The sequence below is a fragment of the Panicum virgatum genome, chromosome 1N (assembly GCF_016808335.1).
Source record: "Panicum virgatum strain AP13 chromosome 1N, P.virgatum_v5, whole genome shotgun sequence".
NCBI lineage: Eukaryota > Viridiplantae > Streptophyta > Magnoliopsida > Poales > Poaceae > Panicum > Panicum virgatum.
In genome coordinates this window covers 65,081,700-65,216,586 of record NC_053145.1, presented here as the reverse complement: position 1 = coordinate 65,216,586, position 134,887 = coordinate 65,081,700, and the positions used below count along the sequence as shown (strand labels likewise).

The 134,887-nt window shown below is 47.9% G+C and overlaps 15 protein-coding genes, 1 long non-coding RNA gene, 1 other non-coding gene and 2 pseudogenes across 41 annotated transcripts; 12 read left to right on the top strand and 7 right to left on the bottom strand.

Annotated features, from left to right (window-relative positions):
- The first annotated feature begins 3,163 nt into the window (after positions 1-3,163).
- Positions 3,164-8,025, top strand: LOC120657549 (E3 ubiquitin-protein ligase WAV3-like). Of its 2 annotated transcripts, XM_039935883.1 has the most exons (3): positions 3,164-4,003; positions 4,186-4,206; positions 5,640-8,025. In XM_039935883.1, exons 1-3 carry the CDS (start codon positions 3,710-3,712, stop codon positions 7,539-7,541), a joined length of 2,217 nt encoding a protein of 738 aa, XP_039791817.1. In that variant the 5' UTR covers positions 3,164-3,709; the 3' UTR covers positions 7,542-8,025. The 2 variants fall into 2 exon arrangements, with proteins under 2 accessions (XP_039791817.1, XP_039791819.1); XM_039935885.1 differs by lacking the exon at positions 4,186-4,206.
- A 2,249-nt stretch (positions 8,026-10,274) lies between these two features.
- On the top strand, positions 10,275-15,841 carry LOC120657548 (clathrin interactor EPSIN 2-like). 3 transcript variants are annotated; one of them, XM_039935880.1, is made up of 14 exons: positions 10,275-10,527; positions 10,948-11,040; positions 11,153-11,204; positions 11,314-11,393; positions 11,489-11,567; positions 11,717-11,800; positions 11,923-12,068; positions 12,187-12,543; positions 12,706-12,747; positions 12,816-12,914; positions 12,981-13,162; positions 13,369-13,568; positions 13,954-14,893; positions 14,980-15,841. In XM_039935880.1, the coding sequence occupies exons 2-14, from the start codon at positions 11,006-11,008 to the stop codon at positions 15,474-15,476; spliced, it is 2,793 nt and encodes a 930-aa protein (XP_039791814.1). In that variant the 5' UTR covers positions 10,275-10,527; positions 10,948-11,005; the 3' UTR covers positions 15,477-15,841. The 3 variants fall into 3 exon arrangements, with proteins under 3 accessions (XP_039791814.1, XP_039791815.1, XP_039791816.1); XM_039935881.1 differs by having other exon boundaries at positions 10,276-10,527; positions 13,957-14,893; positions 14,980-15,485; XM_039935882.1 differs by lacking the exon at positions 10,275-10,527 and having other exon boundaries at positions 10,945-11,040; positions 13,957-14,893.
- Positions 15,842-21,287: 5,446 nt separating this feature from the next.
- On the top strand, positions 21,288-24,357 carry LOC120654263. The gene is made up of 2 exons (XM_039931778.1): positions 21,288-23,069; positions 23,151-24,357. The coding sequence occupies exons 1-2, from the start codon at positions 21,323-21,325 to the stop codon at positions 24,167-24,169; spliced, it is 2,766 nt and encodes a 921-aa protein (XP_039787712.1). The 5' UTR covers positions 21,288-21,322; the 3' UTR covers positions 24,170-24,357.
- A 1,224-nt stretch (positions 24,358-25,581) lies between these two features.
- On the bottom strand, positions 25,582-31,235 carry LOC120657547 (GATA transcription factor 8-like). Of its 2 annotated transcripts, none has more exons than XM_039935879.1 (3): positions 28,562-31,235; positions 28,095-28,421; positions 25,582-27,263 (listed from the first exon to the last, which is right to left on the bottom strand). In XM_039935879.1, the coding sequence occupies exons 2-3, from the start codon at positions 28,401-28,403 to the stop codon at positions 26,355-26,357; spliced, it is 1,218 nt and encodes a 405-aa protein (XP_039791813.1). In that variant the 5' UTR covers positions 28,404-28,421; positions 28,562-31,235; the 3' UTR covers positions 25,582-26,354. The 2 variants fall into 2 exon arrangements, with proteins under 2 accessions (XP_039791813.1, XP_039791812.1); XM_039935878.1 differs by having other exon boundaries at positions 30,369-31,223.
- A 17,971-nt stretch (positions 31,236-49,206) lies between these two features.
- LOC120657546 lies at positions 49,207-53,130 on the bottom strand. Of its 2 annotated transcripts, XR_005668235.1 has the most exons (3): positions 52,279-53,130; positions 51,100-51,168; positions 49,207-50,872 (listed from the first exon to the last, which is right to left on the bottom strand). It is a non-coding gene; the product is annotated as an uncharacterized LOC120657546 (long non-coding RNA). The 2 variants fall into 2 exon arrangements; XR_005668234.1 differs by having other exon boundaries at positions 51,100-53,130.
- Positions 53,131-56,432: 3,302 nt separating this feature from the next.
- Positions 56,433-59,921, top strand: LOC120657545 (mRNA-decapping enzyme subunit 2-like). The gene is made up of 8 exons (XM_039935877.1): positions 56,433-56,623; positions 56,716-56,867; positions 56,969-57,096; positions 57,472-57,570; positions 58,237-58,389; positions 58,939-59,042; positions 59,257-59,324; positions 59,518-59,921. The coding sequence occupies exons 1-8, from the start codon at positions 56,538-56,540 to the stop codon at positions 59,694-59,696; spliced, it is 969 nt and encodes a 322-aa protein (XP_039791811.1). The 5' UTR covers positions 56,433-56,537; the 3' UTR covers positions 59,697-59,921.
- Positions 59,922-60,467: 546 nt separating this feature from the next.
- Positions 60,468-67,457, top strand: LOC120657544 (uncharacterized protein sll0005-like). Its single transcript, XM_039935876.1, has 17 exons — positions 60,468-61,003; positions 61,095-61,304; positions 61,397-61,563; positions 61,663-61,840; positions 61,933-61,985; positions 62,107-62,250; positions 62,396-62,500; positions 62,910-63,035; positions 63,110-63,307; positions 63,611-63,717; positions 63,900-64,062; positions 64,906-64,971; positions 65,124-65,217; positions 65,351-65,463; positions 65,657-65,727; positions 66,422-66,626; positions 66,722-67,457. Exons 1-17 carry the CDS (start codon positions 60,631-60,633, stop codon positions 67,151-67,153), a joined length of 2,805 nt encoding a protein of 934 aa, XP_039791810.1. The 5' UTR covers positions 60,468-60,630; the 3' UTR covers positions 67,154-67,457.
- Positions 67,458-69,208: 1,751 nt separating this feature from the next.
- On the top strand, positions 69,209-70,998 carry LOC120657543. Its single transcript, XM_039935875.1, has 4 exons — positions 69,209-69,470; positions 70,154-70,265; positions 70,352-70,402; positions 70,561-70,998. The coding sequence occupies exons 1-4, from the start codon at positions 69,310-69,312 to the stop codon at positions 70,642-70,644; spliced, it is 408 nt and encodes a 135-aa protein (XP_039791809.1). The 5' UTR covers positions 69,209-69,309; the 3' UTR covers positions 70,645-70,998.
- A 251-nt stretch (positions 70,999-71,249) lies between these two features.
- On the bottom strand, positions 71,250-73,694 carry LOC120657542 (quinone oxidoreductase PIG3-like). The gene is made up of 6 exons (XM_039935874.1): positions 73,354-73,694; positions 73,063-73,242; positions 72,766-72,847; positions 72,578-72,685; positions 72,216-72,374; positions 71,250-71,689 (listed from the first exon to the last, which is right to left on the bottom strand). The coding sequence occupies exons 1-6, from the start codon at positions 73,609-73,611 to the stop codon at positions 71,493-71,495; spliced, it is 984 nt and encodes a 327-aa protein (XP_039791808.1). The 5' UTR covers positions 73,612-73,694; the 3' UTR covers positions 71,250-71,492.
- Positions 73,695-74,027: 333 nt separating this feature from the next.
- LOC120657919 lies at positions 74,028-74,188 on the top strand. Its single transcript, XR_005668448.1, has one exon. It is a non-coding gene; the product is annotated as a U1 spliceosomal RNA (small nuclear RNA).
- A 1,145-nt stretch (positions 74,189-75,333) lies between these two features.
- LOC120657540 lies at positions 75,334-79,318 on the top strand (annotated as a pseudogene).
- A 163-nt stretch (positions 79,319-79,481) lies between these two features.
- On the bottom strand, positions 79,482-80,874 carry LOC120657538 (F-box/kelch-repeat protein At1g16250-like). Its single transcript, XM_039935872.1, has one exon. The coding sequence runs from the start codon at positions 80,770-80,772 to the stop codon at positions 79,594-79,596; it is 1,179 nt and encodes a 392-aa protein (XP_039791806.1). The 5' UTR covers positions 80,773-80,874; the 3' UTR covers positions 79,482-79,593.
- Positions 80,803-85,050, top strand: LOC120657539. Its single transcript, XM_039935873.1, has 9 exons — positions 80,803-82,061; positions 82,173-82,367; positions 82,448-82,537; positions 82,681-82,804; positions 82,930-83,971; positions 84,069-84,234; positions 84,329-84,493; positions 84,579-84,731; positions 84,833-85,050. Exons 1-9 carry the CDS (start codon positions 81,984-81,986, stop codon positions 85,031-85,033), a joined length of 2,214 nt encoding a protein of 737 aa, XP_039791807.1. The 5' UTR covers positions 80,803-81,983; the 3' UTR covers positions 85,034-85,050.
- Positions 85,051-97,472: 12,422 nt separating this feature from the next.
- LOC120657537 (transcription factor PIF3-like) lies at positions 97,473-100,851 on the top strand. Its single transcript, XM_039935871.1, has 8 exons — positions 97,473-97,928; positions 98,003-98,098; positions 98,215-98,280; positions 98,424-98,489; positions 99,184-99,498; positions 99,616-99,685; positions 99,777-99,918; positions 100,493-100,851. Exons 1-8 carry the CDS (start codon positions 97,863-97,865, stop codon positions 100,539-100,541), a joined length of 870 nt encoding a protein of 289 aa, XP_039791805.1. The 5' UTR covers positions 97,473-97,862; the 3' UTR covers positions 100,542-100,851.
- Positions 100,852-101,178: 327 nt separating this feature from the next.
- LOC120657535 (pentatricopeptide repeat-containing protein At3g23020-like) lies at positions 101,179-106,516 on the bottom strand. 18 transcript variants are annotated; one of them, XM_039935867.1, is made up of 7 exons: positions 106,138-106,516; positions 104,518-105,989; positions 103,843-104,043; positions 103,313-103,364; positions 102,398-102,447; positions 102,003-102,053; positions 101,179-101,718 (listed from the first exon to the last, which is right to left on the bottom strand). In XM_039935867.1, exons 2-7 carry the CDS (start codon positions 105,966-105,968, stop codon positions 101,280-101,282), a joined length of 2,244 nt encoding a protein of 747 aa, XP_039791801.1. In that variant the 5' UTR covers positions 105,969-105,989; positions 106,138-106,516; the 3' UTR covers positions 101,179-101,279. The 18 variants fall into 18 exon arrangements, 12 of the variants coding, with proteins under 12 accessions (XP_039791801.1, XP_039791794.1, XP_039791795.1 ...); XM_039935860.1 differs by having other exon boundaries at positions 101,179-101,506; positions 101,546-101,718; positions 103,843-105,989; positions 106,138-106,514; XM_039935862.1 differs by having other exon boundaries at positions 101,364-101,506; positions 101,546-101,740; positions 103,843-105,989; positions 106,138-106,514.
- Positions 106,517-107,056: 540 nt separating this feature from the next.
- LOC120657533 (proliferating cell nuclear antigen-like) lies at positions 107,057-109,073 on the bottom strand. Its single transcript, XM_039935856.1, has 4 exons — positions 108,628-109,073; positions 108,371-108,523; positions 108,181-108,278; positions 107,057-107,618 (listed from the first exon to the last, which is right to left on the bottom strand). Exons 1-4 carry the CDS (start codon positions 108,944-108,946, stop codon positions 107,397-107,399), a joined length of 792 nt encoding a protein of 263 aa, XP_039791790.1. The 5' UTR covers positions 108,947-109,073; the 3' UTR covers positions 107,057-107,396.
- A 1,399-nt stretch (positions 109,074-110,472) lies between these two features.
- LOC120657534 (auxin-responsive protein IAA9-like) lies at positions 110,473-111,582 on the bottom strand. Its single transcript, XM_039935857.1, has 3 exons — positions 111,047-111,582; positions 110,862-110,955; positions 110,473-110,767 (listed from the first exon to the last, which is right to left on the bottom strand). The coding sequence occupies exons 1-3, from the start codon at positions 111,417-111,419 to the stop codon at positions 110,725-110,727; spliced, it is 510 nt and encodes a 169-aa protein (XP_039791791.1). The 5' UTR covers positions 111,420-111,582; the 3' UTR covers positions 110,473-110,724.
- Positions 111,583-116,429: 4,847 nt separating this feature from the next.
- On the top strand, positions 116,430-126,882 carry LOC120657531 (AP-1 complex subunit gamma-2-like). 3 transcript variants are annotated; one of them, XM_039935853.1, is made up of 20 exons: positions 116,430-116,660; positions 116,762-117,064; positions 117,168-117,309; positions 117,627-117,800; positions 119,199-119,378; positions 119,782-119,936; positions 120,245-120,335; positions 120,906-121,069; positions 121,141-121,195; positions 121,847-121,969; positions 122,060-122,155; positions 122,573-122,700; positions 123,611-123,715; positions 123,812-124,095; positions 124,609-124,695; positions 124,774-124,851; positions 124,934-125,011; positions 125,089-125,264; positions 125,666-125,770; positions 126,524-126,882. In XM_039935853.1, exons 1-20 carry the CDS (start codon positions 116,584-116,586, stop codon positions 126,617-126,619), a joined length of 2,697 nt encoding a protein of 898 aa, XP_039791787.1. In that variant the 5' UTR covers positions 116,430-116,583; the 3' UTR covers positions 126,620-126,882. The 3 variants fall into 3 exon arrangements, with proteins under 3 accessions (XP_039791787.1, XP_039791788.1, XP_039791789.1); XM_039935854.1 differs by having other exon boundaries at positions 124,937-125,011; positions 126,524-126,850; XM_039935855.1 differs by lacking the exon at positions 116,430-116,660 and having other exon boundaries at positions 116,783-117,064; positions 117,151-117,309.
- A 1,557-nt stretch (positions 126,883-128,439) lies between these two features.
- LOC120653776 lies at positions 128,440-132,875 on the top strand (annotated as a pseudogene).
- The last annotated feature ends 2,012 nt before the right edge of the window (positions 132,876-134,887 follow it).

The following is a 134,887-nucleotide window of genomic DNA, read 5'->3' as shown; positions in this document are numbered from 1 at the left end:
CTCTGCCATGCCACGCTGTCACGTCGTCCTCCCCAGGGGCGAAGCCACGGCGAGATCGACCGTGGTGCACACCCTAAAGAACTGACAAACTTTCCTATGATAATATGGTGAAACAAAATTTAGTTAGTGGTAAAAAGAAGTTTACTCTGGTGCACGGGCACCAGGGAAACCCAACGTGGCTTCGCCCCTGGTCCTCCCCGCGCGGCTGCCATGCCACGCTGTCTGTGCCGGGGGCCGCGGATCCGGCACCGCGGGCCGCTGCCGCTGCCGCCACGGATCCGGGGCCGCCGGAGGGAGGCGGAGGTGCGGCGGCAGAGGGGGATGGAGGCCGCGGCGGGGTGCGGCGCTGCCGGCGGAGATGAGGGTGCTGCGCGGAGCCACGGGTGCTGCGAAGGAGAAAATGAAAAAAAAAGGGAAAGAGAAAGGAGAGGCTGGGAGTTGTATCAACCGTGAGTTGGGAGTCATAAGGTCAACCGTGAATCCAGCATTGCGCACTCTTTCTGCCCTCGTGTCGCTGTAAAAAATGTCGCACCCATTCATCTTCCAAGTTAAAAAAGATGCCGGCCATTTTGTTTTTTTACCGAAGCCCGCACTCAGGACGGCCGGTTGCAGCGGCCATCAACGTAGCGGCATCGAGCAACCAGCCAATCGGCGTTGCCCGCAGCTCCAGCCAAGCGCTCCCTGTCCGCGTCGGCGACCCGCTCAGTGGCCATGCCCCCTCCAGTCCTCCACACACACGCGCACGGCCGGCAGCCGCCCGGCTTAATTCACCAGCAACGTGCCGGGATTTCACTAGCGTCGTCGTGTGTGGGCGTCTCTGGACGCGCGCGGCCGCCCTGTGTGCCGCCGGTTCGTTGCCTCGAGGACACGGTGAAACGCGCGGGCGCCGCGGCACGGGCGGCGGCCGGCGGCGGCGAGGGTGAGCGCGCGAGCGAGACGCCGAGAACGCCACGGCGCGTGCAGCTGCGTGAGCTCGCTGGACCTGGAGCGGACGGGACCATTCGCTGCCCGGCTCTGAGAAGCGTGGAGCGGCGAGGGGAGGTGGTGGAGCAGGGAATTGACAACACGGGGGGCGTCGGTTTTTGACTCTAGGGCTTGTCCACTTCTCACCGGCGCCGGCTCCGGGAGGCACAGGCAGCGGTACCGCCACCACGCCACACCGTCTCTGCCTGTGCTCCGCGCCCATCCTATGATTATTCCGTCTCCCCCCTCCTGGTCCTACACTCACAGGCGAACTGTACCGGGCTGCTGCTTGCATGCATCCATGTGACGAGCACCACGGATGCAGCAGGATGATTGCATGTTTGCATGAATGTTCAGGGTGTTTCGTCTTCCATTCTCGCGTAGGAAAAAGAAAAAAAATCATCGCCCATCATCTTGAATTATTGATGCTGCGCACGTCTTAGCATGATGATGCCATGCCCTCCACCTCCAGATGGGCATGGCTTCTGAAAACAAACACGATACCTTCTCCCGGCAATCTAACCCAGGCCGGGCCGTCGTCGCTCGACTCCAGTGATGGAATGGGGGTTGACCTCATCAGTGCGCGAGGACTGGCATCGCGGCAGGGCACAAAGGTGGCCGGCCACACACATCACTCGCTCCTCCATGCATCTGTTCTACTTTATGCAAAGTCGGGCAGGGGAGCCTCTGCTTTTCTACGACCATGGTTTTCAAGCATTGTGTTCTTCCTCATCGCCGTCACCCTGGGTTCCTTGATCCCCCCTGGCTTTTGGGTCTCTCCCCGTAGAAGCAGTCTCCAGTCTGGGCGGCCGGCACTGACTCGTGGTTGCTTAGCTGGGGTTCCTATTTTCGGAAATGTTTTAGGTTCTTCAGCTCCGGAAAGGTCTCCCTCTGCTCTGCATGCTTCCCGTTCACTTCACTTCCCTGGAATCCTGGATTTGAACATCTTGTTTCAATTCACATGAAAAAGAAATGTGCATCAAGTTTGTGAACATGTGACACACGTTGGAGAGAGAGAGAGAGCAAAGGAAGGTGGCACACACACTGGTGGAGGAATACACGAACATACATGCTCCCAGTGGCGTAATAATACTAATACTAGTGGCACACACAAACACAGAGCACCAACGTGGCAATGGTAAATGGCTGTGCCCATCAACGGCGACGCGAGGAAACCCGTGACACGAAAGAGGCGCGCACCAGGTACAGGATCTATCGTCTACTATGCCACAACCACAATATAAAAGGAGCAAAAGAATTTGACCCGGCTTTTTATTTCTTTTCTTTTCTTCTTTCATCGAGGCTTGGGGCAATGGAGGAAACAAAGCATGCCACAAAATTACCTGGGCTGTGTTTAAATGAGGGGAAAAGGGGAGAAAAAGTCAGGGCGCGTTGAGTTCCCAAAAATTTTCACCCAAAAATTTTCACCTCCCCTTTAAACACATGTATGAAGCACTAAATATAATTAAATAACAAAACTAATTACACAGTTTGGATGTACATGACGAGACGAATCTTTTAAGCCTAATTAGTGCATGATTAGCCATAAGTGCTACAGTAACCCACATGTGCTAATGACGTGGTCAAAGACCTCAAAAGATTCGTCTCATGGTTTCCAAGTGAGTTCTAAAATTAGTTTTTTAATTAGTGTCCGAAAAGTATTCCTGACATCCGGTCAAAATGCTGATTTGACATCCAAAAATTTTTGGATGGGGAAATAAACGCGCCCTCACAGCAGGCACTGTAGCACACTGTAGCACTTTTCGTTTGTTTGTGGTAAATATTGTCCTACCATGACCTAACTAGGCTCAAAAGATTCGTCTCGCAACGTACATCAAAACTATGCAATTAGTTTTTTTATTTAACTACATTTAGTACTCCATACATGTGTTATTTGTTATATTTAATGTTTCGATGTGATAGGAGATGTGATGGATGCGATGGGAAGTTTGGAAATTTGGTGGAACTAAACACACCGCTGTACAACTTCTGAAAAATTGCGGAGCACGGCAGGGTCAGACGCGCCGCTGCTGCCGAAGCAAACAAGAGATCCAGCTCGGCGTGGCGCACAAAGCGCATGGAAATACGAAGCAAATGCAGTGTCTTCCCCTCCACTTTCATCCGAGCTGGTGGTGGTGGTCCGTTCTGTTCACCTGTTCAGAGCTACCCCACATTACATATACGCAGGAGCAGCGCACAGGCCAGTGACCAGTCACCACTCCCAAGCCGAGCCTGACTCTCCTCTTCCCCTTCGCTCCTCGCCATCATGCACCTCCTCCCAACCTTTTCCCCCTCCATAGGTGGCCTCCTGTGCTCGCTTTGCTGCTTTCATCTTTGTTAAAAGGCTGCTCCCTCCCTTCCCCCCTTTCTCTCTCATCCAGTCTTGCTCGCGCGCACTCTTGTTGTCGCTGAGGTCAAATAGCCATCCATCCATCCATACGCCTCTTTCCCTTTCTCTTTCCTCTTTACCTCCTTTTCTTGAATTTCCAAGCTGCTACAAGCTCTCCGGTTTCCGGGTGCTGCTGCTTCTCATGTTCATGGCTTCCGCAGCGGCTCCTGCCAGCCACCAAACCGAGCAAAGGCGCCGCCAAATCTGCCTCTGAACTCTCCACCAAATACCCAACCAGCACCCACCCACCCACCCATCTTCTTCTTCTTCTAGCAACGAGTAGCTCAACTCACAGTCAGCTCAGCTTATTAGCCAGTTAGCAGCAGCTTCAAGCCCAGCTGCATATGCGCGAGTATAATGGAGAGCAGATGGCGAAAGGCAAAGATGTCGCTAGGGCTCAATCTCTGCGTCTACGTGCCCCGGACGCTGGAAGGCGACGACGACAGCTCGCCCAACACCGGCTCCTCCACGGCGGCGCTCGTGTCGCCAGTGGCGTCCTCGTCGTCCGCCGCGACCAGCGCTAACACCACACCGACGGCGGAGCAGAGCAACGACAAGGTGAACGGCGGCGCCGGCGCGATGATGCCGACCACCCCGACGCCCACCTCCGCCGGACTCCGCCTCTCCAAATCCGGCAGCAAATCCTTCAAGGTACTCCTTCTTTCTCCACCCGTCTCCATCTACCAGGCATCTACAAAAAGCTGCAACTTGCCAAGATCCATCCGTGTACAAGTCTAGATGACCCATCGGCCTGCTCGGCTAATTTCTTTTAGGTCTTTCAATTGCAGTAGCAAGCTAAGCCAGCTCCAAACAAGAAAAAAAAAATTTTACAGGAGCAGCAAGTGTTCATTCAGGTTGAGTTGTACACCTGTGCTGTGATGCTCTTTTGCTCTAAATGATGCATGCAACAGTGCTACCAGTAGCTTTCATCACACACGCGCAAAAGAGAGCAACACTAGTAGAAAAAGGGGATGCAGGAGGAGATGGGCGAGGAGGTGGCAATGGTGGCGGAATATCATCATGAAGTGGAGGAGTTTGTCTTTCTTTAACCATGGGGTCCTCCTTTTCTCTTGCTCACACACACACATTCCAATTCCATAGCCCATAGTCCCTGCCAATAGTCCACCACCACATCCCCTCTCTCATTCATCATTCACTTTCTCCCCTCCCCTTTCCTCCCTCCTCTCACTGTCTACCCAGCCCCTCTCGCTTCACTTCTTTTTGCAGAGGCATAGCATCCTTTTCAGAACAGCTGGGGTACTGTTCTCAGATCCCTTGTGCATTCTTGCTCCAACTTGCAGCTGCAGCAGGGGTGAGGGAGTCACGGATTCCCTAGAGCCCACCACAGTTTCGCTTTGGGGGCGCCTGGATGCCAAAATTTCAAATAAATAAAATAAATAAAAAGTATTCCGCCTATGCTGACCGGAAGACTCTCTTTTCTGAATCGTCTCAGCATAGCCGGTCCCATAGCCGGTCCCAAGTCCGGGTAAAGGAGGAGGGTTGCGTTAGATTTTGGCAAAATAGCATAAAAATAGCCACTCTAATGTATTTGAAACCCACAAGAAACTCGTTGGGGCGTTGAACTTATTTCTTTCGGGTTTCATCTCTAGCCTACTCCAACTTGCTTGGGAAAAAAAGGCTACGTTGTTGTTGCTGTTGTAATTGTTGCTGACACGATGTTAGTATTTGGTTTTCAGACTGCTTGTCTGAGCCTCTGAGGTCATCGCCCCTTTATTCTTCTTTTCCTCTGGGGTGAGATGTATTAGCTGGTCAGCAATGACTAATTCAGATTAAGGCATCTAGCTCAATGGATAGTGCTTGAAGATTAGTTTGACCATGGTTGTTTGTTGCAACATCCTTGATTGTTGTAGATGTAGTTTCCCTAGAGAAACCAAGTTTCTTCTATATAGTTTTCAGAATGTCTACTTTTTCAACAGAAGTCCAAAACTGCGGCTTTTGACCATGGTTTGCAATGAACGATTGGCAGCACTAATCTATCTCTTTAGTGATCAAAGTATCAAACAATTTATTGACTTCCCTTTCATCATTGTGAATTTATCTGCAAAAGATAGATCAACAAAGGCTTAAGGGCACCGTGCCTCTCTGCCTACTAGTATTTGTCAGAGTTTTACATCTTTGTTCATTCTAGATGTCTCTAGCCTGTTACTCAAAAGTTGCAGCATGTACTGGACATACCGTAGTTGCAGTGGTGTTATCTATTAAATGTTACATGTTTTGACTATTATTCCAAAGTCTATTTCTTATTATTCTAGATTTCCTTTTTCAGAAAACATGTGCCATATGCTTGACCACAATGAAGCCTGGTCAGGGTCATGCTCTCTTCACAGCAGAATGCTCGCATACCTTCCACTTCCACTGTATTTCTGCAAATGTTAAGCACGGAAGCAGCAGCTGCCCAGTTTGCCGTATCAAATGGAAGGAGCTTCCATTTCGAGGACCATTGCCAGCTGAATTACCCCAAGTAAATGCAAGGATTAATCCAGTTAATGGGTATCAAAATGGAGGCCATAATACTGTATTGCGACCACTTCCTCGTGCCCGTTCTTCTGGTAGGCTTCATCATCTGTCCGCGTTGCTGCCTGACACTGACCCTAGTACTTTCAACGATGATGAACCCTTGGAATTGTCGTGTGAAGCAACCGAAGACCCTCAGCAGGGCAGTTTGAGAACAGTGGAGATAAAAACACATCCTGAGTTCACTGAAGTACCTGAAAATTCGTCAGAAAGAAACTTCACTGTTCTAATTCATCTTAAGGCACCCCTTGCTCAACATTTGCAGACACCCAGCAATCTCGGAGATGGCAATGGACCAAGCACTGCTCGTGCCCCTGTTGATCTCATCACAGTTCTTGATGTTAGTGGAAGCATGGCTGGTACCAAACTTGCATTGTTAAAGAGGGCTATGGGATTTGTCATTCAAAACCTTGGCTCTTCAGATCGGCTTTCCGTCATCGCCTTCTCATCATCCGCGCGCAGACTCTTCCCCCTTCGTCGGATGACTGAGTCTGGCCGGCAGCAAAGCTTGCTGGCTGTTAATTCATTGACGTCAAATGGTGGGACCAATATTGCAGAGGGCCTCAGGAAAGGCTCCAAGGTTATTGAAGAACGCCAGGCTAAGAATCCAGTCTGCAGCATCATCCTTTTATCAGATGGTCAAGATACCTATACTGTCTCACCAACTGCTGGTGTACACAAAGGGGCACCAGAGTATTGTGCACTCCTGCCATCCACTAATGGTAACCAGCAGGTATCTGTTCATGTCTTTGGATTTGGTGCTGACCATGACTCAGTATCACTGCACTCCATTTCACAAACTTCTGGTGGGACATTTTCATTCATCGAAACAGAGGCTGCTATCCAAGATGCATTTGCGCAGTGCATTGGAGGGCTTCTGAGTGTAGTTGCACAAGGTCTGCATGTAAAGGTGGAGAGCCTGCACCCTGACGTGCACTTTGGCTCCATCAGATCAGGCAGCTACTCTAGCAGAGTTTCAGATGATAAGAGGAATGGCTCCATAGATGTTGGAGACCTGTATGCTGAAGAGGAAAGGGATTTTCTTGTATCTGTAAATGTTCCCCCAGGCTATGGGGAAACGACACTTCTCAAGGTTGGTTGTGTCTACAAAGATCCACTGATGAAGGAGACTGTGAATATGGCTGATGTGCAAGTGAAGATCTCCAGGCCAGCATTCGTCTCTGTACAAAGTGTGTCTATCGAGGTGGACCGCCAAAAGAACCGTCTTCATGCAGCTGAGGTCATGGCCGAAGCAAGGTTTTCTGCAGAGCGTGGTGACCTGACAAATGCTGTTTCGTTACTAGAAGACTGCCGGAGAATGATCATGGGATCGGCATCAGGACAGTCCGGTGATCGTTTGTGCCAAGCATTGGATGCTGAGCTGAAGGAGATGCAAGATAGGATGGCCAATCGCCAAAGGTACGAGGCATCTGGTCGGGCATATGTACTCTCAGGCTTGAGCTCCCACTCATGGCAGAGGGCAACTGCACGCGGTGACTCCACAGACAGTGAGAGCCTAATCCAGGCATATCAGACTTCTTCCATGGTCGACATGCTGCTGCGCTCACAGACAATGAGCCGCTCGTCAGCCCCTCGACAAACTCCACAGATGAGGCATGCAAAATCATTCCCAGCGCGCCCGCAGCCAAGGTAACTGCATTCTGGTGACGCCAAGAAGGATTTGCCTGAAGCCTAATTGCTTGTTAGTGGACGTAGTCGTTTAAGTTCTTAGTTTTGTGGCAGGAGGATGGGATGGGGGTATAGTTTGTGTGGTATAAGGAGATGTAATGGTGTAAATTCAATTTGGGGTGGTGGGGTGGGTAAATGGTGAGAGTAAGGTGTTTTGTAATTGGGGTAGGGGATGGTATACGTCCTGGCGTGGAATGGGCAAGAGGGTGGGCTATTTTTTCCCTTGGTGGTGACTTGGTATACTCCAGTATTGTACTAGCTCCTTTGTGTGGTGATGTACATAAGAGATGGGTATACATTTGTGTATTCCTTGAGGAGGATGGGATACTTGATCCTGATCCTTGCAAGGTTTGTTCCCTACTTCCCTCGTCCTGGAAATGGAAAAGGGTTGTTGCATCATCATGGAAATGGAATTCTGATCCTGGTGTCTATGTTGTGCCGGGGTATTTGGAAATTTGGATGCTCAGTTGTGCTGTGTGGCATTGCTGCATCTCGCAAGGAAAGTTTTGAAAGTATGCTACTTGCTAGCTTGGTTCTTTGCATCTACAGTTTTTGCTTATCCTCTATGGACAGTGAATGCTTGTCTAGAGCAAAATGGCTGCAATGAATGAAATTCCTGAGGTTTCAGCATCAGCAACAGCAACAGCAAATAGGGGTCCATCCACGCAGAGCTGCTGCTGAATCCACAAGGCAAACCTCCTCCTCCCTCCTTCGGTAGAATGAGTTCGGCGGAGCGTGGAACATGTAAGGATTTTGTGGCGCGTAGAGTTCCCGACGCCATGACCATTAACCAGAGATCGGAATCACCTGACGCTGATTCGTAGTCATGCAGGTTGTAGAAGCCGCAACGCTGGATTCAGGTTGGGATCGGGAACTTGGGGGTCGCGGCGGTGCGGGCCAGCCGGTTTCCCTACCCGGGCGGCCACCGGAATCGTCCGTCGGCGCCGCCGGAGGACGTACCTAAGCGGCAGAGGACGGACGCCGCCAGCCCACCACGAACCCACGGCACGGCGGTGAGATGGGAGCAAGCAGAAAAGAAAAGACGAGAAGGAAAAACTAGTGGGCCGCGTTAGGGAAGTGGACCGAGCGAACCAGCCCAGCAAGACATTTGGCTTCTCCTTCCTTCTTCGTTCTCTTTGCACGGCCCAATATAGCCCAGTTTTTTTAGGGGTTCCCAATATAGCCCAGGTGAGCCGTGTCCTGACACTTCTAGGCCCGGTTAGGTCGACGGAGGATGGCGACGAATTTGAGTCGGTTGGTGACTTGTTGTGCTGACGTCGATGCTTCAACTGCAGCCGGTATGGTATGGTCAGGAGTTCCAGAGTGACTGACCTGTTCCTCCTACCGCCAAACTCCGAAAGCGATTCGGTGTACGTACGCAAGCACTGACACCTGAATCTTCTCGCTGCCCGCGGCTGACTTGTACTGTATAGCTGTACGTATTCCTTTCTTTCTGGGTAGCAATACCACTGCTGTGTCATCGTTAGATATTGCCGGTCTCGCCCGGAGCAATCATCCCCTTGCACGCGTCATCAAACTTAACTAACGATATCATCAGGCCAGACATTCCAGTTTGCTTAACCCTCTTCCTTTAAAAAAAATCTTTCTTTTTTTCATCACCGCTGATATCATCAAAGCCACCGCTAACAGAACAAGCTGGATGGACTATGGATGGATCTAATCTCGCTCGTCTTCTTTAATCATGGCGTCTGCGTCGGTGCACTGCTGATGGTACGGGCGCATTCTATGGGAAAAACAAAAGGAGACGCGAGGCCAAGCCAGATCCAATTCCAACCTCCGGCTGTTTGGGGGGCTTCCTGCTCGGTGTCACGGTTGACGGGCTGAGATCAGTAGGCAGGCGGATCTGTGGTCCTCGTCAGGATCAGCGAGGTACTAAGCTCTCTTGGCTGGTGCCTGGTGGCCAGCTAAGCATAGCCATCACCAAAAGATGGCCGCCTGTCGGTTGTCATCTGGAAGCCATGTTTCCCCCCGTTCCCATTCCCGTTTTCTTATTCGGGAGAGGAAAGAACATTGCTTTCCGTGCTTTCGGCAAGGCATTCGTGTGGGTAATCAGATGCCTATTCCTGTTTTCCAGAGAAATCGAAGAAAAAGATGAGGCTGCTGGAGCTCACATCAGGCGCCCTAACAAATCATGCTAATGCAAGCTTAGCTAGCCTCACATGCACGTCTGCCACTGATTGGGCAGTAATTCTGAGTTCATTTTTCTGTGTCATGTGCAGCTCTTAGCTATATATTTTCTGTTCAGAAAAAAAAAAGAAAATTGGCAGCTGGTCGGTCTTCCGAAGTTCCCAACCTCTAGAAGAAACGAGGGTTTGACGGTTGACGCCGTCGTGAAACGAGGGCTTCCCTCTTTCCATTCCAGGCTGTCGTGAAACCAGCCAGCCAAGCCAATCAGTACTTGCTTACCACGTGAAGAAAAACTACTCCAGCGATTGAAATTTCAAAACAGGAAACACCCTGCGCGTTTCATCGTCATCCCAAGCTGTGCTTTTCCCTATCCCAGCTCCACCTCGTTTTTTTTAAACGCGAGCATGCATAAAGAATAAAAGATTTCCATGGTTCATTTACTTAAAAAAATCACCGTTGGTTAATTATTCTGTTTTTCTGGTAAGCGCTGATTAATTATTCCTCCGCGCACCAAACCTCCGTCTCGTCTCCCTCTTTCCTCCCCTGCTCGCCAACCCAGCACAACCCCATTCGCATCGCATCGCAGCGCGTCGCGGCGAGCGAGCGACAGCTCGGGAAGAAGAAAAAGGAAGGAAAGCCAGGGGAAGCGGGCGCGACCCGCGCACGACCACTGCCACCCGCCTCCCCTCCCGTCGAGTGGAATCCCCGTGGACTCCCCCCGCCCCCGCTTCCGCCTCCGCCGACGCGCCTCGCCGGGGCGCGCACCCGCCGATCTGCACCGCCGGCCCCGCCTGCCTCCTCAGGTGCGCTTCCGATCGTTTTCTGTTGCTGCTTCTACTCCTGCTGCTATCGCTTCGCCCGGCGGGATGTGGTCATGTGGATGTGGGTTCGGAGAGCTTGGCGTGGAATGGCCGGCGCGCCGGATCTCGCCGGGTGACGGGGTGTTGTCGGTGCTGCTAGATCTGGGGCGTGCGGTACGGACGCGGCCGCGAGATTGCCACCGGCGCGGCCCGTGTAGATCTAGCGACCCCTGTGTGGTTGTTGGAGCTGTTTCGATTTTGGTGCTGGGTTATACCGACTTCAAATTTGTTTTGGGGTTCGAGCTTGGTTTGGAGCGCTGCGATTCATGCTTAGAGCTTTCAGTCGGGGTCCGAAAGGGAATGGGGATGCTTGCAATGGGATCTCGATCATAGTTGGATCATATGGCTGAATGGATTGTGCAGGTATCCAACCGAGGAGGACATAGAGCTGGGCACAAGAAGCTTGATTTGAAAGGGAGCCATGAAGAAGGTGTTCAATCAAACGGTCCGGGACATGTACGTAGTTTCCATGCTATATTCCTGTCGTATACAGCGTGCGATTGCGAGCGTTACTTGTTTGCTAGTCGTATGGATTGACCTAGTAATTTGTTTTGATCTCCTTATGCAGAAAAAGAGAGGTGAACAAGAATGTCCTCAAGGTTCCCAGAATAGAACAAAAGGTGAAAGATCTCAAGCATGTTCTTGGTCAAATTCAGTTGTTTGCTCTTACTTTCCCTTGCCAGTTATTGGAAAAAAAAGAATGATGTTCTTGGTCTAATTTGTGCACAGATTCTTGACGCCACAAGCAACGAGCCATGGGGCCCACATGGATCTCTCCTGGCAGACATTGCTCAAGCAACGCATAACTAGTATGTTTTCCTTTCTGTTTTTTTTTAATTATTGGCTATCTATCAAACAGAAACCAGCTTTCCTGGTGTAATGTGGTTTGCATGTCCGTTTGCAGTCATGAGTATCAGATGATCATGAATATTGTGTGGAAGAGGATCAATGACACTGGTAAAAATTGGCGGCATGTCTACAAGGTAAAAATTTTCTTGCAGCCATGAATATTAAACATAGGTTTTAGTGCTTCTTTTGGCAATATTTTTATATTATATTATAAATAATTACTACGATTTTATTGGTCAACTGAAACTGAAGTTCTCTTTTCCGTTTTTCTCATGTGTGGTAGGGATTGATTGTCTTGGATTACCTGGTTGCGCATGGTACCGAGCGGGTTATTGATGACATAAGAGAGCATGCTTATCAGATATCGGTAATGCTATCCACCCAGTTTTCAGCATTATATGTTCACAACCATCATAATGTTAGGTTGTGGCAGCGGAGGTTTTTGGTTACTTGCCTGGTTGGTTCTCTGACACTATGCTTAAATTCCAGACACTTGCTGACTTCCAGTACATTGATTCTTCTGGGAGAGATCAAGGCAGCAATGTGCGGAGGAAATCCCAGAGCCTTGTTAGTTTAGTTAATGATAAAGAAAGAATCCAGGAAGTTAGGCAGAAAGCCCTTGCGACCAGGGACAAGTGAGTATAGTCTAGCACTCTAGCTTCATCCCATGCTATTCATATTGATCAGTGCACACTTTTTTACAGGCATGTATGTTTGTTCTTGTATTGATTACTTTTATCTGTCCATCTTTAGGTACCGGAGTGCATTTGCCACCAGTGGACCACACAGGAGCCCAGGTGGATACGGTGGTGGTTATGACAATGATCGTTTTGAGGGCAGCTATGGCAGTAGATACGATAACAGAAATGGAAATGGAAGGGATAGAGAATATGGATACAGGGATGATGACAGATATGGTGGTCCTGGAGATACACCCAATCGGGAAGGAGATCGTTATTCCAGAGATTCTAATGAACGCTATGGTAGAGATTATAGAGAAGATGAGTACAAAGGAAGTCACAGCAACCATGAATATGCTGAAGGAACAGGCCGCAGGAGCTATGGTCGGGAAAGGGATTCATATGGGGATGATGAAGCTTATTCATCCCGGTCTGTTTTCTTTTTTAGTTCAACTTAAAATTCTTGCTTTATGGCCATAGTCGTATTGGCAACTAATATACTGAATAGTATATTTACTAAATCAGTAATAAACTTTTCATTGGATTTTGGGGGGTCTTGGTAGATCTTACCATCCTTCTGTTTTCCTTGCAGTGGCCGTGGCAGCAACGCCGATGGGCCTACCCAGGATGAGAGGTAAATAATGGAGATTGGTCACTTGCACACTTCTGTTTTCCTCTAAGTTGTGTTACCTACGTTGACAGGCCTATAGAGCGAAAGCTTTCTAACCAGCAGATCGCTTCACCACCACCAAACTACGAAGATGTTACAAGAGATGGCCAGGATAATCTTCATGCTGACAGGTGAATAGTCTATTTTGGGTGTTTTAATTTCTTGGCTGAGCAATAACCCCTAACTAACAATTTCAGAAATGGAGGAAGTATTCCTGCTGCTGTACCAAAGGTGTCCTCTCCTGTTCCTGCAACAAGTGTTCCCGCAGAACAGGTGAATGGGGTTCACGATAATACTGTCGAAGATGTACCTGCAGCACCAACTGCTCACACTGAGCCTAATGGATTTGATGAGTTTGATCCACGTGGATCTGTACCAGGTATAGTTTGTTCTTTTTTCGGCAATAAGTACATCACTCGTGTAAAGTGAAGTAATCTTAGCATCAGTACGTAAGGACTATTTTGTGGTTTGTTCAGTTGCCAGAACACTGTACTGTGGAATGGTGTCTAACCTGGCATGTTGTCCGTATAAATATCTTTTGGGGGTCAATATGTACTATGTCTGCTGATCTATATCCCTTTTCAGATTCTTCCCCTCCTGTGAACCCTGCGCCAGTGGTGAACAGCTTGGAGATAGATTTATTTGGATCAGATCCTATTAGTTCACTGGCTTTGGTATCTGTGCCTCAACCAACAACCACATCAAATGTTGAGCCACCAGCAAATTCAGGTTTTGAGACAAATAATTTCATGGGCATGCCACCAACTTCTTCCGGATTTGGCGAGGTATATGCATAACTTACTGGCATTAGTATGTTTCTTCTAGTGGGGATTGTGATGCTGTTTTTTCGGTGCTTATGCTCTTAAATTGGCTTGCAACTGTTCTACTGAAAACAATGTAAGAGTTTTTCATAGTTTTGTGGAGTTTGATGGATTAGATAAGCTAAATGCTATAAGCGGAAATACCTTATTAACATGATATCTGTTTATTAGAACTGTTCTTAATCTTGAAGCACCTGTAGTAGCAATGACAGAACTTCCGTCAGTAGGAATGCTTTGAATTGAACTTCAAGTAACTTCGTTTTCTGATGGTTCTGTTGTGTTTCCTTTTAATCTATCGAGTCATACTTTCTAATCTAAGCATTCGTTTTATTGTCTTTTAACATTCCAGCAGATTGATGCATCAAATCCTTTTGGGGATCCTACTCCTTTCAAGGCGGTTCATGACGAAAGTCCTGCAGTTCCACAGACAAATGCTGCGCCTGCTGGTTCTTTCCAGTCCACTGGACCTGGTGCAGATGCAAATCCTTTCCAGCCTACTTCTGCCGCAAGCTTTGGTTTTGGAGATACCCTTGGTGATCTCACTTTTGCATCGAACACTGCACCTGAGCAACAAGACATTTTTGCAAACACAACCTCCTTTCCTTCAGAGGTATCAGCTGCAAATTCATCTGCGGTTCTCCAACAACCAGTTTCTACTAATTTCCCCTCTCAGGCACCTCAGCCTGCAGTTGCTGGCCCATTGCCTGTTACTCATGCTGCCCCCACAGCATTTGCTCCTCCTCAAGCGCCTCAGGCTGCTCACGCATTTTCTTACTCACAAGCACCTCATCCTGCTGCTGCCAACCAGTCTCAAATTCCCCAGGCTGTGGCCACATCATTTGCTCCTTCTCAGGTGCCTCAACCTGTAGCACCCAATCTGCCATCAGGGCAGTCAAACTACTTTATGCAACCAGCATCAGGGGCTGGTTTTGATAGCCAGTCTGGCGTTCCTACACAGAGTGGAGCTCCACCCTACATTCCTACACAGACTTCTCAGTTCACTCCTCCGGCAAACCAACAACCATCTCAGCCAAGCTTCTCACAAACTGGAACATCAGCTCCTCAGCCAGCTTTGATTTCTCGGGGAGCATCCCAGCCTCTTGGCATGCCAAATTCAGTGCCTCCTGCTGCCAGCTTCCCATTGCAGTCAAGTTCATCAGCTCCACCAGAAACACTCATTTCAGCTTTGCAAGTTAGTCAGACTGAGCCAGTGAAGAAATTCGAGCCCAAGTCTAAACTTTGGTCTGATACTCTGAGCCGTGGTATAGTCAATCTGGACATTTCTGGACGTAAGTTGCTTGTCATGTGTTCTCTTTTTCTGCAATGCCAACAGCCTACCTTTGTGTTGTCTGACCTCATTGCATATGTTTTACAGCAAAGGCGAACCCTCATGCTGATATTGGAGTTGACTTTGATTCAATCCTTCGCAAGGAGAAAAGGCAAGAAAAGAAAATAAACCAAGCGCCTGTGGTGTCAACTGTCACCATGGGCAAAGCCATGGGAGCTGGTTCCGGCATTGGTCGGGCTGGTGCGGGTGCAATGGCACCTCCCAACCCAATGGGTGCAGGCAGGCCCATGGGCATGGTAACTGGTGCTGGTTATGGTGGTGGAATGGGGATGAATCGGCCAATGGGGATGGGGATGGGAATGGGAATGAACCAACAGCAGATGGGAATGGGGATGGGGATGAACCAACAACCGATGGGAATGGGGATGAACCAACAACCAATGGGAGGAATGAACATGGGGATGAACCAGGGGATGCCGATGCGGCCTCCTATGGGAATGGGTCCTGGTGGAATGCCCGGTGCTGGCTACAATCAAATGGGTGCTGCATACGGTGGTCAGCAGCCATATGGAGGATACAGGTGAGATGAGAGGCTGCAGGTTGAGTAACAGTTTAGAAGGCATATGTTTTCAGCTCACCTGGTTTTGCTTTGTGTATGATTTCTTGTTCCTTTTGGGGGTGGGCGGGTATAATTTTCGTTACTATTCTTTTTACAATCCATGATGGATACTGTACCTACTAAATAGCAAATAGCAAACAGGTGAACGAAGGTGACGCTACAACTACTGTGTTGTGTTGGATGCAAAGCCTTGATACTACAAGCTCCCATGTAGTTGTAACTGTATAATTTGCTATAGGTTGCTTTTGCGGTAAACATATTATTTGTTTCAGCATTCTTGCTGGAGGGACAATAAAAGGCTGTACCATGTGGTTGAGTTTTCTCTCCTTTTTTCAGTGTTGTGTCTCTAATGTGAAATTACTGTGTATAGTACTCCAGTCTGCGGTTTGTTCTAGTACCAATTGACTATCGAGTATCGAAGATATAACAGCAGCTTGGAGTTGGTCGGGTATCTCTAGCTATTTGACTAATACTATAGCTTGGAATTAGCAACGTCTCTTGGAGCTAGAAATAGCAACAGTTTGGAGTTAGTTGACTCTCAAAACGGGCTTAAACTACTCTAATTTACAAGCTCGATGTTATGCCCAAAAAAACCGTGCTCTCAAACTTGCCGTTTGTTTCCTGGCTATATGTGCTGATCTAGTATTGACGATTGGCCCATAGAGGGAGGGGAAAGCTTTGGGCCGCCAAAGCAGACCAGGACCATCAAAATTAGCCAACAGGGCTGCCATAAAAGATGGGCTTCAGTAGATAGGCCTCCCCTTGGCCCAAGTAGCTTCGTGAGGCGAAATCCTAGCCGCACCCTTCGGATTCGGATCGAACGGTTACAGGACCCCAGGCCTGGTCGGTAAATGAAATACCGTCCAGGCGGTCGGTATTTCAATCTCATGACGTGGGCGGGCGCTCCCCGCCGGCGCGGCCTCGCCTCGGCGATGCGACCTTTCCGTTTGCGGCTCCACCACTGAAATCGCGTGGCGCCTCCACGGCACCGGCACTATCCCTCATCGCCGTCCTCCTCGGACGGGCCGGGGGACGCTTCCGGCTCTCCGTTCCTCATGGTGGCGGGCACCAGAACGACGCCGGCGACGGACGCGCGCTAAGCCCTATGTCCCTCTTGTCCATGGACCGCCCGCTTCCGCGTTTGGTTCAACGACGTGGTCCTCCGCGCAGCCGACATGCCTCCACGGCCTGCGGGCGCCAGAAGCCACCCCTCGCACGCCTCTCCGCGGCCGCGTCAACGATGTCCGCAGGAATCCATGGACGAGAGGTCGCCCAGCGCGAGGCCATGGAGGAGGCCGGCGTCCTCAGTGCTGCTCGGATAGTCGGCTTATGGAATTACAAAAGCCGCAGCTACGTCGACCGGACCTACGAGGGCTTCATCTTCATGTGGCCCCGAGATGGCCTCCACCAGCTCCGCGACGCCGACGAGCCCAAGGGGCAGCAGCAGCACGCACTGTGCAAACCAGATCTCTCTATTGGGCTCAACAAAAAGGGTAGGTAGGTAGGCTTACTAACTGGGCCGCCGCATGGCCCAGGCGAAGCTGGTCTTCAGTCCGTCCGGTCCAATCGTGGCCGCAGCCTCCAGATCCAACGATCCACATAACCCAGGCAGGGACGGTAAATGGAATACCGTCCGGGCTGGACGGTAATTTAGATACCGTCCACCCGACCGTCCCCGCGCGCGCTCTCCTGCTCGCCGCGGCGTCGCGATCAGCACCACCGTCCGACCCCCAGAGCACCGCAGCATCCTCCCTTGGTCCATCTCGTCGGCCGCCGCGTTCGCCTTGCCGGTGCGCTTCTGACCCCCTGGCGGCATCGCGTTCCTTGCGGGGCTGCCGCCATCCCGGCGTCTTCCTCCCTCGCGGCCACCGAGCGTCAGCGTATCCCGTTTCGTCTGGACCACGTCCTGAGCCCAGCACCCTTCTCCTCTCTGCGCGCATCTCAGGCTTCATGTTCGTGTCTGCGTCGGCCGCCTGCAACGCAGCCGTGACCTGAGCTGGTGATCCTGACTGCTTCCGGCCGTGACCTGAACTGCTACAATGGCGCGCGCCTGCGGACTGCCAAAGTGGATGACCGGCACTAGCAGGCTGCTGGTGACGCCCTTGCCATCAGGTACGCTCCAACGTTCGAACGGAAAGGTTCTGGATCCATGACAACATCAGCAAGTCAGAAATGCAGGATCGGAGGTGCGCCAAGTTTCTGTATCATCCATGACAACATCAGAATGTTCAGAACCGGGCAGCTTCAACTAAACCAGTGAGCGAGATCGGAACCGTCCTCCGATCCAGCGTTCGCGCGCCCGTACTTTACCTACGGACGTATGTGCTCCTCCCTGGCCTCCAATTTTTAATCCCCGTTTGACTTGCTGCACGGCATTACTGCAGTAGCGTGGGAGCCACTGAATCTGTTGGCCGCGGTTTTCTCCTTTTGAGAATCCCACGGTCGCCGCAAGTCGACGCCTCCTCATCGAGGTCAACGAGCTAAAGCCTAAAGGAATTAGGCTCATGCAGTCATCCTATGCTTGCTCCTCCAGCTCTAGCGCTACAGTATTTCTCTCACACATCGCTCCAGCTCCAGCCACCAGCCAAGTAATAGTGTTTTTCTCTCACAGCACTCCAGCTCCAGCCTCCAGCTCCAGCCTGCCGAACGCTTGTATGTTACTACTTACTAGGCTACTAGCATACATACAGTACACAAACGCAGCTTTTGAGCCAGAAGTTGAAGAGAAGAGCATAGGTATAATCTATCTAGTACTCCAGTCCAAGTTTAATGCTTCACCAGTTCGCCTATTATTCTTCAGTTGCAATAGTGGCACATTGCCTCTCAGTAATCAAACACATGTTGCTATTGCCTGTTAGGTGGTGTACATTAGGAATACTAAAATGGTTATACTAGAAATTAGATACTACTGGTGCAGCAACAACTTGTTATACTTCATGTAAGATAACGATGTTGCCGAGCTCAAGACCAACGTACACAACGCAGAATTGATTTTCCTTGGCCGAGTAGAGGGAGAAGTTAAGATTAAAAAAAAAGCAGTGTTTGTAAGTTTTTTAACTAACTGACACAGGCATCTTTGTCCCCAGTTAGCAGCAAACTCGATAGCGTACATTCCAGTCTGGTTTCGAGCTCCGATCCACGTTGCTAATCTCTAGGCGATCCGTGATCGCCGGTGGTCGACGCGCTTGCAATGGCAGCAGCCCTGCCATGCACTGTCTGTCGTCGCTTGGACTAGCTGCATGACGCGACCCTTTTTCCCTTTCCTTCATCGTCGCCTCGCTACGTCTCCTCCTCGTGCGATGATGCTACCATGTAGTGTCTCCTCCCTTTGAAGTTTTAACTCGATCCATCGCACTTGCTCCCATCTGTCACCTTGTACCTTGGTTTACCTAGGGTTTACGCGACGTACGCGTTTGACATCGTGCACATCTCTCCCCATGATCCGAGTGCGGCTAAGGAATTATGCCAACTGATACGAATTAGTAGTATAGTATCCGCTTCAATAGAGGGAGAAAAAAAAGATGAGAATCAGTAGTAGGGCTCATGCATGCACAACATGGATCCACGCTCTCAATCATGGCTTCAGATTTACTTTCTGTGAGTTAGTACTAGTATGCCGTCTGCTTGTTTTTCCTTTTGTGCAGCAACGATCAACAAAAGTGCATTGGTACTTCGTCAGTAGTCTTAGCTGAACTGAAACTCAGAACGCACATACGTACTCCTATATGATATATTTCCCAGCAGATAAACCGGAGGATCTTAATTGGGGATGTTATCCCTACTCCCATAGTTTTTCAGGTCTAGGATGGGATGCAATTAATCTCTACCTTCTCGGAGACGTACGCTAGCTTGATCTCTCAGCATCAAATTAAGGTGGTAACAGAACGAAAAGGTCAAAGAGCCCGGCGCGTTGCGCAAGAGGGGTGGAGAGTCAGTGATGACAACGGGCCTAAACCCATCGGGTGCCGTCCCAAATCCAAACTCGTGAAAATATTTGAATCCATTAAAAAACTCATATCCATAACGGGTTTAGAATTTTGCCCAAACTCAAACCCATCGAGTTAGAGGGTACCTATGGGTCACCCGTGGGTCTACACTTTACTATATAAATTTTTCTCATGATCAATAAATTTAATATAGTAAACATCATTGTAGTGTAATATTAGTAAGAAATCTATGTTCAATAAAAATTACAAAAGAAAAATATATAAATAACACGCTCTATATTTAAATGATCATAAAACCATACAAAGTCACAAAGCCATAATATGCATGTACAAATACGACAACTACAAAGCGACAACACTCGTACCCACCACCGAAATATTAAGGGTTCACCAAAATAAGAATTGAAGGAAAGGGATGCTAAATTTGTTATAAACTCACGAAATAAAATGACAATTGGTCTGTGTTGGATCGGGTTTTAAAAACACATGGATTCACAGGTTCGGGTATCGTAGGAACAAATCCGTGACAATAAACCCAACGGGTAGGACTTTGTGCCCATAATAAACCATGGGTCTAAAAGTTGACACAAACTTGTACTCTAATAAAAATCCATCGAGTTTCGGGTTTTTAATTTCGGGTACCCATTGCCGTCCCTGGACAAAGCTCGCGTTGCGTTAGTTTGCCACAATTCACGGGCTCGGAGGGAGGTGGTTTTTCACCAGCCATTTTTTCTTCCTCCCGTCCATGGGCGACGAACTGAACTGACGACGAGATGTGAAGTGAAGGTGCCGCGACGCAATCATGCCATGCGCGGCGCAAGGCGTGTGCTCGCGTTCACCACCCCCATCTTTCCATCCCGTTCCATGTGAGGCGGCAGACGAGGCGAGAGCCTCTCCGTTTGTTCATACGCTTCAGAGCAACCCTCGCTTTGGTGGACCTCGCTTCTCTCGCACTCACGGTCGTCGATCGTGCCCGTTCCTCCTCCTCCAAGCTTCAGTCTTTTGCCGAGGGAGCAAGTGATTTGCTCGTCCCATTCGATTTTTCCTTTTTTTTTTTGACAATGCCAATGTGATGTGCCACGTTGCCACTAGCCACCTCTTCTCCGAACGACGTTGCGTTGCAATCGCCTCCCTTATAAAAGGCAGGGCTTCTGGCTCCCTGCAACCTAGGGTCCCTGCATGATCGCTGGAATAGCCAAGCTTCCTCTCTGGACTCTCCTGTATCTTCCTCTCCTGTAGTTTCCCGGCCTGTGATTCGTTGCATGCATGCTCCTCTGTATCCTAGCTTTAGCTTCAGTAGAACCTGTGTTCTGCTCTGCATACCAGATTACACCTGAATACTGAAAAGCGTTTCTCGCTGGCTTTTCATCTAAGTCTAAGCCAAGGTAACAATTTTACCCCATTTCAGCTGAACTTTTTTTTTTGTTTCCTTCAAGTACCATGCGTCATTTTTCAACCTGCTGCATCAACAATCAAACAAAGTCATACGTGACCACAAAAAAAGAAAAAAGAAAAGAAAGGAAGTCGTATATGTGTTGCTTGTTCTTGGCTGTTCGCTTTGCTGACTCCCTACTACATCACTTGGATGCTCACTAGTTAAGCAATTCGTCCATATTCATAGCATATAGTATCATTTTTCTTTACCGCACTGAATACATTTGTACTCAAGAGCCACAAAGGGTTGCAAGATAACTAGTTAGATTTGCTATTGCCTTTCACTCTGCAACTCTGCAGGACTGCATTGCAGTCTGAAAGTCTGAAAGGCGATATATATAGGTCCTCTGAACGAAACTCCTTCCTTCTCTGTTGTATTCATTCAAATCAGGCCTGGCGGTGGCCGCGAGGAGTCGAGCAAGTTCCCGCCATGGGCGTCACCCGCGCGCACATCGTCAAGAGTGACTCCCTGGAAGGCATGATCGGGGACTACGTCGGCGGCAAGGGCAGCAGCAAGTCCTCCCGCGGAGGCGGGGCGAGGAACTCGTCCCGGCTGGTGGCGGCGCTGACGTGCCTCCAGTTCGCGTTCGCCATGTACGCCACCTTCCTCCTCTACTACATGAGCCCCGCCGTGGACATGCGCGTCAAGCCGGACCTGGCGTGGGCGTCCCGCCTCGCGCAGCACTGGAAGCAGCTGATCGCCACGCAGCCCGGCGGGGACGCGCCGCCGCTGTCCCCGCAGGAGGTGTGCGAGCACGAGAGCATCGACTTCGAGCAGAAGAAGTCGACGGACGAGGTCATGATCCGCCTCAAGCGCGAGCTCTACGGCGAGGTGCTCGCGTTCCAGCAGCGGGGCCTGGGCGCCGAGACGCTGCCGGAGCTGCTCCGGATGCGGTCGCGGTGGAGCGCGTCGGGCCCCAACGTGCCGCGCGTCACCGTCATCCTCAACCACTTCAAGCGGCGCACGCTGTGCGCGCAGCTGGACCAGCTGCAGCGGCAGACGCTGCCGTTCCACCGCGCCTGGGTGCTCTCCTTCGGCAGCCCCAACGAGGCGTCGCTCCGGCGCATCGTCGAGAGCTACAACGACTCGCGCATCAGCTTCGTCGCCTCCGGCTACGACTTCAAGTACTACGGCCGGTTCCAGATGGCGCTGCAGTCCGAGTCGGACTTCGTCTACGTCCTCGACGACGACATGATCCCGGGCGCGCGGATGCTGGAGATCCTCTGCCACGTCGGCGGCACGGACAAGTACGGCAACGCCGTGCTCGGCAGCATCGGCCGCATCCTGCCGTTCCGGCAGAAGGACTTCACCTTCCCGAGCTACCGCAAGTTCCGGTCCAAGGAGGCGGGGCTCTACCTCCCGGACCCTGCCTACGACATCACCGTTGACCGCATCGTGCAGGTGGACTTCCTGTCCAGCTCGTGGTTCCTCCCCGCCGACCTCATGAAGACGCTCTTCATCGAGACTCCCTTCACCTTCATGACCGGCGAGGACCTGCACCTCAGCTACCAGCTGCAGAAGTACATGGGCGCCGGCTCCTTCGTGCTCCCCGTGGACCCCGGCGACAAGGAGACGTGGGGGGACAGCGAACACCGCCTGGCCTACGTCTCCGAGACGACCGTCATCTTCAAGGACATCGTGCAGGTGCGCGACGAGCAGTGGTGGCGCGCGCTCACCTCCGGCTACGTCACGCAGTGGGCGGCCATGCACCCGCAGAAGGTGGACGCGCTCCTGTACGCGCACTCGCTCGGCGAGGTCCGGGCGCTGGCGCCGCTGCTGGAGCGGTTCCGGACCACGCCCGGGCGCAAGGCGTACCTCGTCGTGTCCGGCGGCGGGCACTGCCCCTGCGAGGAGGCCGCGGCGGTGCTCAAGTGGCCCAAGGTGGTGTGCAAGGACCGGCGGTTCAAGGTGTTCGACCTCGGCATCGGCGCGCTGTCGGGGCCATCGCGCTCCGAGGTGCCCGTCCTGCAGGCCGTGTACGCCGGCATGCGCGGCATCGTCCGGATGCACAACCCCAGCGTGGTGGTCGCCCTGGACGACGTCGACGGCAAGGTGAAGGAGGCGCTCCGCATGGCCGCCGCCGCCGCCGTGAACCGCACCGCGCTCGTCCTCCTGCCGAGGAGCTCCGTGTCCAAGGCGCTCTGGATGGCCACGCTCAAGCCGGCCTCACTGCCAAGTAAGCCTATGCATGCATCTTTGTTGCAAGTTGAGAATGATTTTTTGCATCATCAATCAATCAATAAAATGCAATCTGCAGACTGGAACCGGATGCGCATCTCGGTGAACATCATCACGCAGAACCGCGCCAAGTCGCTGCTGCGGCTGCTGAGCTCGCTGCGGATCGCCTACTACCTGGGCGACGAGGTGCCCATCAGCTTCAACATGGACAGCCGCGTGGACGCGTCGACGCTCAAGGTGGTGAGCTCCTTCGACTGGCCGCACGGGCCCAAGACGCTGCGGCGGCGCATCATCCAGGGCGGCCTGATCCGGGCCGTGAGCGAGAGCTGGTACCCGTCCTCCGACCACGACTACGGCCTCCTCCTGGAGGACGACATCGAGGTGTCCCCCTACTACTACCTGTGGGTCAAGTACGCGCTGCTGGCCTACCGCTACGACCCCGCCGTCGCCCTGCCGGAGCTCTCCTCCATCTCGCTCTACACGCCGCGCCTGGTGGAGGTGGTCAAGCAGCGCCCCAGGTGGAACGCCACCGACTTCTTCGGCAAGGTCCACCCCAACACGCCCTACCTGCACCAGCTCCCCTGCAGCTGGGGCGCCGTCTTCTTCCCCAAGCACTGGCGCGAGTTCTACGCCTACATGGCGGCGCGCTTCACGGAGGACGCCAAGCAGAACCCCGTGCAGATCCCGCGCTCGCGCACCAACGGCTGGCAGGCGTCCTGGAAGAAGTTCCTCATCGACATGATGTACCTGCGCGGGTACGTCAGCCTCTACCCCAACTTCCCCAACCAGACGAGCTTCTCCACCAACCACATGGAGCCCGGCGCACACATCAGCGCCAAGGGCAACGTGCTCAGGCACGACAAGACGGACTTCGAGGTCCCGCTCGTCGCCGACGACTTCGCGCCGCTGCTGCCCCAGGGGAAGATGCCGCCGGCGTCCAAGCTGCCCGTCATCAACCTCTTCAACCAGGCCGTCTCGCTCAAGGGGCTCAAGGCCGCCGGCGCCAAGCTCGGCCAGGACGTCCTCAGCTGCGCCGCCAAGGAGCTCGTCGCCGTCGACCACATCACCGGCTTGCCCACAAACTGCACCTCCTTCTGAGTCTCAGATTGATCATTGATCGATCTATCCAATGCAATTCACACGCGGCTAGCTCTAGCTTACATACTTGATCCCTTCCCTTTAACATACTGATACAGGTTTTGTAATTTCATCTAATTTTGTACTACATTTTAGCACTGTCTGAAACAAAATCAAAGGATTGGAGAGGCCAGAAGTGGCTCTCTCTCTTTGCCGTGGATCATGTTTGGGGAATCAATTTTTATTACAGTAAAGCATGCTGCAGCTGTACATGCTTCTCTTTTAGTTGTACGACTGACTGCAGAATCTCTTTGCCGGCTGTAATGGACTGATGGCGTCAAAGTAATGTAGTGGTCGTCTAAAGTAAACTCCTAATCACTGATCGTCTATGTAAATAAAGATCTTTTGCTTCCACGAATTTGATAGGTTCAGACAGCATTGTGCTACCGTATTTTTGGGCTCATCGTTCCCTGTTGCTTTTTGATACCGTATTTTTGGGCTCATCGTTCCCTATTGCTTTTTGATAGGTTCAGACAGCATTGTGCTACCGTATTTTTGGGCTCATCGTTCAGACAGGAATTTGATAGGTTCAGACAGTAATAGTTTCCAATAGCAGGCCGCAGCCCACCATCACATTTGGTTTCATGAATCACTCTTTCATAGTGTGTTTGCATCGGAAAGTTATATTGTCTCTATCCCGTCTTATTTTGTCTAGCTCGTCTACCAAAGATGTCTCAGTTGTCCCGGTTGTCTGTCTCTTTCCTGCTTTTGGAGTCATTAGGCATTATTTTTACATTTTTAAATATTTATTTTTAGTAAAAAAATACAGTTAAGACATTGAAATTCCTCATGGCTTGTTCTGCAATGCTCATCAGTTCAGATCACTACTTGTTAGGTGTTTTACAGGAGCACCCAAATTTCTTTACCTCTGGCCAGTAGTAAAGCATTGCGGAACCGTGTCAGAGGTAACCACCAACACCACATGGTCCAGCGAACGAGCCGTAGCTCGGTTGGCGGGGTCCGCTCGGTGGAGCGCCCGCCGTCCGCGTTCGAGCGCCACTCAACGCGGATTTCGCACTCGGGAACAGTAGATTCCCTAAATAATCTCAGATGAGCCTCTCAACGCGTGGAGCCACAAAGGGACTGCGATGCGCCCGTCGCCGGAGCCTCGATGACTCTAGTGATCTCTCTAAGAACGCGTCTTGATATTTGTGTATAGTTGTAGGTCTGGTTGTATACTTGTGGTGTGTGTGAGGTGTGCGTGTGTGTGGTGTAGGTGTGTGTCTGTATACGAACAGATGCTACAGCTGTATCCAGATGAGAGGTTTCAAAAAAAAAAAAAACACCACATGGTCCACATTCAGATGAAGAGCTCGAAGGTTTGATCCTCAGATTGGGAGATCACAACTCTTACAGATTGAGGCAACAAGGCAGGACGAGGAAACGAAAGAGATTCTCATATAATTATTCACTAAAATGTAGCACTACTAGTATAGAAGAAACCAAACAACACTTATCAATCCCTAAACATAGATGGACTGCAAAAAGAATTTTCAGAGTTCAGTACACCAAGCTCCAAATACAGACTCTGATGGATGATGGCTGTCGCCCTCTCTTCAAGTTTCAAATCCTGATGGGTGATAGCTACTACCTGATCTGACAGAATCTTCCTTCTAATTAGCAAACCAACAAACTCCCCTTTCACTTGCTGAAACACTTTTCTTCTAACTGACTGACTAGCTGCAAAGTTTCCTCTCTAAATCTGTCTCCCTCTGCTGCTGGTTTAGCTCTCCTTCTCACCTACCTAACTTGCAAGCTACTGCAATTGCAATGCAACAACCACTCTGATTCATCTATTTCTCCTGCCCTCCTCTCCCACCCCTCCTCTCTCTTTCTCTCTCTATACAAACAAAAAAACATTAAGGGGAACCAATTAACCAATAGACAAAAAGGAAAGATAAAATAACACTAACCCCCGATGAAAAAAGCCCTAATGAACTAACGCCAGGATGCCCGGCGATGGATTGATGGATGCTGACAGAAACACACATGCAGGTGAAGATGGGTGGATCCATGGCGGTGATGATGATGATGACAACCACGATGAAGACGACGACAACGACTGACTACTGATGAAGCAACCATGCATGCATACATACTAGCATGTATACATATATAGCTAAGGGGGACGAGACCGACCGACGATTTAATCCCGGCGGCGGATGAACTGCAGGAGGTCGCAGGACGGATCGCCGCTCCGGACGGCCTTCTGGCGCATCTCCACCACCTTCTTGTGGGAGTTGGAGTGGATGGACGGCACGAAGGTGGGGCTCGCCGCGGGGCGGTACTCCGGGAAGAGGCGCCCGGACTTGTAGCGCACGCCGCAGGCGTTGCAGAGCGTCTTGGGGCCCAGGGGACCCGCGCGCCACTGCGGTGTCTTCTCGATCTGGCAATGCGTGCACCTCCTAACGGCGCCCTGAGGCAGCGAGCGCTCGCCGCCTTCCTCGTAGTCGGCGTCGCCGTCGTTGTCACCGTCCGCGTCGGAGGCGGTCGGCGCTGGGGGCGCCGGCTTCTTGGCCTTCTTCTTCTTCTTGGGCGGCGCCTGGTGTGGGTTGGACTCGGCGATGCTCTCGGGGTCCGAGTGCGAGGAGGTGGACGAGTACATGGGCGTCGGCACGAGGATGGTGGGCGCCTCCGCGGTGGGGGTGAAGGCGGACGGGCGGGAGCGCTTGCTCCGCGCGCGCGCCGGTATGACGAGCACCGGCGGCTCCGGGCGCGGCGACACGGGCGCCGACCACGCGTGCCCGCCGCTCCCGGAGAAGGACTCTGACGAGGAGGACGCCGAGGAGGACGAGGAGGACGCGGAGCCCACGTTGTTGTTGGCGTTGAAGCTGTTGTGCTCGAGCACCGAGATGGGGCTGGAGCTGCGGAAGAGCGCGTCCTCCATCTTGTCCGGCGGCAGCAGCGCGACGCCGGCGTTGGCCGCCAGCGCGGAGCTCTTGATCGGGGCGGCGCAGGTGGCCCCCGGGAACGCCGGCTCGTGCGGGATGGAGGCGTCGTCGAAGAGCCCCGACAGCCACTCCAGCTGCGCCATGTCCATGTCCAGGTCCTCGCACTGCAAACCCAAAAGAATCATTGCCACGTCAGAACAGAACCAGAATCTGAATCTTGCTCCAGTGGCACCAGCACCGACACTGCGACCTCGCATTTTAATTCTATTCTATTAGTATTGATTATTAATTACTACTGCTCAAATCAGATTTGCACTGCAGCAATCATGAAGCAACGGGCCGGGCTGGCGGGCCCCTGGTTTAATTTCGGTTGCGTAAAGCAGCAGAGAGGGAGGGAAAAAAACTGAAAAGGGCGAGGACAAGTAGAGTAGTTGTTGGGCTGGCGAGCTACCAAGAACAGCGACGGGCCCTCCGACGTAATACGGGCCCGAACCGTAATTTCCAATCCAACCAACGAACCAAATCGCGGTAATATCCAATCCCAGCGGCCACCGACACCGGCCCGCTCCTCCACCCACGCCCCAACCACCCCCCAACCATCCACCGCGCACGGGCAAGAAGATCATCGCGCACCGCACCGCGCCCGGCGCGGAGTGAAGCCGGCCTGCCATGCCACCGTGTGCAGTGCAGGCTGTGGCCGACGCGCGTGGCGTGTGCTGCCTAGCGCCCGCGCTGTGGGGGCGGCGCGGCTTCATTGGCGCCCAGCTGTTTTGAACTTATTTCACGAGAAACCTAATAAGTAAGAGATAAAATTTAAAAGGAAAATGCGTTGCACGACCGACAAGGGCGATGCGCGCGGTGGTCACAGGCGGCGGCCACCGCCCGGCGGTGGGCCGGTGACTCATCGTAGTGAAGACACGCCCTGGCCGTACGCGGGAGAGCCAAACGAAACCCGACCCCGGGCGGCAACGGAGACAAGGGGAGTGGGGCCTCACCGAGCCAATGTGGCCGCCAACGTCCTTGGCGTCGAACACCGGCGCCCCCGCGGCGGCGTCGTCCTCCTGCGCCGCGGGCGGGGGCAGCGGCTCCAGCGCGGGCGCGGGCGGCGCATTGCCGCCGACGTCGATGATGCGCGCGGAGAGCGGGCTTCCCGGCGCCGGCGCGTCCAGGAGGAGCACGTCGGCGGAGGACTCCTCCTTGGGGAAGTCGAGCAGGTCGTCGATGTGGTCGAACAGGTCGCCGCAGGTCGCCTCCAGGAGGCTCTGCTCCCTCATCATCTCCTCCACGAATCCGGCGCTCGCCATCTGTCTCCGATCAATCGCCTGCGGGCGTTCCAAAACCGCGTATAAATAGGGGTGAATATCCTCACGCCAAAAGGAAATCAAACTGGATATGCACGCATTTTAATCAGCAGCTATTGTTAAAAATGGAAGCGAATTAAGACAACACGGATTATATTCACCTAAATACTTATTGATTCCAAAGATACGCCTGCATATATGGCTATGGATGAATTCGTATCTTTGGCAGAGACGTTTTGCCAAGACGCGTTGCAGAATGGATGGTATGGATGGAGGATGATGATGAGACACCTTGCTAATCTAGCCCTCCTTTAGCACTAATCAAAATGTGATCTTGGCTTTGCGGTATGGATGAGCTGTATGCAAACAAATGAGGAGAGAGAAGAGAGAGAGAGAGATTTTTTTTTTCAAAGTGACGGCTGGGCGGGCTCCTGCTCCATGGCCATATGTATGCGGTGCATGATGATGTGGGCCGGCGGGGGGGCCCACGCACATGTGAGCAGCGCATGTGACGGCCCGCGGGGCGGGTCGATTTTCTCTGGCTTTCTTTATTCTGAAGCAAGCATAGGCGACCAGATGGAGTAGAAAGAGTACGTAGTACATGCAGCCGATGTATCGTATTCAAATAAAAAATATTAAATATTTACGTGTAAAAAAGTTAGAAAAATCAGAGTGTTTGATTGATTCACCACCAAGGTGGTGGTGCTGGTGTACCGGTGTAAAAGTCAGAGCGGCCAGCACAAGAAATTTGTCAAAAGAGATGCGCTGACGTGGACGCAGGCCATTGGCCCGGACGCGTCATTGCGCTGCCACCTGGCTGCGGCTGCTTCGAATCGAAGCGCCTTCGCCCCTCGGTAAAGCAGCTAATTATTGCCAAGTCCTCGGGTGAAAACCCCGAGGAATTCTACTGTTCTTCCTGGTAGCCCGTTTTTATATTTTAATTTTCCCACTTCACCATTTGCGTTGATCCGATCACACTGGTTGGAAATAATGCAAGGAATCTTCCTGTCTTTTTACTTCCTACGCATTTTAATCTTTTACCCCCTCCAATCCAAATATGTTGTAGCAGCAGTACGTGGCAACTATTCAATTTTGGACATTTTCCACTGTCTGCCTGTCCCCTCTGCTTCCAGAGAATCCAGACTGGAAGGGAGGGAAGCGTATATCTGTAAAAGCATGGGGGGTGCATGCAAAGGTACAGACAATGACGCTGTGGAAAAAAGGCCGGGAAAGGAATACCGTGTGACCCTGAGCATCCATCCCGGTCAATTCCAATTCCCCCAGTTCAAACGTGTTTTTGGGTGTGTTTAGTTGGTGAAAAAGTTTGGATTTTGGTACTGTAGCACATTTTATTGTTATTTAATAAATAATATCTAATTATGAACTAATTAGTCTTAAAAGATTCAGTTCGTGGTAATCAGTTAGACTGTGTAATTAATTATTTTTTCAACTGCATTTAATACTCCATGTATGTGTCCGAAGAGTCGATGTGATGAATAGTGTGAGAAACTATTTGGGAACTAAACGGGGCCTTATCCAAGTTCTAGTAAAATCGGAAGCTTCGCAAGCTCCCTCCCTCAACCATTTTTTGCAGTCTTCAAATTCAGAAACAGTCCAAACTGGAGGCTCTTTTTTTTTCCAGTGTGTTTTCCTTGTCTTTTTCTTTCCCAGGAATTGAAGAATGAGTTGTGCAACTACAGAAATGCATGGGATGAACCGGACATGGCAATGAAGCTGGCGACAAATGGCCGCCAGCCGGGGCGGCTAGCAAGAAATGGCAACTCGAGGATGCGATTAAAAAAAGAAAGATGTAAAACGGCCACACAAAAATGGAAAAGTATGCAATTTTTGGTTCTGGCTGTGATCAATCCTTGCTATTTTGGATGCATAAGATGGCAAGTTGCAGAGGTGATGGGAACTGGAATGGGAACACAACACATGGTATGCACCCTCGGCGATTTGACTCACCTTTGTGAATTCCTGCTTGCTCTGTTCCTCGGAAACGATCGGCCAAATGAAAGCTCGCTAGCTCTCTTCTCCTCCCTGGGCTGGGTTGCTTGGTGCACACAGGTCCCTTTTTTTCTAGCTGCTAGCTATCTCTGCCTGCTGCACTCTAGCTGACGACTAGCTGTTGCTGATCACGAACGCCTGTAAATAAGGGACAGTGGTGGGTGGAATCAAGGAGCTGCGAGCTAACTCTCTTTCTCTGGTTGTACTCTACTCCTCCTGCATGGCTCTTGGTGGCTGGCTGTGTGTCGATGGATGGACAGAGAGAGAGAGAGAGAGAGAGAGAGAGAGAGAGAGATGAAGAAGAAAGGTGCTGGGTGCCTTGGACAAGTCCAATTATAAGGAGAACTGTACTCCTAACAAGAGAGAGGAGGCCCGGGGAATTATGGAGAGCTATATAGGTGGAGGTAAATGGGAAGGGGATGACTGAGAGGTGCGTGGGTCGGTGGAATTCAATTCCTGGCGCTGTGCTTCTTCTCTCTCTCCTCCTGTGCCCTGCCCTCGGCTTCTTCTTCCTCCGCCTCTAAGAGAGAGAAGCTAGCAGAATTGAGGACAGTGGGAGATAGAGAACAAGATTGGGAGAGTATACAGGCCAGGGCAGGCGACAGGGTGAGCTCGGAGAGGAAAAAATAATGGAGGCTGTGGCGATTAAATTATGGGTGCAGAACGTGAGGGAAGGTAATTGAGGCCTCCAGCTACAGCCTACAGGGCTTTTATCAAAGATGAGGAAGAAAGAGGAGAAAAGAAAAGAGGGCTCCTGGGTTTTGAACGTTGGGGGCCAGGCAGGCGGGTTGAAGCGACGGAAGTGGCGATCCACTCCTCCCCTTTTACACCTTGAGGAGGAGGAGCACCCGCACGCGGCAGGGCGAGGACGGTGACAAGGAAGACGGCCTAGCTGCAGCTGGCTACCCCAGCGGAAGCAGGGCACGAAACAGGACCAGCTGGTGCAACCAGCTAAGGGTGCGTTTATTTCGTGAATTTTTTTGAATTCGGCTATTGTAATACATTCATTTTTATTTAATAATTAGTATTTAATTATGAACTAATTAGACTTAAAAAATTCATCGCATTATTTACAGCTAAACTGTATAATTGATATTTTTTAAATTACATTTAATACTTCATGCATGTGTCCAAAAATTCGATGTGAGAGAGAATTTTGAAAATTTTTGGAAACTGAACATGGCCTAAGTTGCTAGTAAACCACTCTTGGTCGCTAATGGACGATCCAGTCCACCAAAATTACTGTACCACGATGGAGGGGTACATGCAAATAATTAGTGATGATAATTATATTACCACCAGCAAGCAACCACATATTGTTGCACCACTAGCAAGCAAGCAGTGTGGAACAGGGGACGAGGGTAGAGAGAGAAACTATCAGACGAGAGAGAGAGAGAGGACACACGTTAGGTGAGCGTTCCTCCCTCACTGCTAGCTGTCGCCCCGCGCCCCTCCTTTCCTGTCGTGACGTTGAAGTTTCTTCCCCTCTTCTCCCTCTCCCTCTATCTTTTTTTCCTCACCCCACAAGCACGCCAAAAAAAAACAGGAAAAAGGAGAAAACACAGCTCAGATCGATTTCCCCACGAGATGGGATACTCCTGCTGCTACTGCTACTGCTCCACCACCGCCGCCGCCGCGTTCCTGCCACAGCTGCCGCCGGTTCTCCTCTTCACACCGTAAACTAACCGACAGCCACACCGCAAGTCTCGGATCCTCTGCGCTGCTCGCGGCCACACCCGCACACCACCCCGACCCCGTCGCCGGAGGCTCGCGCGCGGTCACGCTACCGTCCGCGGCCGTCGCGGTTAGTGGCAGCTCCACGGAACCATCGGCCTCCTAAAAATCGCCGGACACCGCGTGCGCCCGCCTCATTGACCGCCGCGGCTCGCGTCGGCTGCATGCTGGGCCGCCGGCAGCCAGCCTCACAGTTCTCGCGTCCGCTGACCCGTATTCTGTACACACCCCCGCGCCCGCGCGGTGCCTGCCATACGAAGCCGCGGCCGCGGCCAGGCGCCCAGGCCGGCTGGGTCGCCGCTCCGGGTGGCGAATTGGCTTGGTGATTGAGAAGGACGCGGACCCGCCTTGCGTGCTCGGTTTCCCCGGGTCAAAGACGACGAGGCGTGGACGATGGGTTCCACTTCAAATCCTATCTAACTCCGCCGGCTGTCCGGCCGCCTCCCCCGTTATTTCTTGGCCCGCGTCCGTAGTGGATTCGTAGCACTCGGGCAGCCAGTGTGCTCTCCTGCCTAACCTTTGCTTCCGTCCGTTCTGCCCTGTGACCCAACCCATGTAGTCATACGTGCTCGTGCAGTGGCTCATCCCAGGTTAGTGAGAGTGCTCGGTCGATGCTTACCGAACTTACTGCGCGCTACGTGGCATCTTGCTAATGCTAGTTGAAATTCAGGCCTGATCTACGTACCCTACCTGGATTGTATTATCTTATGCTACTACTGAGCTAGCTGCCGATGGACGGAGTGTATAACGCGTGCAGCCACGCGGCAGGTCGTGTCTCTGCTGCTGCTAAGAGCAACTTCAACATGGCTCCTATTTGGATGATTAAACCCACATTTTAGTTATTTTGTTTAAATTTTCATCTCCAGCAGGGCCACTACTTGGGTGACTAAAATAAGAGGGTGACTAAATTTTTTCTCCCACCCCTCAATTTGGTCACCCTCTACTTAGGCTATTAAAAGTAGGGCCCGCCATTTTTTCTTCCTTTTAGTATATTTAGAAGTTTATTTAGTCGGTGCTGTTGGAGTAGAGACTATATTTTAGATGACTAAACTTGAAAAGTAGATGACTCCACTAGAGTTGTTCTAACAAACCTACATGTCCTGGCCACCGTGTGATCAAGGGAGAGGTACTACCGGTGCTGCAGGTAGCTGTAGCAGCTGCGGTGAGCGGTGGAGCAGGAAACGGAACGAGACGGCACGGAAATCAGCTAGTAGTGTACTACTAGGGATTAAATGTGGGCAGAGGAGGAAAAAAAAAAGGAAAAGTGAAAGGTGTTGTGTTGCCGGGGAAAGGGGCAGAGGAGTAAAGTGACCGCACACCCGATGGTGGTTCGGGCCTCGCTGCAAATCATATGAGCGCGGAGATGAGAGGCCCCCCCACCGGCTCGATCTCCCTCTCCTTTTGCATCGTAACTAACTTGGGTTGCACTCCTTGCATCCATGCCTTGAGCTTTACTCCCCCCTCACACTCACTCTCGCTTATCAGTGATCACCACCTATTGGCCGGCCAGCCAGCTCGATCGTCCGTCCAGTCTCCACGGCAGCCTGCAGCCTCGGCTCCCAAAAGGCACCCGTAGATCGAATCGATCGCCCACGCACGCACATCTGAGACCATTTTTTGCCCCTTTCCTTTCCTTTTCAGTAGTTGCGGTTGCCGCTGCCGTTTTCGGTGGCCAGGGGGGCGAGCTGACATGGGCGAAAATCTCGGCTTTTCGTCGCGCAGCAGAAACGCATGCGTGGTATGTTGGCCACCGACGGGACCGAGCCGAGGATCCGACTGTGACAGGGTGAGTGAGTGAGGTTGCCATCAGGCGCCACCAACCCGCGCCGATGGATCGGCCAGCGCGGGTGAAGGCTGACGTGTGTTCGTGCCGCCGCTGGCCACGGCTCATCAGGTTTGCCCGTGGCTGTCTGGCGAGGTACGGCCTCAATTTGTTGGTGTCGGACGGAGCCACTCACCGTTCGTGCAGAGCCTGCCTGACGAGTGCCGATCAGCGAGCTCCGAGCGCATCAACTCCTCTGTCTCTCTCTATCCCCCCATCCAACCTCCCGTCCAGATCGTCGTCGCTTGCACTCCCAGCAAGCGACACGGGAAAAGGGGAACCTGGAACAGTGCGTGCCGCAATGAAACCCGGCTGTACGCCGCTGCGCGCCCCAACATGCGTAGTAGTAGTAGATCGATCAGGGGACAGGGGGATTGCCGGCTGCCGCGCCGCGCCTGACGATCGGAGCCCCGGACGCGGGCGCACGGCGCTTAATTGGTGGCGGTTGGCCGATGCGTTGCGGGCGCGGCGAGACCAAGATCGACGCCACCGGCACCCCGATCACGGGGACCAGCCGGCGGCACGAGACGCTAACCGCCCCGTTTGGTGCGTGCTGGTGGCAGCGGCGATCGGTCGAGCACCCAGAGCGCGTACGGCCTCCTTGCTCACGGGGAGGAGGAAGAGCAAGGACAGGACACGGCGCGCCACAGGACGATCACGTCCTCTGTGCCGACCGCGCTGTCACGGGGGGCGGAGCACTTTGCTTTAGCCAGCCAGGTAGATTAGGTTCGCATGATACTGCATGCAGCAGTAATCGGCCGAAACCGAACAAGCAGTGGTGGTGGAGGCAGACGACAGGCAGCACCGGATCTCTGACAGCCCTGGCATATAGAACTCCCTGCACCTGCAGCGTCGATCCCGAGGGGTGTGAGGGGGATTATGATTGCTGTGAACATGCCTCTTGTGCTTTGCTGCTGGCTGCTGAACAAAAAGTTGCATTGTTTTACAGCAGCAGGAGGAGCCCAATCATTCAGAGGTACCGCTGGAACAAATTAGTTACGGCGTCAAGCTATTCAATTGCAAAACTGGATCGGCGGAAGATTCTCTCGTCTAAGCGAAAGCGTTCGTAGGTAGAAATACGCGGGGCATAATAAACTAACTACTCTGATGAAACGGAAAGCTGAAAATAAAGCAGACGTGGGTGTGGGCCCGGCCGGACAGAGCCATGTGTGCCGTACATATATAATACGGTGGCGCTGTGTGGGCGGCGGCGGGCGATCGCTCGCTCGGGCACGAGAGCCATGATCCATCCAACCACCGGGCGCGACCGGAACAGGAACGTTCGGTGGTGGAGGAGCTGGATGCATGGGAGTAACATGCTGCTTGGGATTAGCCCGGTAACATGCGTCTCGTGACCTGATCGATCGACTAGGACAGACAAACACGCATACAGCACCGCGTCATGTTTAGCTTTGGTGATAAAAAGACGCGATCGCATATTAGTTTACGACTGATTCAATAGCTTTTTTCCACATTATGCACTTTCGTTGTGTAATTCTCGGCATCTGAAAATTCCTTACTGGTGGATTGCATCTCGGTGTGTCAAATCCGTGCTTTTAGCTAGGCCAGTGCAACAAAGAGTTGCATGGGAAATTTTAAAAAAAAACAATTCATAAAAAAAGAAGAATGCGAGCTGTTTAATTTGGGAAAATGAAAGAAAAATAAAAATGGCAACATTCAGCGTGTTCGGTCTGCTGGGATGATCGCGGCTGGGGCTGGGGCTGGCTGCAAAGCATGCGGCTGCGGCTGGGCCCCAGCGGATCCAGCCCAGCCGAACAGCGCCATTAACCTGGCGCGGAAATGAAAAAAATATAAATTAGTAAAATAAATTTGTTCGGAGAAATGGCCTAAATAAAAGATGCAGGGTGACATACTACTACCACAAAAATAATTGCGAGGTTAATAGAAATGATACCCCGGCCAGGATAAGCAAAGTATCAGACGAAATTAAGCAAGCACATGGCCGGATCGGAGCTGGAAGACAGGGCATCCTAAATTTAAGGTTAGATCACCCAAATTGCGTTCCTTTGGGTGTATATAATAACCATAAACAAATAAACAAAGGGAGCAGTGGATCAACCCGCAGTGGCCTGCTTGAGTAATCCGAATCAACTTGACGCTGATGGGTGGATGGTTCGTAAACAACCATGGAGCGAGCGAGCTAGCACGGTGAAACCAAGCAAAAACTTGGAATTATTAATTGAGTACGCTAGCTCGCATTACTATACTAGTAGTGATGGATCACCAGTAGTGAGACGAGTCATGTGTGTGTGTGATCCACCGATGCGACGGTGCGCCCCCACCCAACGACGCCGAGCATGTGGCTGCAAGCTCACCTGGGTCTCGCCGTCGGTTGCCCGGTCGCTACCTGCCGCTGCTAGCTGCTGCTCATGCGCCTGCACCTGCACCTGCACCTGCACCTGCGTGCGTGCGTGCATGGATGCCCCGATCCATCTCACCCGCACCACCACCACCCCTCCCCATGTTGGTGTCGCCCGTGCCCGCGGTCAGCGCGTGCGGTGGCTGCCGCAACATTGATACAGCATACAGCTACAGCTACAGCCCGATTGATTCAAAGGTGGAGGTGGCATCATCTCATGTGCGTCCTCGATCGCCTCTATTATTATCGTACGTACAGTATTCTACTGCCCTAGTGATGATGCCCTGTTGGGTACATTGACCACAGCTAACTTGGTTGTTTGATCTTCGTTGCCAGCCAAATCAATTGCTTGTATATTGCTACCTTCGTCTCTCTGAAGCTACTTGTGTAAGTGTGGTGGTTAGACGAGGGGTAATGTAACACCCATGTGTTAAACTCGGGTTTAACTAGCTAACTAGTGACCAAATTCTCTCGGTTACAAGTCGAGTCACAAATCGACTCAAAACTCGATTTCAAATCCTGGAGCCAACGGAACCCGGATACTCCGGGTATGAATCCGGAAATTCCGGATTTACCCGGATACTCTGGATATTCTTCCGGATACTCCGGACCTAGAACTTTATATCTCATGTTTTGGTCCTTTTGCTGTTCCCAAATATTATAAAATATTATTCACTCTCTCCCGTGCTCTCTCACACTCTCTCCCGTGTTCTCTCTCTCTCTCTCGTGCTCTCTCTCACCCCAAACCCTAGAGACCCAAAACCCTCCCTCTACCCTTGATCCAAGGCCCACGGGAGCTTCACTTGGGTGGTGGATCATCTATCTCGCGTACTCCATCCTTGGACGGCTTGGGTTCAAGCCCTTGGTGCAAGGAAGAGCTCGCCCAAGGTAAATAAGCTAGGGTTTAGCAAGTCACTTGTTCTAGGGGGTTTAAATCGATTTCCTCCGGTTAGTCGTCTTCTTATGAATCACTCTACTAGGGTCTAGGAGGGTTTCAGTTTTTGTGGGTTGGTTTTGCTAGAAATCACGATTTCAGTTTTTGGGGCGAAAAATGCTGTCGGGTTCGGAGACTCCGGGTATAAGCCCGGAGACTCCGGGTATAAGGCCGGATACTCCGGGTTTTTGACACTCCGGGCGAAACTCCGGGTATAGCCCCGGAAACTCCGGATTTGGGAATCCGAATATTCCGGTTTTGCAGAGTTATGAACGTCGGGTTGTGTGGTTAGTAGTATTTGTAATCGGTTAAGGTTTATTTCAAAGTTTCAAATTATATTGCATACATTCTCATGACATATGCATACGTATAGACGCCGCCGCTGAAGGAGTCGTATACGAGGTGGTTGCGGAGCCACAGGAGCCGCAGGGGCAAGCTCCGCAGCAGGAGGATCGTGGGGAGCAAGTCCAAGGCCCATCTCACCCTAGCACTGAGCCGCAGACTTAAGGCAAGTCCCGGTGCACATCCTAATATTTTAAATTATGTCATCTATATATGTCTCTAATATTTGTGCATTAGGTTTAGGAATTGGTTGAAACCTTAGTTGCATGATTCCTAGTTTTCCTGGGCCTCATACATGAATAGGTCGTTAGCACTGCTATGCTTAATAGGGCTCGATAGAAGTCGAGTGATAATCCTATTATTCGCGAGATATAGGATGTCCTTATATTACAGTATGTGCTTTATTATATTCGAGATGGAAGGTAAGGGATGGGAGACCGGATGGGAGAAGGTATAGCCCCATCTGTGTTGATTAAGGACCGTTCCGTTGTCGGCTGTGCTGATCGGGGATTGAATTGTACTAACCGCATACTGGGAGTAGGAGGTAGTCGAAACCGGCAAGCCGAGTACTGCCTTGCTTCGAAAGTACAGAACTTCATCACCACCCCTTAGGGCGAGTCGAGTAGTCGCGGAGAAATGGGATGCATATGTTTACTTTTGGTGGTCTCACGTTGAGCTCGACTGACTATATGTAGGTGGGGCGGTTCTGTAGTTTGAGGCGGGGATGGGAAAGGTTGGTGCGTGGGGTTCGACGGGGCTTTTGCGTGCCGTGTTGATTAGGTTCACCTTGCAAGGTTAAATCGGATCGATTCGTCGTGTCTCGCGGTCATGAGGGCCCTGATCTCTTGGTCACATCGTAGTAAGGAATTGGAATAAATTGAGATGAGATGTGGATTGCTATTATCTAAACTAATGGTTTGCTCACCATGATTGTTGTAGATTTGCAAAACATTGGAGCTTAGTAAATTGATTACTTTATATTGAAACTAAAACATGGAAATAAGGACTCACTCGTAGTTGCATTTTTCCGCAAAACCAACCACCGGCCAAAAATCTTTGCATGTCTAGTTATGTGGGCTAAGTATACCCAATGGTCGGGTAAGCCTTGCTGAGTATTAGTATACTCAGGGTTTGTTGCCACCATTATTTTCAGGACATACAGAAGTTGACTTTTGCCCCTGCTGTATCAAGTTCATCCGCCGGGATGCAGAGGGGTGGGAGGTGGTGGAGCGAGACTGAGACCCCTAGGTTAGGGAGTGGTCGGTTGCACACTTTAGGGCAGAGTGTGCAGCTCCTAATTTTTTTGTGACTGACCATTCATGGTTAATCAGGACTTATGCAGGCTAGTGTAGTTGTAGGATATAGTCTAGTAAAACTTCTGGGCATCAGATGTAAAATTTGTAAATTATGCAAATTTTGTAAATTATTTGTATATGTGAACTCGGGTTGTAAAACCTAATGTTTGGTACTCATATGGTGTTTATATACTTTTTTAAGTATTATGTTATGCTTGTTGTCGGTACCTCTGGACTAGGGTACCCCCTCTTACTGTGTCAAGACTCGTAGTCATCCGTAACTACGCCCAAGGGGCTGAGCAACCGGACCCCTGGGGTCCGACTCCATCTCACCGGACCAACGGTCTCGGACCTGCATCCCGCTCGGGGACGGGTCCGGTATCACCACGTGTCCCGGAGAAGGGAGCACTCAGACAAAACAGCCAGGGGCTCCGGACCTCCCACGGGGTCCCGGACCCCCATATACTATCCGGACCCCTCGGCAGGGAGGGAACAGACACCCCGCCCGGGGGGTCAGGAGCCGCCGCGTGTCCGCAGACGCAGATACGCGCGCGGCTGCCAAGCTTCCTCGGGAAGACTTGGCCACCTACCGCATTCAATGCGGGAGGCGTTAAGTGCGCTCTGTCACAGCAGAGCCCGAGGAGACTTTCGCCAGGCTGTACTGTTGATCGCGCGTTACCAAGGTACACTATACAGCCACTGGCGCCACTCACGCCACGCACGTCAGTCTGCTACACCAGTTAGACACGACAACTCGGCGACGGAGTATCATAACGCATACACGGTAGGCCCAATAGTCTACGCCGCAACCTACACTGCCTCAACGGGCGCCTCGCCGATGAGACAGGAGAAGACCCCCCTCGGTCAAAGAGTCTACAGGACGATGAAGTGTATCCGGCAAGAGATTCTCCATCACTGTAGCACCACTACTGTCTAGTAAAATATACATCCTTGTTGGGCCCACCTGTCGGGGTCCGACGCATGTGTACGCGTCTTCCTTGCTCTATAAAAGGGAGACGCCCGTTAGAGGAAGGCTCAGGTCTGAAAGAGGACTGAAGGCAGAGGATAGACTCATCCACCGACACTAGAGCAATACTACTCTCAAGTGGACATAGGGTATTACGCTCCGGCGGCCCGAACCACTCTAAAATCCTCGCGTGTTCTTGCGTTCTTACCCCCAAGCTAGACTGGCCTAATAGCTTGCGCAATCCCGAGTACACCCCCTCGGGGAATAGGCGGGTGCATTCCGCCACCCGGTTGTGGGTACCCTAAAAAGCCCACAACATTTGGCGCCGTCCGTGGGGATCGCGCAAGCGTTGGCTAGATCTCCGCTCACCTCCTAGTTTTTGAGGTCAAGCTCATCCTCTGCAACGACGACGAGAAGATGAAGAGGGGCACGGCGCCACCCGCGACGCATGACCCAACACCGAAGCAGCAGAATCCTCGGTGCGGTGGCGCACGGCAGCGGCGCCTGCTGTGCGTCGCCATTACGACACCTCAGAACCGGCACAGAGGTGCGCAAGAGCGACGCCTGCTATGCGTTGCCCTGCGCCATCCCAGTGTCGGCTCAAGGTTTTCTCTCAAGCAACCACTGGGAGCCCCCTCTGTCGATACGACGTCGGCTCAAGGTTTCCTCTCAAGATGGAGCTGGAGCCGACGGCTGTGGCTCGGGAAGGATGCCTGTCGCCTTCTTCCTCACCTGGCTCGGGCCTCTCTCGGTGCTGCTGCAGATAGGCCTCGTCCTCACCGAGAGGCACGGGGGCCCTGCGCCAGCACCAAGGTGGAGCCGGCGAACGACTACCCTTCTCCACGCTTCGTGCTCGTCCAAACGAGCACCCGTCCTTCGCTGTCCCTAGGGGCCAAGCTGGATTCAGCTCACTATGAGCAGTCATCGGGCTGGCTTCTGACGGCAGCCGACAACTGCAGGGCTACTCCCATTCAAAGCCAAGAATTTGTTCCCATGCAAACTAAGCATGAAACAGTTCTTGTGCGAAGGAGGGCCCGGCAAGCTCCCGAGGTGATGCTGGATGATGCTGTGTAAGCATGTCCAGAGCACCTTCGCCCCCAACGACTGAGAAAAACCTCCAAGGTGGCTGTTCCACTTCGGACGGGAAGTGTATGCCTTACGAATGGTAGCTGTAGGTTACTCCTAGATAGGGTAAAGAGAGTTTCTCCTTTATAATAATATGGTGCCTACGTGTGGTCCAGAGCGGTAGAGGTCCGCCCTTGTAAACCCGACCTCTGGCTTCATCGCACAAACAGGCGACACCAGCAAGTGGTCCAGAGCGGTAGAGGTCCGCCCTCGTAATCCCGACCTCTGATGTACACCACAAATCAAGTAATGAAGGAGATTTAATTTCTCAGTCCTATCTTTATTTTAACCTAATAGCATTTGTTCGTTCAACCTGCATGTTTCTTTCTCCCGCACGGAGTTTTTTCTTTAGTTGCTAACCATCCAAATTGAGTTGCTGGCTTGTGGTCAGGTTGGGACACCCCTTCTAGCTGGAAGGCAGTTCGGACCCCTAGGGACCTGCTTAGGAGAAGTGGTGCCCGTATCCTGGGGTAGAGAAGTTCTGCGTAGCTTAGCCTGGTAATGTACCCTAAGCCTACGTACTTCACTGCCCTGTTACGAGTCCCCTAGTATCCGAGTCTGCTGTCCCTAGATGTCCCGGGCTCCTTTCTAGTATAAGGCCTGGTTTCCTACACCTTGCTGCAAGGCCCGGTGACGTAATTCATGGGATCGCCAAATTTAGCCGTTAAACTAATGCGCCCGATGTGTTCAAATGACGGCCATTATGATTAATTAGAGTTTTAATTTGGTGGTTAACTTCGTCAGTCAGACTGTAATTTTGTCGTGCAGGTCGCTCCGTCGCCGTCTCTCTTCTTGTTTGTTGACAGGCGACAGTAGTGAGATTAACTGCAGGGGGGCAGCTTCGTCGATCAGACTGTAACTTATTGCTTGTTGACAAGGGACAGTGGGATTGACCGTCCTAGGTAGCATCGTGCTGTTAGCAGGTGACTGATTCCTCGGTTTCACTTTCACCCCCGAGGTTGTACTCATTCAAAATGGCATTTTTCCTGCCAGACGTTGAAGAAGCAATACTGGGTGTGTTTAGATGTGTAAAAAGAGTGTAAAAAGTGGATGCGAAAAGTCACATCACACACTGTAGCGTATTGTAGCACTTTTCGTTTGTTTGTGGTAATTGTTGTCCTACCATGACCTAACTAGGCTCAAAAGATTCGTCTCGTCGTGTACATCAAAACTATGCAATTAGTTTTTTTATTTACCTATATTTAATGCTCTATGCATACATCATTTGCTATATTTAATGTTTGGATGTGATGTTGAGGTGATGGAAAGTTTGGAAGTTGGGGGGAAGTTTTTGGATCTAAACACACCCACTATATTGCTATCAGGTATCAGGGGCCTACCAGTGATGCGTGGCGCTGATCTTTGTCAAGTTACTGAATTGATCGATTCTTCGACCAGTGCGTGCGCAGCAAGCGCGTTGCAGTTTCCCTTCATTGCTGTGTGCAAGGTCCGTGGGTCAAGATCGAGGCAAACAAGTCGTCAGGCGCTTCATCTTCGTGAGCTGTGACATGTAGCCCATTCCGGCCATGCACGATTGCGCGTCATGTGCATCCTTTTTTCCTCCCTTTTGCTAGCGAGCATGCATTATTCCTCACTTTTTTCTGTCTTTATTTCCATATTTTAAATTGCAATCATATTTATTGGTCTTGTTGAGGTGCGAACCTGATCCCGCAACATTTTTCAGTGGTCTAAGTTTTGACCGGATAGATTTCTAAATATACAGCTCAGATACCGAATTTCTTTTGGGTTTCTGGAATGTTGCGGTCACATCTACCAATGAGCAAGGGTAATATAGAATAGGTTGGCGCAACAAGAAAACGGCTCATCTACTCAGTTCGGAATACACTATATTTTTTTTTCGCGACCGTGCCTGAGTACGTTTTTCATTAAGAGAGAAAATTTGAAGTACAAACAGAGGGACTTGTTTCGGAGATGAGAAACAAACCCCTTCTAAACCCTGAAACATTACATTGGTAACATTGCACGACCTATTGGCCTACCCAAGACAACCATAACGGGAAGAAGGCGCCTAAAACCTGCCTGAAACCAGGACAAAGCATCATCTATCAAAACATCTACAACCTCATCTATCGGCTTACACTATATATTTTTCAAATGCAAATCGTACCAGACCTTTTAATTTACCCATTTCCTGTACTCTATTCCTTGTTGATTGCAAGCCATCTGATCAACTTTCTTTATCCTTTTTACACAAGTGAAAAGCAACATAAATTTAAAATGTGTGTGTGTGAGAGAGAGAGAGAGAGAGAGAGAGAGAGAGAGAGAGAGAGTAATTCCATGTGAAATACTATAATTTGCACAAAGTTGCCACAAATTTTCTTAGCTTCAATCGTAATAATAAGATTCTACGTGTGTGAGTGCTTACATTTTTCTAAATCTATTGTAGAAATTAATAATAGCTATACATTTAGTGGTAGATGACGTGCCAGTCTACACAAGTCGTTCAGAGGTTCAGAGATGTGATAGATAAAAAATGCGCATGTGTGGATATGAATGTCTGACTATAATGTGTTTTGGAAAACACACACACATTAAATCGTAGCTGTTGATCATAGATTTTGTTGAGCAAACAAGCAAACCATACTAGTACTGGTAAGCTGCTAGTTGACCTGGATGCTGTTTCCAAAACGGGATGAGACGACCGACGCTGATCCGAGCGATACTCCCCAACGTGTGCATGTGGTCGCGCACCGCGGGCTGGTCGGCGTAAGCGCGTACCTATCTATCTGTCGCTGCATTGCATCGGGACATTGGGCGCAGCAAGTACACCGTACACGCACTGCATGCTTCACACATCTCCAGCAGGCGATGGCGATGCAGAGGTCGACACGAGAAAAGGAAAAAAAAACATAGGCTTGGCTGCCAGTGCCAAGCCTGGAGAGGAAGAGGCCTGGGGACAGAAAGAGCAGCTCGGTCGAAGCAGAACGTGGCCGCAAGTACGAGCCCACTTTACTTTCACCAAGGCGTGTGCATGTTACCCCCTCATGCGCGCCTGCCGGACGGACGCTCTGGCCTTTGGGATCGGCTGCTTTATCTAGCTGTGTCACTGTGAGTGTGTCCATCTCCACCCTGATCGATCCATGACAACTTGACCGCATCTAATCCACTCACTCGATCGGGCTCTCACTCTTCTCCTCTCCCGCTGCAGCCGGGCCCCACCACCAAGGATAGCAGTAGTATAGTACAATAAGAGAGGGGTTCGATCGCATAATGCGTAGATCGATGCCGATACACACATGCGTTTATGCTCTCTGCTTGTGAGTTGGGAGTGAGAGTGAGCGAGTGGTATCGGACTGCAGGGGCACGCAGGGGTCACGACGGGTATTGATAGTTTACGGTCAACCGTACGGGAGGCTTCCGTACGGTCGATTTTCGGACCGTTTGTTTTTTTCTCTATTTTAATAAGTTTTTTGTCGTTTTCTGATTTCAAGATTTTTTTTTTCAGAGAAAAAAAATTTGAGAAAAAAAAGAAAGAAAATTTTGACGAGAAAAATTTTAGAGAAAAAAAATTTAAGATGGAAAATCAAAGAAAAAATTAGAGAGCAGAAAAATTTTTGAAATTTTTTTTAGGAAACAGGAACCTTCAAGAGAAAAAAATCGAAAAAAAATTGTGCGAACAAATTAAAAAAATTTCAACAGAAAAAATTTTGTAGAAAACTTTTACATCAAAAAAAAAGAAAAAAACTGCTAGCTTGGGAGCTCGCTGCTGCCGTTGTCGAGGGCGAGCGGCAGGGAGCGAGCTGCCGCGCCGCCTCCGCCTAGCCGCTCCGGTCCACGCACCTTGCCGCGCCGCGCCGCCGCCGCCGACTAGCCTTGCTGCTCTGCTCCGTCGCCGCCGCCCGCTCCGCCCAACAGCTCCTGCCGCTACGCCGCTGAGCTCAGATCTAGGGGAGAAAAAAGAAAAGAGGAAAGGGAGAATAGAAGAAGCTGAAAGGGTGGAGAAAGCGGTGGACACTAGTCATTTGCGCGGCTTGTGGGGGCCACCCACGTGCTCTCGCATCGACCGCACCGAGGGCAGTTAGCGGTCAACCGCAAAAGCAGGTTTCCAGGTCACGACTCGCCAACACGTAGGGGGCAGACAGCTCACACCCAGGGACAGGGAGGGGAAGGAAGGAGGGGGAGCAAACGCGGTCGGCCGGTCGTCTCGTCCCCCATGTGCCTCACCCGCACCGCGCTCTGCCGCTCCCCACGGCCATCGTCGTCCGTCGGCCGCGGAACCGACGGCCGCGGATCGGAGACGGCAATCCCGCGCGGGAATCGCGCGTCGGCGCCATCGGTGGTGGGCCAGCCAGCTTCGCGTACGCATCATCACGGAGCATCTCGCTGCAGCCCCTGAATTTTGGTTGGCCTGGTTTCAAAAACCGTATTCGAATTCATGAGCAACCGCGTGTGATGTGACTTTGGACGAACTCGGTTTCAATTTTCACGTATGGTCTCCAGCTTTGTACTAGTACAAAGTACACGGCCTAATCTCAGCACAGATGGTAAAGATAATTCTAACAGTACTTGATTTTGCTTGCAATGTTGTATTACACCGGATATCCCCTTCTCAAGCTCCAGCACAGAGAAAAGAGCATGTTTCTATCTATCTGTCACTCAAATTCGCGCCGCGGGGTGCAACAGCATGTCGTGAAGACATGACGCAACTAGTGAATGACAGGTGGCGCTATCATGCATGCACTGCGCCCGATCATGCCCGGGGTCCACGCGACAGTGCTACAGCTCGAAGCAGCATTGCCTTCCAAGGAAGGATTCGTCAGGCCAGCCCGCAATCCTGCTTTCTGTTCCAAAATATAAGTATTTGTTGACTTCTGTTCATTATGTTTGACCATTCGTCTTATTCATAAAATTTATAAAAATATTATTTATTTTGTTATGACATGTTTTATCATCGTATATATTTGAAGAGTATCTTAATTGTTTTTATTTTTTCTCAATTTTTTTTGAATAAGATGAGTGGTCAAACATGATCAGCAGAAGTTAACAAACACTTATATTTTAGGACGGAGGTAGTACTATTATGTGCGTGTGGCCTCATCGAGTCATCCGCTTGTGTTCAGACGACTGACGACCGATCAGGTGATGGTGGCATTGCAGCCCCATGCCCCACCTCCTGCACACCCACAGCTAGCTTAGCTTTCGCCAACAATTCCAATTCCTCTCCCCCTCCTGCGCAACTGGTGATTTGCCGCATCGATCACGGCGGGCGTACTCGCCAGCTCCCTGCACAATGCAACAGCTTAACTGAAAAATGAAGACCAGAAGTCGACTGTCTAATTGCCACGACAAACGACCTCCGGCACTGAATTCTCGTTACGCGCCGCGTCGTAGTCACGCAATATATATATATATATATATATATATATATATATATATATATATATATATATATATATATATATATATATGTGCCAACGTATCTAGTGCAAACCAAGGACCTCGTGCAAACCCGTGCAAACCTATTAAACAAAGTTTTAAAAAATTCTGAAAAAAATCATGAATGTTCTTCTCAGCTTACCTCATCTATATATAAAATTTCATGGTCAAATTCGTCTTACTCTAGAAGTTACAAAAAAGACAAATTTTCTGACAACAATAATGGTTCAAATGCATCTCAAATTTGTCTTTTTTGTAACTTCTAGAGTAAGACGAATTTGACCATGAAATTTTATATATAGATGATGTAATCTTAGAAGCACATTCATGATTTTTTTCAGAATTTTTTGAAACTTTGTTTAGTAGGTTTGCACGGGTTTGCACGAAGTCCTTGGTTTGCACTAGATATGTTCCCTATATATATATATATATATATATATATATATATATATATATCGTGACACAGGCAGATTGCGCGGACGATTAACATGCGCCACGGAATTCGAAATGGAGGGATGGAGCAATCGGCGGTGCCGCCACTGGCGTAGTTGGAGCTAGATGTCGGGGATGGTCCGCCATTGCCACGTCGCTGTCACGGCGGATTGCTTGCTTTGCTAGTTGCCTGTATGTTAGGTGCAGAGACCCCCCCGGCCCGGACAGAGCAGTGTCGTGGGAATTAAGAACCAGGCTGATGGAACGCCACGGGGGGACCCCGTGATTAACTTAGCGCGAGGTCGTGGCGATTGGGTGAGGGGGGTTTTGGACGCTTCCCCCGACGGCTGCCGATGGCGACCCCGTTCCCGTTCCGTTCATGCATCGCTGTGCTGGTTTATACTCCTAGCGCGCTGGTGGGTCCCGCCCGCGCATGGCCCCGCCGCGCGCTTTGCCAGCTGGGAGGGGCGTGACGCCCCCTGCAACACTGACCTGGCATCGCCCCTGAATCCGACGTGCCACTTGCAGGCGCCCGTGGTGACAGCCTCGCACAAGCTGACAAGCTGTCGCCGTCGCCGTCTCGCCACGCAGGACGGGCTGATGGGTGCGCCACCGGAGTCGCACGACTCACTCGCTACTGCCCGTTGCCACATCGTAGTCAGGCGGAACAGGCATACTAGGAGCCATTTGGTTACCGACAAATTAGTATGATCACTGTATGTGCCTGCAAGCCACAAATGCTAACGAAAAATATCGGAATTCGTAGACCAAAGGGGAGAGAAAAAAAAAAAGAATCTGAATTTTGCACGCATGGATGGTAATGTGCTACGAGTACCTTTAATTTCTCTATGCACGTACAGGTACGGTGCTCTGAGGCTACCTGAAAGTCGGTATTGCTTCTAAGATACGGCTAGCTCATCGCTGTCAAATACTGACATTTTTCAGTTAGTTAGGAGCATTAGGTGATGAAATTTGGGCCAGGAGTCGCATGATCAAGCATAGAGAGCTATGATTGTTTTAAGAGGAAAATGAAAAGGGACAATATATAGAAAACATGGGATCACGTTGGCTGCATGTGCCGCAAGACTCGTCTGGTCCTACCAAGACCGAGCGACCAACTACTAAGATAGGTCTGTTGCGCGCATAAACAAATCAATCAAAGGGGAAGCTTTAACTTTATATATGTTTCTTTGATAACTTTGAAAAAACAGAAAGAAAAGATAAATTGATACACTAAAGGTTGACCATCCCTGGCAACATTCCGAGCACTACTTACCTAGATACAACTCGATGCACTTTTACTAAATATTTTCCACGCAAAAAAGCTTTAATAAATCATTACAACAAAGATATCTATATATGTTTGATCTCCAGAGGGCATTAGTTGCTATGGAGTTTCTTTGTTCAAATAATTGAGATCTTTGTATATGATCGCACGCCGAGTGCATATTTTCTAAGTTCTTTTCAAGCTATTTTGGAGATTCTCTTTCTCGAACTATACTCTTCCCGCAGCTAACAAATGGGAATCCAAGTACAAGCAAAGCAAAGCTTGGGTCAGGGAAAGAACGAAAGAAAGAAAGGGAGCGTCGGTCGTCACGTGGGGATGCTACTGGAGTAGTATATTCTAATCACTCCACTAATAAATCCCGCTGCAGGATTATACAACAATAATAATGCTCGTACAGTACAAGACTTAGAACTGTTGCAGAGTGAATTCAGGCATTGGTGATGATACCTATGCCGCGTACGACCCGTTCGAAGCACCGGTCCATGCGACGCCATGCCCCCGAGCCAGCGTCGGCCGCCGACACCGGCGACTCCACCGGCCGCAGCCCGCGCCCGGCACAGGCGGTCGCCGGTGCGCAGGCCGTCATGTTCGTTCCTAGATTGGTTTATTCACGATTCTGCCTCGGGATTTCCACCGCGGCAGAGATGTCAAATGGTCCCGGTCAAATCACCCCACCCAACCACATTAGCAGAGGAATTAATTATATATATCATATCGGTTACGTTGCTGCCGGATCTTCAAACAAAAATGGTTCTAGAAAGAATAGAGGCCCACGACGTGGTTCCTAGTATACGAGTGCTTGACAAATGTGTGCACTACAGCTGCAGCTCACTTCTTAAGCTGTTGCTGGTATGCCATATGTGCCACATGAGAAGTCAAGGAGAAAGACACTGACAAAATGCCCTGACTTCGATCCCATGTTTTTAAACCAAAATGCTATCCAATCAGTAGAAATTCCATCAAATATACTTCCTCTAGTCAAAATTACTTGGTTATATATAGTTTGCTGCGGCCCGAGTAACATTTTAGAGCCAGTTGATCTCCTCAGCTGATCTTGCATTTTTAACAGTAGCATGCATGTGGACTGTGGAGTATACTCTTACTAAAATACAATTTTCGCCGATCTGAATCTCAAAGGCAATGTATGTGCCTAGTGAGAGCATAATGGTGGCCACAAAAGGGAGACAAAAATGATGTGAAAATTCGTTGAGTCACATGCTTTAACCACGGATCTATCTACCATGTTGGTGCTTGTGTGTAGAGATGATGAGAGGGGTGGTGGGCTTCCAGGACAATGCAGGTATGCATCCCATGTGAGATGTTTGTTTATTCAGTTCAGGCCCATGCACCTGCTCTCCTACTCTCTTCCCCACCCTACCCACTCACCAGAAAAATCTCTTCATTTCCTCAATGAAACCAGGCCAGCGGGCTCTGCACAAAAACGTTACCGGCAATGCAATGCTCCGACAGCCATACAATACAATTCAGAAAGGCCATTACCAGGTTGGTGTCAAACAGCATCCAAGACCGCACGCAGAACCCCGGCCAGTTGCTACCACCCTCTTGTTAGCATGCAACAGTATCAGGACGCATTCAGTTTTTTAGGATTGAAGCTTTGCTACCTGTATGATTGTACGAACAAATGATTAATCAGCTGATCAGGAAATCAGAGCAGAAAATGCTCAATGGAGGAGCAGCTCCAAACATACATGGATCCAACTGAAAGTTCTGTACAAAGCATCATGTACTTGCACATTTTGAAAATATCCTCGAAATGCAATAATTGAACATATTTAGAATCCCAAACAGACGGAAGCATATATAGCAAAATCAATATCAGTGTTCGCTCGCTTCCTACTTCAGTTGAGAAGTGTTTGATCACACTATGTTAGATGTCATTGATCAAATCGAAAGTTCCCTTTTGCTTGCCCTTGTTACCTATGCAATTAAATACCATCACCCTTGCTTTCTCCAGAAAGGCTAAAGGTGAAACACACGCTTTTGCTTCCAATCCTAATAAAAGGAAATTCATATAGAGCTCACCATTTTCTTACGAAGAATCAATTCACCATTCTCATGGACTTCATGAAAAAAAAACAGCAATAGACCTCGAGTGAACTATATTAACTGCCCTGAATGGCTATGATGCATTGTGTTTTCTTTGGAAGTTGTAAATAGACCAAGGTTTCCTCATATTTTACATAGTTAACTAGGTTCATGCTTGTGCATTGCTACGGGTGGCAAAAGATTTTCAGCGCAATGCACAACATAGGTAAAATAATATTGATCTTAGCAAACATATTTTTTGAGATTAATTTATTTACATAATAGTGTCAAAGCACAAACAAATCATGTGAAAATATGGATAATCAAGTATGTGGTTTAAATTAAAGCAAGCACAACCTATTTTTTAGTTTTGTGAAACCCCATTAAAATTCAAAATTATATAGCTCAAAACGGGTATTTCTTCATTTCTAAAAATAATAATCTCATTAGATCACAACTAACAATATACAAGACGGTGGTAACAAAAATGTTCCACTGATGAACACATGAATGTTGTGGAGAGCAAACAAGAGCTTCAGCTAAAAAGCACCCCCATAAATACCCATTGAAACGACGACACTCGATGTCTTTAATCAAAATCCCCCAATCATCTTGTCAGCAAAGATACTTCCCTATGCAGCTTCCATCCCTGTAGACTCAGTGACAACACACGTCCAAGTAAACTGTACATATATGTAGGCTGTTTCACAAACACATGATAAACAAGTTAGCGAGCTACAATACCTGAACAAACACTTGATGATTAACAATACATATCACTGAATTAGTGCCTTTTTTAAATATTGTACCAGCAGTCCGGGTCATCACTAAATGACTGCAGAGTAAGCCCCTGAATCAAATCTCTATCCTAATGGTGATGATGTATTGAATATCACTGATGGACGATGGTGTGTTGAGGTACAGTACCAGCTGCTGCAAGTTCAATTTCCACCTCACATACCATCCCAAAACAAAAGGATTGATCAGTCTCGGAACCTGTTTGATTAATTGCACATGACAATCTCTTTTAGATTTCAGAACCAAACAATGTATTGCACTGTCATTACAGTATGTTGCTTATGTTCCATGATTGAAGTATTTATTCTATTATTTTAATTTTTAAAGTAGTAAAAGGTAGCCCAGTTTAATTCATGCACAGGAAACAAGTCCAATTACCAATTGCAAAATGTTTATATTTATACCTCAAACTAAGGATCTCTGAGTATGTTGGTAGAGATTTGGTTCTTCCTTTACAGTAGAAAAATTGGTTGAACAACATCATAACCACTAAAAACTAAACATATTATAGCTAAGTGAAATATAACCAGCCAAGCCTCCAATTCGGACCAAATATACATGAAACCCTTATGGATTGACCCTAGAATAAATGCGCAGAGGGGATCAAACCACAGAACACCAAGGTAGCAGCAGGGAACAACAATGATGACTTAACTGAAACCATTCAAATATATTCAGTTAACTTATAAAGCCAAGATTTGATAGAAGTTCAACACAAATTGATAGATAGAACTCTGAATGAATCAGATACAAGTGAAGAGTGATGGCAGTGTACAATCAAAATAATTTTTCACATTAGATGACAGCGTGCAACCAAAATAATTTTTCAAGCCAACTGAAACAAACCAACTTTACATGCAGACCCCAGATGCTGAATTTGAATTAAAAATAAGCAATTCAAGTCAGGGCCCTTTTTTTATTTGCAATAGAACTATAGACGGGATTAGGATTAGAGCACCATGGAAGGGCCGTCGCAGGCAGCAGTATCAGGAGCCAGTCCTATTTGGTCCGGGATTAATTTTCAGACAACATTTGACATTTCCAGATCAGAGAACCATCTAAGAAATAACCAGCTGGTGCAACAAGCACGCCCCGCACTGACAGGCACATGTAAGAAGAAGTGAACCAATGGTAATAATGTAACTTGCTCAGGCAATAATATGTTGTTCCAACGCACTCACATGCAAGAAGCAGAATTAATACCAACAATACAAGTTAACAAAGGCGCATGAGATTTTGAAAAGTCATACTGTCACCAACACCCAAGAAAAAGATGAAGAGAGTGCTTCAAATTTCAGGACCACATACCTGTAAGCCTGAAACAACATCATCAACTTATAAATAAAAGATATCCCAAGAATAATATTGACTATAATAGCTCTTATCTACTAGCCAATATTGCTGCTTGCCAATGTCAACATACTACTTATCATAGAAAGCACACCTGAGCAACACTGTATTAGAATCAGATCATGGGATACCCTGCAGCATTGTTTTGCATAATATGATTGTATGAATAATTAGAAGCAAAAAAGAAAATCAGAGCAAATATCATCATCCAGACACCAATCTCATATGCTAAGCATTATGTGATGTGCTAAAATTACCCAATAGTTATAGCCAGAATAAATGGCACATAGAAATAGCACACGGCCAGAAAATTGATAAAGGACATTGTAGAATCATGGTAATTTCGAAAGGGCACTGAAATTGACTTTATGTGCTGCTGCACACTGCAGTACTGCAGATCCTAAGTTATTGAGACTAATGGCATCTTTTCTTTGCTGTTTTTCGTTCTAGTACAAGAACAAAGTGACACATGAAACAAAAAGAATCATCAAAGAGACAAAGACCATAGCAATTACATGGTTTTACTAATTATTCAGTTCTATGAGTCGCAATGCATCGGTGGCCACTGCAGTTTCCTCAGAAAAGAAAACTTAGTCTTTATACAGCTATGTGCTCCATTATGCAGTCTTTGAGTCTGATCTGAGCTACGATCACTTTAAATGCAGATTCCATCTGACTGTGAAGTGCAATATGCTTAAGTAGCACTACTTTTTACTGATCATATATCTGTTGTCGACAAGCAAGTACTACTGAATAAATATGCTTATACAGCTATATGCTTAAGTACTATATTAATAGAACATTTTCTCGTGATGCATGCAACAACTGTTTCTCCTAACATGAGGTAATGTGACTTTTTTTGTTTCTCCCAACGTGAAACGCAACATGTCATAGCAGGGTTGAGGAAAAATTGTGCAAAAAATATATCAACACCAACCCAGGCATGTGACAACAAAGAGAAAACCTCCCAGATTACAAAGGACCTCTTAAGACGACCGCCAACGGGGCAAACAAAGATGGACTGATAAAATAAACGAAGCAACTCTCAGGATGTTGCGCGCGCCAAAAGCTTTAATGAATCAGCACCAGCTTAGTATTCCTCGGCGATGCCTCCCTCGGGTGGAAAGATAGAGCTGCTCCTTTCAGTACCTCAGCGCCCGCTTGTAGTTCCACCCGATCCTTCGGTTTTTGCATACCTGTCTAATAACAAATGAAAGAAGAAGCCATGCAGACAATCTCAGTAGGAGATTTAATGCTCTTTTGTTCAAAGCAAGAAAGTTTCCTTGCCCTCCAAATTGCACAACATATTGCTGCCAAACCCACCGAGTGGATATGCTTGTGGTTTGGAAGAAAAGCATTAGCCCAAAACCAGAATTGCTCAAAAGAGTTGGGTCTGCAAACAACCCCCACAACATGAGCCACCAGGCTCCAGATGTATCTTGCTATAGGACAATCAAAAAATAGGTGCAGCATCGACTCCTGCGCTGGGTAAAAACAATACATATCATCTTGACAGTTTCTTTTGGACAGATTATCTTTTGTGAGGATAGAATTTTGTTGGCATAGCATTTTTAGAGGCATCTTAGCTTTACAAATCTTTTGTTTGGTTCTTTAGTGAGATTGCAACAGAGGTGCACATAAGTAGACTTTATCGAGTACTTTTCATTTTTTTCCCACACCCAAATGGGTGAGTCAGGATCATCCGACAGAGCAACTGACGCCAACATATCCCTCAACCTTCAATCTGGATTTGCAAATTTTCATTTAACCAGCGTCTAAAAGATAGCCTCCATCCCCTGACAGCAAAGTCAAAATTGAGCCTGACTGCTCATGCCAAATGTCAAAAAGGTCAAGGAATTTTTCACTTAGAGCCACAAAAACCACACCACTTATCTTTCAAAAAATTTGCACTTTTGTCATCCCCTATCCTAATTCTCCTCTCTTTCAAATAAATATCCCTGACTTTCAACAGGTTGTTCCATACAGGGGTGTTAGTATTTTTATATCTCAGACAGGAAATGGTTTTCTGTTTCATGTACTTTTCGGCAACAACCTTTTGCCACATACCTTCTTTGGTTTCTAGCTTCCACCACCATATGCATATCAGACTCTGATTGGTTTTCCTCAAATTATGAACTGTCATACTGTGAATGTCAGTACCTCTGGACTAGGGTACCCCCTCTTGCTGTGTCAAGACTCGTGTAGTTATCCGTAACTACGCCCAAAAGAGCTGAACAGCCGGACCTCTGGGGTCCGACTCCATCTCACCGGACCAACAGTCCCGGACCCGCTTCTCGCTCAGGACGAGTCCGGTGTCACCATGTGTCCGGGAGAGCGGAGTGCTCAGCCAAAACAGCCGAGGGCCCGGACCTCCCACGGGGTCCCGGACCCCTCGGCGGGGAGGGAACAGACACCCCACCTGGGGGGGTCCGGAGCCGCCACGTGTCCGCAGATACAGGCACGCGCACGCCTGCGAAGCTTCCCCGAGAAGGCTCGCCCACCTACCGCATTCAATAAGGGAGACGTAAGTGCGCTCTGCCACAGCAGATCCCGAGGCAACTTTAGCCAGGCTGTACTGTTGATCGCGCGTTACCAAGGCGCACAGTGCAGCCTCTGGCACCACCCACTCCACGCGCATCAGTCTGCAACGCCAATCAGACACGGCAGCTCGGTGACGGAGCATCATAACGCCTAAGCGGTAGACCCAACAGTCTACGCCGCAACCTACACTGCCTCAACGGGCGCCTCGCCGATGGGACAGGATAAGATCCCCCTCGGTCAGAGAGTCTACAAGACGATGAAGCATATCCGACAAGAGATTCCCCATCACTGTAGCACCATTAGTGACTATTTAGTATAGTATACATCCTTGTTGGGCCCACCTGTCGGGGTCCAACGCCTGTGTACGCGCCCTCCTTGCTCTATAAAAAGGAGACGCCCGTTAGGAAAGGACTAAGGTCCAAGAAGGGACTTGGAGGCAGAGGATAGACTCATCCACAGTCCCAAGAGCAACACAACTCTCAGTGGACGTAGGGTATTACGCTCCGGCGGCCCGAACCACTCTAAATCCTCGTGTGTTCTTGTGTGCTTGCTCCTTGAGTAGATCTGAAGAATATCTTGCACTTCCCCGGATAACTCCCCTCTGGGGTTAGGCGGGTGCACTACGCCACTCGGCTGTGGCCCTCCTTCTAGAGCCACGACAGTGAAGATGTTGAGATGGTGTTGACAAACATCTGATTAATGCCATTGAGGCTAAGAAAACACATAAATGCTTGTGTCTTTGATAGAATGTCTCCAAATCTGCAGCGGGCTCTCCAGGCTTTCAAGGAAGAATCACTATTGTGGAGGTTCTCTGGGGCTAAGGGCCTTGCAGCCTTGGACCCGGGAAGGTTGGTAGAACAAGTGTAGGGTGATAAGTGTGAGATGGTCAGGTCCTAGTGTCTTTTTTTTTAAAAGCTATAGTATATTTCTGCAGTCCTCTCTCTGGTTCAAGGAGAGGAGCTGGACTCTGTAATTTGGACCAACCTATTTTTCTTTTCTTAATATAAAGATACGCAGCTCTCCTGCGTGTTCGAGAAAAAAATGCCATTGAGGTAATGCATAACAACCTCGGTCTTTCACTCCTCTCTCTGCCCTTCTCGATGGTAGATCTACGCACCATTCAGGACGGAGACAAGATAATCATCATGTAGAAGGCATGTAAAGGTTGCAGTGGCATAGGTACGGATTTTAAAATAAATGTAGTTGGGAATAATTAGCATAAAAATCATGAAGCAGCGGATCCGCACAACACCAGCCCTTGAGATTGGAGGAAAAATAGTGTGAAATACTGATTTTTATTTGCAAGTGCAGCCGTATTAGCTGTGCTAGCATTGGCCACCGGCAGTAGTCGCGGTGAGAGGTCGTTTAAGCCGTGAGAACTAGTAGGATAATATCGCTAATTCAGATCATGATTGATAATTACGATCCAAGTATTTGGATAAAACATGGGTCAAATATTTTTTTTACAAAAATCTCTAAATATTTATATAAATTTTCTAATTTGAATATCGGTTATTAGTCAGAACTTAATATTTTACACTAAGACCCCTCCTGGTCGGGATTATTATTTTCAACCCTGATTGCGCTGCCAGTTCCGAGAGAGAGAGAGAGAGAGAGAGAGAGAGAGACAGAGCAGTGGCGACTGCTGAGAGCCGAGAGGGCGCGGTGGCCGGTGGATGGCGATGGCCGGCGGCGGGGGACTGAACCGGTCGTCGTCGAGGGGGCAGATGCCACCACAAGAGCTTCTCGACGATCTCTGCAGGTAGTTCCCCTAACCCTTAACCCCATCTCGCAAGTTCTTCTGGGATTCACTCAGATCAATCCAAACCAATCCGAGGTGAATCGCCTCTGCAGCCGCTTCCTGCTGAACGTGCCCAAGGAGGAGCTCGAGTCGTTCGAGCGGATCCTGTTCCTGCTGGAGCAGGCGCACTGGTTCTACGAGGACAACTCCGTCGAGCACAACCCCAACCTCAAGTCCCTGTCCTTCAAGGACTTCACCTCCCTCAGTAAGTCCGCTTCTGCCTGAACCACATCGGAGACTATGGTTTGATTGATCGCTGACACCGCTGTCCTTGCGTTGTTGTGGTTGGATTGGTGGTGTGTGCAGTGTTCAAGAGCTGCACTGCTCTCAGGCCCTACATCGCGCACCTGGATGATATCTACAAGGACTTCAACAACTACAAGTTCCGCGTCCCTGTGTCCGGCGCCATCATCCTGGATGACACCTATGAGAGGGTAATTTATTGATATTTTACTGCCCAATCTATTGCATTTTAGGAGTTCCCTGATTAAGATTTGAGAATTAGAAGTGGGAATGTAGGTTGCACAGCAGCATTTTCTTTTCTTTATCAAACATTGGATTTGAGTATGCCGAACATTATTCTGCCAGTTATAGTCAACCGGATTTAATAAAGGAAAAACCATGACTATTGATGGTCTATAATGAAGTTGCCCTGCGCATACAAATTCACACACTGCTCTGGAATAAACCGGGCACACGCACATACATAATTGAAGCTTTGCCTTTTTTCTTTGATCCTTTTAGAGCCCAAATTTGTTGGAATTTTTATCGTTTTTCAAGGTTAATTCACCTTTGCCCCTTCTCTACAGTGCTTGCTTGTTAAGGGATGGAAAGCTGGGGCCAGCTGGAGCTTTCCTCGTGGAAAGAGGAATAAAGATGAGGAAGATCACACCTGTGCTGTTAGAGAAGTAAACTTCTGCCTGTGTCATGTTTTGCCCTGCAGTCTCTTCTCATTTTTTAGTGAACGATGCGGTTTCTTTTGGGCATATTTTACTTGCAGCAAGCAAATAGGTTTCTTAGATATCACTGAACACTGTTTCCTGCTTCTAGATGATTATAGTCTTTGCTTGGTTTGAGCTACAAATTGTTTACTTTTCTTCATTGCACATTTCATATGTCTAGATCGCTGTGCTCTAACGCTGAATGTTCGCAATTAAATGCTCCTTTCATGGCAAATGGCTGTTTGGCTAGGCATGCACATTTCATTGGTAATGAACCCCTTTGACATTGATGTGGTCTGCAGGAGTTAAATTTTCTTTTACGCTATCGGCAAGATGTATCAATATAAAAGACAACAAGTGAATGGCAGTTTATAACTTTTTTCACAAAGAAAGAAAGAAATATGATCATTCTATTTAGCTTCTTTAAAGCATTTTTTTTGCATAACTTTATTGAGCATAGAGGTTTTTCGTATGCTATAGCCATTGCTTTGCATGAGCTACTTGAAAACCTGTGATGATAGTTTTCAGCCTGTATCCAACCTAAATCACTTATAATGTTTATATTCAACAATTCCTCTTGTTCGGCCCATAAGTAATTTTTGCTAAGTAACATCTACTTGCACAACAATGCAGGTTCTGGAGGAAACTGGGTGTGATGTTTCTACGCTATTAAATTTGGATGATTACATTGAAGTTTCAATTGGACAACAAAAAGTTCGGCTCTATATCATAACTGGTGTTAAGAGAGATACTGTGTTTGCACCTCAAACAAAGAAGGAAATCAGTGTACGATAAGTTTTGAACACTCTTATGAGCATAGAGGCAGAATGCTCCTCCCACCCCCCCACCCCCCCCCCCCACCCCCCCTCTTCTCTTATTGCTGCTCTACTTGGCTCTATATATACTTTATGCAGATAGGCTTTCAAAGAGCTTGCCAGGCTGCTCTTTAAAATTAAAATATACCAGAAATGGTAGTATATTGCATAGTTGCTTGACCATCAAAAACTTCGTTTTCGCTTAGTAAGTGGTAATGTTAGCTCTGTGCTGAATAAAAGGTTGCTCCACAGATCCTCATTTTCTTTATGGCAGTCTTTGCTTGCAGCTGCAGTGTTTTTTTTAAAAAAAATATAATATGGCCTACACTTTACAAACTGCTCTGAGTGTTAGATATCACTCTGTCCCATGTTGTTGACTACATAGTGTTACATTGAAGCTACTGTTGATTTCATTGATTGACTTTCCTTCATTACACCTTTTCGATTTCAATTATTTTCCTTTTCTTTTGAAAACTACGAAATGATACAACTAAGCTACCTTTCTCTGTAAATTTGATAGGAAATCTCATGGCACAGAATTGACGATCTTTTACCAGCTAGTGATGATGCGGTATCTCGTGGAGTGAATGGAATGAAGCTGTACATGGTTGCTCCTTTTTTGACGTCAGTATCTTCTGGTTTACATTTTATTTCTTGTATTTTTTTTGGGTAGATGCTGTTATGGGGCATTGCCACCGTTGTAGTTTTTCTCAAGAGGAGGGGGGTGGTGGAACCCAAGAATGTGCTTGTTTTATTCTGCGTCAAGTCACCTACTTGCCCACAGCATAATTTTTTTTACTTATACATTGTTTTGTGTCTGACCTTGTTCTTCCTCCAGGGGTCTAAAGGCTTGGATTGCCACGCATCCTCCCGTGCTGTATCAGAAATCAGAGGCATCTGCTAGAGGTTTATTCTGCTCCCTCATGCACCCATTGTGTTCAGGATTACAGAAGCTTTATGTTCTTTGAACAATCCACAAACAAAATTTGCCTTAACAATTCTGCTGAATATATGTCTAACTGCACTCTGATCCTAGTCGAGCTTGTAGTTTGTTCTCCCATAATTTTCATCAGACGCAGGATAACGTGGCATTGGGCAGGTACGGTGTGGAAGGCGAAGAATTCGTCAAGCAGTGGTGCCCCTGTCGAGAACCCTGTTGCTAGAGCAGGATCTGACGCGCAGCATGTTGACAACCGCCCCGGTAGAAGCTTCAGAAACTTCAGGTTTGACACGGCAAGCATCCTGCAGTCCATGGAAGCTTCCTTCTTACGCAGCTAGGAGCCTGACAAAGCATCAACCCGTGCACCTGCATCCTTGATGTATATAGGCTGTCGTCAGTGTTAACTCCACAAGGACATAATGTCTCCGTTTCTTATCTCCTTTGACTTTTTTTTTTCTTTTCTGGTGGTACCTGTAATCTTCCGTGCAACAAAATGTTTCGGACGTCTTGCCTGTGGTATATATCGCGTTCTGTCAGGCGCTTGAATCTGATTTTTCTGCTTCCCCCTTTTGAGTCATTGATTGAGTGGTGAATGTCTGAGATGTTCTTCAGACGGTGTTGCTGACTTTTTTTTTTGAGAGTAATAGGTATCTTTCATTGATCAACGGCGATCATTACAGAGTTTTGACAAAATAAGTTCAGGAGGAGAATGAAACCATTCTGACACACACAACTGATCAGCTGACTTAGCCAAAGCATGAGCTACCTCATTACAATTTCTACTTATATGGATAAAAGAAAAGACAACAGAGGAAACTCTCATCAGTTGTTTAATATCTTCAACGATAATCCCCGTATGTGAGCGATCCACCTTTCTTGATCGGAACTTGTTGATCAGCGTCAGGCAGTCAGAGGCCACCACAACTTTATCATATGGCAGTTGCATGGCAAAGAAAAGTGCACGCCTGAAAAGCACGGTGTTGCCGACTTGTGTCCATTTTCGTGCTGATTATGGGTTCATATGTCAGTGGCGGAGGTCGGCCCATCATCCATTGGGCCTCCAGGTAAGAGCGGTTATCCCAAAGCGGATTCGTTTGCCGTTCGCCTCCGTTCGTGGACGCTGTGGGTGGTGACGCGATGTCGTGTGCGGCGTTGGATCAGGTCTTCTTCTCTTCCCCACGCTTGTACCGCCGTGACAGCCCCACCACCACTGGTCCGAGCTTGTCCCACCCTGTCGTCCTCGGCTTCACCTAGAACTAGAAGCTCGATGCGATGGCGCCGTTGGTGCGGCCGCCCGCGCTGCACATCTGCGCCGTGAGTGGCGCCGGCGGCGGAAAGGAGAAGTGGGCGCCGCAGCCGCGGCAGTCGGGCGGGAATGGGGCCCGGGGAGGCGGGGGCGGAGCGCTGGACCAGGTGCTGGGCGTGCTCCGCCGTGACGGCGAGTTCCTCCAGACCGCCGCTGGCGCCTCGCTCCGCGACGTCTTCTGGCTCCGCTTCCTCGAGAAGAAGCAGCCGCAGCGGAAGCAGCCCAAGCCTAAGCCCAAGCCTGCGCAGCAACAGCAGAGGCTACAGCAGGAGGAGGTGGAGGTGGAGGAACTGCCTCGTGACGCTCCAGCAGCCTTCCTGCCTCCCGCGTACCAGCCAGGTTCCTCACAGGCGACGAGAACGCATCTCAGTTTAAATCCGTTGCACGCACATCGCCCTGCTGATGACCCATTTCTCCTCGATTTTGGTAGGGTTGTCGTGCGTGGAGCTAATGGCGGCCGATTTCCAAGCCCTCAAGGTGTACGCCGGCAGTGCTCAACGCTCTCTCGCGCGGCGGTTCCTCGGAAGCAAGGGGCAGTCAAAAACTCTACAACAACCTAAACCCAAACCCCAGGAACAGCAGAAAGAGCAGCAGCAGATACTTCAACCCCCGGTCTTCCCTCCACCCTCCTACCCTCCAGGTTTCTAACACAATGTAGCAAGAGCTCTATAATTTGGGTGTCAATTAAGCTACTTCAGTCACATTATTGACTAATTTACATTGTTGTGGTAGGGTTATCCTGTATGGAGTTAATGATGGCTGATCTTGAAGCCCTCAAGTTGTACATCAACTACTATTCCACCATCCTCACCACCCCGCTTCCCCAGCATTACGATCCCGACCTCCTTGCTCAGTACTTCGCATCACGTCCACATATCCTCGCATTTCGCACCATTCAGGTTAGCTATGATTTAACTCCCCCTGTGCTTTTAATTAACCTCTACATTTTTCTAATTGTTGTAGCTAATATGTTAGTTCACTGTCAATCTTTGTCGCAGATACTCTTCGCATTTGTCTCAGCTCTGGCAAAGATGCAAATTTCTAAAAGATCACAGTTGAACGCAGATTCTACCTACAACAGTGGCAACAGCAGCAATGGTTTCAATGCTTCTCAATACATGGTTGGCCAGCTTCTCAAGGAGATGTTTCTTGACCTTGGACCTACTTTTGTTAAAGGTTAGATAGTCATGCTTGACAGATTTAAAGCAAGGTGGTTACCATGTGACTTTGAATGCTTTTGACATCTGTCTTTTCTTATATATATGCAGTTGGACAATCCCTTTCTACAAGACCTGATATCATAGGTTCAGAGATTTGTGAGGTTAGGTAAAATTCTCCTTGTTCTGCATTTTTTTTTTGCTTCATCAGCTCTTGCTTGACATTTTAGTGGTCCTTGTATTCTATCTCGAGAAATTAATCGATCTTTTCCTATTCAATTTTAGGCCCTCGCTGAGTTGCATGAAAGAGTTCCTCCTTTCCCAAGAGAGGATGCAATGGAGATTATTGAAGGAGAATTTGAGTGCCCTGTATCACATATTTTCAGTTACATTTCGGATGAGCCTGTAGCAGCTGCTTCCTTTGGACAGGTAATATCTTCATGTGTTTCCTTCGTGCTTGTGCTATGTTAGAGCAAGTTATTTGGAATTCCTGATTTATTCTTATTTATTTGTCTACATTGTTATTTTCAATATGTACTGTTATGCTCAAGAAACTCTTGTAATTTTACTTCAGGTTTACCAGGGGCGGACAGTTGATGGTGCTCTTGTAGCCATAAAGGTTCAGCGGCCGAATCTTCTACCCTCTGTACTGCGAGACATATATATTCTACGTCTTGGGGTCTGTATATTTCCATCTAACATATAATTTTGCTCTTCAATCATCTGGGGATTTCTGTTGTCCTTATGACACCTTTTAAATGTCGTCTTCCATATCCTGTTTCTTAGTATGGTATCTGTGATTTTATTTGTTTGCATGCCCCCTGTTCTTGGGATTTGTTAGTAACAACAAAATGTACCATTTCCAAACATTACTAACTGTCCAGTGAAAACTAGCAATAAGTTTCTTCTGTTATCGATAACATTTCTCCCATCCTAAAAATGCTGCAGCTAGTTTCCCTGTTCAAGAACTTGCTTTAGCTATAAGTTCTGTGTACTAGTGACTGTAGCATTTCAACATTTTCTATTACTGTAGTCTCATTCATGTGATGCTTTTTTACTCATAGTTTACTTTCTACAAATTGTTTCAGCTTGCTTTCATACGGAAGGTAGCCAAACGAAGAAGTAATATTTCTCTCTATGCTGATGAGTTGGGTAGAGGTTTCATCGGCGAGTTGGACTACAATATTGAAGCTGCTAATGCTACCAAATTTCTGGTGCTTCTATGCTCGTCTCCTACCCATGCTTTACTTCGGCTTGGCGTTTTAGCTAATAATTTCCACTCTTGCAGGAGGTTCATTCTAGGTATCCATTTATGCTAGTTCCTAAGGTTCTAAAACAACTTACTAGAAAGAAGGTTTTAACAATGGAGTGGGTGACTGGTGAGAACCCCAAGGAGTTGCTTTCTTTGACTAAAGGAGTTTCTGGAAAAGTTACTGAAGCTTCAGAAAAGCAGAAGTTGGATGCAAAAACTCACCTTCTTGACCTGGTATTTACTAACAATTTTAATAAACTATTATCAACTAACCAGTGCTTCCTCTTAGAAATTATTTGGAATTTAAATTGTTTTTTGGGGAAGAGGTTTTGTAACTTATGTAGTTCAGTAATCGTGTACCATCTTGCATCTATTTCAACATCATGGCACTTAAACACATCTATGTTTTGAATCTTTAGAGGGTTTTCTTTTTTTGTTGCGGTGGTAGCATAAACATGCCAATGATTAGTACATTTCAAAAGTTCAATTTGAGCTTTCTGGCCAATATGTTTTAACATCTTGTTAATTGCTCATAAGGTCAATAAAGGTGTCGAGGCATCATTAGTGCAGCTTCTCGAGACAGGCTTGTTGCATGCCGATCCTCATCCTGGCAACTTGCGTTATACTCCTGAAGGTTGTGTTGGGTAAGCTCTACTACAACATAGGTTCACAAGCTGAACATTACATGGCTGCTTCTCGGGGTTTCCTTCCTCTCATTTCGTGTGATATGAGATACTTCTGCTCCTTTGTGCATTTGTAGTTGACATGAAGCTTTTGTGGTAAAATACTTCTGGAACTGTTGATAACATCTTCCTAAATATATCAGGTTTCTTGATTTTGGTCTGCTTTGCATGATGGCGAGGAAACATCAGCGAGCTATGCTTGCAAGCATCATACACATAGTAAATGGAGATTGGGCTTCCCTTGTCTATGATTTGACTGAAATGGATGTAGTTCCACCAAACACCAATCTGCGTCGTGTGACAATGGTAATTCATCAAACTGCAGCTGTACCCATATGTTTTCGTTTTATTTTCTTTTTGTTGGTGGTGGTGATGTGTGTGTGTGTGGGGGGGGGGGGGGGGGGGGTTGCTTTAATTGATTTGGCCCCACTCTTTGTATTGAGTGGTATCATATACCACTCACATGGTCTGAAATGAAATGATTAAACATAAGACATAAACTAAATAAATTGAGGAACATAAGTCGAATAGTTAATCATAGTCCATCTGCATTCTTGGAATTCATGTACAAACTATATGCAACTGAAAAAAGTTCATTGGTCTACCATGTGAGTGACTTGTGGCTTGTGGGCCTCGGAGACCCTCATGTCAGTGTCACAGGCTCACAGCATGTGCCATGTGGCATATTTTGTTGAACATGGACTTATTCTGTGACTTGTGGTAGACTTATTCAAACTTTAAGAATCTTTCTGGTAAAGAAATGCAAATGACAATGGTCGATCCAGATTTATTTATTGTTATTGTGGAGTATATTATCAAATACACATGGTTACTAAAGGTCAATTCCCTGCTTGATACTTTTTTGGACCATTACCTAAATTCTAATGTTACAGGGAAAATATGCTTTTTTGCCAAAAGATTGTGGTATTGATTGACTCCCACTTGTACCTGCTGTTGTGCATGCTCCCTCTTATACAGTTGTATAGAGAGGAGTTAATTCATGGCCTAATATACTATGGTGTTAATGGGCTTTAGTACATTGTTTAGGGAACGTTCTTTTACTCATAATATAGTATATACATAGTGATGTTTTCTAGTATACACCATTCTTTTTTTATGTTTGTAATCAGTGTGCCTTCCATGTGCTAGGAGTTGGAGGACGCATTGGGTGAGGTAACCTTTGAAGATGGAATTCCAGAAATCAAGTTCAGTAAGGTAAGTAGTTTACGCTATTTGTAGGTTCAGTTCAGTGCAGTGGTGGTTTGATAATCTTTGTGCCTATCTTTTATTTCAAACTAAGTGGCATAGCTAATGGCATTCTTTTCACATTGCTTTTGTACTTTTTTACTGATACATACATCTTTTAGGTGCTTGGAAAAATCTGGTCTGTGGCATTTAAATATCACTTCCGTATGCCGCCTTACTACACACTGGTACTCCGGTCACTTGCTTCTTTGGAAGGTTAGCTTGTTCAGTTGAAATTGAGATACCAAACTAGTTCAACACATAATTCCTTGTTTCTTTCCAAATATTTCTGTTTTCATGATGACTGTTTTCAGAGGCTTATTATTTTCCTTCCTTTCCTATTTGATAGGACTGGCTGTGGCAGCGGATGAGAATTTCAAAACATTTCAAGCAGCATACCCATATGTTGTTCGGAAGCTTCTTTCCGATAATTCACTTGCAACAAGGAGACTCTTAAATCAGGTATAGTTCATTATCTCATTTAGAACAGTGTGAGTAGAACTAGCCTCTGAGGTTGGTGTGGTACTGGGGCTGTCAATGGGGCCTTGTTGTCTTCCATCCCAAAGTTGGACCAATATAACCATGTTATGCTGCCCTCCTTGTGGATTAGGCTGCGTTAATGTGATAACTAACACCAAACAGTTTTCTTACACAGGCAATTTTCAACGAGAAGAAAGAATTCCAATGGCAGAAGGTTGCCGCATTTCTAAAGTTAGCTTCAGCGAGGTTTGTTTCATAGTTCTTACCATTTAGTAAATTGGTTTGCTCATTTTAATATGTGGGTTCTCTCAGTGCTCTCTTGAATTAGTCAGATATCAATACATTCTGGTTAGTTAAGTATTGATTCATAATTGACTGGACTAAAGAATCAAATTTAGGTGTTTTTTTAAATGTTGCTTGCATATTTATGTATCACTTCAGCTTATCCTATTAATATTGGTATAAGTTGGAGTGTAACGTCACTTGTTTTTATTAGTTCTATGTGCACTGCAACCCTGGATCCGTTATTTCCTTCAGAAAATAAAAGCAACAAAAATGCATGATAGATGGTAGGTGGGTAGTTTTCTGTTTTGCTCAAAAATATAAAACTCTCACGTACACAGAGGCGTTGAACCCATACCATAACCCATGTGAGAGGCTGAGAGCGGGCCGGGGTGAGCCGGGACCTATTTCCATGTGCTTTGGCGTGTAGACAGGTGAGGAGATTTTTTAACCTCAGCCTGAAATTCGCTCCCACCAGGAGTCGAAACAGGACTCGAGGAGTGCTACTTAAGCCACCTAATCAATCCGGCTAGGCACCCGTTCGCTTTTTTTTTTGCTTAAAAATATGATATGCATGAGCTAACATTACCTAAGCAACATGCAGTCAGTTTTGTTGCTAAAGCTTATACACCTGCTGATGTCATTTTCATATGTGAAGGGGCAACTTCAAATATAACAGTGGAGCTTTGCCTGAGCCTGACACAAAGGACGTGAATGTCGCTAGCCTTGTAGAGATCAGTGGTGCATCTTTACTTGACCGTGCTACAGCTACACCAGAGAGGGCAGTGCACACTGCAAACCTGTGTGTGAGACTTTTATTATCAAAGGACAGCATTGTTATTAGGAGACTTATTATGACAGCGGTATGCATCACATCTTATCTCAGCACTCTACTTATATCAACCGGCCCTCCTCAAAATGATAGATTTCTAAGCTCATCATGTGTCTCCTTATGCAGAATGCAAAATCTCTTGCCCGTGATCTGATCTCCAGAGATGCATTGATGTTCCGGGTGCTCCTCAGAAAGGTTATTGCAGATATCGTCTGCCAGTGGATGTTGAATGTCACAGGCTTGAAACGAGTTGCGGAGACCAGGATGCGGATGGAGAATGATGGCCATCTGGTGCTGTCTGAAGAATCATCAACCCTGATGGCACTGCAAGCGGTTGTAAGAGACCGCAGGATGCAGGTCATATACTCCAAGTTTTTGAGGGAGTTAAGAGAAGAGCCTGTCCTGATGGTCAGGGTGAGCTGGAACATGTTCGTCATCTCAGTGACATCTGCGGCGGTCGGCCTGCACCGCTTCATGGTGTTCCTGTCGGAGGAATACTTGCCCACGCTGCCGCCGCCTGTGCCTCCGCCGCAGCTGGTTCAGATTCAGACCCTATAAAGTGCAGCGACCAGACCTAGAGCATAAAGATGGTTCCTGGTCGCTCATGCACCGGTGTCCCTGTATAATATCTATATATTCGTTTGGCTGTGGCTGATGGCTGGTGTTGATTTGTTATGAGAACAGTACTGCTGACTGCCTGGTAGCTGGTGGTTAGTGCTGATTTAGTATGAGAGAACAGTACTGCTGGCTGGTTGGCTGACAAGCCAAACGAACACAGCGATAAACGTTGCAGGATCAATCAGTAATTCTGTGGCGTGTTCCTAGCTAGTTACCATGCAATTTCTCTTCTATTTGTTCTTCATTGTTGGCCACTAATGGATCACCTGGGTGGCTTTGGTAACGAATCATGGCGGTCTCTTCACATTTCAACTTGATCCTTACATAATTTTAATTTAAAATTGTATAAGATTAGAGCTCGGTTTTTTTAGGTCTGGTCATTAGATAATCTAAATCAAATTTTAATGTCCTTTACCACCTAGGTGGGGTGTTATCTTAAGCTGCGGTTAAAACCGTAAAACCTGAAACCTGCTTTCGCAGGAGAAGTGACGACGCTGAAAAAAAATCGTAATGCTGGGTAAATAGCACTACCACACGTACGGAACCGAATGAGTTGGTTCAGCTCAGAGGCGTTGGCGCACTTGTGGGCTTTAATTCGGCGACTGAGTGGACTTTTGGGCCAAAATGTGGGCCCATCGTACCGGAGACGGCAAGAGGGCAATGGCTTCTCACACTAAAAAAAAAGGCAATGGCTTCTTCGATTCGTGCCCAGGGTTCACCAAACCGTAGTAACCGGTCCGGTTTGACCGGTTATCGGTCAAACCGGTCCGGCCCGGTTCTGGTTTGGACCGGTATCAAAACGGTCTAAATTCAAATTCAAATTCAAAAAAATGAAAAGTTCTCAAAAAATTTTTAAAAATACTTTAAGGTGCGACGAATCTAATGGTGTCAAATTTTCTCAAAAATTCGTTCATTTAGTATAGTTTGCGGGGATTTGAAGTTAAACAAAAAAACGTGCATATAAAAATATACAAATACAATGTAAAAGTAGTAAAAAAAAGATTGGAGGGTTCATTTAGACTAAAACATGTTATACAAACATTCATTTAGTATACTTTGCGGGCATTTGAATTTAAACCAAAAAAGAAAAAAAATTTGAATTTGGCCGGTTACCAGTCAAACCGACCAGTTACCAGTCAAACCGGCCGGAATACCGGCCAAACCGGCTGATATACCGGCCAAACCACCGGCCAAACCGACCAGTATACCGGTACGAACCGGTTGTACTGCGAAATTTGAATTCAAATTTGAATTCCACCGGTACCGATCTGTTTCCGGCCAAACCGGACTGGTATACGGGTACCGGACCGCACCGGTTTGGCCGGATCGGTAAGTAAAACCCTGTTCGTGCCATCGTGTACCTCTTGCCAGGGTTAACCGAACCGACCGGTCCGGTCAAACCGCCGCCCTCCGGTAGCGGTTTACCGGACCGGTTTGACCGGTAACCAGTGGAAACCGGTTGAATTCAAATCCAAATTCAAATAAATTCAAAAAATCCCGTGCAACCGGTTCCGACCGGTTTACCGGCCGGTTTGACCGGTTTACCGGCCGGTTTTACCGGTTTACCGGTCGGTTTGACCGGTTTGAATTCAAATTCAAATTCAATAGCTCCCGTGCAACCGGTTTACCGGCCGGTTTTACCGGTTTACCGACCGGTTTGACCGGTTTACCGGCCGGTTTGACCGGTTTGACCGGTGGGCTTTAATGGGCCGGCCCATTTTTTCTTTTTTCTTTTTTGATTTAACTTTAAATCCCCGCAAACTATACTAAATGAACGAATTTTTGAGAAAATTTGATACTATTAGATTCATTGCACCTTGAAGTATTTTTAGGAATTTTTTGGGAATTTTTCATTTTTTGAATTTAAATTTAAATTTTGAATTTTGGCCGGTTGGGTACCGGACCAAACCGGAACCGGGCCGGACCGGTTTGACCGGTAACCGGTCAAACCGGACCGGTTCCCACCGGTTTGGTGAACCTTGCCTCTTGCTCGACTCGGCTCCATTTGGGTCTGATTGTACGAGAGCTGGACGGAGTTTCAGATTCAGAGGTGGTGCGACCTGTGAGAGGAGCGCAGAGGGAGGAACCGGCGGAGGATGGTGGGGGGACGAGGAGGGGCGGGGCGGCGGCAGGAGCGGCAGGCCCTGATGGTGGCGTTCGCTCTGGCGCTGCTCATGGGCACCACCGTCTACTTCCGCATCTGGGCCCGCCAGTCCAGCGACCCCTCCTTCACCGTCGACGACCGCGAGGAGCTCCGGTTCGCCCCCAAACCTTCTCTCCGCCAACAAGTTTTGATTTCCTAAATCTTATGTATTCAGCCATCACAGAATTTCTTTTTGAAGGAATCGAATCATCTTTGATCAAACTATCAAACTTCTGATCGCTCATGAATGGATCCATGTGTTGCACTACTAACGCTTTCGCGTAGAATGCATCGGCTGGGTCGAGTTAGTGCGTCCATCAGTTCCAGTGAAATTGTGTCCTATTCATAGCGTTAGGGAAGTATGGATTGGCACGGGCTCCCAAAAACGGACGAAGCCCAACAATCTCCACTTGGTGAACATTCAAACAATTGACTAACCAAATTCAGACATTAGATAGAGGAAGCAAAAACGAATTTTTGGGTGCAAACCATATTTTTGTTTCCTTTGATGTCTGAATATGGTTTATCAAATGTAGTCATACAGCACTTGGGATCAATTGATGGATAGAGTTAGCTGCTCTCTCCTACCTTTTAGCAGAGAAAAGAAATTGGAGAGGCATAGTTTAGGTTGTTTGGTGCCACAAAAGGTCCGTTCTCCTCTATCAATGGCTGTTGTGAAGTTCAGCCACATGTGATCTTGTTTCTTCACATCTAGCAACCTCTTTATTATATGAGCATTTTCATGGCTAGCATCCACTACCTTATTTATTTGTTTATTTTGCTGCATCAACCATCAGGAGGCAATTTGAACAAGCAAACCTAGAAGCGATGGACGAATCTGCCGAATGGAGAATGAAATATGACAAAGAATTTGAGAAAAACAGGCAGTTGCAAGATGAACTTTCAAAGGTACTGCTTACTTGCTAGAGACTTGCATGTGGTGGTTCTCCTCAGACGCTCTATCTACAGTGCTCACGTGAGAATGTTCTTCACAGGTTAAGGCCTCATTGACTGGGACAGCCAGGCGTCTTGAGTTGTTACAAAAGGTAAATTTTGGGGTCAAAATTTGTTCCTTTAATCTCTTCTATATGTCCTTTAACCCTGGGCCACCTCCATTAATTTTTTGCTTGTGCTTCCTCTCCGTTCATTTCCATTTTTAACTCTTCCAGGGGCACGACCCACGTAATCATTTTCATTGCTGCAGGATAATGAGATGTGGAAGAGGCAGACTGAATCACTGAAGCAGCAGTGCAATTGCAGTCTTCCATTGAAAACTACGCAAGATTAAGGGCATGACAGTGGCAGGAGTTTTTCAGCTTCTTTGGTGGATTAGCTCAGCGCTTTTTGTTTGTTCAACACCGTTGGGAGGAAAGCTAGAATGCTAGATAGAGATATGGAATTGGGATAGGTGAATTGAAGAAATGGCTACCACAGTGTTGGTTCGTTTGCTATTCATGGTGATCTTCACACTTCATCCGAACTAATCGGTTGCCAATTCATGAGTAGCAATGCAAATTACTGTAGGCACAACTTATGAGATGGTGAGCTCCTTTTTGTCATTAATTAAGGATATCTAATTTTAAGTAACTTTGGATTGGCAATTTTTATCTCTGCTTGTAAATACACAATGTATCAAAGGAAGAAAAAAAAAGTGGTGAAGATCAAAACCTACCCCAACTCGCTTGGGACAAAAGGCTTTGTTGTTGTTGTTGAAGATCAAAACCAAGACCAGCTATTGGCATAACTTATTAGTGTGTTACTGGTCATCTCCAGTTCCTACGCACATATGTATGTACATTTCATTGAGAACCTGCTTACATAAAAAGAGTGCGAATTAGAATGGAGCATATTAAGATGGCTTATCTTAGCCACTGGCAGCAAACTGGATTCATGTAGCGTGACGGCATGTTATAAGACCATGCACCAGGTTCTTATTGCATAACTAGTCGCAGAAAAATGTCAGAATTTATTACATTACAGTTCAAAGAAAAATGTCAAGCACTTCAAGGATAGAATTTACAAGACAAAACGACATGCCACAACCGTAACATACATAGAGGCCGTTACAGAAGTTGAATATGTGCCCAAAGCCCTAAACTTCCTCCCAAAGCGAGAGTCCAAACACTACATGCACTGTCAAGGGAGCAGCAGTATCTTGCCGATGTGCGTGCTAGCTTCCATCAATCTATGCGCCTCAGCCGCTTCAGATAACGGGAACGTCTTGTAAATCACCGGCTTCACCTTGCCAGCTGTGACAGCAGGCCACACATTCTTTTCCACCTCGCTGACAATCTGAGCTTTATTTGCAGGGCTTCTGCCACGCAGTCCAGCAGCTGCACAAGATTTTGATAGCATAATATGAGCTAAAGTAAAACATCTACTAGTGCATACACCTATAGAGAGAACACCTAAGGCCTTGCTCAGTTATATAGGATTCATTCCGGACTGGGAATAATAGGTATAGCAAAAGACTCATACTAGGTACAATAAGAGACCAAGATTTATTCGGGGATGAGAACTAATTGCAACAAAATAGACTCATAATAGGTACAACAAGAGATCGTGATTGATTCTACACCCAACTCATGGATTGATTTCCGGTCTCTTGTTGTACCTATCTGAGTCTATTTTGTTGCAATTAGTTCCCGGTCAGAATAAATCCTGGTCTCGTGTTGTACCTATCAGGAGTTTCTTACTATACATATTATTCCCATCCTGGAATGAATCCAATATAACCGAACAAGGCCTAAGACCGACAAAACATATAAGATAGTTAAATGGAAAAAACATGTACTGAGCATCACTGGAATTCAGAATGGTTGTCATTGGCTATAGACCTAAGCAACTAACTAAAAATACCTTGTATGGTCAAGCGCCGTGCAAGAACAGCTTGCAGGTTCACTTCAGCTACAGCGCCTCCTTGGAAGCCAATGATGAAAAGTCTACCATCAACACCTAAGCTGTTCAGGTTACGCTGGAGATATGATCCTCCGATATTGTCCAGAATGACATCAACACCTTGGTAAAGAGATTTTCAGATTAGTCTGTACAACATGAAAATTTAATATAATGTCTTGGTCCGTGGTATTGAATAAAGGCAGCTCATCCAAGGAGAAATACTACAAAAGAGTGCTACCAGCATGCAGGTACCAGTGGCATAGTATGACAATGCTAAACCCTAAACCCTAAATGACCAAATATAATAAGGTGGTAGGCTATACCCTTTCCATTGGTTTCCTGTTTGACACGTTCAACGAAGTCTTCAGTTTTGTAGTTTATGCATACATCAGCACCCAGATCTTTGCAGGCCGCTAGTTTTTCTTCACTTCCTATAATATTTTGATGGAATTAGTAGGGGTATTATCAATAATATTTAACTATAATATCATTTCCATTACAGTGAACAAACCTGCAGTCACAAAAACCTTAATTCCGAGGTGCTTTGCAATCTGAATAGCGAAAGTACCGATTCCACTTGATCCTCCATGGATCTGCAAAATTGAAGGTACACAGCCATCAGGAATAAACAGTAACCCTGTGCCAAGATTCCAAGAACAACAATTGTAAGCACCATTTACTGACAGTTACTTGTGACTCTTAGTGATTTAGGTATACAAAATTTGGATAAAGGAACTGGGATTCTACCACTAACCACTCCACATCACGGCACGCAGCTGTGGAGACGAAAAGAGTGGGCTATTCTTACAAGGAATGATTCGCCGGGGGAGAGGTGGCTGATCATGAATACGGTCGACCAGACAGTGCAGGCCACCTCGGGCAAGCCGGCAGCGTCCGTTAGCGACACCCCCTCCGGCACGGGCAGCAGCTGCCCCGCCGGCACCACCACTTTCTCCGCGTACCCGCCGCCGCTTAGCACCGCGCACACCTGCAAGGCAACAGTGAAGTGCACAAGACCAATCAAAACAACAGAAGCAGAAGAAGCCAAATCTCAATTTGCCACTGGAGCAAAGCAGGCAGGGCCGCTGATTCAGCTCACCTTGTCGCCGACGGACCATCGCGAGGGCACGTTGGGACCGAGCGCGAGGATGGTGCCGGAGCACTCGAGCCCAGGGTACGGGGACGCGCCGGCGGGCGGCGGGTGGCGGCCGTGGCGCTGGAGCGTGTCGGCGCGGTTGACGCCGGCGGCGGCGACCTGGAGGAGGACCTCCCCTTCCCCCAGCGGCGCCGGGTCCTCCACGTCCTGGGCCTCTAGCACCTCAGGCCCGCCGCCGCGCGTGATCACCACCGCCCTCATCTTCCTCCCTCCGGCCGCCTCTGTCCGCTTGCTCGCTGCAGTTGCTTGCTCCTTTCGATAACTCCACCACACCACTGGAAAGTGTAGTAGAAGCTCCTACGACTGTGCTTTTGGGCTCGTCCAATCAGTTGTTTGTGGGCCGAGCTCGGGTCTGTCAACCGCGCTTGGTGATCGAGTCGACCTGGAGAGGAAAACGAGTCCAAAATCGGCACTTGAAAGTTACCAGGCTTGGCCCATATACTGCTCTCCCTTACCGGCCCAAACAAGCAGCAGCACGGAGTGAAGACTACTCAGTTTGAGCCGTCCGCTCCCTTCCCAGGACCAGGAGCGCGCGGTGTTTAGTCCCGCCTCGGCGAGCCAGAAGCTGCGAGCGGCCGTGCTGGCTACATAACATGCCCATGGTGCCCCGTAGCTCCATACTTACCTGGACGGGGTCGATGGGCGATCAAGGAGGCCCATGGCCTAGATCAGTGGCCCACATTGCACTTGGTGGGTGCGCTGGTCTACCATCTCCCCAAGAGGGAGAGTGGACGTCGTAATTTGTGGTAGATGGGGTACGCGTTCGCGCGGCCCCTCCAATTTTAAAAAATTAAACTTTGGGCCTTGGCCTCGCCTGTTCTGGTTAGTTGAGAATATTTGTGCTGTTTGGTTCTCGCCAGTAAGCAATTCGGGGGAAGCGTAGCCCTTGCTTGATAAACTTAGAAATTAAATTCTGGTCCCTGGCTTGGCTTTGTAAAATTTACTTTGGTCCTTGGCACCGTGAACAGGTCGATAGTTTTTAGGTTTTTTTTTACGAACTGTCTCCTCATCTAATTGCATTGGCTCTGAAGCGTTCATGCCCCTATATACGAGACAACTGATTTATTTTTTAGCTTCAGCATGGCGTTCAAAAGTCGCTCGGCAAAATTGGTACTGCAAGCGGAGCATAGACAAATTAGCCAATTTCTTTAACATGAGTAAACGCCACAGCATCTAGTGGCGAACTTGATCATGATGAATTGGAAAATTTAGTGTCATGTATGCTGTGCTGTACTGCTCGCAAACATAAGCAGTATTCACAAACATAGCCCTCCATGAAGGCTATGATGACTTCCCCAAAAAAATAATGAAGGTTATGATGAGATTGAACTGGATTTACTGGAGGCCTTTTCCGTGATTGAATATCTTGGCTTCTTGGGTACTTGACGCTGCATCCAAATCAACTATATCTCCTATCATCAAATTGCGTGGGCTCTGATCACATTTAAAGCCGGCAATTTGCTGTTGTTCAAAACTCGGTCAGGAAATTGTATTGCAAACTGAGCATAGATGGTGAAGAACGCTGGAAACAAATATTAGCCAATTTATTTGACACACGAGTGAACAACTTGACCATGAATTTGGAACTGCCATGTACACTTTCACCCTGTTTGCTTGGCTGGTGCTGGAGGCTGCTGCTGGAGTGGTGTGAGAGGAAAATACTGCTGACTGGCTACTGCTGGAGTGGTGTGAGGAAAACACTGTTGGCTGGCTGGAGGCCGTTGGAGCAGAACAGGGTAATCATGGTCCAATTTCATGATCCTGAGTTGTTTAGTGGAAACGTTTTCCGCGATTGAATATCTCCGGATTCTTCTTTATGTATGCTGTATGTATGTATCGTGCGTATCGTCGTCCTCAGAAATATCGCAAGGGCCTACCTGTACCACTCCATTGGCGCTGGTGGGGGTGTGGGAACACGGCTGGCAAAGAGGATGGATGACACTACAGGGAGGGAGGGAGGAGTTCGTTACCACTCACGGGCCACGGCCGGGCCCTGCTGCTGCCAGTGCCTCGCAATCGTGGTCGTGCGCGCCGCCGGCGGCGGCGGCTAACAAAAGCAGTGCGAACCGAAGCATCTCGGAACGATCAGATTCCCGCTAGTATTTTAGATCGGCCCCATCCATCGAACGAGGGCGACGGGCGAGCGCTAATCCGGTCGGGTTCGCTCGGCCTTGGGATTCCGTCGCCATGGGCAGCCTCCGCCTCGCCGGCTGGGCGGCCGCGCCGGAGTGGGGCGTGCGCCGCCGCTGCCACGGGGTGCCGCTGCCGCGCCCCCGCTGCGCCCCGTCGCCGGCTCCGGCGGTGGCGTCCTCTCTCGGCGTCGGCTCCGCGGGCCACCTCCGGGCCGGGGCGGAGCGCGACTGGCTGTGGGACTGCCCCGGCGGCGCCGGGGGCGGGGCGAGGGACTACGCCAGGGAGATGGAGGTGGCGGTGCGGGTCGTGCAGGTGGCCTGCACCCTGTGCCAGCGCGTCCAGGACTCGCTCCTCCACCCCAGCGCCGACGCCGGCGGCCGCGTCCACTCCAAACTCGACCGCTCCCCCGTCACAGTCGCTGGTTCGTACTCGCTGCTAATCCCCACTAGTTTCCCTACCCTTCGCGGCTTCCAAGTACTCACTCCATTCTCGTGCGATTTGCAATGGGGATTAGGCAAACTAACACTGCGCTGCAATAGAAAATTGGAAAATACATTGCGCTGGTGATGGATAGACGATGATTACCTGGGTCACAACTCCCAGTAATAAAATACTTAGTTATCAATTGTCATTGACCTTTGTTGGGTTGCAGCATTATTTGCAGTGAAACATAATTTCCCACACTTGACGACGACGGTTAGATAATAGTACTTGGACTGGCTGACTAGTTACAACACTACCCCATGGACTGCTTGGTTCAACCAATAGAATAAAGTAGAATTCATTGCTCCAGGATACTAGATTATACATGTCGGGTGGTAAACCCAGCCGGGTGCCAGAATGCACCCGCCTAAGCCCTGAGGGAGAATGAACTCGGGGGTAGCTAGGATTAGTCCGATCTAGATACAAGAACACGATGAACACAGAAGGATTTGAGTGGTTCGGGCCGCCGGAGCGTAATACCCTACATCCACTGTGTGTTGTATTGCCTGTGCTCACAAGAGATTGCTCGAGAGTGGTTCTAGCTGGTGAGCTGAGAGTGTGAGGGAGAGAGTCTTAGTCCATCTCCTGAGACTAGCGTGTGCTCTCCTTTCATAGTCAAAGGGAGGCACGTACATAGCCGTTGGGACCCCGACAGATGGGCCCAACGTGGATGTATTTAAATAACATTACACCTAGCGCTATTATGGTGCTACGCCTGGGGAAGATCTTATTCCGGGATTTCGCTGCCTCGTCCGCATGGATGTACTGACCGGCGCAGACCCTTCGACCGGCGTGGTCTTGCCCTGTCATGTTGGTGCGGCGCTTGCAGCTAGCCGGGTAGGCTGTGCCACACATGCTGTTCATGCCGCGTAGCTTGCGGCTTAGGCGGCATGATGAAAAGGGCTGTGTCGTCGCATCCATTTAATGCGGCAGACTAACGTGCACCGTGCGCGCGGCGCCTGCGGCTGCACTGTGCACCTTGGTAATACGCGACCAATAGTGGAGTGGCAAAGGTTGCCCCGTGCTCTACGGTGACAGAGCACGCCTCAGCCTCCCGCATTAAATGCGGTGGGTGGGCGAGTCTTCCGGCGGAAGACTCGTGCCCGCGCCCACGGACACGTGGCGGCTCCGGACCCCTCTTGGGTGAAATGCTGGTTCCCCGCGCGCCGGGGGGTCCGGGGACCCCCGGCTATCTGCGCCGAGCGCTGCCTTCTCTGGGACACGTGGCGTCACCGGACCCTCCCCCGAGCAGAGAGCAGGTCCGGGGCCGCTGGCCCGGCGAGGTGGACTCCGGACCCGGGTCCGGCTGCTCTGCTCTTCAGCGTGTAGTTTAGGATAACTACGCGAGTCCTTGCCCAGACATGGTAGGAGGGGTACCCGGTCCCGGGGTACCGACAATACAAAAAACTGATACAACACAACTCTTGGTCTAATGATTGCTCCATGTGTTAGGGAGATACTTTGCCTATATGTGGTTGCAGCAGTTCGTGCCTCTGTAATTTGCATATGGTGACATTTTGCTGTGCTTCTTCATGCCAGATTGGGGTGTTCAAGCGACAGTAAGCTGGTTGCTTTCCAATTCCTTTCATGATGACAACATATCGATTGTCGCTGAAGAAGATGATGAGACATTATCTAGTAGCAACGGTGCGGCTTTGCTTGAATCCGTTGTTGTGGCTGTCAATGGTTGCCTGGTTGAAGCTCCAAAGTATGGGCTGAGATCCCCGGAGAAAGAGCTCGGCGCTCATGATGTTATTCAAGCCATACGGAAATGCAGCTCTGCCGGAGGTCCGAAAGGAAGATTTTGGGTGCTTGATCCTGTCGATGGCACCCTTGGTTTTGTTCGAGGGGATCAATATGCTATCGCTCTAGCCTTGATTGAAGATGGAGAAGTTATACTTGGTGTTCTCGGGTGCCCAAATTATCCAATGAAAAAGGAGTGGCTCAATTATTACCAAAAGTACTACAGATTGATGTCTAAGGTTGCTCCTCCACCATTGGGGTCCTGGCATAAGGGTTGTGTAATGTATGCTCAGAAAGGATGTGGCCAAGCTTGGATGCAGCCACTGGTTCATGACTTTGGTAAGCTTGATTGGCGTCACCTGAGGGAGATTCAAGTATCGTCCATCAGTGATCCAATGTCAGCAACATTTTGTGAACCTGTTGAGAAAGCCAACTCAAGCCATTCCTTTACAGCAGGACTTGCTCATAGCGTAGGATTAAGGTCAGTTCTTACTTTTATTTTTCAGTGCAACAATGCTGATATCATTTTACCGGATTGAAAATTTATTCATACATTTGTGAGTGGCATGCACTAGTTGGCACAAGGTTTTTATTAAATAGGATACTGGTTTTACATTTCAAAGTTCAAACAGAGTGAAATGTTGTCCATAATGTGACTCTTGTAGCTGGCCATGCTTATCTTTAGTACTCAGTAGTATGTAAATTGCAACTTTTGTTTTTGAATATGCTGTGTATTCATATCTTTTTGGTTTGTTTCCAGGACTCAACCTCTGCGTGTGTACAGCATGGTGAAGTATGCTGCAATAGCACGAGGTGATGCAGAGATATTTATGAAATTTGCAAGAACTGGATATAAGGAGAAGATATGGGATCATGCTGCAGGGGTGGTTATCATTCAAGAGGCTGGTGGAGTGGTCACAGATGCTGGAGGCCGCCAGTTGGACTTCTCAAGGGGTATTTACTTGGAAGGTTTGGATAGAGGCATAATAGCATGTTCCGGAGCATTGCTTCATCAGAGAATTTTAGATGCTGTGGAACTCATCAACACTATGATCCAAAAAAAAAAATCTTTGCTGCAAATAACCTCATGTTGATCATAGCCTGCAAAGGTGAATTTTACAAATAATTGTTGTTAACCCTCTCTGATAAAATTTTCCTTTTTTTGTCTTACATTCTGATATCTCGTACAGGTAGCTCGGAGAATCGGTTAAGTATTCATATCTGTATTTTATAACAATGAGGGGGTAAAAGTGCCAGCATGTAGGTTAGTATTAGCTTGTCTGCTCATAAACAAGCCGTCACTCGAGACCTGACAAATTGCTGGCTTTGGTCATCCATGGCATATGTAATTTTGTATAGGCTTTTTTTTCGATAAAAAGCATCTGCGCATGCTTTTACTAATGATGTGTTTCTTTCAAACTTCTGCCTGTCAAGTGGCAAGCGTATTGGCTAAGACAGTTATCTATGCCTGCTCAGCACCGTCTGCTGACTATTCAAATGTCTAAACCTTTGATTAATTCATCAGCTGATGTTGTTGCCTGTCAGTTTTCATCCTCTGCTATGCTTTTAGTTCTCGTTTTGCTACATGCTTTCCCTACATGTGAATTACTGCTCCATATAGTCATGTCAGAAAGTACTAAAGAAGACAGATCATTTTTTTTTCATGCAGATTCTTGTTATACATATGGATCGAACATATTCACCACATGAGCACGAGCACAAGTACCAGATTAATAGCAGGTCTATATAGATGAGACACAATGCATGATGCTACGATGAAAACCATGACGCACATGCGGCGGAGTGGTGACTAGATCTGTGTGATTAGCTGGAGAGCTGCACCGAGCAGCACTGGCTGAACAGCTCCTTGCTCTCGTCCTCGATGTCGTCCGGTTCCATTTTGGGCTGGAAGCTGCTCCATGCTGGCTCCAACCCTGGCGGAGCGTTGGTGTCGAAGCTGTGCACTAGCGAGACTGTTCTGAAGCTGTCGTTGCTGGACGGCACCTGGTACCCGGCGAGGAAATAGAGCTGCGTGCCGACGTCGGCCATGGTGAGGTAGAGCCGCTGAGCCGACGACGGGAGGTTGGCCAGCAGCGACAGGTCTGGCAGTGCGGAGTGGTCCCAGATGCTCCAGATGTTGAGCTCGCCGTCGTAGACCTCGACGTGGCCCTTCCAGCAGTTGAGGCAGTCGCCGGAGCTGAACAGCCGGTTCGCCACCGCCACGATCTGGTTCGGGGGCACGTCGAGCTGCCACATCCCTGGAAGGATCTCCCATGTGCCCCTCGAGCAGTGGAACACCTCCGCCGAGCTCCGCTCCAGCGCCGACGACTGCAGCACGGTGGTCCCCGGCGTCAGATGGGCGTCGCCGGCCGTCAACGTGCTCTCTGCGAACCCCCCGACGACGTGGAAGCTGCCTTGCCATATCACGCCGACGCACTTGTAGCGCAGCGTGCTCATGTCGGGGAGAGCCGACCACTGGCCCTTCTCCTCGTCGTACACCTCCGCCGCCGCCGTGCCCCGGGCGCCGGACAGCGAGCACTGCCCGCCGGCCACGCAGATCCTGCCCCGGCACGGCGCGCACGCGAAGTCGAAGCGCGGGAGCAGGAGCGGCGCGCAGTGCTGCCACTCCCCTCGGCGCACGTCGTACCGGAGCACGTCTGCCCTCACGCTGACGTCGGTGTCCTGGTACACGCCGGCGGCGGCGCCACGCTCCCTCCTGCACAGCCGGCCGCCGATCACATACACGGATTCGCCCAGCGCGGCGACAGCGAATCCCTTCAGTATGTGGCCGTCAGGGACTCCCGGGAGCGCGCCAACGCGGCGCCATGTGTTGGCGCCAGGCTCGTAACACTCCAGGCTGTTGTTGCTGCCATGCGCAAAGCACGCGTATATCCTGACGCTGCCATCTCTGCTGACGACGTTGTCGCCGCCGCTGCTACCGCTGCTGCTCCCGGTGCTAGAGAAGGACGGGGAGGCGGCGACGTTGCAATGCAAGGAGCCCATGGTTCTTCTGGACCAGTCCAGACCAGGTACCTACAACTAGCCTCTGCCCTTTCTCGTGCTATTCATCAAGTAATTACCATTGCGATTAGTGTGGCTGGGATTGGCCGGGGGAGTTTGCAAAGCACGACGCGAGTGCCTATTTATAGAGATTTGCATTGGGCATCGCCATTGTGCGATTTGCCATGTGGCTGTTGGCGGGCGGAGCAATCGATGTGAAGCGTAGGAAGGTGCTTATCGGTAACTCCGGCCGTGCCCTGGAATCTATCGAGCTTCTAGAGCTTGTCTTCTTCCTCGCATCAACGACGCTGCTGTAAAAATATAGTGGCGGCATCGTGCAAGCAGACAGCGAACAGGGCAAGTGCTCGGCTTATCTGTTTGCACTCATGCATGGACATTGCCAATGTTGGGACAGATTTCAATGTTCCATACTGAAATCTGTCCAACTCCCATCCAATTAAAGAAGGTTTTTTCTTTAAAAAATTATCGAAGAGATATGGAATTTAGAAGAAGTTTGTGAGCAGCTTCCTCTTAAAAAAAGAATTAAGCTTATGGCATTTGAAACCGGAAGGACTGAGAAGATGAAGAACTTTTCCAACACCATATATCACTGGCATGTCCTATGTAAACTTTTTCGGTTATTGATTTCAGCATTTCTAATCATTCCAGATCTCACAGACTCATGTACATTCACAGGTGCTGATCCATGGCACGATGTGCCAAGCAAGTTGATCGAAATGCTCAGTTCCGGAAAGCTCCAAGTCATTTCTTTCAGTTCTCGTCCAACCAACCTATACGCCTACCTTAAGCCGGATCCTTATTTTTAGCCAATCCCCTGCACTAATTATAAGCCTTGCTCCGTTGCCATGACTCTGTTGCTGTCTCAATAAGTCCCTGCCATTCTTCATCTGTTTCTTTGGTCCCTCCCTTCTCCTTCCTCTCTCTCCCTGCATATATCCATGCACATTGTCCTTGTTCCGATGGGGTCATCCATTCTCTCTGAGAGTCCTAATGTCCTGAAAGGGATTGCTGGATTCTCCTCGAGCCCCCAGTGCTTCTCATACACATCATTCGGCCACAATAGCATAATAATCGCACGACATGATCTGCTTCTCAGGATCAGTTAATTGTTCATGTTCGTATTTCTGATCTGTGGTGTAGGCTTCATTGATCCAATGAGAAGTAGTTGAGGGTGACACAAAGCACGGTCAAGGATGGCGCCTAGCATCCTTCACCGTGCATTGTCCTTCTCTAATGTGCCCGTTCATCGCCGTGATGTATCACCACTAAAGGTCTCAATTTGTTTGTCTTCTGCATCCGCTGCATCCATGAACATGGGCACTTGGATTCTACTGATGACGTATAGATGAATTGGCTAATTAATCTGAATAAAAAACTTGCAGGAGGCCTCCGCTGCGTCCAACAGACATGAGGGCCTGGCATTATTGACAACAATTGCTGAGGACACTGGCTCTTGCAATCCTAGTCCTTTATTGCCAACCCACTCGGCGTTGGAGAAAAGACTCATCAGCAAGATCATCCTTCTGAGAGAGGCTCTGGATCTGCCATGTCGAAGTTCATGCGATGCGTTGGATCAGGTTCATGCCAAAACTTTACATCTTTCTCGTTTGGAGACCATGAAGGGCTTATACAAATCTGTTCTTCCCACTTAATGCAGTTACTTCTGGATACCCTGGAGGCTCTGAAGATTACATATCCGAAATGTTTATCAGGCCTATCAGGAAACAATACATCTTCTGAACAGCAGGTCTGTCATCTGAATTGAACCCCTTTTATATGTACAATACTCTCAAAATCTCTCCTGGGAACCATCCATGATAAAGCATGTAGCCTGTCAAACAGGGTCTATCATAAGGAAGTCTGATTTCTATACTTCTGAAAAACAAACAGGGTCTGGTTCACCTTCGAAAGGTCCTCATGTCGGTACAAGATTGCCATGCAGAACGCAGCGAATTGAGTAACTTGGGCTTTGAGAAGCAAACAATCACAGAGAGCGAGGGCTTAGATCATATAGGTATGCAGGTTGCCTTGCCCAAGTCAACGTTTTGCTGTCAACATATGACCAGAAGTCTTGTAGTACTGATTTATGGTAATCAAGTTACATAACTTACATTACTCACTGTTGAAACTGGATTGTAGGTGAGCATGTCGCTATGCTTCTTGATCAGGTGATTCCGGCGGCGAAAGAAATCTTCAGTTTCATGGAAAGCTCCACGAGTGCAAAAGCAGCAGCAGCAGCTGCTGCAGTTCGTCCAGAAAAAAGAAGCCAACCTCCTGTTCTCTGTCGCACCAGATCTTTGATTCACCGCAGAAGTGCCGGCCATCATCCATCAGATAGTGCCGAGGTCGCAACACTTTGCCAAGACAGTGCAATGATGAGGCACACGAAACAACTGAAAATTCAGAAACCGGTGCCAAGGCAAGAGGCGGATGAAGGCAGTTGCGCCGGGGAGGGTGGCCAGACCAGCAGGCGCGATCCACCGTCAACTCCTACCGGTGACTCTGAACTGCTACAGTCGACGCCGTCGTCTATGTCCCCACCTCCACTGTCGGCACCGCCATCCTCCCCCATGCCCTTGCTGGGCATGCCCATGCTGCTGCAGTCGTGGGAGGAGGCAATGCAAGACGACAATGCCTCCCCGGCAGTGGCGTCACCCCCAGACGCGCAGCCTGCTAAGGTGGCCGCGCCGACGGCACAGCAAGACACGGTTGACGTCGACGGCTCTGCAATCTCCCCGTCAATGGAGGCAGGAGGTCAGCCTAGCTTACCGTCATCCATGGACGGCAATGCCGCCGCGCCAAGCGTACTGCCGACGCCGACGCCGCCACTTCCGGCGCACGGAGACAGAGTGCAAGGAGGACCATCAACGGACAAACCCGCTGAGGTAGTGGCAAGTGCATCGTCTCCACCGCAAGGAGCGCCGCCTGCCAATGTCTCACGAGCGCCGCCCCCTCCGCCTCCCGGAAGCATCTCGGCCGCGCTGCGCGCCAAGAAAACCGCCGGCAAGCTGAAACGGTTTGCACAGATGGGCACCCTGTACAGGCATCTGCGGGACAGAGTGGAAGGCCCTTGCACGCACGGCGGCAAGAGACAGACCGGGAAGAAGCCCCGGACGCCGGGCGGGTCCAAGAGCGAAGCCGGCCAGGGCATGGCCGATGCGTTGGCGGAGATGACCAAGAGGTAGTGAGTGGCACATGCTGCGCGCCGCCATTTTTTTTGTCGCCGAAATGAATTTCCAATTTTTTTTTTTTTGTTGTCGGAAACTTGGAACTGAAAGATCGGCCTACTTCCGGCAGATCGAGGAGGACGCGGAGAACCACGCCGCGGCAATCCTGGAGCTGAAGGACGCCATCAGCTCGTTCGAGTCCAGGGACATGGCCGAGCTGGTGAGGTTCCATCAACACGTCGAGCAGCAGCTGGTGTGCCTGACCGACGAGACACAGGCCTGTTCCCATCGTGCTCAGACTCGGTCAGAACTGTTTCCTCCTCGGCGAGCTCTTTTGACATGCTGGCGGCTGGCGAGCTGCGCTGCTGCAGGTGCTGGCGAGGTTCGAGGGCTTCCCGACCAAGAAGCTGGAATCGCTGAGGATGGCGTCCGCGCTCTACTCCAAGCTGGACGGCATCGTGTCGAAGCTCAAGGGCTGGAAGCTGGCTGCCCCCCTCTCGAACCAGCTTGACAGAGTCGAGGGCTACTTCAACAAGGTTCGACACACACGTTGGTCAGCATGCACAAGCCATGATGCTGTGCTGTGTTGGTGACACGGACTTGCATTGTGCGCGCGTGCAGATCAAAGACGACGTGGACATGATCGAGCGGAACAAAGACGAGGAGGCGAAGCGGTTCCTGTCTCATAACATCCACCTGGACTTCACCGTGCTGGTCCGGATCAAGGAGTGCATGGTGGACCTGTCGTCCACCTGCATGGAGCTAGCCTTGGAGGTACTAGTACTTGTACAGTTGTACTACGTGTCGCCCAACATCTAGTTAGCAGCAATGCATCTGCACACACAATTAATGATACAAATTCACTCTCGCTGCAGGAGAGCAAGCATGCCAGGGAGACGAAGACGAGCGCACAGTCGCCAGCAGGTGCTTCTCCGCCGGCCGCAGCGCCGTCGAGGATGCTATGGCGAGTCTTCCAGCTGGCCTTCCGGGTGTACAACTTCGCCGGCGGCCAGGACGAGCGGGCGGACAGGCTGACGGCCACCCTAGCGCACGAGATCGAGGCCCATCCCCTCTGAAAACGGCAGCTCGCTCGGAGCCCGTACATCTACGGAGGAGTACCCATCCATCACGTGTACAGTACGGCCGTATAAATACTACACGTGGAGGAGTTGGAGTTGGTCCTGCTTGCATTGCACTTCGTGCGTGTTGTACTACCTTGGCCTTGACTGTAGCCATGGCCCATGGCCGTGCGAGTCGCAGGCCGCCCGCTGTGTTCATGTTGGAGGCCGGGCTGGACAGCGTTTTTTTTCTTTTTTATATTTAAAAAAAAATCAAAAATACATGTCCATTTTGAAAAATTTCGAAAATGGCCCCTGGTCGCCCGCCTTGGAGCGACAGGGGTCCTTTCGCCCAAGCAAAGGGCGACATGATCTTAATGTATTTTTTTATTTTTGAATTTGCAAAGAGGTCCCTGGCTGGGGGTGTGTGGAGGGAGGGGGCCTGTCGCCCCCCCCACGGGCGACAGGCCCCCACCCCATGGGCGATAGGGTCTCCCACCCTATACAAGCTCTGGCCTCCATTCCCTTCTCATTGAGCTCAAAAATTGCACCAAAAATTCAGAAAAAAAGAGACGGGTGAGGAGAAGAAATACGGCAAAGCTCTGCCGAATTGCGCACTTGTGATCTACCGGTAACTTCCGTATGAATTCATTGATATTGTATAACAATTTAATTTAATTAGCGGATTAGCTGAATTAGATTTGGTGCTTTAGAACACTCGTTTAGTATTACAATTTCAGTACTATTACTGACTTGTTTTTAAATTAATTATGAATTAGAATAGAATTATGACAGTACCTTATTGATATTGCAGCATAAGGCAATGACTGCCTCCAATTGTGGAGGATTTTTCATGGACCGAAGAAAAATCTAGTATAATATTTGATATCATCACTCATCTTGTTATCAGTAAGAAGTTGGATCCATTAGCGGATGGCACAATAGAGATGGTGTTGTCCAAAGTAGTAGAGTTTAAAGATTTCACATTATTTCGAGGTATTACAACGCAAGATATAAAGGGACACCTGCTAGAACGTCGAAAGATATACATGAGAGTATGTGAACTAGCGAATCATCCTAATATCATTGGATTCTTAAAAGGTTCTTGTAAGATATGGATGCGGCCAGAGGTGTATGAGATGCACATTAAGGTAACTCTCATTCAGTTCTAATCCCGTCCGTCATTTGGAATCCATATTTATGAAACAGTAACATTGTTGTTTAATTATATGCTAGGATTATCCCGAGGACACGGAGTTGATTAACAAATCGATACCAAATTTCCGTAAATTGGTATGTATCTTCGGTGGACTTATGCCGCAAACTAGACGAATGAGGCAGATAAGATCTTCGGGCGATAGTACTTGGCCTGCGCAAAAACAGATGACCGGAGGTTCGTCGAGTCATGCTGCAGCACCTCAAGCACCAACTTGTGTTAACTGGGATGGCGACATGGATGACTTCATGCCCCCCAAACCATGGCCTCCAACACATGATGTTCCTCCTCTACATGAACCTAGAACCAGAAAAGAGACAAAGGGAAAGATAAGAGGTTCGTCAAGTCATGTTGCACCACCTGCAACACAAACTTGTGTTAACTGGGATCACGACATGGATGACTTCATGCCCCCAAACCCTGGCCTCCAACACATGATGTCCCTCCCCCTGTACATGAATGTAGATCCAGAAAAAAGAGAAAGGGAAAGGCAAGAGGTTCGTCGAGACATACTACACCACCTGCAGCACCATCATCTGTCAACTGGGATGACGACCTAGATGATTTCATGCCATGATCAATAACATATGATGTTCATCGGTTTAAGATGTATTCGCATTTAGTATTGTTAATGTTGTATTATGCTTGTATGTATGTCTCGTACCTAACTTGCATTCACTGACATGTACATAATGTCGAGTTTGAATCGTACTTAGTCGTAATGGAGCATCGAAGCATAAACATATCATCTATCGTATGTAATAGAAAATACGAGAGTGATCAGAGGCGAACGTTGAAGTGTACAAATAAGTGGTCCACAGTTATCTCATTACAAATAAACATCAGAGATACAAACATCGGATATATCTAACCACCCCTAGGGCGTCGGACCCTCTTAGCCTTCTGTTGGGCACGGACATGGCCCTCGGAGTAGGCGTGACGATCCGGAGACCTCACATGTCGCTCAGGACGCAAAGAGGGCTGTGGTGTCTGCTGCTGAGAGATCCCAAGTGGTGCTCCTCCTAACTGTGAATACCCCAAGACATCAGGGTCACCATGCGCGCCAGGTGAGTCTGGAGTCAAGCTGTCGAGTTCGTCTAAGGTGACGCCATCGTTATCTGAAACGAACGTACTCGAAACAAACCCTGCGTAATATATAAACGTAAACCAACATATGTTGCGTGGTAAATTAGTGAGTGTATTGAGAGAGTGTTTTGTACCAGGTCGAATGGAGGAAGAAGGTCCGGCGCCCGCATCGGGGTAGAATCCTACGCATAAAATGCGGATGTTAGCGTATGCTCGTGTCTTTCGTCATGACATGTAGAAACCGAAATACGAAACATAAACTAATCTGTGTAGGCCGGTATCTGTGGCCCCGGTACCATCCCTGGATACGGTCCGCCTACTGGTGGTGCCCCTCTAAACATTCCAGTATGGCCGAACGTAGTAGCTGGATCGTATCCTGTTTGTGATATTAGTAAATATGTAGCAACACTTGATCTAATTTTAAAGAGATATCTACGTTATCTGCAGTTGTGTAGTACTGAGACGTCGGCCGGTGCACGGTCGCCGGATACGGGAATGACGACGAGGCCTGGGACGACATGTAGCTGTCTTTATACTGCACACGGCTTCCCAAGTTGTGCAGTACTAAACGCAACTGGTCACGCTGCCTCGACCATGCCTCTGTCTGCTCAAACTGGGTCATTGGGGATCCGGCATGTACCCTCGTCAGGTAAGTCGAGCAGTCCGTCTCCATCATGTTGCAAAGGCGAAACTGCATTCATTGAGTAAAGGAACAGTTAGTAACACATGAATTATCTTATGAATATTTATATATATATATATATGATCAAGAGACTCACCGCGCCAGTTAGTGCTTCCACGTGGTGCCGGGCATAGCCATCCTGAGGCCTCGCCTGGTGTGGCTGCGGGTGAGTGTCGACATAAACCAGACGAGCCCGAGTCCGGGGTAAGTACCAGGTGAGGTAAGCCCTAAAGGAGCTGTCTGTGTGTGGTCCTGTTGGATGGACCAAATGCTTGTCTGCCTGTTCCCATTGGTCCACCCACGGCTGTATCTTGGCGAGCCAATCATTAGAGTACGGCAAGCCACTCCTTGACAACCTACAAAAGTGGACAACAAAGAATCGTTAGATCCGACACGAATGTATGAGCCAAGTTCATTCATAATTACCTGTGATCCTGGCGACTGACACGCTCCAACGCGGTGGGCACCGGAAACTCCTGGCGCTGTCCAAACTGTCTCCTGACTCTCCAGGGGCAATATGCCTCAACCGCGATGTCGTAAACCAGGACGGCTGTAGTAAGTCATAGGCTCGCATTCGCGGAGCAGTGCGAAGACAGGCCTGCTGGTGCACGGGTAGCCACAGCCTCTGGGCTGTAAGGCTCCAAGACAACGTCCTCGGGTGTCAGCATGTCGAGCTCCGAAACAAACTCAGGATATGCGCGTCTAACCTGCGCATGTGCCCAGGACCTCTGTAGTCCGAATAAGTAAAATTAAAAGTGCGCTAATGCATCGTGTAACAATGAATAACAAAATTAGATTTGTTGCGAACGTACCTGATGCCAGATCCAGAGAGTTCCCATAGTGGGCCTATCGTCCTCCTCGTTGCCGTACGTGGCCTCGTGGTAAGGCTCGCGGCTGACGATGGGCCGACCAACGGCTAGCCTCTCGTACAACGAAAGTTGCAGCAGTAGTGGGCACCCCACCAGGATAGCGTTCCCATGTGTCTTCCTGCAGCCGTCGCAGAGTCCACGGTAAGTGGCTGCAAGTACCGCCTCACCCCGGCTGTAAGGCGGTACGTCCTCGTCCCCATCCGCAATCTCCCGTGCATACGGAAGGAGAATCCTATCGACCGAGTTGCCATGAGTGTTGTTGAACATGATGTAACCAAACAACCAAAGTAAGTACGTCTCCAGCGATCTAGTCACACTGTACTCGTCGGCATCCGCAGCCAACAGGGTAGGCTGCATAAACAATTAAGATTAATGTTTCAACTGAAAATGCAACATGTGAATTGTAACAATTAAACTTAAATATGCAATGAATATGTACTGTAAACTGTAGGAACCAGGTCTTCGAAAGACCTGCTGCTCGCGGGTGCGGATTGATCGGACCTGCTTCTTCCACGCGGTCAACCAGGGCAAAACGGTCCTCCAGGTCATCCTTCCACGAGGCCGCCACCACACGCGGACCTACAGCCTCCCCGACGATAGGGAGGCCGAGGAGGTAGGCCACGTCCTGCAGCGTAGGAGTCATCTCCCCACACGGGAGGTGGAACGTGTGTGTCTCTGGCCTCCATCTGTCAACTAGCGCTGTCAAGAGGGATCGGTCGAGCTGAACAAGCCCACCCTCGACAAGACGGCCCAGAGTCAGTAGACCAGACTCACGTAACCTGCAATAAACAAAATTGTCGAAACAAAGGAATACCGACGAATACATAAGTGATGAACAATAATATATCATTACATACCTGTCAACCCAGTCGTGGTGTATAGAGATCGCCTCCCCAGGTGGACGAGGACGTAGCACCTCTAGGGCTCGGTGCTCAATTGCTGCAAAGAAAGACATGTGGCTCGAGTCGATAACTGGGTCTAGCAAGTTGTCCATCTCCATATCTACATTCAAAAATATATGAGAACACATAGGTACATATATGTTTCATACAAATTGGACGCACGATATTTATACATTACAGATAGGTTCGATACAAACTGGACGCACAATTACTACATATTACAGATATGTTCGATACAAACTGGATGCACGATATTTATACATTACAGATATGTTCCATACAAACTGGACGCACAATTACTACATATTACATATATGTTCGATACAAACTCCACGCACTATTAGGATATAGGTACAAACTGCACACTGGTGGATCATGACACCGAGTGCCTTCCACGAGCAATTCTCGCCGATGGTCGTCTGAAGGTAGGAGGTGCTCCATCTCTGGGATTTCCGGAAGGACCGACGTCAGCAGCATCGTGAAGTGCATTCTGAGGACACTTCTTGCAGTTGTGACCCAATGCTCCACATTGGCTGCAATGCTTTTGTGCCTTGTTTGCTTCGGACTCGTCCATACCATTCCGAATACGACGCGTCTGACGGCGGCATTTGCCTTTCTTAGTGGCTGGATCAGGAATAAACATCTTATCCTCATTATCCTGAATGAAAAGTCTCACTATTCCAATCACGTATACCTTATGTCCCCAGGTGGATACAGCTGCTTTCTTGCTGAAGTAAGGTGAAACAAATACTCCTGGCTGCAACCCAGACTCTGCACATGCCGCAATGAGATGCGAGCATGACAAATGCAATAACTTAGGCTTCATGCAGGAGCAGAAGGTTTTGCCATCTATTGTAATCAAACTCTCCTGTACCACCCTATCTCTACGGATACCACGACCAGTTCTATCCTTCCATAGAACCTCAAATCTATGCTCCATTGGCCTTTTCAATCTTCTGTTGCATATATTGTGTCCCTCTTGTGCAAACTGAATTTGTGGGTTGCTGATGTTTATGCTTGCAGTCATGTAACACTCTCTGAAATACTTAATGCACACATACATGATGAACTCAACAATTCTCACAAGAGGAAAGGCATGACAAGAACGCATAACCATATTGAAACACTCTGCATGGTTCGTTGTCTGAATACCATACCGTATTCCGTTGGTATCATAAAGGAATGACTATTTCTCCTTATGTGCACCTCGAATCCAGTGTGAAAATGGCTTCTCAATTGAATCCCTAGCCTCTGCAGCCTGACTCGTGCTTGTTCCTGATGCCCTTTCCTTCACTTGCTCTGCAGTCAACTGATCAAGTATCTGCCATAATGCATTGAATTTTCTCTGTTGATTTTGGGTGCACAACCTCTTAAACATGTTCTTAAGATCCTTGTTCTTGAAGTGGTCATAGAAGTTTGCACCCATATGCATAATGCACCACTTGTTTTGGACATCGGGCCACAATGGAGGCGTTGTCGCAGTTCCACGTTTCAATTTCAGTATTGATTGTAGCAGACCTGCATGCCTATCACTAATAAGGCACACATCTAGACGTGCAACAACAACATGAACCTTCACTCGTTCAAGGAACCAATACCAACTGTCTAAGTTCTCATTCTCAACAAATGCAAATGCGAGCGGAACTATTTGGTTGATGCAATCTACCCCGATTGCGGTGAGTATCTGACCTTTATACCTTCCAGTCAGAAATGTGCCATCAATGCAGATCACCGGAAGACAACACTGAAATGCCCTAACACAGGCACCTAGGCAAAAGAAGACTCGTTGCAGAATGCTTTGCCCCCTAGTCACGGCTGGTACGAGGTATGTGTCATAAAAGCTTCCAGGATTTCTAGCAGCAACCTGGGATAACATACGAGGTAGGTTATCATATGATGCTTTGTATGTGCCGAACTGCGTCTCGAACACCCTTTGTTTAGCCCGCCATGCCTTCAAATAACTAATGGTGTACTGGTAAGACAGCTCAATGTGTCGAACAATCATTTTTGGCTCATAATTTAGGTTGTCCATAATCAACTCATATATTTGCTTTGCAACAAAATCGCATGATATATTGCGATGCGAGGGAAGAACTTCTAACTGCAAACAAGTGTGCTCTGTCACAATGGAACATTTCCAGTTCGACTTCCATTTTCCCTTAAATGCATGTACTTGCCATGGACATCCATCATTCACACACTTCACCTCATATTCTTTACTGCCAGACTTTACAACTCTAAATTCTCGTTTCAATGATATTGCCCATAGTCTCACAGCATCTTTTACAACTTCAATGTTTGGATATGTTGCACCTTGCACTACCTCATTCCCTTTGTACTCTCACTCTTGATTTCGTACGTTTTCTACGACATGATTGCCAAAACCATGCTCCTCCCACTCTTTTGGCAATGAGTACTGCTCGTCATCAGATGAGCCCTCATATTCTTCCATCTCCATTGCGGTTTGGTCTTCTGCCTCCATCTCATCCACAATGCTATGTATCCTCTCTCCCTCATCAGCAAGGCCATGTGGTTCGATGTTTTGGTTCTCTATCTCTTCTGACTCATCTTGCTCAACATAGTTGGTCTCTCTTTGAATACTCGGAGTTGCTTGATCTGCACCATGTTTGTAACACCCCTGTGTTAATCGCGCTCGCTAATCATGAGTTAACTCGCTAATCGTGGATTCAATTCGTCGTTAGCACTAATCGCGTTCGCATCGTAAACATCTGCTTAGCCGTTTTCGATCGCGTTTTTCTCTCCAATCCGAGCTCCAAATCAACTTTCGCCCAAAACGAAAGTTGTAGATCTTCTTTTCCTCTACAACTTTTATTTTGGTCAAATTCCAAGTTTCTATATGAAATTTGGAGTTTTAGCGGGTCAAACTTGAGTCAAAATCGTTCAAACGAGTCAACAGTGAGCTCCAGTGTTTTTCCTGTGACGCCCATACCGGCGTCGGCGTCTGGACGCCGGCGAGCCTCCATGCGTCGGCGATCGCGCCTGACCTCGGCATCTGAGCGCCACTCTTAGCCACGCGGATGCCCTCGAACCTTCCCGTCCCGTCCTTCCCCTTCTCCATTCCTTGCGCTCGCGCGGAGCCAACACGAGCAGAGCTCTCCGTCGACGCCGCGCCGGCCAACCCTCGCCGCCCCGCCCCATTTCCTTGCGCCCAGTGCCGCGCGACCTCGCCCCGAAGCTCCTCCATCCCTCCACGAACGCGGTCGTGCCCTACACCGGCCGAAATCGAGCCGCAGACGACGTCCGCCATCACCGTCCGCCCCGAGCTCCGCCCCTCTCCACCGACGACCTTTCCCCGGCCATCCTCCGCCCCAAATCAACCCACGGTGAGCTCAATCGCGACCTCCTCTACCTTCCCAACCTCTTTCCCCTTTCGATTTCGGCGCCGCCGCCGCTGCCGTGCCACGGCCTGGCCCTGTGCGGGCAAAAACAGGGGAGGGGGCGCCTGGGAGCCGGGCCGGCGCCCACTGCCATGTGGGGCCCGGCTGTCAGCGCCCCCCTTTATCTTTTTTTGTTTTCAATTTTATTTCTTTATATTTTGGCTGATAATTCGCAATTGCTTAGAAATTCACATGAAAATCCTAAAAATGCAAACCCAATTTTGTTAGATTTCTAAAATCAAAAGCTTCTGAGGAAAAATACTTGTGCCTGTGAATTGTCACTTTTGCCCCTGATGAAAATTCAGTTTCTGTTTAAGCTAGTTTAATTATTACCACTTGTTTTGTTGCTCTAAAAATTATGAAAAATTTGCAGTGGCTTAATTCTTGCATGTGTAGTTCACTGAAAAAGTTTCAGGTGCATGGTCTATGTGCAAGTGTGTGGATCTATTATTGTTTAATTGCTTTTCTAGGATTAAAATGAATGCTCTCGATCGTCGTTAAATGTTGGGAAAAAAATTGGGTGGCATGCTTTACTGCTTTCACGTTAAGCTAATTAATTTTGTTGATAGATCATGTATGCAAGTTGGGTTTTTACTTTTATATTGCCCTAGCTATGCTCTTTTCCTTTTTATTGTTGTTAGTTAATTGTTTCATGCATGTGTAACTTCAGCAAAGCTAGTTTTTGTTTCACTCCATGCTACCCTAAGCTAGTTTAGTAGTTGTTGTTTTGAAGGAAACACTTCAGGCTAAAATGAGTTGAACTTCTGAACCGCATAATGTTTCATCATTTTGAGATGCATCGCATCATAAGCACTCATGCATCGCACTGTGTCCTAACGGTTGCATGGCATATTTTTATTAGTGTAGACGCCGCGAACGAAGTCGCCTATGAGTTGATCGCTGAGCCGGTCCAGGAGCCACGAGCAGAAGAGCAGCAGGAGGACGCCGTTGAGCACACTCCAGAAGACCTCGTTAACCCCGCTGACCTGCAAGGCAAGCCCCGGAGCATAACCATAATTTAAATTATTCAATGTTTATTTAAGTATTTGTGCATTTATGTCTAGGAGTTGTATGGAACCATAGATGCATGTTTTCCCTAGGTACCGTGGGTCTATACTAGTATGCAGGTGTCGATAGAAATGCTTTGCTAAGTAGGATCTCGGTAAAAGTCGAGTGATTGCTGTCACTCGCGAGTTTAGGATCTTGATTCCTTAGCTATGGCTTTGAAATGAGTTGTTGAGTAGAAAGAAATGGAGACCGGGCGGAAATAAGTTGGAGTTTGGTATGGAATGGATGAAAGGAAATCTCCGCCTGTGTCGATTGAGGACCGTACCGTTGTTGGCAGTGTTGATCGAGGATTGAACAGTACTAACCACATACCGGAAGTAGGAGGTAGTCGAAACCGGTAAGCTAATTACCTGATTTGCAACGATACTTTGAATCGCGACCTGCTACTCTGGGAGTGGAATGATGGTGGGTGTTGGATAGTATGTCGCCTTCGGGTTCTCTGGGAGTTCGCCGTGAGGGACCCTTCACCCGGGTTTTGGCAGTCGTGATTCAGACGTCGGGGTGATGATGGGAACAGTTGACGTGTGTGGCCCGACGGGGTTTTCACGTGTCGTGTGAGTTAGGTCCACCTTGCAAGGTTAAATCGGATCGATTTGCCGTCTCTCTCGGTTAAGAGAACCTTGGTCACTTTGTCACATCGTAGTAAGAAGTGGAATAAGTATGGAAAGGTAACGATGGATTGTTGTACATGTTGTTTTGAAGAAATAATCTGATCTACCATGTGTGCTCTAGATGTTAGGCGAATATAGTTAATACTCGCTGTACTAAATGGAGCTAAAATATTGAAAGTAAGGATTCACTGCTAGTAGCCTTTCAGCAAAAGAACTCCAGAGCCAGAAAGCTTTGTATGTCTAGGTAATGGGCTAAGTATACCCAAAGTCGGGTAAGCCTTGCTGAGTATTAGTATACTCAGGGTTGTTGTTGTAACCCTCTTGAGCAGGTTGTGTTCCCGCTGACTTCGAGGAGGTATGTGCGTCCTAGATTGGACAGCCGCTTCCTCCTGGGTGGACCGTCGTGTGGGCCCCGTCTTCCCCGTGAAGATCGGGCAGGTTGGCGTCACATCGGTGGGCAGGATGTGGAGCTCACCTTATGTCATCGTCGTGGTTATCGTATTGTATTCGAACTCGGGTTTAAACTTCCGCTGTGCTTTTGAACTCTGTCGTTCGTACTTAAAGTTTTTATGTAAAACATGTGTTGTAAATTAATTTGAAGATTTCTGTATGCTGGTATCATCTGTGCTCGTCTTCGTACGGGTCTACTAGTGCAATTGTGATCCTGGAGTACAGTAGTTTAATCGGGATTTACCCGACAGCCTGTCAGATTACACCGTTTTAAATGCACAGTAACTTGATTAAGTATTAAGATGATGGTTAGCGCACTTAAGCCGGTTTAATTTGGGCGGTGCTGCTACAATGTTGGATTTCATTTTGTGTCTTCTCCCGGGTTTGAACAAGAATGACCAGAGACCACCCACGCTCTAGAGCTACTTGCATGTACTTCTGCAGTCATCAGTGTTGTGTATCATCATCAATTCTCATAAATCACTTTCTACCTCCCAATTAACAAGAGACTGGACGGTCATCACATGTGTCTCCGGATCAACACGGAATCCACGCTGCAGCCACTTATATATGGAACCAAAACTCCTCTCTAGAGGTTTATCTATGGCGCTAGATGTGCACTTAAAGGCAGAAAAGTCTGCTCCATTTGGCCCATACAAAACATTGTAGTCACCAAAAAATACTTGAAACTACATCTTGCTTGACATATCTGTATATCACAGAATACTTATCGAGTTATACTCTTTACCTTACTACCTTATTCAATAATCCATAAAAACTAAGTATGGATTTCAACTACAACATATAAGTATTCATAACTACGTGATGGCACTCAAATTCTATACTGCATATGCGCAATTCTATTCTAAATCATAATTAATTTATAAACACGTCTCTAATAGTACTGCAATTGTAATAATAAACACGTAGTACTAATTTTCTAAACTAATTTAATACTACGTAACTAAAGTATCATTAAACTCCTACTTAAATGGTTCTAATATAGCACTAATTAAATTAAATTACTCTACAATACCAATCGAAAAATACATAAGCTAAATGTACTTACCTGCAGATCATAAGTGCGCAATCCGACAGGGCTTCGCCGCTTCTCTTCTCCTCACCCCTTTTTTTCTGGATTTTTTGTGGAATTTTTGGGCTCAAATGAGGAGGGAATGAGGGTAAGGGCTTATATAGGGGAGTAAGAGTCGGTCGCCCGAGGGGCGGGGCGACAGGCCCCCGTGTCGCCCGAGGGGCGGGGCGACAGGCCCCCTTGCCCCCACGCGCCCCCGGCCAGGGACTTCTTTGCAAATTTGAAGAAAAAAATTACGTTAAGGTTCTGTCGCCTCTTCCACTGTCGACCGGGGTATATTTTCGAAATTTTTCGAAACGGACATATATTTTTGAAATTTTGATTTTTTTAAATATAAAAAAAATCGCGGCCGGACACGCCCAAGGTTCACCAAACCGGTGGGAACCGGTCCGGTTTGACCGGTTACCGGTCAAACCGGTCCGGCCCGGTTCCGGTTTGGTCCGGTACCCAACCGGCCAAAATTCAAAATTTAAATTTAAATTCAAAAAATGAAAAATTCCTAAAAAATTCCTAAAAATACTTCAAGGTGCAATGAATCTAATAGTGTCAAATTTTCTCAAAAATTCGTTCATTTAGTATAGTTTGCGGGGATTTAAAGTTAAATCAAAAAAGAAAAAGAAAAAAATAGGCCGGCCCATTAAGGCCCACCGGTCAAACCGGCCGGTAAACCGGTAAAACCGGCTGGTAAACCGGTTGCACGGGAGCTTTTAAATTTGGATTTGAATTCAAACCGGTCAAACCGACCGGTAAACCGGTCAAACCGGCCGGTAAACCGGTCGGAACCGGTTGCACGGGATTTTTTGAATTTATTTGAATTTGGATTTGAATTGAACCGGTTTCCACTGGTTACCGGTCCGGTAAACCGCTACCAGAGGGCGGCGGTTTGACCGGACCGGTCGGTTTGGTTAACCCTGTACACGCCACGCCATTAAAGGCGGTTGGGCTCATAAATGTTAGGGCATGTAGCAGAGGCAGCGTCGAGCGAACCCGTCCCGTCGCCGGCATAAATGCGGCCCACCGGACGCGACGCGACGGTGTCCGATCCAGCCGGCCGGGGGGGGGGGGGGGGAGGAGAGAGGAGGACCGAGCCGGAAGCGGAAGGGCAGGGCCGGTGCTGCAGCAACGGAAAGGCAGCAGAGCCCCGGCAAAAGCTCTGCGCTGCGCTCCGCTGCAGCTTTCTCGGGCCGGAGAAAAGCCGAAACAAACAAACGAACGAGAGAGGGAGAGAGGGGCATCGGAAGGGGAGAAGTCGAGAAAGTGAGCGAAGGCGCTGTCGCTGGTGAGGACATGCTCACGGCAGGGAGGCATGGGCGCAAACCATAGGGTGGGGAGAGCGGCGACCACTTCTCGTCTCGGTCCTCGCGTGCTCTGCTGCCGGGTTGGGTCGGCTGGCTGCCTGCATCGTAGTCGTAGGGGCGGGCTTCCGCTACGGTGGTGTGTGATCGATCCGTAAGCCGCTGCTGGTGCCGGCGATGGACGCGCAGCAGCTGGATTTGTTCCTGCGTCATCAGAGCATGGCCAACATCTGCGAGAGCGAGGTGGGTGCTTCCTCTCTGTCTGCCTCTGCCCGCCCGCGCGTCCCAACATTACGATTGGTTGGTTTTGTTGCCAGGACGCGCTGGGGTCGTCGGAGTCGGAGCCCGCGAGGCCGGCGCGCCCGCGCGGCAAGAGGAGCCGCGCCGCCGAGGTGCACAACCTCTCCGAGAAGGTGGGTGCGTGGCTCAGGCTCTTGTCGCTCTCTTGGTCTAGCGGCCTCTAGTCGGCTGCTTGGTTAATGATCTGGTGAGGAGGTAGTCCTGACGCCCGCCGATTAAACTGCTGCAGAGGAGGAGGAGCAGGATCAACGAGAAGATGAAGGCGCTGCAGACCCTCGTACCCAACTCGAGCAAGGTCGACCACATGGACCACCTCATCTCCTTTAGTCCTTTTGTGTCATCCATTCTTGATTCTTGTTGCGTGGGTTAGTTCTCGCGTTCTTGGAATCTGGAAGCTAATTTTCCTGCTGCTTTGGGGGAATGGTTTCGCGATTGCAGACGGACAAGGCCTCCATGCTTGACGATGCCATTGAGTACCTGAAGCAGCTTCAGCTACAGGTGCAGGTGAGCAACCTGATGATGCACTGCTACTACTGGGTTACCCAACATTTGGGATATGCTGCTGAACTACCCAGTACCAACCAACATATGTGAATGCTAAATGACCAGCAAAGTAGCAATTCAAATGAGCATTCACCTGATCGATGATGGTGATTGTGAATGCGAAGTAGCTGAATTTTCTGCAAAACTGTGAAAGCATGAGATGAAATACTAGTATCAATCAAGGCAGGGAGAAACGTTTGGTGCTAGCACATTGTAGGTTTAGCTACATTTTTCAAATTTTACACCAAAGTGAATTGCATGAGAGAATTATCAAATTCCATTGCTTTAACTTATGTATATGAGAAAGAGTCATGATACAATTATGCCAAAATGGTGGTTCCTGTGGGGGGGAAAAGTCCAGTATCACATTGGAGTATGGTCTGTTTAGTGTTTAGTAGCTAGAGTCAGAGTAAAATCAGGACGTACAAAAGTATAATACATGCATTAAATTTGTATATATCTGTTTTGAGTATTTACACTTGGGTGGCCAGGATTGATCACAATGTATGCTTCCCATCCTAAAAGAGAAGTAGAGAACAAAATGTTTGGCTGTAATGTTAGGAGTAGCTCAGAAACGCTTTAGCTATTCCAGAGTCACCATTCATGTATTCCTCATTTATGCAGCCTAATATAACTTTCTTTGTTTTTCTTTCAGATGTTGTCTATGAGGAATGGCCTTTATCTCCCCCCAGCAAACTTATCTGGAGTACCTGAGGCTCTGGCACCCTCAGAAGTCTGTGCCATGCTTAACAAAAGTGGTGTCAAGGCATCAGATTCTGGGGTTGCCCTACTTCCTGTGAACCAAAGTTCTGTAGCTCATCATTCATTTAATCCACCAAATCATGACCAACGGCATAACAAATTACTTGTCTTGCAAAGTATCCCTACTAGTTCAACGACCATAGCTCGATTCCTTCAAGAGCCAGCTCAGGCCAACCTTCAATCCTTTCAGCTAGCTGTACATCCTGAGGTAAATAATCCTTTTGCTATGTCTAGAGCATAAGTTTAACATGAACACGCTTGTTTGCAAACATTTAGTTATACCTCTCATGTATTTTTCGTGATCTGTTTCTTCTCACCCATATAGATGATCTTCAAGGAGGACATGATGTTAAAGCATCGCCTAACTTCAGTTCAGGAAACCACATCTTTACCAGGTTTAGAGATTGTACAGTTTGAACAACCATTGTTGGCCCATTGATGAGAACATTTGCCTTACCGATTTCCCCTAAATTGTTCCTTCAATAGGGCATGAGGTCAAGCTTGCTAGTCAGGAAGCATGTATGGTGAATTCTGGTCGTTTCGATAGAGGTTCACAAAGGAAAGAAGTAGCACGAGACATGATGCCGAAAAACACTGAAAGTGTACTATTTATGCCATACTTGCACAGGTAAGCTTCCTTTTGGCGCATAAATAGATTAAGTAGACGTTGTCTCTATTAAATATGAAAAGGGATTATCTGAAAATAAGATGTTAGTGTCTTTCCTTCTAATCTAAACATTCCCAAAATCAGTGATGATGGATAATTGTCTAATCTCTATCTGGATTGGTCTGTTTGGTATAACAGATTAACAGTATAATATCCTCATCTTCTTTTCCCGCAAGATTTTATACAACTTCTGAGAAAGGCATTGTGCTATTTGACGAGCTCCTGTGAGCTTACATTTCAGTTAGTGATTTTGATGCTGGTAACTTTGTTACATGATTTACTTACAAGGTCTAGCTCTAGCATAACCCTGTGAATTTGGTGAAAATTTTCCACATTCATCATGAGTTTGGTCAACTTAGGTTTTGTTAGATTATTATGAAGGACAATGTTCAGCTATACAGCATCCTTTGCTAGTTTGCTTCCCCTCTGATCAAAAGCGTGCAATGTTGCTGTTCTCAAGAAATCCGGTGCCTCTACTTTTAAGTACATGTTAGGTCAAATCGGTGACTCTTGTTCTCTTTCTAACCATGGTCAGCTTGCAAAGCGGTGACGCCAATGGAGGTCCGAGGGCAGAATCAAGCTAGCTGCATAATGGATAGACCGTTCCGAATGCTTTTTCCCCTTAGGATGCTTCATTTTGGCAGGACAGTGCAAGAGTACTAACTAGGAGAAGCAAGTTCCCACGATTGTCAGCCCCACCTTGTGGAGCTGATTGTGAGCACTGAGCAGCTAAATCAGGTTGTAGCCTGATAGACTAATTTGTAAAGAAAGACCTCAGTCAACTTGCAAATATATCCACTATGGACTTTAAGGGATATATTAATCATGCATATGCTGAATTAGTAAGGCCACACTGAGCAGTAATTGGGTGAATGGATTGCTTGGCCATCAGCACATCCCGTACTCCCACTTCTGAATTCTGAGTGAGCCTCTGAGGTATCCGTAATTGGGTGAATGGATTATAATGTTATCAGCATTTGCAGTGAGTCTTTTCTTTTAAAAAATACTATTTGCAGTGAGTTAATCGGTGTAAACCTGGAGCTTTGCAAACGGCACGGGCATGGCCATATAAGTGACTGGATGCAGGATCAAGGCATGCTGGAGACGTCCCTGGTAACCTGAAGCAGGCAGAGGTTTCCCTTTTGGGAATATTAGATTTGTGTCACTGTATCAATTCCGGCATCAATATTTGCCATTGCTTTTGTTATATTCTCGGGCTCATGCTGCATAAATTTTGCTTCATTTATGCTGCTGTTGTACCATTTCCAGTGGTATGGATTAAACAAGTTTTGACACCAAAAAGGAACAAGTTTTATGTGGTACTAATACCAATCATTTCGAAAAGTAATTGGAACAATGCACAAACTCCTCCATTTTTCTTGTTCATAAAACGTAAGGGCCGAACTGCTGCTGATGGTCACGGCCTCGCAGCTCACCTGAGCACGCACGACTCCTGCATAAGACACCGCAGCTGCATAAACTGACAGAGAACCGCTCTCATCGCCCATAGCATCAGCTCGCGGTTCTTCGGCACGGTGCTCAGCTCTCCCTGGGCCCGGGCAGTGAAATAGTGCAATGGGAGCTCTCCCTGGGCCCGGGCAGTGAAATAGTGCAATGGCGAGTCGAAGGCAGCGGGTTGCAATGGCGCCGGCAGTGGAGAGCAGAAGACTTGGCATTGTGAGGCCGGCCACAAGAGCCTCCTCCGGAGCGAGGCCGTCTACCAGGTATAATACGCACGGTGTTGAATTCCATTTCCATCCACTGCGCACCAGCAAAATACTTACTATCAAATAAGCATGTTAGTGTCTTCGTTGAGTTAATATTGCGTAGGAAATGAACTTCATTTTAAGTCGCAAAAAAAAACGAACTTCGACAGTAGTACTAGACAAAGGAGGATAAGTAACTGGATTTCTTTTCTGAGGCTTTACATAATTAGAGACTCCGAAAATGATTCTTTCAAGAAAACCACATGCACAGTTTACATGAACGAAATAATCATAGAAGAAAAGATACCAAAGGTAGAGTTATGTCATGCATGCACTCACCTCTGTGCTGTTGGTGAAGTTGCCATTCTGTCACCAGCAAACAAAGTATTCCTGTCAACGACCTCAGCCATAACAAATATTAACAAAAGGGTTTGCGGGATGCACTGTGATAATATTGCCCAAGCTAAACCTCAAAGGTAAGTAGGTAACTTACTCTTGTTCAGAATTAATCTTCCAAGGATCTAGGGATGAAACAAAAACATAGTTTAAATGAGACGGAGGAATCAACACTGAGCTTGGACAAAATACCATGACTAGATGCATATAAACTATTATAATACTTATACTAGAAAGTTTCCCTCTTGCCTATTATCAAATTAGATTCAATAAGGTGTTATTATCTATTTCATATATGATAACATGAAGTGACCGGTTTTAAATAAAAAATGATATACCTCAGTTTGCAGAAGCCAATAAGAAGGGTGCCTCCAGTAAATTGCACTACCTGAATCATCATTTAGATGAATCACTGGCCATGGTACACCTTTCGTATGTGTTGCAAATGTACAACACCTAAAAAAAACGAGACGGAAGAGGCAGACTGCCTCCCCGCATTACACTTAGAAGAAGGCAGGACTCGAACCCGGGTATGCTGGCTGAGAGCAAGCTCCACTAGCCAGCAGCCCGCGAGAGCGTCTGCAAATGCCAAACGAACGGTTTTTGCTTACAAACCATACAGCCCTAATAGGAAGCAGAAAGTCAAATAGATGTCTTTTGTGATCAAGTATGCTCTAATACGAAAAAAGAAATAGCTAGAGAAGAGCATATTACAATAAAATAATGGCACTGGAGTATGATGATCAGAGAAGTTTAAAATTAGTATTATATTTATAGTTCGACCTGTATATTTTTGGTAAAATATTACATGTTCCTCAATACAAAGTGGCATAAATTGAAAAGTGCATCATTTAAATTTTGAGGCTTTCAGCGGTAAAGTTGTGATAGGCTAGAGCTGAAACCCAACATGAGCCACCAACAAGGGAACACAAATTTATTCAATATAAGCCAAACAAATATATACTGCAGATTTATCAGGACAAATTACTAATAACATAATAGGGCACTGCAAGAAGTACGATGCCATTATTGAAAATTTATGTTGCCAAGTAACTGTGATGTAATTAAATAAAATCACAACAGGCAGAACTCAGAAAAACATCGCAAAGTTGGAGATTATCATATACTGAATCTTTTTGTGAAAGTCATACAAGCTGAAGCAGTTCAATTTTAGCAAAACCATGACGTTGCAACAGCATGTACCTTATATTCTGATACATAGAAACTGGGAGCATATAAGTAATAAAACTCACCTGCAGAGATCTAACAGGATCCACACATGTGTAAATGATCTCCATGAATTCTCTGTGCATCAGTCAATCAACTATCAACATTTTTTACTCAAAAATGGCATGCACCGTCTCTGTATAGAGTTCAGCAGATAGATAATCGCAATTGTGCATCTACATCTAAGATTTCAACCATTTGAAATCAGTTCTGATGTTACTTGCTTTCTTGTGCTCATTTTTCTACTCTTACAATTGTCAATGTCAAAAGGGTGTGCCCTTTTAGCAGATTGATCAATAATACTATGTTGGAAAGAAAACATGCTTGATCTTACAGCTGAAGGGAAAGGGATAGTGCCCTGTACCATTGATGCAAGCAATCATGAGTGTTATTTCTTCTTAACAATTCTAGCTTCCTTATCTCGTTCCTTGTAACTCCACTTCTTACTAGAATAACTTTTAGTGCCTTGAATGTTGCATCATTTGGTGGTGTGTTTGATACCAACATCTTCTTAAATATTTTAAAAGCATCCTCCATTCTTCCACAAGATACATACATTTGGATTGCAGAATTGTAGCTTAGTGCTTGAGTCATAAGTCCAAGAGCTTGCATTTCCTTGCAAATCCTGTGAGCTACATCGTAGCGACCAATTTTCTTGTACAAACACACCATCATTGCGTATGAGAATTCATTTGCACTTCTCCTGGCCTTCAAACTTTCAAAAATCTCACGCGCTTCTTTCACCATACAATGATCACTGTAGAGATCAATCATGCAATTAGATGCATAAAGGTTGGTATCAGTATCCAATGATCTGAGTAGCTTGTATGTTTCTCGGGCCTCTGCAACATATCCTACCTTTGTATAGAGCTTTATCAAAGAATTGTAGATTGTAGCACTCTCACATAAGCCATCTTTTTTCATCAAACCAAAATATGCTGCAGCTTGTTGGACCTTTCCAACTTCAGCAAAAGCATCAATTAAAATAGAGTAGAGGAAAACATCAGCACGGATCCCTGAAGTGATCATTTCTCTAAATAGGTATTCAACCATTCCTAAATCACTATTCTTAGCAAAGCTACTAATTACCACAGAGTACGGAACACAGTCTGACAGCAGTTTTACTGATTGCATTTTTTTCAAGTAGTGAAGAGCCTTCTTTGGCAGTTTAGCGGTTGACAGAAGTTGAATGAGAGAACTGTATGTCACGTAATCAGGTAAAATGCCATACCTCTCCATGCCATCAGCTACCTCACATGCCTCATCTAGCTTGTCTACCAACCCATATCCTTTGATCATAACATTGCACACAGAAACACTGAGCATCTTCTTCTTTAGGCAGTGTATAAAAGCCTTCTCTGCAAGAACTATGTATCCTTTCTCAACAAATGCATCAATATTTGCAGAAAAGCATTCAGAATTCATCTGGTGATGGAATCTGTCAAACCAATGCCATGCTTGCTCAAGCATCCCAGCATTCACATACATCCTCGTCAAAGCTGATTGTGTGTATTCATCTATCAAAAATCCCCTCTCATCCATTTCTTTTAGAAGGGCTTCCGCTTTAGAAATCATGCCCCTGATAGAGTATCCATATAAGAGTGTGCGGCAGCTCACTACATCTGGTATCAAATTTTCTGCCTTCATCTTCCAGAAGTAGTACTCTGCAACATCAATATTGTTGCTTTCCCTGTACAGTGAGATCAGTATATTGTAAGTCCTAGTGTCAGGAAAGCACTGGAATTCCTCCATCATCCTCACCAAAGAAGAAACTCGCTCCATTCTATGGTGTGTGCCCCAAACATGAATCATTGTGTTGAAAGTAACGACACTTGGCGCAACTCCTTCTTTCAACATTTGATTGAATGTATCTGATACTTTCTCAAGTTGACTGGCTTTTCCATAAGTATCAATCAAGTTGTTGTAAGTGTACAAGCTGTAGTGAGGGTGTCCCTCCATCCTTCCACTTGAGTCTGAGGACCACTTTCTGAAGAAAAGCTCGGCCATTTCATACTCCCCAGCTTTCTTAAGCGCCTGCAGCACAATACTCATAGTGACCTCATCAGGCATCAAACCCCGCTTGCACATGTCCCCAAGCCAAAGCAAAGTCGCCCGTTCTCCTCCTCCTTTGCAACATACATTGATCAATGTACCATATGTCGAGTTATCTGGTGCCACACCACAGGAATGCATCTCATGCCACAGATTAAGAACGAGATCCCATCTCCTGGCTCGCCCAACTGTACAGAGCACAACATTGTAGTGAATCACATTGAGCTCATGGCCCCTCTCCCTGCGAAACCAGTCAAAGATCTCGACAGCCCGTCTCCAATCTTTCTGCTCCTTGAGGACGATCGTCCTCTCCCGGTTGCTCAGTGTGTCCTTCCATGGCCAGAGCGCTTCCCCGACGTCCTGGACATCCTCCAGTGCCTCCAGCATTGCTGGAAGCAACCCACCATAATGGACCCAGTTGCTTTTTTTCTTCCCTTTGCCAGTATGTCTGGCAACTGTGCATGGAACTGTCAATTCCGGACAAATTTCATAAGTTCTAGCTGGTGCATAGACAGAGTTGATCTGCGACGTGAGGCCTTTATCTCTGCAGGGCGCCGAAGCTGTAGAATTCTGTAATGGAGTCAGTGGCGGTGCAGGAACATGGAGGAAGCAATCGCACGGGATCAGCATCTCGCCCTGCCGTTATCCACCCTGAAAACCAGTGCAATGACAGTATTGTTGAGCATTTGGTAACAAAGGGGACAAAATTGACCTTTCAGCTCGAATTGGAAACTGCGGGCTTAAAATTTCCAACATCAAACCTAAGCTTTCTGTTCAAAATATTAAACTATGAACTCACCGGTGGTTGGCAGTGGCACAGGTTCACGTTCACGGCCGAGACGGCGGGCGGGCGGCGGCGAGAACCTCGGACCGCGTGGTGGGTGATCTCTTTCACCGCCAACGGGTGGCGGAACGCCGGAACCTACGAGGCGCGGCTGCAGCTACGGCCTCGGTGGTGCCGGGACGTGCGGCCCCGCGGGATGGGGTAGGATTCGTGGTGCGTAAGGCTGGGACGGCACCGCGGGCGGCGGGAGCAGGGGCGGAGCTAAACAAACGCGGGTCGGCCGGTTTGTTGGCAAACGAGGCCTTGCCTTTAGGATGCCTCGGGGCAGCGGCTGCGGTCAGCCCGCCATTGCTGTGGGAAGAGAGAGAGAGCAGTGTTGGGTGAGGAAGAAGATAAACGAGCTAGGCGGTGAATGGATAATTGGGCCGTATTTGCGTTGCGTGCGTGGGCTTGGGCCTAGGGAGTCATGGCCTGCACGGCTGCACCTTCAGCGCGCGCGACTCCTAACCTAACATTAGCGGCATCCAGCGGCGATGCGCATGCGGCGATGCTTCCGTCGGCTTCGGCGTCCCGCGTCCCATCCTTGCACGACGCCGCTGTGGCGGGCGGAAGGTGTGGATGCCAACGGCCCTGCGGCAGCGAAACTGGGGACTGGGGAGCAGAGGAAGAACAAGATGCGGAGGCAATCCTAGCTTTCTGAATTTTTTCACACATAACTTCCTAATGTTTAAGATTCAACCTTCGTACATGGAAAAGTCAAGATTTTGATACCAGTGTTTATATACTGCACATTCCCCAAAATCATCAGCATACATGCACTGATGCACCAATGGTTGCCCTGTAGTTTCTTACATAGGATCTTCCTATGAATCGAAATGAAGCAGTTACAGGCCACAACACAGAAATTATGCATTGCCACTTTCTCAAGAGCATAGGAGGAAACAATCCCATTTACCTGGAACCTGATGCTTGTCAAGATTCAAGGCTTGTTTATCCAGCAACCATCAGGGTCATTACCAAAGGCACATTGTGCTCCCAGTAAAGAATTTCATGAGTGAATTGAAAAGGGCAAATAGAAGCGACATGCGCAAAACACAAGCCCACTAATCTAGATTCACTGTAAATCCATGGATTCACAGGGCAATCACAAATGCAAGTAGCTAAGCAGTCTGGCCTAAGAGATAGTAACACATAACATCCTTTTTTGCTTGCAAACAATAGCTAAGCAAACGATGGTTGGAAGACAGGGAAACATAGGCTTCATATTGTTGTCATCAAGGCTTCATTTCCTCATCTTCCTCAATCTTTGGCGCCAGGTAGAATCTAATGTAGCCCATCTCCGCGATCTTGTACTCAACCACCACCGGTAGCTCGGATGAAAGGCTGATAGTCACTTGATCAGACAGTGTAGATGCTTTGGTGAAGGAGTTCATGTACCTCAGGGCAAACGTCAAGGAAACTGGTTCTTGCATCTCTATAATGGTAGCTTCTTCTGGCTGCATTGATACAAACAGTATCGATTAGTCAATGCAAGCATCTCATTAGTGCTGCAATATTCTGTTAAAAATATACTGACTAAAACAATATCATAAAGAGATAAAAAATTTACTAACTACGATAACAGAGCACCTTATTTGCATTTATCTTTCAAATGTCAAATATGCAACAGGTATCTGATTCAATTCAGTGTTAGCAATAACAATTCAACCAACCAAATGAAGGTGGCAACCTCTGCTTTCTGAAATATCTAGTGTAGTGGCTAGATAAATTAACAGAAAGCTAGTGCTGTAATGGATAACGAATTATAAGACAGGGCAACGAAGCCTATCATCTGAATTCCATTTATTTCGCAACTTCAGTAGGTATTATGAATGTGTTGCATGTTAGACCTGGTTGAGAAATTATGCATGCATATTTGCTAACTTCAGTAGATATAAGTACCTACAAGGAACCATCCCTTGCTTTTATTGTCCCTAGAACTTTCAGGTTACAAGCACACATAAATTCAGAGGACAAGATTTGTTCCAATTTGGCGGTGATAACGGGGTTAAAGGGTACCTTGTCAACAGTTTGGTTCTGTCTGCAGACAATGTTTGCACTCCCAATATCTCCCGACGTTGAGAACTTGACGCCCTCTTTAGTCACCGAGATGACAACTGCAAAATGAAATGACAACTGTTCAATTGACAAGGGCTAGAACCATCCATGTGCAACAGAGACAAATAGCCTACTGGATAAATCTATGTACCTGTGTCCCCGATGCTGCTGAGGTCCTTGCAGATCCTCATAAACTCAGCAGACGGCATGCGGACGATGGCCTGGTACTCGGAATCCGGGATGCCAAGGTGCTCGCTATCGATGTCCATGAGCTTCATCTCGAAGTCCGCGATCTTATCTTGCTCTGTTCATTTCCACAGCGAAATAACCACTGTCAGGAATAAGGTAACGAGCCACTAGAAGCAGCGACAACGAAAAACACAAGGCGAGAAGCGATTGGCCACTTACTGGGCGACTCGAACATGAAGGTGACGGTGTCGGATCCATCGTCGGCCTTGATGGTGATGATGTCTTCGTTGCCGGCGCAGCGGAGCATCTTGGCCATGTTGTTGAGGTTCATGCCCATGGAGAGGTTGCGGTCGCAGCGGTAGTGCTCGAACCCCTCGGCGCGGAGGAGCAGGGCGACGAGCGCGACATGGCTGGAGTCCATGGCCTGCAGCGAGAAGCCGGTCCCGGAGCAGTCGAAGTTGGCCTCGGTGACCAGGTCGCGGATCGCCTCCAGGACCTTCTTGAGGAGGCTCCCCTGCACCAACCGTAGCTCCAACATCGCGGCGATGCTCTCCTCGCCGGCGACCCGCGGCGGAGGGGGAAGGGGAAGGGGAGGGGGAGGAGATCGGGAAACCCTAGGATATGGGCGCGCGGGGTTTGGGAGGGGAGAGCGGCGGAGGGAGGGATGTGGGGGAATGGATAGATTTTAATAGGGAAGCATTTTGGGGGACGCGGAGCGAAAAAGGGAGGGAAATTTGGGGGAACCGCCGCCGCTGCCGCGAAATGTTTCCCTCTCCTTGCCCTGGAAGATTCACCTGACAGGTGGGGTCTCAGAGTCGAGGTTGCTAGAGGACCCACCTGTCAGTAGGGGAAACAAGGACGGCGGTGGTCCCTGTGTCTGTGATTTGAGAAAGGCGGGCTATCCGGGAGCAGAGGCGGGAGACGGGAATTCCTTTCCCTGGATTTCCCGCCATCTCGCTGCCCGCACTAGTTCGTGCTTCCCTCCAACTGTTTTCATCGTTCGTTCTTCACCGTCATGTTTGAATACGAACCAAACAACATAATGCGGCAAATTTTATTAAAAAAATTCGGGGAAGAATTGAAATAAATGCTGCGGTAGATGGGAGTTTGTAGGCCAATCTGTGGACCCATTACCCAATGGTTAGCACAAACAATTTTTACCATCTTAAAGAATTGTCACCACTGATTTTTTTTTTTGAAAGACTTACCTCTGATTATTATAGAATGTGAGGCATATAAATTTTTTTCAAAAAGTAATATTAACTTAACATCATATGTGGAGTAACAATTCTTAAGCTCATTTCTAAAAATGTGTACTCTTTTTCTCACCAGATAGACTGATGGAGCTTGATCGTGTACTTCTAGGGTACACCGTTTAAGTTTGTACTTTGTACATGGCTACAATCTACCGCTCTGTTGCTGGGCTGGAGCTGGAGTTGGTGGCTGGAGTAGTGTGAGAGAAAAATAATGTTGGTTGACTGGTGGCTGAAAGTTGGTGCTAGAGCGGTGTGAGAGAAAAATATTATTGGGCTGGCTGCTGGAGCTGCCGAATAGAGTGTACAGAAATCCACATCTGACCCTTTTTTTTATGAACTGGAAGCGAACGTAAACAAACGGCAAACGGGGCTCGCATGTGGACTCACCGCAAGCAAGGCTTTCACTCAGGTGGGCTTGCGTGTTTGTTCGGCGAAATCGAGACGCGTTTCCGATGGGCTGCGCGCCCGCGTGCTGTGATGGGCCTGATCCGTCCAAAGGGCTTTTGTTGTTTTATCTCCACGACGATGCGGGCTGCACTGGCGACCGTGGGCCGTTTGCGCGCCAAGTTGCGTGACCCGACGTGGCCCACTTAAAAGCATTACAAGAAGACTGAAATGTGGGGCACAAATAAAGAGAACTGAACATCAACCGTCAGAGTCAACTGATTTGCTTAGGACTGCCAGCATTATTAAAGCAACAGGAGAATCCACAGTTAGCCTGAGCGTCAATTGATTTGCTTGAGACTAGAGAGGGAGGCTTCCATGTTCTTTAGCAAAAAGGGTAGAAAGATCTATATTGTATATATAGTATATCTTTTCTTTTTTTGTATATATAGTATATGATCAGCAGCAGCATAAACCGCGCAAAACACAAAGACAAGTCTCCAAGAGAACATTCTCACAAACAAGACCTGGTCGTATACGTATTGTCACAACTCACAAGAGGTAGTAACCCGTAACCTACTAGTACTGCCTTGACTCTTAACAGTCAACACCATGCTTTTGAAACCAGAAAAGAAAAGGCTGATAAACATGTACATCAGTGCAGTGAGATGTGTAGTCATCCCAATATCTTAAGGCGTTTGACGGATCGTGCAAAATCACTGCAGCAAAATCACAGAGACGATGTCAGCAACAATCCAATCCCCTAAAACTTGCTCTGAATTCAACAGCAGGACCGGAGGGCGATGAACTTACTCCCATGGCACATCTCCAACGAGCATCCAGTCCCATTCTCCATCCTCGTAGGTGACCACCACATGGCTGGTGGAGCTGTTGATTTCCTTGCCGTCTGCACGCCATGGCAATAATTCCGGAATCAGAATAGGTTGATTGGATGATTGCAGATCCTCTGAATTCTAATGGAATAATACTAGTACTACCTTGGTTGCTGGTGGTCGGGAACATGCGGCCGAGCGTGGCGAGGAGCTCATCGTAGGAGTTATGGAGCGACAGGTCCACCTTCCTGCCGATGGCGTCCCCTTCCTTCTTCACCTTCACGTAGTTGGCGCCGGCGCCCGCCCTGCTGCGCGCAGAGCTCACCGGCGGCCACCCAACCAGCGGCTTCTTGTTCTTCCTGCACGAGCCGTCGTCGAAAAGCGGCAGCAGCGTCTCCTGCTGGAACGCCTCCCTGAACCCTCTCTTCCCACGGCCAGAAGAATCCGACGAGCTGCTGCTGAGTTCGTCGGCGAGGTGGTTGTTGATCATGGGATGATGGTGCGCGTTCGGTGGCGCCAGCCCGAGCTCCAGCTCCATGTCGTGCGTGCTCAACTGCTGATCGTTCGATCCTATTGCAGCTAGCTGCTCCTGTCTTCTCGCTGGCAAATCAAAGCTACGAGTTTTGGTGATCCTTATTTCCTTCCTGCAAGAGAAGAGGTTTGGAATTCAGATGGGATGGACGCGACGAGCAGGGATGAGGACGAGATGCCGAGCATATATAGGCCGTGTTTGGTTCCCAAATTCCAAATTCCAAATTTTTTTTCCATCAACTGCATGGAGACTTAAATCTAGACGAAATAAAAAACGCATTGCGACTGCTGTCTGTAAATGGCGAGACGAAGCTAATGAACCTAATTAGGCTGTAATTAGGTGCTAAATTGCTACAGTAATGCTACAGTAAATAACCTCTAATGACAGATTAATTAGGTTCATTAGATTCGTCTCGCGATTTACAGACGAGTTCTGTAATTATTTTTGTGATTAATCTATATTTAGTACTTCAAATATAGAAAGATACCTTTTCAAAATTTTTACACCCTGCAACCAAACACGGCCATAGGGGGAGAGAGACGTGCGGTGCCTGCCAGCGAAGACGATCAGGAGGAATCGATGCAGCGGGAGGCAGCTTGTCGGGGTTCAGGGGGACCCAAAGGCGGCCAATCTGTCTGCCTGCCTGTTGAGCAGGCGCGTGGCTGTCCAAAGGCAAAAGGCTCCCCGGCTTTGCCTTGATTTCTTGTAGCCTACCGACAGGACCCGCGTCAGTCTCGTGTGTGCTTTAGGGTCTGTTTAATTCATTTTACAAAAAAAATTTGCAAAGGAATCTTGGTCATTTGAAGTACTAAATGAAGTTTATTTGTAAATTTTTTTCATAGATGGGTTGTAAATCACGAGACGAATCTAATTATGCTAATTAATTCATGTTTAATCAATATTTAGCGGATGGTTACTGTAGCATCGCTGTTGTAAATCATGGATTAAGTAGGCTCATTAGATTCGTCTCGCGATTTATAGCCCATCCACGCAAAAAGTTTTATAAATAGACTTCATTTAGTGCTTCAAATTAGCAAGATTCCGTTGCAAAATAATGTGTTTACAGCGTTTTTGTGTTTAAAAGAACGAAACAGGGTAATCCACTGCACCGGCGCCGGTGGCTTTTGTTCCTTTCGTGCTGTGCTGGTTGACAGCCTGAGCTAGGAGTCAATCCTTTCAACACAGGCAGAGCCATGTCATCTGCTGTCATGCGACACTCGTGTCCACTGTCAAATTCGGTGCATCGACTCTCAGTTGTCATGTGACCGGGCGTCTGGAGTAGGAGGAGCTGCATCAGGGAATAGTGGAATACACCATGCACGCGTGGCGGTGGTCGATGAGACGCGCCGCGCGTGCACGCCGGCGCCGGCGATCGGGCGTGGGGTCAGGGAACTCAACATGGAAGCCGGCCGCGGTCGGCGACTCGGGTGGCGCGGGCAGGGCACAAAGCATGTGGCGCACCGAACAGGCATGTGGCCTCTCCCCCCTGCCCGCCGCCCGGCCAGTAGTCGGCGCGTCGTCAGCCGTTGCGGTTGCGCCAATACGATCCGTGGCGCGTGCGGGGGCACAAGCCGCACAATTGTCTATCGGGTCAAGGCACATCGCAGCCGCGGCCGCCGGTTGCTCCGCCCGTGGAACCGCCGTCTTGGTGCCTAGAGCCTCCTGCGCCGGGGGAGCTAGTGGGCTCCGACTCCCGGCGGCCTCCCGTTTCTGACGCGCCTCTGGCTGGCCTCTTTGGCGTGCGCCGCACTGCATCGCCGGCCGGGGGACACGCACAGTGTCTTGCTCCGCTAGAGCTCGGCGCGGAGACTCTGGTCGAGCTCCGAGCCAGATGTTCACAGACATGTCGAGCGCTCGTTCGCTCGGCGGCCACCACGTCGGAGGGGAAAAAAAAAAGGGGGGGAGCCTCTGGGACTCGAGACCAGTAGGCCATTGTTTATGCGCAATGCTCCCCAGCACGAGATCTTCGGCTCCACTCATCCACAGCTCGATGCCGCCCGGCCCGGCCGGCCTCCCATGGAAAAAAACATAGCTCGGCGTAGAAAAAACGAGCACGCAGGAAACCTGCAGAGATTCGGTGTTGGGGTACGAGATCTCGTGGCTTGGAGAAGGGTCGAAGGGAGGCGGAAACTAACGTATCTCGCGTGTCCCCCGGCCGTGCCCGGGTCTCTCGGACACCCTTGTCCCGTACCACTCCGCCTTGTCGGCGTCCCTCCGCTCCTGACGTCGCGCGCCGCGCAGCAGAGGATCAGGCTTCATCGATCGATCCACCGATTTGTCTACCGGCTGTGGCTATACCTGTCAGGATCTGTCGTCCTTGAACGAGCTCCTTGTTTAAGATGCAAAATTTAAAATTTTAAAACTATCACATTGAATGAGAATCTTATATGTATAGAATATTAAATCTAGACGAAATAAAAAACTAATTGTATAGTTTACTTGTAAATTGCGAGACGAATCTAATGAGTCTAATTATGCTATGATTAGACACTAAATTGCTACAGAAATTACTACAATACACATGCTCTAACGATGAATTAATTAGGCTCATTAAATTCATCTCACAATTTACGGACGAAATCTGCAATTAATTTTATAATTAGCCTATATTTAATACTTTAAATGTGAAAATATTTTATTTCAAAAACTTTTGCATCTAAATGAGGCACGAGATCCTGGAGTAGTAGCTGTCACCACAGCCCCGTCCTTGAACAGATCCTGGAGCCCGCTGATGAAGTGCTTGACCTGCATGTATGCATCCATCATATCTGTAGGAAGGAGTACACACGTCACTGGGACAGGAATCATGCTCTGGAAGATCCATGATATCCATCACGTTCCAGGTTTGGTTTTTTCAATTTTAGTCATAAGTTCAATCACATTGTATGTTTAAATACCAATTAGGAATATTGAACATTGACTTATTACCAAACTAATTTCATAAGTCATGACTTAATCATGAGACAAATCTGTTAAATCTAATTAGTCCATAATTTAATTATTAATTGATATATTAACTATTCGCTAATTGTGCATTAATTATATTTAATAGATTCTTTTAGAGCCCTAATTACAACTTATGCAATTAGTTTTATATTAAGTTGACATCCAAATAATCGAATTGACATCTCAACATATGACAGCTACTTAAAAAACCAAACAAGACAGAATTCACGATCATCAAATTATCATTCTATCCTTTTGAGCATTTGTCGGGGCAGGTCAAGACTCAAGAAAATGCTGGAGTCGGCCGAAATCCCAAGCTAATAACAAGATAACAAGGTCCATGTTGTCGGGCCGAACTGGACTGCACCATTCCGAAGACAAATGTCTTGGGAATTGAACTGTTTCGGCACAAAATCTATATGAAAATTCCAAATTTCCAAAAAACATATTCGTTGTGTTTGCTTGGCTTGCCAGTCAATAATATTATTCTCTTATACTAAATCAGCATCAACTACCAGTTACCAACCAGTCAGCAGTACTATTTTCTCGTAACAAATCAGCACTAGCCATCAGTCACAGCTAAGCAAACATAGCTATGGTTTGCTTGTCGATTGAATTCCAAGACGGAAATCGAAATTGCGCGCATTTCGCAAAATTCGTCGATCCATAGGTCGGATTCGCACATTCCACCGTCACCAGTACCACCATTTTTTTCGAGTAAATTCCCTGTATGCCATTGGAAAATAGATTGGATCCCTTATATGCCATTGAAAATTACCTCATCCCTTCTAAGGCATCATTTATAATTTTTCATCTCTTCCATGCCATTGCCGTTAATTTCTCTAACAGATCCGTTAAAAGGTACAGGGGAAAAGACAATAATACCCCTCAGTTTCCTCACCGCAATTTTTTTCCCCGAGCGCCCCGCCCCTCGACGCAGTTCACCCGGCCGCCATCCCGCCACGCCTCGACGCACACCGCCCGCCGCCTTCCGCCGCGCACGCACGCGGGCCGCCTTCCGCTCGCCGCTCGTGCACGCCCACGGCTGCGCCCGCGCGTGCTCGCCGCCTCGATTCACTGCGCATGAGGCCGCCGCCGGCCGCAGGGGAGGTAGCGGCCATCGAGCTCCGCCGCAGCGCGGATCTGCGGCCATGGCGAGGCGCGCGCAGGCTCAAGGAGCTCGGCGGAGCTCGCCGCCGCCGGGGTCCCCCGCGGCGAGGGAGGAGGACAAGGAGGGGCGGCGCCGCGCGAGGAGGCAGCGGAGCTCGCTTAGCGGGGAGGGAGGAGGGGCGCGCTCGCCCGGCCCGCAGCTCGCCCGCCCGCCCGGCGGCAAGGGAGGAGGGGCGCGCCGCCGGGAGGGAGTCGCCGGCGAGGGTAGGTGAGGGAGGGGCGTCGAGGTGAGAGAGAGAGAATAGGTGATGGAGCGCCGCCACGCTCGCGCTCCCCGCCGGCCGCCGTGCTTGACGCGGCCCTCACCGGCGGTCGCGCTGGCTGCAAACACGGCTCGCACGCAGGCGGAGGGGCAGGATGGGCGGCCGCGGCAGGCTGGACCCCGCGCGGAGGGCGCGGCCCGCGGCAGAGGACACGGCGCGGGACGGCGCCGGAGCAGGGGTGCGGCGGAGGGTGCGGCCGGTGGCGGAGGACGCGGCGCGCGCGGGGGCCCGCTTGACGGCGGCCGCGACAGGGGCCCGACGGAGGGCGCGACGCGTGCGGTGGCTCGCGCGACGGCGGTCGCGGCGGAGGGGCAGCACGGGCCTCCGCCGCGCGCGCTGGGCCCTCCGTCGCCATCGTGGATCCGATGGGTTCAAGGTTGAAGATGAATCTGACGTGTGGGTCCCACACGTCAGTGGTAGTAGAGAGAGGGCAAGGAATAAGAGCCAGGGGTATTATTGTCCTTTTGTCTTTTAGTTTAACTGCTCCGTTAGTATTTTTGACTCCAATGGCATAGAGGGAATGGAAAATTAAAAACAATGACATTGAAGGAACGTACTAATTTTCAATGGCATAGAAGAGATGGGTTACATTTTCTAATGGCATACAGGGAATTTATTTTTTTTTCCCCAACCAGTCCTCCAGATCCGGCGACGCCCCTGTTCGTCCACCTCGCTCGACACGCACACGCCTCGCCTTCCGCTGCTTCCCGCCCCAACCACCTTGGCGTCAGATCCCGCTGCTCCCCTCTCCGCCTCCGCGCGCGGCGGCGTATCCTCTCCGAGATCTCGGCATGGATACGGTCGAGAAGATCGTCGAGGACTTTGCCTCGGACATCGCTATGAGTTCCTTCTCCGGCACACGCCTCCGGTGAGAACCCCTGCCGCCCCAGAATTCCCCCCAACCTGCGCCGGATCTGTGGCGCTCGTGCTTGCCAATGCTGTAACCGCGCCTCGTGAGCTGCGCCGCAGGGATATGATACGCGCGATACGCGCGTGCAAGACGGCGGCGGAGGAGCGGGCGGTGGTGCGGTGTGAGTGCGCGGCGATACGCACGGCTATCAGCGAGAATGAGCCGGCGCTCCGGCACAGGAACATGGCCAAGCTCATGTTCATCCACATGCTCGGCTACCCCACCCATTTCGCCCAGATGGAGTGCCTCAAGCTCATCGCGGCCGCGGGGTACCCGGAGAAGCGGGTGGGCTACCTCGGCCTCATGCTGCTCCTCGACGAGCGGCAGGAGGTGCTTATGCTCGTCACCAACTCCCTCAAACAGTAGGCCCGCTCGATACCGTCCCTGCAATGTCACTGCTGCGAGTGTTGTTTCCTCAAATGGTGTACCGAGTTTTGAGTAATGGTAGTGGTTAATTTGGGGCAGAGATCTCAACCACCCGAACCAGTTCATCGTGGGCCTCGCATTGTGTGCGCTTGGTAACATCTGCTCTGCCGAAATGGCACGGGATCTGTCGCCAGAAGTGGAGAGATTGATGCGCAGTAGGGAAGTCAATACAAAGAAAAAGGTACGTACCTGTATACTCTGTAATTCAATCCCAGTAGATGAGTCCAGTCGAGCAGGACCAAGGCAAACACTGACAGCTGAACGAGTGAAATTATTGACTTGTGTTATTTCAAGGAATTGACCTAGGTTGATTGGAAACAACATACTTATTGGAACTGCCAAATCTAGTCGCTCTGTAAACGTTTTCATCAATTAGTCTTTGTAAACTACTATATGAGTATGTTTGGATGCAGTGCTTACCTTGTGTCTTTCTATCGCTATTTGATATTTCTACTGGTATTTTTTTAAATTTATGGTATATATCTACTTGGTTATTAGGCTGCTTTGTGCTCTATAAGGATCGTACGAAAAGTGCCAGATTTGGCGGAGAACTTCATGGCCCTGGCTGCATCACTGTTGAAAGAAAAACACCATGGGGTTCTTATATCTGCAATTCAGCTCTGCACGGAACTATGCAAAGCCAGCAAAGACGCTCTGGAGTACCTGAGGAAGGTAAGGACATTTATTTCTTACACCCAACATCACAAATAGCAGGACAGGTAAGTGCACAGGAAAAAAAGATCAAACGAAAACATGTACTTTCTCTGTCTAACATTTTTCTTATGTGGTGGTGTGCAAACCCACAGCCGGGTGGCGTAGTGCACCCGCCTAAACCCAGAGGGTGAGTACTCGGGAGTTAGTTAGGATTAGCCCAATCTCGGTGGAAGAACGCGATGAACACAACAGGTTTAGAGTGGTTCGGGCCGCCGGAGCGTAATACCCTACGTCCACTGTGAGTTGTATTGCTTGCGCTCTCAAGAGGTTGAGAACAGGGTGGTTTCGAGTGAAACCGAGCTTGTGTTGTGAGAGTCTTGGCGTGTCTAGGGCTCAGTCTGTAGTGAGCTGCGAGCGCCTCCCTTTTATATCTCAAGGGAGGCGCGTACATGGCCGTTGAGTCCCCGACAGGTGGGCCCAACGATGTAGTATAAAATGACATACTGTTCAGACATTATGGCATTGCAGGCGACGGAGATCTCATTCCTGGATTTCCTTGCTCTGCCCGTGGGAATCTTCCGTCCGGCATAGCCATGCCCTGTCTTGTCGAAACGGCGCCAGAGTGTAGCTTGCGGCGTTGCCTTCAGCGTAGCTGAACGGGCCGTGTAGTTTGCGGCGTAGGCGGTATGATGAAAAGGTGACGTGCCGTCGTATCCATTTAATGCGGCAGACGGGCTCTGCGCGGATGCAGCTGCACTGTGTACCTCGGTAATATGCGGTCTACAGTGAGGCCTGGCAAAGGCTGCCCCGCGTGCGGCGGCGGCAGGGCACGCCTCAACCACCCGCATTGAATGCGGTGGGTGGGCGAGTCTTCCAGCGGAAGACTCGCGCCCGCGCCCGCGCCTGTGGGATACGTGGCGCCTCCGGACCCCGCCCCGACGGTATGTTGGTTCTACGCGCGTGGGAGGTCCGAACGGACGCGGGGAGGTCTCGGACCCCTGTGCCCTCGGCTGTTGGCGCGGAGTTTCCCCTCCTCAGGGACACGTGGCGTCACCGGACCCGTCCCAGAGCGGGGAGCGGGTCCGGAGCTGTTGGCCCGGTGAGGTAAGAGTCTGACCCGTGGGGCCCGGCTGCTCTGCCCCTTATGGCGTAGTTATGGATGACTACACGAGTCCTGCCTTGCTGCAGTAGGAGTGGGTATCCCTGCTACAGGGTACCGACATCTTATAACAATTTAAATGATCTTATTTGATATTTAATGCATCACTGCTCTCTTGTTGCATATAGAAGATGCACAATTTTGTAATATTTCACATTAAGATTTTTTATGCTGAAAATGGTACTATAATATCTGAGTTCTGAGAAACTGACATATGCGTTATCCTCATGCACTTTTACATTTCATCTCATTTGCAGAACTGCATTGAAGGTCTGGTTCGCATACTGAGAGATGTGTCCAATAGTTCTTATGCTCCTGAGTATGATGTTTCTGGAATTGCTGATCCATTCTTGCATATTCGAGTTCTTAAACTTATGCGCATCTTGGGTCAAGGCGATGCAAATTGCAGTGAATATATGAATGATATTCTTGCTCAGGTGATCGATCAACCTTTATCTTCGGTTTCACATGCAGAACACTATCATTTACTGCTTCTCCAACAAAGCAAGGGCACGGGCATGTAGCTTTTAGTCATTTTTTTTTCTTGGTTGCATATGTCTCTTGGTTTTGCCTTTCAATCTTATAGATGTGTTATAGAATAACAGGAATTAGTTTTTTTTTGCATTATTTAGCCCATAACTTATGACTCATGTTTTTTATGTTGTGCTAACTAAACTATGACATATTTTCATTAGACCCTCTGTAGGTGGTGCCTATGTTGGATTCCAAGACCTTCCCTATTTACTAATTTTTCCCCATCGTTAAACTTATTTTCATCCACATGATCATTTGTTTGCATATTGAAGTGGATAGCTAACGATGCTATTTGTGTTTATCCAGGTTGCAACAAAAACTGAGTCAAACAAGAATGCTGGAAATGCCATTCTGTATGAATGTGTTCAGACAATAATGGGCATTGAAGCTACTAGTGGTTTACGTGTTCTGGCAATTAATATTTTGGGTAGATTCTTGTCAAACCGTGATAACAATATAAGGTCGACCCTCTCTGCTTTTTTGTTCTTGACCCTCTTTTTTTTAAATAAAAATAAACCAAGCTGTTTGTGAATAGTTTCTTTTACCTTTCTTGATGGATCTGCTAGTGTAATAAGTAATTATATTGAGCTTGTGGCTATAGCTTATGAAATTTGATTCAGTTGAAACTATTTTTCAAGCAATAGTATATGGAACAATTGGTTGCTGTTGGTTATGTTATTTCACATTTTATAAATGAAATGTTTATTGGTTTACCTATCTGCTCCATAGATGGAGTATTTACTGTGCCTGTTACCCTGTCTTCTTTCAGATATGTTGCTCTTAACATGCTTATGAGGGCCATTGCAGTTGATGCACTGGCAGTGCAGAGGCACAGGACAACAATATTAGAGTGTGTAAAGGTAAGAATACATGCAACTCTATCCATGTTGAGTGCTTGTCTAACTATACCTCACGCTAATTCATGCCCATGTATGTACGACATTAGATTAAGAATCCTCATATTATGCTACAGGACAGCACTTCATGACATTCAGCAAATTAGCATAATACTACCAAAATTTAGGCATTCGCCTTTGTGCAGACACCATATAGCATGCTAACTTAGTGTACACTGTAGGCCTGCCTTCTATTTTCAACTTTGAAAGGATCTTAATTGAAAAAATGTGTGTGTCAAAGGCGTTGGCTTATCCAGTCCAAATGTTGTGCTGGGAGCTTTCTCTAGATCACTAATCCTGTGCCCTTGGTTTAGAGTACTTCTCCTGTATTTGCTAAAGCTGGATTCTATGTTACTGCTCTTGCAATGCATGCAATCTATAAGTCAAGGGTTCACAATGTATGATTCAGTTCATAGTTGTGTATGATCAAATCTGCTGTTTAGCAAGCTACATCAAGCCTGACATTTACTGTTTGCAGCACCCTAGTTCTGTTATTCTGGTTTTTAACATTTGTAATGTTTGTGCATCTTTCAGGATGCCGATGCCTCCATTCGCAAAAGGGCCCTTGAACTTGTTTTTCTGTTAGTCAATGACACAAATGTAAAGCCTTTGACTAAAGAGCTCATTGATTACTTAAGCATTGCGGATCCAGACTTTAAAGGAGATCTCACATCAAAGATATGCTCAATAGTTGAAAAGTTAGTATCTATTTATTCTGTTGGTTTCTTATTGCCTCGTGGAGCGGTTAACAATATTGCATCTCCAATAGGTTTTCTCAAGAGAAGTTATGGTACCTTGATCAGATGTTCAAGGTTTTATCTCTGGTAAGTATCTAAGTACTGTGGAGATATTTTAATGTCAAAATATATGTTCTCATAGAACACAATTTATTTTTGTGTTTCTTTCAATACTTCTAACCTTGCATCTTTTTTAGTCATTTCTTCATCTTCTGGGAAAGTCTGTTCAACTTGCATTGCATGCTTTTAAATATGGAACACTTTAAGTCTGTGTATAGTACAACCTGGATATTTCAAATGAGGGATATTAACTGCATTAGCACACATTGATACAAAACTGCAGGGAAAGAAGCTTTTCAATTTATTTTGAAGCTATCCTAGAGTCCAAACATACCCATAGAGGAAGAAACTCTGCCTGTGCCCTAGATTTTAGGCTTATGACCTGTGTCTTCTGCATTTCTCCTTGCTGTTTTGTACCTCATGCTTACAGCATGCACACAGAAACCTCTAAAGGATGCAAGGCATTTCCACTATAACATAAAATTTGTCATAGCCTGTTTGAACTACACAAATATTACTATTTTTGCACACAAAGTTACTGGTATATTTGTGGTACTGTTCCTAGTTATGTTTCAGTCCATTATTTGACATAGTGGGAGATGTCAAGCTTAAGTTGTCTTGCCTTATTAGATTTACAAAAACGAGCCAAATTCATCTTTCACTCTTATTATTTAACAGGCTGGAAATCATGTGAAGGATGATGTATGCCATGCCCTTATTGTTGTGTTAAGCAATGCATCAGAACTTCAAGGATATTCAGTGAGGTCATTGTATAAGGCCTTGCAAGCATATGGCAAACAGGTTAGGGAAAATTTAATACTCTTCATAGTGCACGCCATTCCATCTCATCCTACCCGATGTCTGTAATTTTGTCAATATTATATTATTTAGGGAAGTTTAGTGAGAGTAGCCGTTTGGTGCATTGGTGAATATGGTGAAATGCTGGTGAACAATGTTGGCATGTTGGATGGGGAGGAAAAAATTACGGTGAGTGGACAATTTCTTGCAGGATATGTTCTTCTTTAACCCTCTGAACTTGCTAGATTGTAGCTCCCAACTGTATGAACTACTACATAATTGTCACATATTTAAGTTCTGTTGTTGTCTGTTCTAACTTCTACTAGAATGAGCTGGGCAGGCAGCCATCCCGGCCCATCCAAACAAGGGTGATTATTCCAGAAATTCTATGCACATTATTCGTTTATCTATATATGCATGCCAGATGACCTTAATTGTAATTTAGACATGTAGCTTGAGATAAATGAATTTTATTTCTTAAGGATCTTTTTCCTATAAAGGTTGGACTTTTACTTGTCTACATTGTTGTATAAGCAATTTATCCTATGTTTTTTAGTATCATTTGTAACTTGTCATACATCTTGTGAAATACATTAACTTGTTCAGGTAACAGAATCTGATGCTGTGGATGCTGTAGAAATCGCTCTTAACCGCCACTCTGCAGATGCGACAACTGGAGCTATGTGTCTGGTTGCTCTTTTGAAGCTCTCCTCACGATTTCCATCGACCTCAGAGTAAGATATCTTTCAACTTGATCTCATATGGTTGTCACACAAAATACCAACTGAAAGATGTAGTTCTCTTAACTATGTATTGTATTCTTTTGTCTTTGTTCTCTTGTATTCATGAAGTTCCTGATTAATTTGCAAATGGATATCAAGTTTTTATCCAAAGAACCGGTGCAAAAACGGGCCCCCTAACTGACCTGTTTCCGATGATGTATACAAGTAGACAAAGAACATTTCGAGCAGTGTAGCATCTGAGTAGGCAGGCCTATGTCAAGCAGGGAGCACGTCCATCTTGTTTGTTCTGTGTATTTTGGGGGGAAGATAATTATGAATAAGAAAGGTGATAGATGCTGACATGTGGGTCCTATTATATATATTTTTAAAACTGTTAGTGAAAATTAAATGTTTTTTAGTGGGAGAGCGCTTTGCAGACCAGATATTGAATTTGGGGCAGTAAAATGGACTTAATCCATAAATCTGTGCAACCTTTTTATCTCATACTCTTACCACGAGTGAACTTCAGACTTGCAGATCATTAAATTGTGGGAACATGTTCCTTGTACACGCAGAAGAACCGTGTTATGCTGTATTTATCTGTACATTTCGGTAGTCATTGGTGGTACACCACCATGTACAATTTCTCATCTTTTTAAGAACCGTGTTATGCTGTATTTATCTGTACATTATGGTGGTCATTGGAGGTACACCACCATATACTCTTTCCTCATCTTTTTTAATGCTGCCTTTAAGTTATCTTCTTGAAAAGCTTGTCACATATTTCTGGGTGTTGAGTGTCTTTAGTTATTTTATACAATATCTACCTCTAAGGCTCTAACTTCATCATATATATCACCATGTGTCTAAGTTGTCATATATTTCTGCTTTGTTAAATACTGTGGCTTTAATTTTTTAACAGGAGGGTGAAACAAATAGTTGCTCGGAATAAGGAGAATGTTGTGCTTGAACTACAGCAAAGATCAATCGAATTCAGTTCCATAATACAAAGACATCAGTCTATCAGGTGGGCCACCAAACTTTTAGATGTTACTGCAGAAGATTTGTTTTTTTTTTTGCCTATGAAAGATATTAATCTGAGAGTACCTGGTTTCAAATGCAGATCGTCTTTGCTTGAACGTATGCCTGTATTGGATGAAGCTAGTTATCTGGTGAAGCGGGCTACTGCTACACAAGCAACTATTTCAGCAAATAAACTTGCCCCGACAGTTGCTCCTGGAGGCCTTAAGCTTCCGAATGGTGTAGCAAAACCCACCTCAGCTCCTTTAGCTGATTTGCTTGATTTGAGTTCTGATGGTGCACCAGCTTCAACCACCACTTCTACAACACCTAATGATTTTCTGCAAGATCTTCTCGGTATTGGTGGAGTAAGTACATCAACAGCAGGTATTCTTTTTGCCAGCATCCCTGTTATTTCATGCGTGGTTTCCATGTTAGCTTGCTTCTCTGATTACGTTAAAAGAGCAAATGGGCTTTATTGACTGGTGCCCGCTGCATCCCTCCGTCAGTCCCTCAGAATATGCACTCTTACCTTTTATGGAATTTGAGCTCACCCCCATGTTCAACAATTTGCTAATCAGTCATTTATACTTTTACCCAAAAATTTAGTTCTAGTGCTATAATGTGGGATACTGGGATCTTGTCCAAATATTTGTATTTAATACCACCTTGCTTGTTACTTTTGCCCACGAAAAAGTCTGTTGCAGGTTTTTTTTGCTTTTGTCATAAGTTCCAGTCATGCTGTGTAGACAGGTCAATATTTTATTTACACATGAAAGAGTTGTTCAGTACTTCAGTCATTATCTTTTTGTGCACTAATTGTTACATTCTATTTTTTTGTTATCAGAAAATTCCCTTACTTTAGCACTTAGTTTTTCCTATTTCCTATTTTTTGTTCAGGTGTACCTTCAACTGCTAGCACAGATATTCTTATGGACCTTCTATCCATTGGATCATCCCCATCACAGAATGGCACGCCTGGACAAGGTAAAAATAATCTTAGCTGTAGCAATTGCCTATGTTTCTATTGATGACCATTGTTGAATTTTGGCCATACTGATGCAGCGGAGTCTAAACCTGTTCATGCTGTACCTGAAGCTATCGATCTGCTCGGTAGTTTGTCATCAACTACATCTGTTTCTGGTTAGCTTGGTTTAATGTTGACTGTTTGAATTGTCTATTTTCTGTGTATAACCATTGATGAATTATTTAAACACTAATGCAGCAGAGATTAAACCCACACATTCGGTATCTCAAGACATGGATCTGCTCGATGGTTTGTCATCAAGTACATCTTTTTCTGGTTAGTTTTGTTGTCGATATTAGCAAACAATGTAACTACATCATGCTCATGGTTACTAAACCTCCTGATTTGAGCAGGACCAGAAAAAACAGTTCACCCATCAATAACAGCTTTCCAGAGTACAACCTTGAAGATCACCTTTGATTTCAAAAGGCAGCCTGGAAACGCGCGAGAGACGACAATTCATGCCACTTTTACAAATTTGACATCGTGTACCTATACAGATTTTATTTTTCAGGCCGCTGTTCCAAAGGTAACATCTTATTGCTGTATTCTATGTTTGAGCTTTCCACTGGCGCTATAAATTACCCCTGATACTCCATGGTTCTTGTTCTGCATACATTAGTTTTTATCACATGATAAACGATGATTATACTCCACAATAGTTTTTAAATTTCTGCTGTATGTCTTGTAGTATCTTCAGCTTGGGTTTTGATGGGCTATAAGCACCCATGTCCTGCTGATCACTCTTTCCTTGAATTCATATTGTTTGAGTTTTGTAGTTTCTGTTACTCTGATCTAGAAAACTGCAGATAACACCTTTTTCACATTAGAGCAATGGAAAGAGGCCAAGTGAATAATTTTATTCTTCCTTTGTGTTTTTTAATTAAAGCTATGTGATTGATATGCTGATAATGTTTCTTTTACGCGCAGTTCATCCAGTTGAAACTGGATCCAGCTAGTGGCAACACTGTTCCAGCTAATGGAAATGGTTCAGTTACTCAAGGGCTCAATGTCACCAATAACCAACAGGGCCAGGTATATGAAGATTTACACCCCTCGGTTCCCTTCAGCTTTCTTAGTCTATCTTTTTTATTGGCTCGAATTTAATCCTCTTCCATACAATGTGATTTGCTGTAGTTAAATTTATGTGGCTGAAGTATTAACAGGAAAATTGTAGGCCATAAAGGTCACATCGTAATGCAAACTTCTTGCAAAACTGACTGATGTATTTCTATTGCTGCTCATGTGTCTTCAGTTTCTTAGGCTGTTGACTAATGTTGCATGTACTGTAACTTAACAAAATATTAATTCCTTTTTTATAGAAATAAGGACCAACATGAGCCTTTCTCGCGTGTACATTTTCCAAAATGATAAGAAAAGAGCTACGCATCTTGCGCCCATCATTAGTCTGGAGTCCCTAGTTTTCCTACCAGAATTTTACCCAGGGTTTTTGGATCCTGAATTACTCTGCTTGTAACCAGTTCTCCTGGTTGGTACCGTGCGAATAAATCCTGGCCAAGAAACGTTTGAAGTTGAATATAAATTTTTTAATTCAAATTGGTGTACTCTATTACGAGTGATAACCAGACAGAAATGTTCATAATGGGTGGTAACTAGTCCAATTACAGTGAATTTTTGGAAAGCCTTTTTTTAACAGTGAACACAATCCTTGAAAGCCCAATGGTTCTTCAGAATAAAGTTTATCCTGCAACTGCAGTGTTTCGGGGCTATATTTTAGAGTCCCATGCTCATTGCTGATGTTTCTTTGTTATCTATCCTGCTGAGCAGAAACCACTTGCAATGCGTATCCGGATGTCTTATAAGGTGAATGGCGAGGACAGATTGGAACAGGGCCAAGTCAACAATTTTCCTTCTGGGCTATAGTGCCATTTGTGTATATTATATCATGTTGTGATAGTTATATCAAATTTACGTGTTGGGGACAGTGCTAAAATTTCTTTCACACTGTTCCCCGTTTTCTCCTTTTATTCATGCCCTCCATTTACGGGGTACTTAGAGAAAATAGTTTATCGTGGCGAGAAAATAGTTTATTGCGGCCATTCATTTTCTTGACCCATTTATATATTGTATAGTATGCAGCCATGTCGTCCCTTTAAATTCAATGTGATGTATTCATGCCTGATGTACACCACGCCACGCTTGAGGATTTTTTTTAGGGTCCTATACTAGAGTATAAGCTGTAGTATCTAAACTCACATGTAAACGCACACCACACACCCACTCACACCTTACTCAACACCACCCTACAAGGGAGTTAAGATCTACAATCTATTCTCTATTGTTGCCTGTTCATGTGCAGAGCACGATCGGATGAGGGTCACCTGTACCTGAAAGAAATGGGGAAAACCCCGGTGAGAATCGCGGGCCGAGCAAGGCTCGAACCCGTGACCGGCGGCTCGTGCCACTCGAGCCTTACCGTCCGAGCTAACGCTCGTTCTCACGCCACGCTTGAGGATAATCAGAAAACATTGTTTCTACATCTCATTACAAATAATCTCTATTTTGTTGCACTATCAACCTTGACACTGGAGACCTGCAGCCTTGTTTTGCATAAGTAGGCAAAAGCAATGACTGACAGTAGCTGTGCAGTCCTAATCTGCGGTGCCGTAAGTCTAAGTTGTCTGGGATTGTTTTACCATAGGCACAAACTTATTCCCTCGTGTGAATTAACCATCACGTAGCAGTCATTAACTCATTATTATGTTGACCATGTTAACTATGCTCCAGTCGGTCCTTAAAATATTTTCTTGGATGCTGACCTAAAGACCTGTCGATGGAGCTGATGGATTGCGTACAGTAGCAGCAGGTGATCTCCACCATTTCGCATTCATGCTGCATCTTCGTCCAAGCCATTGTGGATGCATCGAGAGCAAAACATGGATGCTTTTTCCTCCAACATTCCAGTCCCTAGGTCCGCGACATGCTGCCCGTTTATTTGGTCCTCTCACGATCACGAAGTCGTCGTTGGGGACACGGGCACACGCAGATGCGCCTGAAGCGCCCCTCTAGCTGCGCGTGAATAATAATGCCTAGCTATATCTTCCACGCTACGCTGACAGCTCGCGCCCATGGGACAGACGGATGAGGACGGTCGTCAATGCAGGCGTGCAAAGCCACGCCGCGGAACTCTAACAAGCTCAACGTTGCCTTGCCTTGCCGCGGCGCGCGCACGAGGTCCTGGACGTCGTCTACCGGCGGGAGAGGATCAGAGGAAGATGCGTTCTGCAGCCAGAGCTCCGTGCGGACAATGTGGCCGCGCGCCCACGGCGGAGCGCGACGCTGGGAGCCAGCGGATCGGACGGAGGCGCCGGCAACGGCGGCATCGAAAATGCAGAACGTAGCCGCGGAGACGACTGACGGTGAGCGCGTGGCGGTTTTCAAGCGATGGTGGACTGGTGGTCATGGCGGCGGCGAGCAGAGCAGAGCAGGGGGCATGGTCGGGCGGGACGGACGGACGGACGGTATTTCGTTTACCGACCGGCCTTGAGGTTCTCCGGATCGTCGATTCCAAAGACTGCGGTCCAGATTCGATACGACGGCTTGCAGCGGGGGCGCCCTCTGGGCCTCGGGGCGGCCCAACAGTTTGACTCTGTCTGGAGGCCCATAAACGAGGAGTCCAGGGCCCAACCGCCGCCTTGCTTCTGCAGCTCTGCTCAGGCGATGGGAGGTTTCTGAATCTGATCATGGACAACCGCATCCATGGGGTTAGATCGCTGCGCTGCATCGACGTCACGCGCCAGCAGTTCTTCAACACAACCAAACCTGCACAGTCACCGCAAGACGCTCCCACCTCTCGAGAGACTGCGGCTGTTGCCGGCTGCCAGGGGAACAAACAGGTGGCGGGGGACGCCTTAGAGATGGTCAACATCTCGCTTCCCAGCCCAAGCTTCAGCATCCGTGGCTCCACTTCAGATCTGGGCGACCAAGTGATGCACTTCTTCCCGATGGGGGATCGCAGAGTGGTTTGTGTGGACCAGGTGGGGCGTGGCGTCCTCTTGGAGGCAGACACAGGAAACGTGGTGATCATGCCCCCTCTCCACAAGCCCAAGTTGATGCCCATCTCCCTCTCTGCTCCCAGCCCTGATTCGGATTACCATATTGATGGCATCCGCGACAGCCTTTTTGTCATGGAGAGGATTCTCAAACCAGAGCCAAGCAGCATGGAGCAGACGTGTCAGTTCGAGGCCTTTGTCTACAGCAAGCCCAACGCAGTCCACTTGAACAAGGCCTGGCAGTGCCAACTCCTCCCGTCACTGCCAAATGTCCATGACACCAAGCAGCGGCACAGCTTCCCGCAGATCAGCTCCTATGCTGTGGTCAACGGTGGCTCTGAGATTTGCATATCCGTCCAAGGTCTTGGGACCTATTGCCTCAACACGACAAGCTACAAATGGACTCAAGTCGGCAAGTGGATGCTTCCCTTCAATGGCAAGGTTACGTTGAGTACGTACATGAGCTGAAGCTCTGGTTTGGCATTTCTGCCGGTGACCAGACCTTGGCTGCTGCTGACCTCTCTGCAGACTCCCAGCCACAGCTACTGGGTACGTGGAAGGAGCTTGACCTGCCAGAGGAATGGAAGTGGAGGTGGAGGTGGCGCTGCATGCACAGGGTAGCAATGCCAATAAGGGCAGTGGAAGAGTGGAACTCAAATTTACAAATCACAAATCTAGACGTTACAAGTCTAATAGCAGCACTGGTACCATCTCTGCAGTGTTCTGAACAGTTCCAGGGCTGGGCTTAAAAGACTGTTTTTATGCATTATGTTTAGTATGATAATTTTGGCACTCAGACTTTTGAGAGAGAGAGTGGCGTCGTTTCTAGTTCAAGTATAAACATTAAAGTGTTTTCTAGTATGTGTGTTGTCCATTCTGTATTGTATTGTGATGTTGTCTCCTGCCTGCCCATGTTGATTCTAAGTTGTGTTAATTAAGTATTGCAGTCTTAATTTATGTTCTCGCATGCGATTGTAAAATTCATGTTCTTGGCTCCTGACTTCACAAAAGTGCATTTTCATCATTCAGGTGAGGTCGACACGGGCCATGTTCTCTTGTCGCCTGATTGGTTGCTTTCGAGCTCGCACAATGTGCTAATTTGCACTGCTAATGATACAATTACTATATGATTAGTATATGTATTAAGTGATAGTATTAATGTATTTAAAGAGTATTAAGCCATAATAAGATGAGTTAGGGACTGGCCTAGTACAATATGCAAAATAAATATTATAGGGATGATTATTATTATTTTTTTATCTACTCCAACATGTCTCCATGCCGGCAACCAAACATCTCGTCCTGGAAGCTCAATAAGTAATATCTCCAACTTATCTTTATACTTAACTATCTCCAACTTGGATTACTCCCGAGGGAATGCTGGGAAATTGAATACCAGCACATTCGAATGATATGAGATAAACTAAATTTCACTTAAATTTGTCATGCAACAAAGCTTGGTCGGGGTGTTCCTATTGCAGGTTTGTTGCGCACTAAGACGTGAGTCGGCTATGATTAAGGTGCTATAAGGACATGTAGGTGTTTGCATGTGTTACTGTATTAGTATATATGTTTTTCATACGCTTCATCTTCAGTTTAGAACTGGCAAGGAATGCAACATCAGTTGAAATGCTTATGAAATGGTTCAGTAATGTTGAGAGGATGGCATTGTTCAAATATTTGTTCACTATCTTATTAACTCAATTGAACTTTATAAGATGCTAAACTTGCCTAGGCACATGGATGTATTGTAATTTTTGTAACTACTGAAGATAAGTAATATTGGTAAGGAAAAAGTCCGGTTTACACCCTTGAACTATCACAAAAGTCTGATTTTCAATCTTAAACTACAAAACCGAATAAGATAGATCATTCAACTATCGAAACCGGGCAAATTTGGTCCTTAGGGTGATTTTGAAGATGGGTTTTGTATTTTTAAGAAAAACTAAAAAAATTCTAATGATATCTTTAAAATAAAAACTAATTCATTTTAAAACAAAAAATATGAAACTAGTTTCATTTTAAAACAAAAAATGTAAATTGAACTTTTTCCTATTGGTAACTGTGTTTCTATATTCTAATGTTTCCATCTTGAAAAAAAAAGAATAAACTGCTTACTATTATTTCTATAACAGTTTGTTTTCTAATAATATTGTTTTCTCATTATGCAGAAGTGAGACAATCCATCGCAATCTCTCCACGCCCAACCCCGCCGCCGCCGCCGCCGCCGCCACCACCACCGTTCTTCTGCAGTTCTGCTCAAGCGCTGGGAACTCCGCACGTCCCTTCCTTTCTCTAACGCGCGACAGGTTCGTAGCTTGTAGATCTGCTTCCTGGAAGTTGACGATGGGATCGCGGCGGTTTCTGAATCTGATTGTGAACAACCGCATCCCCCCTGGAACCTTATCGCTGCGCTGCATCGACCTCATGCGCCAGCAGTTCTTCAACACAACCACACCTGCACAGTCACCGAACGGAAACGGATCTGAATCTGTTGCCGGCTGCCAGAAGCACAAACAAGTGGCGGGGGAGGCCTTAAAGATGGAGAGGATTTCGCTTCCCAGTCCAAGCTTCAGCATCCGTAGCTCACCCACGAGCACCAAATGGAATATAGACTGCGTCCCGCTTGCAGGTCGCAAGGTGTTCTGCACTGACCACTCTGGGCGTACCATCATCTTCGATACTAAGATGCGCCATGTGGACATCTTGCCCACTCTCCATAGGCCCAAGTGGGAGCCGATCTCCATCTTCGTCCCCAGCGACGCTGCGGACAACCATGATGATGTGGAAGGCAGTATCTTCGTCATGGAACGTGTTCCTGACCCTGAATACAGCGGGCAGCCGAGCAGTCAGTTCGAGGTCTTTGTCAGCCGGAAGCCTACGGCGTCCAACAAACAATCCTTGGCACCACCTGCTCCTTCCGCCGCCGCCTTTCGTCGTCTGTGACACCAAGGACGAACGGCCCCCCAAGATCAGCTCATACGCAGTGGTCGGTGGTGGTGGTGGTGGCAGTGGCAGCAGCTCCCTGATATACATAGCCGCGGAGGAGGGTGCTGGCACTTACAGCTTGGACACGGTGCGCCACACATGGAGCCGATTGGGAGACTGCGCTCTACCCTTCCATGGCAAGGTTGAGTATGTTCCTGAGTTGAAGCTCTGGTTTGGCATCTCTAGCAAGGACTGGACTTTGGCTGCTGCTGACCTCTCCGCCATGGGTTCTCAGACACAACTGGTGAGTCTTGTGAACTTGGGTTGTGGCAGGTTTTGCATCGTGAGATTCTTCTACACCTCGACTACTTTAGAAGGATACTTTGACGAAGTACTTGAGGAGGAATACTCAGACGAAGAATATGAGGAATACTTTGTTATCTTGACTGGGGTGGAGGTTGTGCGGTGTGACAATTATGTCAGTGGCAACGACAGCAAAGGGAAAGTGGAACTCAAGATGATCAAGCACAATTCTATGTACCACATGTGTTATGATGGCGGCGATGGTAAAATTGAAACAGCGTTCTGAATGATTTCGAGGCTTATATCAAAACTCCCTGTTCTATCCGTTACGTATGCCTGAATAATTATTTGACTTGTCTGAATAATTGTGGGACTTGTTTGCAAGAGACAGCTAGTCAGTTCTCCTAATCTTTTGAATTGTCTTTTGTATCATCTTAACAAAGAATGCGCAGCACTCCTGTAGTCCTGCGCCATATTGCCTGTTCCGGGTCAAAATCTAAATTTCTAGTGCAACGCTGGGGCTCGTTTGGCACGGTTCTGGTCTCCCTGAAACCACTCGAGATGCACGTGCTATAGTAAACAAGAATTTTAATTATTAGAAAATCTCCTAAATAATAACTTTATATTTATAGCAAAAAATGTATTTTCAAAAAACCTAGTAAACATAATCTTTTGTACAAATAATCCTTTTGTTTGTGAACTAAATTTTATAATAATTTACTTGTTAACCATTAAACGTTTCAGACGAGACTTCAATATTTTTAAACTAAGCTACATCCATCTATTTGAATCATTTTTGTATATCAAATCTGCAGACGTTGGTGTGCGCTCACTGCTACATCGAGCGGGTCGAGCTGGTGCAAGCGCCGGCGCTCGTCGAGTTCCAGCACCGCTGATTCTTTGACAACCATCCTCCGATATCGTTTGCATGCGCTCCGTCGCTCAGGAGCTCGTCCCTAACTCACCACTTCCGCCAGTATGATGATGATGATGTGATCAAGTGGAAGTTAAGTGAGCTTCTGGCGAGAGACGGCAACCAAATACAGACGCTGCGGCAACCAAATAGAGACCAGCGGCCCTTGAACTTGTCCTAAGTGCCACTTAGGTCCACGAACTCGCAAAATGTATACAAAATCGAGTGCCGTGGGTGTATTTAACTCTAATAAGATTATTTGATGTTGATCAATCTGGTTGGCAATTCTCAAGTTTCGTTGCTGATATGGTTGCAACCAGAACCTCCTAGGAAACTGAGAGCTGCGCTTGGCGGGCTGAAGGAGCTGCAGCTAAAGAAGATCCTTCCTTGAACGGATATCAGAGTCATTTGTATACATTTTTTTTTAAGTCGCAAGCATTGGTTTCTAATAACTCCGCCTATACTGACTGGAAGACTCTCTCTCCTGAGTCGTCTCAACATAGCCGGTCCCAAGCCTGGGTAAAGGAGGAGGTTTGCGTTAGGTTTTGGCAAACCAGCATAAAAAATGCCACTCTAATGGATTTGAAACCCACAAGAAACTCGTTGGGGCGTAACCCTCTTAGCGACGCGCTACATCGGAACCCGGGTGTGGTGATAAATGGGCAAGGGCCGGGTCGCCATCCCCCCAAGGGCGCGTCGTATCATGACCTGGGTACGATGATAAGTGAGCAAGGGTCGGGTCGTCACCTGAATGACGCGCTACATCTACGCCCGGGTGTAGTGAAAAATGAGCAAGGGTCTTCGCACTTCCCTCGACGGGTGCGAAGGGTAAGGAAGCTAGCCGAGCCAACTAGGATTCGTATAGGTAGCTGGAACGTAGGGTCCCTAACGGGTAAGTTGCGAGAGCTAGTTGATGTAGCAATTAGGAGGCGTGTAAATATTCTATGCGTTCAGGAGACTAAATGGAAGGGCCAGAAGGCGAAGGAGGTTGAGGATACTGGCTTCAAGCTTTGGTACACGGGAGCAACTCCGGGTAGGAATGGTGTAGGCATCTTGATTGATAGGAGCCTTAAGGATAGAGTCGTAGAGGTTAGAAGGCAAGGCGACAGGATTATCCTAATCCGGTTGGTAGTTGGAGATTCGGTTTTGAATGTGATCAGTGCCTATGCCCCTCAGGTAGGCCTTAGTGAGAGCACCAAGATGCAGTTCTGGGAAGATCTAGATAGCATGGTTAGTACCGTGCCTACCAGCGAGAAACTCTTCATAGGAGGAGATCTCAACGGCCATGTGGGTGCGACTAATATAGGGTTCGAGCGAGTGCATGGGGGTTTTGGGTATGGTAGCAGAAGTCAAGAGGGGGAGGATGTTTTGAACTTCGCGTTAGCCTATGACTTATTGATAGCGAATACCGTGTTTAAGAAGAGGGAATCCCATCTTGTGACGTTTCGTAGTGGACAACACTCGAGCCAGATCGACTTTATCCTTACTAGGAGGGAGGATAGACGTGATTGCTTAGATTGTAAGGTGATACCTGGGGAGTGTGTTGTCCCTCAACACAAGCTTGTGGTGGCGGATTTTCGTCTTCGGGTACGTGTCCACCGGGACAAATGTGCCAAAATTGCGAGAACAAAGTGGTGGAAGCTTAGAGGGGAAGCGGCACAAGCGTTTAAGGAAAGGATGCTAGGTGAGGGGCCTTGGGAAGAAGGAGAAGACGCAGATGACATGTGGCTAAAGATGGCAACATGTGTTCGGAAGGTGGCCTCAGAGGTGTTTGGCGTGAGTAGGGGAGGCAAACAGGAGGGGAAAGACACCTGGTGGTGGAACGACGAGGTGCAAAGGGCTATTAAGGAGAAGAAGGAGTGTTTCAAGCGCCTCCATCTTGACAAGAGTGCAGCCAACATCGAGGGCTATAAATTAGCGAAGAGAGTTGCAAAGCGAGCTGTGAGTGTAGCAAAGGGTAAGGCGTATGATGACCTGTATCAGCGGTTAGGCACG

What these genes read in the sequence shown, in the direction of transcription:
- LOC120657549 (XM_039935883.1), top strand. Translation starts at nt 3,710, where the DNA reads ATGGAGAGCAGATGGCGAAAGGCAAAGATGTCGCTAGGGCTCAATCTC. An exon ending in CCGGCAGCAAATCCTTCAAG is followed by an intron (nt 4,004 to 4,185) that starts GTACTCCTTCTT and finishes AAAATTTTACAG; the next exon opens with GAGCAGCAAGTGTTCATTCA. An exon ending in AGCAGCAAGTGTTCATTCAG is followed by an intron (nt 4,207 to 5,639) that starts GTTGAGTTGTAC and finishes TTCCTTTTTCAG; the next exon opens with AAAACATGTGCCATATGCTT.
- LOC120657548 (XM_039935880.1), top strand. Translation starts at nt 11,006, where the DNA reads ATGAAGAAGGTGTTCAATCAAACGGTCCGGGACAT. An exon ending in ATTGGCGGCATGTCTACAAG is followed by an intron (nt 11,568 to 11,716) that starts GTAAAAATTTTC and finishes CATGTGTGGTAG; the next exon opens with GGATTGATTGTCTTGGATTA. An exon ending in AGCATGCTTATCAGATATCG is followed by an intron (nt 11,801 to 11,922) that starts GTAATGCTATCC and finishes CTTAAATTCCAG; the next exon opens with ACACTTGCTGACTTCCAGTA.
- LOC120654263 (XM_039931778.1), top strand. Translation starts at nt 21,323, where the DNA reads ATGGGCGTCACCCGCGCGCACATCGTCAAGAGTGACTCCCTGGAAGGC. An exon ending in CAAGCCGGCCTCACTGCCAA is followed by an intron (nt 23,070 to 23,150) that starts GTAAGCCTATGC and finishes TGCAATCTGCAG; the next exon opens with ACTGGAACCGGATGCGCATC.
- LOC120657547 (XM_039935879.1), bottom strand. Translation starts at nt 28,403, where the DNA reads ATGGCGAGCGCCGGATTCGTGGAGGAGATGATGAGGGAGCAGAGCCTC. An exon ending in TTGGCGGCCACATTGGCTCG is followed by an intron (nt 27,264 to 28,094) that starts GTGAGGCCCCAC and finishes TTGGGTTTGCAG; the next exon opens with TGCGAGGACCTGGACATGGA.
- LOC120657545 (XM_039935877.1), top strand. Translation starts at nt 56,538, where the DNA reads ATGGCGATGGCCGGCGGCGGGGGACTGAACCGGTCGTCGTCGAGGGGG. An exon ending in TGGATGACACCTATGAGAGG is followed by an intron (nt 57,097 to 57,471) that starts GTAATTTATTGA and finishes CCTTCTCTACAG; the next exon opens with TGCTTGCTTGTTAAGGGATG. An exon ending in ACACCTGTGCTGTTAGAGAA is followed by an intron (nt 57,571 to 58,236) that starts GTAAACTTCTGC and finishes ACAACAATGCAG; the next exon opens with GTTCTGGAGGAAACTGGGTG.
- LOC120657544 (XM_039935876.1), top strand. Translation starts at nt 60,631, where the DNA reads ATGGCGCCGTTGGTGCGGCCGCCCGCGCTGCACATCTGCGCCGTGAGT. An exon ending in TAGGTTCAGAGATTTGTGAG is followed by an intron (nt 61,986 to 62,106) that starts GTTAGGTAAAAT and finishes ATTCAATTTTAG; the next exon opens with GCCCTCGCTGAGTTGCATGA. An exon ending in CAGAAATCAAGTTCAGTAAG is followed by an intron (nt 64,972 to 65,123) that starts GTAAGTAGTTTA and finishes TACATCTTTTAG; the next exon opens with GTGCTTGGAAAAATCTGGTC.
- LOC120657543 (XM_039935875.1), top strand. Translation starts at nt 69,310, where the DNA reads ATGGTGGGGGGACGAGGAGGGGCGGGGCGGCGGCAGGAGCGGCAGGCC. An exon ending in GACGACCGCGAGGAGCTCCG is followed by an intron (nt 69,471 to 70,153) that starts GTTCGCCCCCAA and finishes ATCAACCATCAG; the next exon opens with GAGGCAATTTGAACAAGCAA. An exon ending in GTCTTGAGTTGTTACAAAAG is followed by an intron (nt 70,403 to 70,560) that starts GTAAATTTTGGG and finishes TCATTGCTGCAG; the next exon opens with GATAATGAGATGTGGAAGAG.
- LOC120657542 (XM_039935874.1), bottom strand. Translation starts at nt 73,611, where the DNA reads ATGAGGGCGGTGGTGATCACGCGCGGCGGCGGGCCTGAGGTGCTAGAG. An exon ending in GATGGTCCGTCGGCGACAAG is followed by an intron (nt 73,243 to 73,353) that starts GTGAGCTGAATC and finishes GTTGCCTTGCAG; the next exon opens with GTGTGCGCGGTGCTAAGCGG. An exon ending in ACGGCGCTTGACCATACAAG is followed by an intron (nt 71,690 to 72,215) that starts GTATTTTTAGTT and finishes AATCTTGTGCAG; the next exon opens with CTGCTGGACTGCGTGGCAGA.
- LOC120657538 (XM_039935872.1), bottom strand. Translation starts at nt 80,772, where the DNA reads ATGGGCTCCTTGCATTGCAACGTCGCCGCCTCCCCGTCCTTCTCTAGC.
- LOC120657539 (XM_039935873.1), top strand. Translation starts at nt 81,984, where the DNA reads ATGGCGCCTAGCATCCTTCACCGTGCATTGTCCTTCTCTAATGTGCCC. An exon ending in GTGATGTATCACCACTAAAG is followed by an intron (nt 82,062 to 82,172) that starts GTCTCAATTTGT and finishes AAAAACTTGCAG; the next exon opens with GAGGCCTCCGCTGCGTCCAA. An exon ending in CATGCGATGCGTTGGATCAG is followed by an intron (nt 82,368 to 82,447) that starts GTTCATGCCAAA and finishes CACTTAATGCAG; the next exon opens with TTACTTCTGGATACCCTGGA.
- LOC120657537 (XM_039935871.1), top strand. Translation starts at nt 97,863, where the DNA reads ATGGACGCGCAGCAGCTGGATTTGTTCCTGCGTCATCAGAGCATGGCC. An exon ending in TGCACAACCTCTCCGAGAAG is followed by an intron (nt 98,099 to 98,214) that starts GTGGGTGCGTGG and finishes AAACTGCTGCAG; the next exon opens with AGGAGGAGGAGCAGGATCAA. An exon ending in AGCTAGCTGTACATCCTGAG is followed by an intron (nt 99,499 to 99,615) that starts GTAAATAATCCT and finishes TCACCCATATAG; the next exon opens with ATGATCTTCAAGGAGGACAT.
- LOC120657535 (XM_039935858.1), bottom strand. Translation starts at nt 105,968, where the DNA reads ATGCTGATCCCGTGCGATTGCTTCCTCCATGTTCCTGCACCGCCACTG. An exon ending in TACAATTCTGCAATCCAAAT is followed by an intron (nt 103,365 to 103,842) that starts GTATGTATCTTG and finishes ACTGATGCACAG; the next exon opens with AGAATTCATGGAGATCATTT. An exon ending in ACTTCACCAACAGCACAGAG is followed by an intron (nt 101,719 to 102,002) that starts GTGAGTGCATGC and finishes GCTGGTGCGCAG; the next exon opens with TGGATGGAAATGGAATTCAA.
- LOC120657533 (XM_039935856.1), bottom strand. Translation starts at nt 108,946, where the DNA reads ATGTTGGAGCTACGGTTGGTGCAGGGGAGCCTCCTCAAGAAGGTCCTG. An exon ending in CTTCATGTTCGAGTCGCCCA is followed by an intron (nt 108,524 to 108,627) that starts GTAAGTGGCCAA and finishes GGAAATGAACAG; the next exon opens with AGCAAGATAAGATCGCGGAC. An exon ending in CAGCAGCATCGGGGACACAG is followed by an intron (nt 108,279 to 108,370) that starts GTACATAGATTT and finishes TTCATTTTGCAG; the next exon opens with TTGTCATCTCGGTGACTAAA.
- LOC120657534 (XM_039935857.1), bottom strand. Translation starts at nt 111,419, where the DNA reads ATGGAGCTGGAGCTCGGGCTGGCGCCACCGAACGCGCACCATCATCCC. An exon ending in CCCGACCACCAGCAACCAAG is followed by an intron (nt 110,956 to 111,046) that starts GTAGTACTAGTA and finishes CATGGCGTGCAG; the next exon opens with ACGGCAAGGAAATCAACAGC. An exon ending in GTTGGAGATGTGCCATGGGA is followed by an intron (nt 110,768 to 110,861) that starts GTAAGTTCATCG and finishes ATTTTGCTGCAG; the next exon opens with TGATTTTGCACGATCCGTCA.
- LOC120657531 (XM_039935853.1), top strand. Translation starts at nt 116,584, where the DNA reads ATGGATACGGTCGAGAAGATCGTCGAGGACTTTGCCTCGGACATCGCT. An exon ending in TTCTCCGGCACACGCCTCCG is followed by an intron (nt 116,661 to 116,761) that starts GTGAGAACCCCT and finishes GCTGCGCCGCAG; the next exon opens with GGATATGATACGCGCGATAC. An exon ending in ATCAAGTACATCTTTTTCTG is followed by an intron (nt 125,012 to 125,088) that starts GTTAGTTTTGTT and finishes TGATTTGAGCAG; the next exon opens with GACCAGAAAAAACAGTTCAC.